This window comes from Oncorhynchus masou, chromosome 29 (assembly GCF_036934945.1).
Source record: "Oncorhynchus masou masou isolate Uvic2021 chromosome 29, UVic_Omas_1.1, whole genome shotgun sequence".
Classification (NCBI taxonomy): domain Eukaryota; kingdom Metazoa; phylum Chordata; class Actinopteri; order Salmoniformes; family Salmonidae; genus Oncorhynchus; species Oncorhynchus masou.
The window spans coordinates 73,159,077-73,303,255 of record NC_088240.1 but is presented as its reverse complement, the minus strand read 5'-3'; the positions used below and the strand labels follow the sequence as shown (position 1 = coordinate 73,303,255).

Genomic DNA, 144,179 nt, shown 5'->3' with positions numbered 1-144,179 from the left:
ATTTGAATGCACACATATTACTTTCACTCCCCAGTGGGGTGGGGGAGGGGGCTCCAAGCTCTGAGGTCTGGCCCCAACACCTAGTGAGTGAGTGCACACGACATCCCCCTCTCCCCAGTCCCCGCCACTCCAGCATGTTTGGCACATTGTTCATGATAATAAAGGAGCTGCTAATGTGCTTTTAATGGACAGGAGGCAGAGCAGCTGGTACTGCCTGGGAGAGAGCTGTGGAGAGGCTGGGGTCTCTGCTGTGCTCCACTGAGGTGACCAGGGGCCTCATTTATAACTGTTGCCTAAATTTCAGACATTTCTGAGATTTATAAACTTGGCACACGCATTTTTCCTGTTATGAATCAGACCGGTCGTAAAACTGTGTGGACATGAATGAGCATTAAAATGCCTGGAAAAAGGTCTCCCTTCACCTTTCATGGTGAAAATAACGCCCTTTATTTGCCGTATAATTTGGAACTATTGGCATTAGGCCACGGCATAGAAAAGACAAATTGTTGTTCAATATTTAGTTCATCAATAGATTATTGGGTTTCTCTACCCTGCCTTAGTATAGGCTCTGAGATTAAATAGGCAATGATATCGTGCGCCTATCGCACAGCAATACTGTAGCCTACCCTACGGTCAATGATTTTACATAAGCTACTGGTCTATTTATGGTGTTGGCAGAATGTTTTCATCTTTATCAGTCATTTATGCTGTATCTGGAAAAGGACTGTGTCAGTTTCTGAATGAGGAAAAATTGGCAAATTGTCATGGACCTGTCAGCAGAAGGTTTATATACATACAGTACGAGTCAAATGTTTGGACACACCTACTTGTTCCACGTTTATATTTTATTTTGACTATTTTCTACATTGTAGAATGACAAACTATAAACAAACTATAAAATAACACATTTTGTAGTAACCAAAAAATGTGTTAAATATAAAAAGTATTTTCATTTTTCAAAAGTAGCCACCATTTGCTTTGATGACAGCTTTGCACACTCTTGGCATTCTGTCAACCAGCTTCATGAGGTAGTCACCTGGAATGCATTTCAATTAACAGCTGTGCCTTATTAAAAGTTAATTTGGGGAATGTCTTTCTTAATGCGTTTGAGCCAATCAGTTGTGTTGTGACAAGTTAGGGGTGGTACACAGAAGATAGCCCTAGTTGGTAAAATACCAAGTCCATATTATGGCAATACCATCTCAAATAAGCATAGAGAAATTACAGTCGATCATTACTTTAAAACATGAAGACCAGTCAATCCAGAAAATGTCAAGATCTTTGAAAGTTTCAAGTGCAGTCGCAAAAAAGCATTAAGCCACAGGAAAGGAAAGCCCAGTGTTAGTTACCTTGCTGCAGAGGATAAGTTCATTAGAGTTGCCAGCCTCAGATATTAAAGCCCAAATAAATGCTTCAGAGTCCAAGTAAGACATCTCAACATCAGCTGATCAAAGGAGATGTGAATCAGGCCTTCATGGTCAAATTGCTGTAAAGAAACCACTCCAAAGGACACCAACAATAAGAAGAGACTTGCTGGGGCCAAGAAACAGGAGCAATGGACAGACACGTGGAAATCTGTCATTTGGTCTGATGAGTCCAAATGGGAGAGTTTTGGATCCAACCGCCGTGTCTTTGTGAGACACAGAGTAGGTGAACGGATGATCTATGCATATGTGGTTCCCACCATGAAGCATGAAGGAGGTGGTGTGATGGTGTGGGGGTGCATTGCTGGTAACACCGTCTGTGATTTATTTAGAATTCAAGGCACACTTAACCTCTTAAACCTCTGGGGGCAGTATTTCATTTTTGGATGAAAAACGATCCCGTTTCAAACAAGATATTTTGTCACGAAAAGATGCTTGACTATGCATATAATTGACAGCTTTGGAAAGAAAACACTCTGACGTTTCCAAAACTGCAAAGATATTATCTGTGAGTGCCACAGAACTGATGCTCCAGGCGAAACCAAGATGAAATTTCAAACAGGATATGCCCCAGATTTTGAATGCGCTGTGTTCCAATGTCTCCTTATATGGCTGTGATTGAGCAAGGAATGAGCCTACACTTTCTGTCGTTTCCCCAAGGTGTCTGCAGCATTGTGACGTATTTGTAGGCATATCATTGGAAGATTGACCATAAGAGACTACATTTACTAGGTGTCCGCCTGGTGTCCTCCGTCGAAATTATTGCGTAATCTCCAGCTGCATGCACGTTTCCATGTGGTTCAGTAGAGAAAGGCAACTGCCACGAATGATTTACCATCGAATAGATATGTGAAAAACCCCTTGAGGATTGATTCTAAACAACATTTACCATGTTTCTGTCGATATTATGAGTTAAATTTGGAAAAAAGTTTGCCGTTGTAATGACTGAATTTTCGTTTTTTTTTCTTAGCCAAACGTGATGAACAAAACGGAGTGATTTCTCCTACACAAATAAACTTTTTGGAAAAACTGAACATTTGCTATCTAACTGAGTCTCCTCATTGAAAACATCCAAAGTTCTTCAAAGGTAAATGATTTTATTTGAATGCTTTTCTTGTTTTTGTGAAAATGTTGCCTGCTGAATGCTAGGCTTAATGCTATGCTAGCTATCAATACTCTTACACAAATGCTTGTGTAGCTATGGTTGAAAAGCATATTTTGAAAATCTGAGATGACAGTGTTGTTAACAAAAGGCTAAGCATGTGAGCCAATATATTTATTTCATTTCATTTGCGATTTTCAAAAATAGTTAACGTTGCGTTATGGTAATGAGCTTGAGGCTATAATTACGCTACCGGATACGGGATTGCTCGTCGCAAGAAGTTAACCAGCATGGCTACAACAGAATTGTGCAGCGATACGCCATCCCATCTAGTTTGCGCTTAGTGGGACTATCATTTGTTTTTCAACAGGACAATGACCCAAAACACACCTTCAGGCTGTGTAAGGACTATTTTACCAAGAAGTAGAGTGATGGAATGCTGCATCAGATGACCTGACCTCCGCAATCCCCTAGCCTCAACATAATTGAGATGGTTTGGGATGAGTTGGACCACAGAGTTAAGGAAAAGAAGCCAACAAGTGCTCAGCATATGTGGGAACTCCTTCAAGACTGTTGGAAAATCATTCCAGGTGAAGCTGGTTGAGAAAATGCCAAGAGTGTGCAAAGCTGTCATCAAGGCAAAGGGTGGCTACTTTAAAGATTCTTGTCACACCAGCCTTCGCTTTGGCTGCGCCTGCTGTCCAGCTCAGTCGTTCGGCGTCACCGGCCGTCTAACTGCTGCCGAACCTACTACTGGCAAACGCCCTTCACTCATTAACCCCGGACTTGTCTTGTCATCATTACGCACACCTGGCTCCAATCCCTATTCTATATACTGTATACACTCCCTCTGCTATTCGTCTTTGTCGGTAATTACAAATGTTACTTGTTTTCCTGAGAGGAATCTCTCCTGCTATTTCCTGAGTACTTTATATTTTGCACTTGGGGTTCGCCCTGTGCCTTTTGTTTATGAAGATAGATTTTGAGCACAACAGCGTTTGGGTTCCGTCCCGCTTTGATCTATGGTGCTTAATTATACTCTGCAATGGCTATAAAAATAAATAAAACACATAGGAATCTATTTCCTATGTCTAATTCTAAGATTCCTATGTCTATTTCAGATTTTAAATATAAAACACAGATTTTAACTTCTCACTAATGGCAAATGGTTGCATTGTTATGTTTTCCTGTTTTTACTTTATGAATAAGCTTTTCATAATTTTACATTTTTTAATTTTACCTTTATTTAACTAGGCAAGTCAGTTAAGAACAAATTCTTATTTTCAATGACAGCCTCGGAACAGTGGGTTAACTGCCTGTTCAGGGGCAGAACGACAGATTTGTACCTTGTCAGCTCGGGGGTTTGAACTTGCAACCTTCCGGTTACTAGTCCAACGCTCTAACCCCATTAGCACAATATACACATTTGTCAGTGTTCAGTACAACATTTCAACCACTAGCAGATGTGCATACACATGGCCTAAAACTGGGCCCTCCAACCCTGTTCCTGGAGAGCTACTCTCCTGTAGGTTCACTCCAAACCCAGTTATAACTACCCCGATTCAGTTTATAAACCAGCTAATTATTAGAATCAGGTGAGCTAGATTTAGGGTTGGACTGAAAACCTACAGGACAGTAGCTCTCCAGGAACAGGGCTGGAGAGCCCTGGTCTACAGATTGCAGGGAGATGAGCACATTCTCATGCCAAGTAATTTTTTATGAATATAAACCTTTGGGTGAAAACTGGCACACGCACATTGTGGGGTATATTTTGTTCATACGCACGGTTTATAAATGAGCCCCCGGGGTATCCCAGCTCTCACACAGTCCCTCTCACCCCTTCTGTCCGTCTCTATTTGAACCCTCTCTCTGTGAAGTGAGGGTAGGACATGTCCATGAGGAGCGGTGGCTCCGCTAAAAGGACTAATTAATGGAACACGCATCACGGCACACCTCGATGACACACTCACACGTTTTCATCAGCTTCCTCTCATCTCATTTATCATCCCCTCTCTCTCCCCATCTTTCACTTGCTTGCTCACATCACACACTTACGCATACATTTTCCCCCCCCCTCACCCCATTCTTCTCTTTCTCCCCCTCAGCAGCATCACTTGGCCACAGACCCGTTGCCGTGGAAACACCTCCCACCGGAGCTGGCTACCTTCCCTGTTACCGTAGCAACTGGCTCCCTGCAGAATTTCAAACACGCCTCTTGGTCTCCCTCTCTCTTGCTCTCACTGTCTGTGTCTGATAATCTTGTCTCCATGTTTGCTCAGTGATATGGCCTCAGTAGGTCACTGATGGCTGGAGGAATGGTTGGTCCGGCATGTTAGTTGGTTGTTGTTTAGTTTACACATCCATTCAATTGCCCGTCAACGTGGGAGTATGCATCATTTTTTTTGTATTATTATTAATTTTTTTCTCACCAATTTCGTGGTATGCAATTGGTAGTTAGTTTTGTCTCATCGCTGCAACTCCCGTACGGACTCGAGAGAGGCGAAGGTCGAGAGCCATGCATCCTTCGAAACATAACTCAACCAAGCTGCACCAATGTGTCAGAGGAAACACCGTACACCTGGCAACCGTGCACTGCGCCCGGCCTGCCACAGGAGTCGCTAGTGCGCAATGGAACAAGGATATCCCTGCCGGCCAAACCCTCCCCTAACCCGGACGATACTGGGCCAATTGTGCGCCACTTCATGGGTCTCCCGGTCACGGCCGGCTGCGACAGAGCCTGGACTCGAACCCAGAATCTCTAGTGGCACAGCTAGCACTGCGATGCAGTGCCTTAGACCACTGCACCACTCGGGAGGCCTGAGTATGCATTTGTTGGGAAAGACGATGGACAAAATGTTTAAGAATTCTGTCACGGAGCTGGTGTCAGTCCGTGCATGATATGACTGCTTACCCCAGGGATGGTATGCTTTAGGTTTCTTGCGAACCTGTTATTGGAGAGTGTGCATTTATAACATGTCCATGGAAATGCCTACACATGCTTATTGGTAATTCTGTGTCTTAATTTCATGCCAGTGATATTTTATTGGTCACTATTGGCATGTTCCAGGTGGGAGGATAACCCAGGTACTATTTAAGCCTTGTCATTTCTGTCTCTTGCAGACAGGGGTAAGGGTTAGGGGGTAAGGCTGACATACTGCTGGTTCAGGCATGATTGAGGCCTGCGTTATTTGAGTTTAATGTATTATTTGATTTACTTTGTTTTCCCCAGTTTATGGTACCAGTCTTAGTCATCGTCCTTTTTGTTGTATACATATACACAGTGTAAGGTTTGCCACCCACTCTCCTGCACATTAAATAATAGTCCTCCCCCTGGACATTGAACTGCTACAACTTGTCTGCCTCCTCTCTGAAACCTCCATCTTAAGAGTGTCTCCTTTACAAATTACTAGAAACAATTGACACATCAAAATAAGTCTCACTAAAATGTATCACCAAACAGAAACCTCCCATCCAAACAGCCTATCAGAGTTCTGCATGGCCGAGAGTCATGTTAATAGGATTCACATCAATGATTCAGGTCTCAGGTCCAGACTAATGAGTAGTAGAGGACACTAACACAGTGGAGGATAGATATGTTTAGAGCTCCTGTTTTACCAACACTACTGACAAACAAACTCATAACAGTCTGATTTGCTGAGCCTCAAATCAAATCAGATTTCTTCTTCCCCGGTCTAATCACCCTGCTCTTCCCAGACGTGAGCCACTGGTCAGAGCCACTCCTGATGAACCATTAGATTACCCAATCCCTTATCTTGTGGCAACATCCCTTCTGTTCCCCCTGCCTCAGGGCACTGTGGAATGACAACGCATCTTGCTTCAGAACAGGCTGTGCCTCCCTTTCCTTATTTTTTAATCATCCTCGCCTTCGATCTTCAAGTCTGAATCTGTTCTACTGACAGCTGCTGTGATATGATACACACACACACACACACACACACACACACACACACACACACACACACACACACACGTATGACTCAATACCAGAGCCTTGACATGTACAATGCTTTGACACAGTCATTATCATGGAATCCACACTGCCACCCCTGTCACCATGTATAAACTGACTGCAGGTGACTCACCCTGTAGTGGAGGTAACACTTCACCACATGATAATAGCACAATAATATCATAAAGGTCAACCATACAAAGTTTAGTACACTATACAATTTAGGTAAGGCTCCACACAATCCTACATGCACAAGTCCTTTAACAGTAGGCTATGCAATTTAGACAAGGCTACATGTCACCATGTTACATGCTGTAGGGCTACAACGATCACTGTGAGAGGCTTGACACCATCTCTCCACTCAATCTGTCATCTGTCTGGAGCCTGTCACTCCCAGACACAGCTTGGGGCCTCTTTATATGAACACTGCATTGTATTATTTCTTTCCTGCTATTCCCCCTCTTTAAATCACAGTTAAAGAAATGGTTTGAGGGCTGGCATCTTGTCGCGATGCAAGATGGAAAAATAGGCACTGCGGATAACAGGCCGGGAATAATGTTATGAAACAATGCCTGGATAACATGTCATGTCTTGTACTGCCCCGGTCTGTGTGTGTTTATTTCACCTTTATTTAACCAGGTATTCCAGTTGAGAACAAGTTCTCATTTACAACTGCGACCTGGCCAAGATAAAGCAAAGCAGTGCAACACAAACAAAACAAGAGTTACACATGGGATAAACAAACATAGAAAAATCTATTGTGTTATTGACTATGTTAAGTGTGTGCAAATGTAGAAGAGTAGGGAGGTAAGGCAATACATAGGACATAGAGGAGAAATAATTACAATGTAGCATTAGCACTGGAGAGATAGATGTGCAGATGATGATGTGGAAGTAGAGATACTGGGGTGCAAAAGAGCAAGAAGATAAATAACAATATGGGGATGAGGTAGTTGGGTGTGTTATTTACAGATTGGCTGTGTACAGGTACAGTGATCGGTAAGCTGCTCTGACAGCTGCTGCTTAAAGTTAGAGGGAGATACAAGACTCCAGCTTCAGTTATTTTTGCAATTCGTTCCAGTCATTGGCAGCAGAGAACTGGAAGGAAAGGTGGGCAAAGTAAGCGCTGGCTTTGGGGATGACCAGTGAAATATACCTGCTGGAGTGTAACTGCATGTCCTGTCTCTATGTGTTATTTCAGCCTGTGCCACTCTGGTGAGATAATGTGCTGCAGGGTACAGTCTGCTGGTCTGTCTGCGCTCCAGTCCCTCAGTAGATTAAACATTAGTATTATCTCATTTCCTCCGGCCATCATGTAGACTGTCAGATGGGGGTGAAGAACGTTTGAATCATTCAGACAAACTGTAAAATGAACCCTCTATGTCCAAGCCTGGAAACCTCCACTTCAGCTTCTTGTCTTTTATGAATGTATTTTTTTTGCAGACAGAAGTAGACTCATGCAAAATATCCAATTTGTTAGTGGCGCTAGCGTGAATATTGGCTGGTGTGTGCAGCAGAGAGAGCGTGGCCTTGACCCTGGTGAGCTGGGGGATGGATGAAATATTGACCCGTCTCTGTCAGAGTCCTATTGTTACAGATGAAATACCTGAGACTTTCCATGAGCTGATATCAAACACAGGTCCCTACGTCTGTCACCTTAGCCATTACCCGAGGAGGTCTGAACCTCTTGACAAGGTTGCTAGGTGTTGTACTAAGGTCACTAAAACATGTTTACAACCATGGTATCCTAGGTACATATACTTTATTAATACATTAAGAGGATATCTGTTAACTCACTTTTGTCGGTGTAGAAATGTGCTATGGCAATTGAGTGCAGTTAGCGATATCTGCTGTGAGAACATACTGTATGTGATTACTGCACCTGTCCATAGCCCACCTATAATTTAGCCCAATCAACTACCTCTTTCCCTACTGTATTTATTTTATTTTATTTAGCTCCTTTGCACCCCATTATTTTTATTTCTACTTTGCACATTCTTCCACTGCAAATCTACCATGCCAGTGTTTTACTTGCTATATTGTATTTACTTATTTACTTTGCCACCATGGCCTTTTTTGCCTTCACTTCCCTTATCTCACCTCATTTGCTCACATTGTATATAGACTTGTTTCTACTGTATGTGTAACTCTGTGTCTGTCACGCCTTGGTCTTAGTATTTTGTGTTTTAGTTAATTAGTTGGTCAGGCCAGGGTGTGACATGGGTTTATGTTTGTTGTATTTCTTCAAATCAAATCAAATTTTATTTGTCACATACACATGGTTAGCAGATGTTAATGCGAGTGTAGCTAAATGCTTGTGCTTCTAGTTCCGACAATGCAGTAATAACCAACAAGTAATCTAACTAACAATTCCTAAACTACTGTCTTATACACAGTGTAAGGGGATAAAGAATATGTACATAAGGATATATGAATGAGTGATGGTACAGAGCAGCATAGGCAAGATACAGTAGATGGTATCGAGTACAGTATATACATATGAGATGAGTATGTAAACAAAGTGGCATAGTTAAAGTGGCTAGTGATACATGTATTACATAAGGATGCAGTCGATGATATAGAGTACAGTATATACGTATGCATATGAGATGAATAATGTAGGGTAAGTAACATTATATAAGGTAGCATTGTTTAAAGTGGCTAGTGATATATTTACATCATTTCCCATCAATTCCCATTATTAAAGTGGCTGGAGTTGAGTCCGTGTCAGTGTGTTGGCAGCAGCCACTCAATGTTAGTGGTGGCTGTTTAACAGTCTGATGGCCTTGAGATAGAAGCTGTTTTTCAGTCTCTCGGTCCCAGCTTTGATGCACCTGTACTGACCTCGCCTTCTGGATGATAGCGGGGTGAACAGGCAGTGGCTCGGGTGGTTGATGTCCTTGATGATCTTTATGGCCTTCCTGTAACGTCGGGTGGTGTAGGTGTCCTGGAGGGCAGGTAGTTTGCCCCCGGTGATGCGTTGTGCAGACCTCACTACCCTCTGGAGAGCCTTACGGTTGAGGGCGGAGCAGTTGCCGTACCAGGCGGTGATACAGCCCGCCAGGATGCTCTTGATTGTGCATCTGTAGAAGTTTGTGAGTGCTTTTGGTGACAAGCCGAATTTCTTCAGCCTCCTGAGGTTGAAGAGGCGCTGCTGCGCCTTCTTCACGATGCTGTCTGTGTGAGTGGACCAATTCAGTTTGTCTGTGATGTGTATGCCGAGGAACTTAAAACTTGCTACTCTCTCCACTACTGTTCCATCGATGTGGATAGGGGGTGTTCCCTCTGCTGTTTCCTGAAGTCCACAATCATCTCCTTAGTTTTGTTGACGTTGAGTGTGAGGTTATTTTCCTGACACCACACTCCGAGGGCCCTCACCTCCTCCCTGTATGCCGTCTCGTCGTTGTTGGTAATCAAGCCTACCACTGTTGTGTCGTCCGCAAACTTGATGATTGAGTTGGAGGCGTGCGTGGCCACGCAGTCGTGGGTGAACAGGGAGTACAGGAGAGGGCTCAGAACGCACCCTTGTGGGGCCCCAGTGTTGAGGATCAGCGGGGAGGAGATGTTGTTACCTACCCTCACCACCTGGGGCGGCCCGTCAGGAAGTCCAGTATCCAGTTGCACAGGGCGGGGTCGAGACCCAGGGTCTCGAGCTTGATGACGAGCTTGGAGGGTACTATGGTGTTGAATGCCGAGCTGTAGTCGATGAACAGCATTCTCACATAGGTATTCCTCTTGTCCAGATGGGTTAGGGCAGTGTGCAGTGTGGTTGAGATTGCATCGTCTGTGGACCTATTTGAGCGGTAAGCAAATTGGAGTGGGTCTAGGGTGTCAGGTAGGGTGGAGGTGATATGGTCCTTGACTAGTCTCTCAAAGCACCTCATGAAGACGGGAGATGATTGCTACGGGGCGGTAGTCGTTTAGCTCAGTTACCTTAGCTTTCTTGGGAACAGGAACAATGGTGGCCCTCTTGAAGCATGTGGGAACAGCAGACTGATATAGGGATTGATTGAATATGTCCGTAAACACACCAGCCAGCTGGTCTGCGCATGCTCTGAGGGCGCGGCTGGGGATGCCGTCTGGGCCTGCAGCCTTGCGAGGGTTAACACGTTTAAATGTTTTACTCACCTCGGCTGCAGTGAAGGAGAGACTGCATTTTTCCGTTGCAGGCAGTGTCAGTGGCACTGTATTGTCCTCAAAGCGGGCAAAAAAGTTATTTAGTCTGCCTGGGAGCAAGACATCCTGGTCCGTGACTGGGCTGGATTTCTTCCTGTAGTCCGTGATTGACTGTAGACCCTGCCACATGCCGCTTGTGTCTGAGCCGTTGAACTGGGATTCTACTTTGTCTCTGTACAGACGCTTAGCTTGTTTGATAGCCTTACGGAGGGAATAGCTGCATTGTTTGTATTCAGTCATGTTACCAGACACCTTGCCCTGATTGAAAGCAGTGGTTCGCGCTTTCAGTTTCACGCGAATGCTGCCATCAATCCAAGGTTTCTGGTTAGGGAATGTTTTAATCGTTGCTATGGGAACGACATTTTCAACGCACGTTCTAATGAACTCGCACACCGAATCAGCGTATTCGTCAATGTTGTTATTTGTCGCAATACGAAACATGTCCCAGTCCACGTGATGGAAGCAGTCTTGGAGTGTGGAGTCAGCTTGGTCGGACCAGCGTTGGACAGACCTCAGCGTGGGAGCTTCTTTTTTTAGCTTTTGTCTGTAGGCAGGTATCAGCAAAATGGAGTCGTGGTCAGCTTTTCCGAAAGGGGGGCGGGGCAGGGCCTTATATGCATCAAGGAAGTTAGAGTAACAGTGATCCAAGGTTTTTCCGCCCCTGGTTGCGCAATCGATATGCTGATAAAATTTAGGGAGTCTTGTTTTCAGATTAGCCTTGTTAAAATCCCCAACAACGATGAATGCAGCCTCCGGATAAATGGTTTCCAGTTTGCAAAGAGTTAAATAAAGTTCGTTCAGAGCCATCGATGTGTCTGCTTGGGGGGGGGATATATACGGCTGTGATTATAATCGAAGAGAATTCTCTTGGTAGATAATGCGGTCTACATTTGATTGTGAGGAATTCTAAATCAGGTGAACAGAAGGATTTGAGTTCCTGTATGTTTCTTTCAACGCACCATGCCTTGTTAGCCATAAAGCATACACCCCCACCCCTCTTCTTACCAGAAAGGTGTTTGTTTCTGTCGGCGCGATGTGTGGAGAAACCCGCTGGCTGCACCGCATCCGAGAGCGTCTCTCCAGTGAGCCATGTTTCCGTGAAGCACAGAACATTACAGTCTCTGATGTCCCTCTGGAATGCTACCCTTGCTCGGATTTCATCAACCTTGTTGTCAAGAGACTGGACATTGGCAAGAAGAATGCTAGGAAGTGGGGCACGATGTGCCTGTCTCCATAGTCTGACCAGAAGACCGCCACGTTTCCCTCTTTTTCGGAGTCGTTTTTTTGGGTCGCTGCATGCGATCCATTCCGTTGTCTTGTTTGTAAGGCAGAACACAGGATCCGCGTCGCGAAAAACATATGAGTTGAGTTGACGCTGATCTTATATACAGTAGTTCTTCTCGGCTGTATGTAATGAAACCTAAGATGACCTGGGGTACTAATGTAAGAAATAACACGTAAAAAAAAAAAAAAAAACTGCATAGTTTCCTAGGAACGCGGTTTTTTAGTTATTGGGATTGTGGCTGATTAGGGGTGTTTAGGGGTGTGATTAGGGGTGTGTGTTGCATAGGTTTGGCTGCCTGAGGCGGTTCTCAATCAGAGTCAGGTGATTCTCGTTGTCTCTGATTGGGAACCGTATTTAGGTAGCCTGGGTTTCACTTTGTATTTCGTGGGTGATTGTTCCTGTCTCTGTGTTAGTGTTCACCAGACAGGCCGTATAGGTTTTTTCACGTTCCGTTTTTTTTTTTTTTTGTATTTATAAGTTATTTTGTGTATCGTCATTTGTTCCATTAAAAACATGAGTAACCAACACGCTGCATTTCGGTCCGACTCTCTTTCGACAAATGAAGAACGTCGTTACAGTGTCGTTGTATGCGTCAAACTGCTTTGCTTTATCTTGGCCAGGTCGCAATTGTAAATGAGAACTTGTTCTCAACTTGCCTACCTGGTTAAATAAAGGTGAAATAAAATAAAAAAATATGTGGAGGATATTGTCTCAGAGGTATGAAAAATATACACTCAGGCGAGCAGCAGGTCTGATGAGGTTGGGTGACGATGGATGACAAGGAAGATGGAGACAGAGTGTCTGTGTATTGTGAGAGAGAACATGGAGATAAAGAGGAGAGAGAGAAAAAGAGAGAGGACAGGAGGAGAGAGAGAGAGTGAGAACAGAGAGTGGAGGATGAATAGTTCAAGAGCAAACAGTTTACGTGTAGGGAAGAGCTGGTGTACAGTCAGGAACCACTCTGAGGCTGGAAGGGGAATGGGGTGGGTTCTAGGGATGAATGCGTGCGTGACAAGAGTGCCAGTGCCCAATCCAACAAGCAAGAGCCTAGACCTTTCCAAGGCCGTCAATAATTGATGCAACTGCCGCAGCGTGCCATCTTTTTAAAGCAGTGAGTATGTGTGTGTGTGCCTGGATAGTGTGTGTGTGTGTGTTGGTGTACCCTGCGTGTGTCTGGGCTGTTTGTCCGTCAATGCGTGTGGAGGTGTGTGCGTGTCATTGAGGTGCATTGTGTACCCACTGCACCTTTTGTATTCATGTGAGCATAGGAAGGAGAAAATGAGCCGCTAGCTAGCCCGCTGCACACCAGCTCACTTCACTCCCTGCCACCAGCTGCTGGGTTTGCCCTCGCTACCGCTGTGCCAAATTGCATCCCTCTGCTGCTAGAGATGGCAGAGAGCAGGGCACTGACACTGATCCAGACATCTCCCTCAATGCCAATCCATTCCACCCATCCAACGGTGTGTGGAATGTTAGTGCACTGCTGATCAACCTCATCGGACCCTCTGAAATTCTCCCCACTACTCGCTGTCAGCCAGGCCAGCCTCCTCCCCACTCCCTGTCAGGCAGGCCAGCCTCCTCCCCACTCCCTGTCAGCCAGGCCAGCCTCCTCCCCACTCCCTGTCAGCCAGGCCAGCCTCCTCCCAACTCCCTGTCAGTCAGGCCAGCCTCCTCCCAACTCCCTGTCAGCCAGGCCAGCCTCCTCCCCACTCCCTGTCAGCCAGGCCAGCCTCCTCCCAACTCCCTGTCAGCCTGGCCAGCCTCCTCCCAACTCCCTGTCAGTCAGGCCAGCCTCCTCCCAACTCCCTGTCAGCCAGGCCAGCCTGCTCCCAACTCCCTGTCAGCCAGGCCAGCCTGCTCCCAACTCCCTGTCAGCCAGGCCAGCCTGCTCCCAACTCCCTGTCAGCCAGGCCAGCCAAGCCAGCCTCCTCCCAACTCCCTGTCAGCCTCCACAAAGCTATCTATGCGTCCCGGTGTCATTATGGAAATGTCCTGTTGCAGTCCAGCCCCGCCCCACCCTCTTCACTGGCTCTCTGCATGCGTGTGCATGTGTGTGAATGGGTAATGACTAGGCTCAGTACTATGGCCGGCAGGCAGTGTACTTCCTCCACTTTCCCTGGGTCACCTGTGAATACATATACAGTACATGACAGAGATGAATCTCTGCCTTTCCAGACACCAGAGAGCCTGTGGGTTTAGAGAGTTTCTCTTAGCACCAACAACTTGCCCTCTACTGCCCTCCTACCCACCAAGCCTATATCGCCGCTCTCTCTCAGTAAACTGTCTCCTCTATCTAGCCTCCCCCACTCTCGCTCTCTGCCTAATGGAGGACACGCTCTTGCTCTCCTCCCAAACACAGAGGACAAATGTTATCACTACACTGCAGATGTCTCGCGGGCGGCTCTTCTGAAACCTCCTGCTGGCTTCGGCAGGGACAAGCCAGACCCACAGCTCCCTTTCGCTTCATTTTTTTTTCAGCAGAAATGTAGCCAATTAGGCTTACCAGGCCAAGCCTTTGGGATGGGGGACCTTGGATTGGAGTGATATCTCCGGCCTGCCAGAAGTTCTGACATGCACGCAGGCACTGGAGCCAGACGTGATCAGTGACTATGGATGTACTGTATATGCCTCACACTCCCTCTCTCCCATAACTCCTAAACATGCACAACACAGTTTTAGGGAATCTTAGTTCCCCTTTGTGCTGCACTCTCTCAACTCTCCTTAGCTGTTGGATTTGCATGAGACTCCCGATGGCCTTTCGTACTTCGTGATACCATGGACTTCCTTGAATGTCTGTCATGGCACGAATAACCCAGACCGCTCAGTAAATGGCACATGTAACCTTTTCATTTAGCTGTCACCTCCGGTAATGGCTTTAATTGCTGAAGCACATTTACAGCAATTCTTTTATCTTATGCCTTTCCTTTCATTGTGCCCGGGTTTAATTTCACACTGACTGTGCAAGATTTTGGATCATGTCCTTGTTATGTGCTTTTCACTTCAAACGCTTGGAAAGAGCACAATAAGAGAGGAAAGATGGGATCCTATAAAACAGCACATTTCATGTCCTAAAGCACATGCACACGGCAGAGGAAAGCACAAGGGAAACCATTAATGAAACCATTATCTCCTTCCTCGAAAATGAATTAAACGAGAAAGATACAGACAGACACAGAGCGAGAGAGCGATAGGGCGAGAGAGATGCGAGTATCCTGTAACTATTTCTACATATCTATAGCACTGCAGTCACAGGCAGGGGGAGTGGAGGGCTGAGCTTCTGTGTTTCCAACACAAGGCCTGGAAATGCTGAAGGGGGAACATGCGCAGCAATTTAGCAACTCCCTGTATCCGTTTAATCTTCTTCTTTCTCCTCCTCCTCTTCTAAAACATACCCCACTATCTTTCTCCCCCTTCCTCTCTCCTGCCCTCATAAATTGGAGAGCATATGTGACCTGGAGAGCTGTGTTTCATGGATCTACCAATGGCCATTAGCTTCTCTGGTCTCCCTGGGTTCCAGCGGCCTTCTCTGCAGAAATTTATCTTGAAAAACACAGTGTGCATTTCCCCCAAAGCTTGCGGTTTACTGTACTCTTTAAAAAAAAACAAAAAAAAAACTTTACCCCTTTTTCGTGGTATCCAATTGGTAGTTAGTCTTGGCTCATCGCTGCAACTCCCGTACAGACTCGGGAGAGGTGAAGGTCGAGAGCCGTGCGTTCTCCGAAACACAACCCAACCAAGCTGCACTGCTTCTTTACACAATGCCCGCTTAACCAGGAACCCAGGCGCACCAATGTGTCGGAGGAAACACTGTACACCTGGCGACTGCATCAGTGTGCATGCGCCCGGCCCGCCACAGGAGCCGCTAGTTTGTGATGGGACAAGGATGTCCCTGCCGGCCAAACCCTCCCCTAACCCGGACGACGCTGGACCAAATTGTGCGCCGCCCCATGGGTCTCCCGGTCACGACAGAGTCTGTACTCGATCCAGAATCTCTAGTGGCATAGATAGCAACTGCGATGCAGTGGCTTAGACCACTGCACCATTCGGGAAGCCAGTAGTGTACTCAAATATATGCATTGGCAGAACCTGCTCATTCCTCATCATTAATACATCACTTGACTCTGACACTTCCGCTTGATACAAAACATGTCTTTGAGGATACATTAATCTTCATCAATGCCATCTTTCCATTTTCAGGCAGGTGGAAGTAGCATGAGGCTGAAATGCTGTTAAACAGAATGTTTAAGATCATCAATGTCATCTTATTATAGCAGTTATTGTCTGTCGCAGTCATGACACATGCTGTGTTATTGTAGGGAAGGTGACCTCTGCTTCCCTGGCTACAAAAACTCTTTGCTCTGACCAAATGCTACGCCGCGCCCACAGACATCAGTTTCTTCTCTGCAATGAGTCTGGATCGGAGTACCTCCCTACGATTTCTAGAATGCAAACACTAGAATGTCCTAGACTGCTGATTGGTCATTCTAGACAGTCTGATTGGTCCCAGAAACTGATGGGTTGGGCCCAAGGAGAGAGAGAGAGATATATATCTATGACTGATAGGGGGCACTGTGTTGACACCACCGTGCCTCCATCTTGGCACTTCCCAACCATTAGAAAAAATATTTTGGAAGCAATACAAATGCATTTATAAATGTCTGCAGACACCCTAATGTATACTTTTAAATTAGATTATGTGAGCTAAACATAAAACATTTCAAATGAAAATGTATAAAAATTCCTTAAAAATTCAATTTTTTTTCAAATTTTCAAATGATGTTACTGTCCCCACTAGATCAACAAAAAAATACATGTAATTTTGTCCTTGAGAAATTGTATTGAAATGCTGTAGAATTCCATTAATTCCTATGGAGGACTGCTCATACTAGGAAGTGCCAATATGGTAGAACGGTGGCTTCAAAGACTTCCAATGGCCAATCCATCAGCAATCCAGGGTTGGGCCAGAGCCAAAACACACGTGGGTAAAGCAACGTTTTGAAAATCCATCTTTGCCTTTGGTACTCTGATTGGTTAGAGATGATCCAATCGCTGATGGCTTTGTTTTGTACAACACCCCTCATTTTGACATCACCACAAATGACTGCAATGATTGCAGTCTCAGACTGAAGTATGTAGCGAATGAAGAATTCCGTTTGAGTCGTCAGGCAGATCTATGCTAGGTTGTCAATCAACGAAATACTCTCAGCACTGCAAGTGGCACATGTCATTGCATCCAAGGTGGCTGAGGTAAAGACACATAGGACAGTATAGATAAACTGTCAAAGTATCATGCTAGGAGTGTCACGCTACTGTGTCAGCTTCATTGACACTGACGTGAAGTAAACAGTAAAAATGTTTAATTCTACAATGCACTGGTCCCTGCTTTTAACACAATAAGAACACATAGTATGTGAATAGCAACAAAATGGAGAACATGGACAGAGAGCACAAGAACACATTGCATAATGGTTGTGTTTCGGATGAGTAAATGTTGAACTTTACCCTTGTGCTTTGAAACTATCTAATGCTTTCGTTCTCTTACATTTGTGTAAACAAACACCATTTGTACTGCACCCTAAAGCCCTTACATGATACAGACAACAGTTTGCAACACATAATTGCCCAATTTCAACCTTTACCATGGAAAAGGCAAACAAAAATTAAAGAACCATCTTTAACACAGCTAATACCAGGGTGTTAAACCAGCAAGCCAGCCTCTTCAAAGTGTAATCTGGGCTGTAAACCTTCACATATCTGCAGGTCTCCTTGTGTATAAACCTAAGCATGGTTCCTCAGCATACAGCAGTAATCCCAGTAATGCTCTTACAGCAGTGGAATAATTCCACAATGAAAGGTACAGGTTTATGGCTAATAAAACGCACTGTGAGCAACCAGCACCAATAGTTAATAATACACATGAAAATCTTCTTAACATCTTCAGAATGAATCCTTACACACCCCACTATGATGATTACATGCTTTCTACTGACTGGAGATTTGGATTTCTAATACCTTCCAAGGGCATAATGTACAGTTGGTAGACAGTATATGGATGGATAGAGTGAGATTATGTATGTGAGCTAGTTCTTACAGAGGAACAGAGAGCTTCTCCTCTAGTCTACCTACGCCCTTACAATGCAACAGTAACAAAGAGAGGGAACAACTCACACTTCTATTCCCAGGTGGAAAGTGAGCTAGTGAGCTTGACCCGCACTATAACTCCAGCTGAGGCTCCATGAGTCACTGCTCACACCCCACTCTCCCCCGCTTTCCACCCAGCACCACCCTTCTGCCCTTGTATACCTCCTCTCCACTCCAGAGCCCCCACAGGGAGCCAGGCCTCCCTCATTAGCTGAGGGGCTGAAGGCCTCCGGGGGGGGGGGGGGGGGCGTCTGGGTCTAGTGGTCCCTGGAAGTCACCTCTGACGCATTGGCACAGCTCGGTGGTGGGTGGCACAGGCTGAAAGGGCCCATGATGTCACGTATCAGTCTGGAGTCTAGACCTTCACAGGTGTTCTACATAGAACGACCAGATGAGAGAAAATTCTGCACATGTGCTATGGTTTCCCAATTAGCCAAGAGAGTGATTTGATCCTCTGTGGACAAGGTTAAATGATATGTCTAAGTGTTAGCACTTTGAGATACACGAGCCGTTATATAAAAGGGGAAAACAGTAGGGGAAAAGCAATTACTCCATCCAAGTAACACAGCAAGGTATGAACAATTCAAATGTCATGATTTTTAGTTGGGAAACTAAAATAATTGGTCTATTCTAGTGATCCATGGGGGAAATGGAAGAGTCATAGTCTGTAGAGTGCAGTGCTATGCTGTGGTAGAGCTCATTAAAGTCTGCTGTCAGTAATAGCGGTATGGTGGGAGAACTGAGTGACTGATGGCTGCCTGGTCATTACATTGATCTGCCCCAGAACAGTCTGTCTGGCAGAAACTCATTGTTCCCATATGAAACATGAGATGAAGATAGAGCCTGCTGAGCTGACCTGAGAACAGCCATTTGCATTTTTTAATTTCATTCAGTGCAGTGACAAGATGGAGCTTAGTAGTGGCTCAGGCCTCAGCCTTAGTTCATTCTACATCCTGCTATACAACATGTAGTCGGATCAAATAAGATCAAGATCCAATATGACCCCATATTAAAGCAGGAGGCTAAGGTGTAGGCTTACAGAAAGATAATTTGCTCTCATTAAAAAAGGAAACAAGGATGTGAGATGAAAAGCACCACATTTCACAATCAATACAGAATTTCTCCCTCGCATTCCCCTGGATTCACAGTAGTGCAACAAAAGGTTTAAGCACAGGCCTCTATTGCAGATAAATCTTATGCATCCGATGCAAGTCCCAGATTCAAGACATAGCCTGGAGAAGACTGTACGTTTTCATTAAAATAGTAGGTGTGACGCTACTCTCTCCCTGTATGGGGTGGCAGGTAGCCTAGTGGTTAGAGCGTTGGGCCAGTAACCAAAAGGTTGCTAGATCAAATCCCTGAGCTGTCATTCTGACCCTGAACAAGACAGTTAACCCACTATTCCTAGGCCATCATTGCTAAATAAGAATTCTTTCTTAACTGACTTGCGTAGTTAAATAAATAAAATGCAGCCGGAAGACCTACTGTGTTCTCTCATTCAGCATTCCTAGCACCAGTGTCATGACAAAGCAGTCAGTTAGTGGGGCTCCACTACATCCCCCTACCTGGGATACTGATGTAATAAGGCCACCATTACATGCATGGCTCTGATGTTCAAACAGCACTTGATTTTACATTCTTTAATAAAGGCTTGCAGGCCTATAATAGCATATACCAGTTTATGGCCTACTGATATGATAAAAACAAATATGAAATGTTGCGGTTGTATTCTTCATTTTTTCAATTACACCAAAAGAAAAACTGAGTTTCGCCAAAAAAGAATGGCCCCACCCCAGGCTATGAAGACTTTCAGTACATTTCTCTCTTTGTTTATCAAGGGTAGGTCCCCGATGGTCTCTCTCTCAAACCAGGGGGGAAAGAGGCTGACATACAACATATCCTAATACAAAATGCATGCATTGTCTTGAATACTTGGTTGGCATGACCATAATGTCTACATATATTGTCTGCGTTTCAATAATACAAATGTGCTAATTAGACAGTAGCATTTAGTCTGCGTAGGTAGGTTACTGAGCGTTCCTTCTTGTTGACGTGTAATCTATCATCTGACAGTCTGTGTGCGCATTCACTTGCTAATTAAATCTGTACAAGATAACGGTGCGCGTCAGCAAAAAAAGGATACGAATTGTTATTCATGACATGAGTGATATCGATAAACATTTACAATGAAAGATAATATTCTTGGTGCTTACCTCGACATTTCCCCATACGCAATGGGACAATACGACCATCAATATGGGTAACACTGAATGTCCCATTTTCACTCCTTCCGTTTCTCAATTGGAATGTTTTCTCTTTATAATCTGAATTGATTCCCAAATACAGTTACATCAGTTACTATGAAGATCTCTATTCTGTTCGGTGACTGCCTCCAAAATCTCCTGCGTCTGCGTCCGTGCGCACTTGCTCTCTCCAATCGCAGCCGCGGCTAATATGGGGCTGCAGCCTCGCCGGGAAAAAAAAGAACGCCCATCAACGCCCATCTGCGAGCTTGTACTGTACAATGGACTTTCCTCAAAGCGCCAACATTTTTAGATTAACTGCGGTTTGATTTGGTGGAGGGAGACACCCAATGGACATGAATGGGAAGCGCAGGCAGTGGATGGAAACTGGTCTATATATGGAACTGCCTGAACGGTTTCATAATATGCGTCACGAATTCAGTGACAGCAGTGCCGAAACAGGCTGCGTTCACGTGCGAGTCGGAACGAGGAAACGTTGAAAGTTCGATTTGGTTGTGCGAGATTTGACGTCAGAAGAGTTACAGGGTGTATTAAGTGGTGGTGTCCCATCCTTTCAGGCTGTTGGCCTGAAGTAGGACAATATATTTAAATAGTGGAGTATTGTATTTATTTATTTTTTGTGAGTGTAGTGTTATGATAGGGTATTATTTTTATTATTATATTTTTTTTTAGCAACCTATAAGGGAGTTATACTCCAGTCTAGTAGGTGTCGGAAATGCGATATTCAGTTAGAGCATATAGCAATGGATCTGTCACTCATTATACGAACGATAAAAAATGTCTATGCCAATCCAAATTCTGTATTTGGTCACTAGGGGGCACGCAAGGTAAAATAATTGTCTCGTTCTCTACGTGTGGGGTATCAGTGTATTCAATCATTTCAATACTCTATTAGCGATTTTTAAATTTGACACTATTTTTCTCAGCGTTATGAAGATGTGATGTAGACCTATTTGTTATGAAACGTTGATATCGAGAAGATATGCAGTATATATATGTATGTAGCCTACCTAACTGTAGAGCTGATATAACATAACCGCACCTGTTTTACACAAACTACTTCTAATTTAAATGTTCTGTAAAATCGCAACTTCCTGATCATCAGGGCCAAATCCTACCTGGCGTTCTGGACGTTTTCAAATGTGTGGGCGTGGCTAAATGTTGTGGGTGTGGATGGAAAGGGTCAGTTTCAAGAAACAATTGTTGCCTGAAACAAACACCTCAGCCACAAAGGTGTCACAATTTTTAACCAGAGGAGTCATTGAAGAATTTTACCAATGGGACAGTTGCTACTTTTGATCATAATTTCATTAATCTCCCTCCCGCGTTGACTTGAAACGTCTTGGACCTCGGGAGGGAGGAATATAGTCCCGTGTTCTAAATCGTTTTTGTTTGATTGAACTGTCTACCAACTGGATTTAACTCTTAAGTAATTGAAGAAAATGAATTCCGCACGATTTGAATACGAGGTAAGTTGTGTTATACAAATGATACATTTAGGAACAACGGTGTAGCCAAGTCTGCCATGCGCCACTGTTGTCACTTTTGCATTGTTAGCGACTTAATTTGAAAATCTATTTTACAGACATACATAACGTTTAATTCCAGTCACTGGAATGGGCCACCTGTCAAACTCAGCCCATGTAGGCAAACCAATTGACTTTCAGTGACAACATACCACAAGTGAACACTTCCAGGAAGTACGTTGCTTTCTCACTGGCCTTCAGGTTATCCCAGTTAATTTTAAACTTTATAGTTAACTTTTTATGTTGGGTAATTATTAAGTATCATAGAATTTGAGGATGGATGGGCATAATTCTATTTAAATAAATAATTAAAGTTAGATAATTCGTTTTGAATGTGATGACTTAAGGAACAATTGTGTTGGAGGAAGGAACACAGAATAGGATTTATTATTTTAAGATATCCTTTATTTAACCAGGGAAGTCACATTGAGAATTACATCTGTTTTCCAGATGAGCCCTGGATAACATAAATTAAACACCTGTAGCTAAGTTAGCAGGGACGCTCCCCATCTTGACTGTCTGGATATTTCTCCACCCGTATGTTAATTTAAAGACAGTAAAAACTTTGATAAGAGACACACATGACAAGTGTAAATGTATCAACCAATCATTCATGGTTTAAGTCACATCACTCTAATTAAGGGTACACAGAGCTGACATATCTCCCTCACTGGTCAGGGCAGCCATATTGATTTCATATACCTCCAGTGTTCAGTGGTCACAAACTAATTACATGTCCTTGCTGTACTTCGGGCAGGCCCCAGCCCCCTGGTAACAGTACTTAGTATTGAGTCCCCACTCCCAGCCCAGACAATGCTGGCCTGCCCCAACTTTCAGGTATTCTGATACCCTGTGGATCCCAGACCTGTGCTGACTCGATCCCCCTCTAGCCTCGCTGCTGCTCACCCACAGAGGAAGACTACTGAGAAGAAAGTTAGTCGCTGCACAGAGGAGTTTAGAGAGGGGGGGGAAGGTAGGTTCCTCTATGGAAAACCTCTTCCTCACACTGCATTTGATATTATTATAAATGTTGGTTTTGATGTTTATACACATGCATAGTCATGTTGATTAAAAAATGAGGGTTGTGAAATGCTACATAGTTTTGAGCTTCAGTCAAAAGAGAAAAGCAAACAGGAGGTTGGAGTCCTCTGACAGAACATGCACTTTTTTTAGTGACAAGATGAGGGATATCATATTTGTAAGGGAAAGGAACAATAATTCTGAATACTTGCTGGTATACTGAATCATATAGTCTGTTTTCCCTGAGTGTCCTGTTGAGATAGGTGCTGCCTTGTGCAGATCATTCATGCTCAGGAATGTACTCCTAGTTTTCCTGCTTTGTACATTATGCATTGTCATAGTTCTTGGACTGTCTCCAGGTTTCCCGTAACAAATACTGAAGTGATAGTTAAACCTTAGCTACACATAGAAGAGCTGGTATAGTCTGTAGGATTGGGTCATGGAGATGTCCACACAGATATCCTGGTTGTCATTGATATATTTCTAGGTTACACGCTTTTCATGAGTTGTGTCTAAGAGAAAATGCTCATTTGCTTACACAAGTGTCGTTAAGAGCAGTTCTCTGATGAACACGTACACTACATAACCAAATGTATGTGGACACTTGCTTGTCGAACATCTCATTCCAAAATCATGTGCATTAATATGGATGCTGCTATGACAGCCTCCACTCTTCTGGGAAGACTTTCCACTAGATGTTGGAACATTGCTGCGGGGACTGACTTCCATTCAGCCACAAGAGCATTAGTGAGGTTGGGAACTGATGTTGGGCGATTAGGCCTGGCTCGCAGCCTATTCATCCCAAAAAGTGTTCGATGAGGTTGAGATCAGGGCTCTGTGCAGGCCAGTCAAGTTCCTCTACACCGATCTCGTCAAACCATTTCTCTATGGACCTTGCTTTGTGCACGGTGGCATTGTCATGCTGAAACAAGAAAGGGCCTTCTCCAAACTGTTGCCACAAAGTTGGAAGCACAGAATCATCTAAAATCTCATTGTGTGCTGTAGCGTTGATTTCCCTTCACTGGAACCAAGGGGCCTAGCACGAACCATGAAAAAGAGCCCCAGACCATTGTTCCTCCTCCACCAAACATTATAGTTGGCACAAAAATTTGGCCTGGTAGCATTCTCCTGGCATCCACCAAACCCAGATTTGTCCATCGGACTGCCAGATGGCGAAGCGTGATTCATCATTCCAGAGAACTCGTTTCCACTCTTCCAAAGTCCAATGGAGGTGAGCTTTACACCACTCCAGCCGATGCTTGGCATTGAGCATGGTGACCTTAGGCTTTTGTGCAGCTGCTCGGCCATGGAAACCCATTTCATGATGCTCCCGACGAACAGTTATTGTGCTGACATTGCTTCCAGATGCAGTTTGGAACTCGGTAGTGAGTGCAACCGAGGACAGATGATTTTTACGCGCTACTCTCTTCACCACTCAGTGGTCCCATTCTATGAGCTTGTGTGGCCTACCACTTCGGTGACTGAGCCGTTGCTGCTCCTAGATGTTTCCACTTCACAATAACAGGACTTACAGTTGACCGGGGCAGCTCTAGCAGGGCAGAAATTTGACCAACTGACTTGTTGGAAAGGTGGCATCCTGTGATGGTGCCACATTGAAAGTCATTGAGCTCTTCCTTAAGGTTCTACTAACAATGTTTGTCTATGGTGATTGCATGACTGTGTGCTAATTTTTATACACCTGTCAGCAGTGTGTGGATTTGGATATTTCAGCCAAATGTTTAACGCGGTGTCCACATGCAAGTTCTTCCACTTAAAAAGATGAGAGAAGCCTGTAATTTTCATCATAGGTACACTTCAACTATGACAGACAAAATGAGGGGAAAAAAATCCAGAAAATCACATTGTAGGATTTTTAATGAATTTATTTGCAAATTATGGTGGAAAATACGTACTTGGTCACCTACAAACAAGCAAGATTTCTGGCTCTCACAGACCAGTAAGTTCTTCTTTAAGAGGCTCCTCTGTCCTCCACTCGTTACCTGTATTAATGGCACCTGTTTGAACTTGTTATCAGTATAAAAGACACCTGTCCACAGCCTCAAACAGTCACACTCCAAACTCTACTATGGCCAAGACCAAAGAGCTGTCAAAGGACATCAGAAAATAAATTGTAGACCTGCACCAGGCTGGGAAGACTGAATCTGCAATAGGTAAGCAGCTTGGTTTGAAGAAATCAACTGAGGGAGCAATTATTAGGAAATGGAAGACATACAAGACCACTGATAATCTCCCTCGATCTGGGGCTCCACGCAAGATCTCACCCCGTGGGGTCAAAATGATCACAAGAACGGTGAGCAAAAATCCCAGAACCACACAGGGGGACCTAGTGAATGACCTGCAGAGAGTTTGGACCAAAATAACAAAGCCTACCATCAGTAACACACTACGCCGCCAGGGACTCAAATCCTGCAGTGCCAGACGTGTCCCCCTGCTTAAGCCAGTACATGTCCAGGCCCGTCTGAAGTTTTGCTAGAGAGCATTTGGATGACCCAGAAGAAGATTGGGAGAATGTCATATGGTCAGATGAAACCAAAATATAACTTTTTGGTAAAAACTCAACTCGTTGTGTTTGGAGGACAAAGAATGCTGAGTTGCATCCAAAGAACACCATACTTACTGCGAAGCATGGGGGTGGAAACATCATGCTTTGGGGCTGTTTTTATGCAAAGGGACCAGGACGACTGATCCGTGTAAAGGAAAGAATGAATGGGGCCATGTATCGCGAGATTTTGAGTGAAAACCTCCTTCCATCAGCAAGGGCATTGAAGATGAAACGTGGCTGGGTCTTTCAGCATGACAATGATCCACAAACACACCGCCCGGGCAACGAAGGAGTTGCTTCGTAAGAAGCATTTCAAGGTCCTGGAGTGGTCTAGCCAGTCTCCAGATCTCAACCCCATAGAAAATCTTTGGAGGGAGTTGAAAGTCTTTGTTGCCCAGCAACAGCCCCAAAACATCACTGCTCTAGGGGAGATCTGCATGGAGGAATGGGCCAAAATACCAGCAACAGTGTGTGAAGACTTACAGAAAACGTTTGACCTCTGTCATTGCCAACAAAAGGTATATAACAAAGTATTGAGAAACTTTTGTTATTGACCAAATACATATGTTCCACCATAATTTGCAAATAAATTCATTAAAAATCCTGCAATGTGATTTTCTGGATTTTCTTTTCTCCTTTTGTCTGTCATAGTTGAAGTGTACCTATGATGAAAATTACACTCCTCTCATCTTTTTAAGTGGGAGAACTTGCACAATTGGTGGCTGACTAAATACTTTTTTGCCCCACTGTAGGTCATATATTTTTATGTGAGTTGTTTCTCACAGCCCTAAACCCAATAAAGAGTTGCTTTTCATCAATGATATTAACAACCATGAAGCATGTTTACAATTTCACTCACTGCTAATGTTTTGAAATACATTTTTTTTGCAAGTAAAGTATCACTAGTGGAAAGATGTAGAAGAAATTGATGCTTGTGCAAACAAATTATCTAATTTGTATAGGTAAATTGTATGGATCAGGATTGCTGGAAAGCAGAGCCCCTTTTCTGTAGTGATGGGGTGGGGGGGAGAGAATCCATACAGTTACATATTTGGATTTTATTTTTGACAATATTGCGATATTATTTTTGCGCTTGTTGGCTTTACCTGCACCAAAACTCCAGTATTTTTCCTTCATTGCTTGTTCCCCATCTTTTTAAAAAGGGAGCCAATTTGCTTTCTTAACTTTTATTTCCACTACTGATCAAGACTCATTCTCATGGCTCTCTATTTTCCTTTTGCAGCAGACACATGTTGAGCAATATGTTTGGAATATCGAATTGCAATGAAATCACAGTATCAAATTTCAATACACATAGATTCGCAATAAATATCATATTGGCACCTTTTGTATCATGATATTGTATTGTGAGGCCCTGGGAAATTCCTAGCCCTACTTTTCTGTACTTCTCCTTAGCTCCCTGCTCTGGCCACATCCTGCATTTTTATTTATTTGTGTGTACATACATACATACATACATACATACATACAGTACCAGTCAAAAGGTTTTGGACACACCTACTCATTCCAGGGTTTTTCTTTATTTTTACTGTTTTCTACATTGTAGAATAATAATGAAGACATCAGAACAATGAAATAACTATGGAATCGTGTAGTAACCAAAAAAAGTATATTTGAGATTCTTCTAAGTAGCCACCTTGATGACCGCTTTGCTCACGCTTGGCATTCTCTCAACCAGCTTAACCTGGAATGCTTTTCCAAAAGTCTTGGACTTCCCACATATGCTGAGCTCTTGTTGGCTGCTTTTCCTTCACTCTGCGGTCCAACTCATCCCAAACCTTCTCAATTGGGTTGAGGTAGGGTGATTGTGGAGGCCAGTTCATCTGATGCAGCCCTCAATCACTCTCCTTATTGGTCAAATAGCCCTTACACAGCTTGGGGGTGTGTTGGGTTATTGTCCTGTTGAAAACAAATGATAGTCCCACTAAGCGCAAACCAGATGGCATGGTGTATGAATGCGGAATACTCTGTGGTAGACATGCTGGTTAAGTGTGCCTTGAATTCTAAATGAATCACTGGTAGTGTCACCAGCAAAGCACTCCCACACCACCTCCTCCATGCTTCACAGTGGGAACTACACATGCAGAGATCATCTGTTCACCTACTCTGCATCTCACAAAGACACAGTGGTTGGAACCAAAAATCTCCAATTTGTACTCCAGACCAAAGGACAGATTTCCATCGGTCTAATGTCCATTGCTCTTGTGTTTCCTGGCCCAAGCAAGTGTCTTCTTATTGGTGTCCTTTAGTAGTGGTTTCTTTGCAGTAATTACACCATGAAGGCCTGATTTTCACACAGACTCCTCTGAACAGTTGATATTGATGTCTGTTACATGAACTCTGTGAAGCATTTATTTGGGCTTTAATTTCTGAGGCTGTCAACTCTAATGAACTTATTCTCTGCAGCAGAGGTAACTCTGGGTCTTTCCTGTGGTGGTCCTCATGAGAGCCAGTTTCTTCATTGCGCCTGATGGTTTTTACGACTGCTCTTGAATAAACGTTAAAAGTTCTTGAAATTCTCTGCATTGACTGACCTTCATCTCTTAAAGTAATGAAGGACTGTTGTTTCTCTTTGATTTTTTGATCTATTCTTGCCATGATATGGACTTGGTCTTTTACCAAATAGGGCTGTCTTCTGTATACCAACCTACCTTATCACTACCCTAACTGGCTCAAACGCATTAAGGAGTAAAGAAATTCCACAAATTAACTTTTAAGAAGGCACACCTGTTAATTGAAATGCTTTCCAGATGACTACCTCATGAAGCTTGTTGAGAGAATGCCAATAGTGTGCAAAGTTGTCATCAAGGCAAGGGGTGGCTCCTTAGAAAAATCTGAAATATAAAATATATTTTGATTTAACACTTGGTTACTATGTGATTACATATGTGTTTTTTCATAGTTTTGATGTCTTCACTGTTATTCTACAATGTAGAAAATATTAACAAATAAAGTTAAACCCTGGAATGAGTAGGTGTCAACCTTTGAATGTATATTTTTATTACTTTGTTGCTCGTCATGTGAAAGCTGAGACACGGGGGGCTGTCACTTGTTAGGTGTATAAAGTTTCCTCACTATCATATTCTATTTTCTCAGCCTCTAAGTTCTCTTTGTAGAATTGTTCTTTATGGCAACCATAGATGACCCATGGATCGGACATACCGTGCTTTCAGAAAGTATTCACACCCCTTGACTTTTCCACATTTTGTGTTACAGCTTGAATTTAAAATGGATTAAATTTGAGATTTTCTGTCACTAGCCTACGCACAATATCCCATAGTGTCAAAGTTTAATGATGTTTTTAGACATTTTTACAAATGAATTAAAGATGAATATCTTAAGTCAACTATTCAAACCCTTTGTTATGACAAGCCTAAATAAGTTCAGGAGTAAATATTTGCTTAACAAATCACATAATAAGTTGCATGGACTCACACTTTGTGCCATTAATAGTGTTTATCATGATTTTTGAATGACTACCTCATGTCTGTACCCCACACATACAATTATCTGTAAGGTCCCTCAGTCAAGCAGCGAATTTCAAACACAAAGACCAGGGAGGTTTTCCAATGCCTCGCGAAGAAGCTATCGGTAGATGGGTAAATCAACATCCGCTAGAAAACAACGCTACAGCAAAAGTTTAAATATTAGAACTCTGGCGGCAAGTTCCATCTACTGTGGCAGCTGACGGCATTCACAGCCAGCCTCAATTGCATTTACCATTGCGCTCTCATTGAAAACAATGACATCCACTTTGCTGTCTACTGTCTATCTCGTACCGTATAAAAACAGCATTATAGACTTACACAAAAAGACTTACAGCTGTAATCACTGCCAAAGGTGATTGTAACGTGTATTAACTCAGGGTTGTGAATACGTATGTACATTAGATATTTCTATATTTCATTTCACATATATTTGCAAAATGTCCAAAAACATGTTTTCACTTTGTCATTATGGGGTATTTAATCCATGTTTAATTCAGGCTGTAACACAATTTGGAATAAGTCAAGGAGTATGAATACTTTCTGAAGGCACTGTGTGTTATCCACCTTAGTATCTGGGAATGATGTCATAGTCCTGATTTGGGCTTTGTCATTTCCTCAGTTACCATTTTAGGATTCCCTGTGTGAATCCTCTTGAGTATTTGTATTTATTATGGCAGCAGCTTCTCATCCTGGGGTCCAGCCAAATTAAGGCAGTTTTATGCAATTAAAAAAAACATTACATAAAATGTCACAACAGATACACATTAAGGTTGTGCTCTCAGGCCGCTACTCTACTACCACATATCTAAAACACAAAATGCATGTGTGTGTATAGTGCGTATGCTATTGTGTGTATGTATGGCTGTGTGTGTTGGTCTCTTCACAGTTCCGTTGTTCCATAAGGTGCATTTTGTGATGTTTTCTTTTAAATCTGATTTTACAGCTTGAATAAGTTACTTGATTTGGAATAGAGTTCCATGCAGTCATGTAGTACTGTGTGCTTCCATAGTCTTTTCTGGACTTGGGGACTGTGAAGAGACCTCTGGTGGCATGTCTTGTGGTGTATGCATGGGTGACTTTTAACAGTGAGTGAGTTTTATCATTTATAAATTATTTCACTCAGAATTTGTGTAAAAATGTAATTTATTTCGGCTAGCTAAATTGCAGGGGGGGGTGTACTCAGTGTGTACCCATTGATTCGAGAAAAATATAACTTATAAATGCCTCATGAGCTTAGTTCAACTGTCGAACCCCAAATATAAGCTTGTTTTAGTTTTGTTTGTAAACATTGTAAATGTAAACAAACACTATTGTCTCAACATGGTTAAATCTATAATGTTGATATAAAATGGATGGTCAGTTCTTGCATCCATAGCTTTTTCTATGAATTTGAGTGGTTATATTTCTCCGGCCTCCTATACCTCAGCTTTTTACACAAACCGTGGCGGGATTCCCACTTTGTTATTGTATGAACTGCAGATTGCCCGTTTAAATTGCACTTCAAGAAAGGATATCTGGAAACGGAGCAAGAGAACATGAGTGTTTACAGTATTATAACCACCACCAACTCTGTTTTGGCCAGTAATGCATATTCCTCTACCGACTGGCATAATTGTTCACAGAAGATCTATTTGTACATGTGGAGATGCGTTACATTTTGGGATCCACCTTGTTTATGGATGTAAGGGCACAACAGCAAATTTCTCATCTTAGAATTCCAGAGATCCCAAGATTGAGCTCAGGGTCAGGTCAGGTGAGGTCAGTGTGACCTGTCCTTTCCCAGACAGGATCAGTGTCAGCAGTGGAGTGTGGTTACGAAGGAATGTGGCTGTTTCGGTCAGATCAGAGCACACACTGTCCTCTCTCCTCTTTCCCTCTCTCTCTATCTGGTAGTGCGTGAGCGGTGTGGGTCAGAATGGAAGTGAGTGGTAAGGGGACACCAAGGTAGGAATTCAGCCAGGGACTCTCCAACAGTCTGCGGTCTCCTGACCGTCCTGTGGAACGGCCCGTTAACCCTGCCTACTGCAGTCTCTCACACATGACCAGTAGAGCAGGTTGGTTATTAAATGAACCCAGTCACCTAGTAACTACATGGTATCCAGGGAGAGATAATTCACACTAAATCAGCACAATGTGGTGGTGTTATTGTATTAGAACAAAATAACCTCTACAATGTCTGTAGTAGTGACACTTGTCATGACCATTTTCTACCACTTATCTGTAATCTAATGTTATGGGTTATTATATGGTCAAAGTTCCATAACATAATAACGGGGACTGTTAGAATGTTCATTGTCATAAACAAAGCATAGCTATATCATGACTTAATTATAACACTACATTTTCAATTACAGTTAATGTTACTAGCCAGAGAGGGTTAGTGTTGTCACGTTTGATGCGCTTTCACAAATGCATTACACTTTTTAATAAATAGATCTCATAAGCCATGTAGTTTTAGGCTGAGATATTTCCACCAGCAGGTTTCTAAAGTTCTGGTGGAGCTGACATTGGAAAGGTGCTACATAGATAATGATCGAGGATTTAAACAACAACAATTGACACTCCTGGTTAACGTTTAAACAGATGGAATGCCTGTCTATTGAAAGCGCAGTTGCACTGCTCAGTTATATTGTGCAGGCTGAATCAGACTACTCATTGATTTGGTTTGACTTTCGTTCTCACTATCTAAAGCCACATCATGTAATGTACTATACAATAAGACAAACACACAGAGGATGCACATATGTATGTTTACATTACAAACATCAAATGGTTGTGTGTGAAAAGGTGCTTGTCATTGTTAGCTATTTCTCTGGACCACACCTCTCAGTACAGAACACCTCATTACCCATCAGTCTAACTGGTTTGACTAATATGCTGCTACCCTACTATATGCCTAGCAGTCCTACTATACCTTATTGTTTAGTTAATACAATTAGCTCTCCAGATGTCCTCTCGTGCTTGTTGTGGTCACATACCGTGCCTTCCGAAAGTATTCACACCCTTTGACTTTTTCCACCCTTTTTTTGTTGTTTTACAGCCTGAATTTAAAATGGATTACACTTAGATTTTTTTTGTCTCTGGCCTAAGTAGAATTATGTTTACTAATTAAAAAAAATGTAAATAAAAGTTTCCTGAGTCAATAAGTATTCAACCCCTTTGTTGATGCAAACCTAAAGTTTAGGAATATGACTTCTACCTTACCTGTCACCATAGACCCAGTTCAATTTGCTTACCGCCCAAATAGGTCCACAGATGATGCAATCACCATCACACTGCACGCTTCCTTATCCCATCTGGACAAGAGGAATACTTATGTAAGAATGCTGTTCATTGACTACAGCTCAGCATTCAACACCATAGTACCCTCCAAGCTCATCATTAAGCTTGATGCCCTGGTTCTCAACCCCGCCCTGTGCAATTGGGTCCTGGACTTTGATGGGCCGCCCCCAGGTGGTGAAGGTAGGAAACAACATCTCCACTTTGCTGATCCTCAACACTGGGGCCCCACGAGGGTGCGTGCTCAGCCCCCTCCTGTATTCACTGTTCAACCATGACTGCATGGCTATGCACGCCTTCAACTCAGTCATTTAAGTTTGTAGATGACACGTCGTTGTTGGTCATCAAAGCCTACTACCATTGAGACAGCCTACAGGGACGAGGTGAGGGCTCTCGGAGTGTGGTGTCAGGAAAATAAATTGCCTCTCACTCAACGTCAAAAAAACAGAGGAGATCATCGTGGACCTCAGGAAACAGCAGAGAGAGTACCCCCCCCCCCCCCCTTATCCACACGGGACATCAGTGGAGCAGGTGACAAGTTTATGTTCCTCAGCGTACACATCACGGACAAACTGAAATGGTCCACCCACACAGACAGTGTGGTGAAGAAGGCACAACAGCAGTGCCTCTTCTTCTCTTCTTCAGCAGTACCTCTTCGACCTCAGGAGGCTGAAGAAATTTTTCTTGTCACCTAAAACCCTCACAAACTTTCACAGATTCACAATTGAGAGCATCCTGTCGGGCTGTATCACCACCTGGTATGGAAACTGCACCGCCCACAACCGCAGGGCTCTCCAGAGGGTGGTGCGGTCTGCACAATGCATCACCGGGGGCAAACTACCTGCCCTCCAGGACACCTACAGCACCCGATGTCACAGGAAGGACAAACAGATCATCAAGGACAACAACCACCCGAGCCACTGTCTGTTCACCCTGCTACCATCCAGAAGCCGTGGTCAGTACAGGTGAATCAAAGCTGGGACCGAGACAGAAGCTGTTTTTCAATCTCAAGGTCATCAGACTGTTAAACAGCCATCACTAGCACAGAGAGGCTGCTGCCTACATACAGACTTGAAATCATTGGCCACTTTAATAAATGGACACTGGTCACTTTAATAATGGCACTTGAATAATGTTTTCATATCTTGCATTACTCATCTCATATGGATATACTGTATTCTATACTGTATTCTATACTCTCTATTGCATCTTAGCCTGTGCCGCTCTGTCATTGCTCATGCATATATTTATATATTCTTATTCTTTTACTTGGATTTGTGTGTATTAGGTATCTGTTGTGGAATTGATTACATATTACTTGTTAGATATTCCTGCACTGTCGGAACCAGGACCACAAGCATTTCGCTACACTTGCAATGACATCTGCTAACCATGTGTATGTGACCAATAACATTTGATTTGAATACAAATTTGCTAAACAAGTCACAAATTGCATGGATTCGCTCTGTGTGCAATAACAGTGTTTAACAGGATTTTTGAATGACTACCTCATTTCTGTACCCCACACATACAGATAATTGTGAGGTTGAGCAGTGAATTTGAAATTCAACCACAAAGACCAGGGAGGTTTTCCAGTGCCTTGCAAAGAATGGCACCTATTGGTAGATGGGCATTGAATGTCTTTTTGACCATGATGAAGTTACTAATTACACATTGAATGGTGTAAACACCCATTCACTACAAAGATACCGGAGTCATTCCTAACTCTGTTGCCAGAGAGGGAGCAAACTGCTCAGGGATTTCACCATGAGGCCGATGATGACTTCAAATCAAATCAAATCAAATTTTATTTACATTTACATTTAAGTCATTTAGCAGACGCTCTTATCCAGAGCGACTTACAAATTATTTTGTCACATACACATGGTTAGCAGATGTTAATGCGAGTGTAGAGAAATGCTTGTGCTTCTAGTTCCGACAATGCAGTAATAACCAACAAGTAATCTAACTAACAATTCCAAAACTACTGTCTTATACACACAAGTGTAAGGGGATAAAGAATATGTACATAAAGATATATACAGTAGATGGTATTGAGTACAGTATATACATATGAGATGAGTATGTAAACAAAGTGCCATAGTTAAAGTGGCTAGTGATACATGTATTACATAAAGATGCGGTAGATGATATAGAGTACAGTATATACGTATACATATGAGATGAATAATGTAGGGTATGTAAACATTATATTAGGTAGCATTGTTTAAAATGGCTAGTGATATATTTTACATTTCCCATCAATTCCCATTATTAAAGTGGCTGGAGTTGAGTCAGTGTGTTGGCAGCAGCCACTCAATGTTAGTGGTGGCTGTTTAACAGTCTGATTTTTATTTATTTATTTATTTCACCTTTATTTAACCAGGTAGGCAAGTTGAGAACAAGTTCTCATTTACAATTGCGACCTGCCAAGATAAAGCAAAGCAGTTCGACACATACTACGACACAGAGGTACACATGGAGTAAAACAAACATACAGTCAATAATACAGTATAAACAAGTCTATATACGATGTGAGCAAATGAGGTAAGATAAGGGAGGTAAAGACAAAAAAAGGCCATGGTGGCAAAGTAAATACAATATAGCAAGTAAAACACTGGAATGGTAGATTTGCAGTGGAAGAATGTGCAAAGTGGAAATAAAAAATAATGGGGTGCAAAGGAGCAAAATAAATAAATTAAATACAGTAGGGAAAGAGGTAGTTGTTTGGGCTAAAATATAGGTGGGCTATGTACAGGTGCAGTAATCTGTGAGCTGCTCTGACAGTTGGTGCTTAAAGCTAGTGAGGGAGATAAGTGTTTCCAGTTTCAGTGCTTTTTGTAGTTCGTTCCAGTCATTGGCAGCAGAGAACTGGAAGGAGAGGCGGCCAAAGAAAGAATTGGTTTTGGGGGTGACTAGAGAGATATATACCTGCTGGAGCGTGTGCTACAGGTGGGAGATGCTATGGTGACCAGCGAGCTGAGATAAGGGGGGACTTTACCTAGCAGGGTCTTGTAGATGACATGGAGCCAGTGGGTTTGGCGACGATTATGAAGCGAGGGCCAGCCAACGAGAGCGTACAGTCGCAATGGTGGGTAGTATATGGGGCTTTGGTGACAAAACGGATTGCACTGTGATAGACTGCATCCAATTTGTTGAGTAGGGTATTGGAGGCTATTTTGTAAATGACATCGCCAAAGTCGAAGATTGGTAGGATGGTCAGTTTTACAAGGGTATGTTTTGCAGCATGAGTGAAGGATGCTTTGTTGCGAAATAGGAAGCCAATTCTAGATTTAACTTTGGATTGGAGATATTTGATATGGGTCTGGAAGGAGAGTTTACAGTCTAACCAGACACCTAAGTATTTGTAGTTGTCCACGTATTCTAAGTCAGAACCTTCCAGAGTAGTGATGTTGGACAGGCGGGCAGGTGCGGGTAGCGATCGGTTGAAGAGCATGCATTTAGTTTTACTTGTATTTAAGAGCAATTGGAGGCCACGGAAGGAGAGTTGTATGGTATTGAAGCTTGCCTGGAGGGTTGTTAACACAGTGTCCAAAGAAGGGCCAGAAGTATACAGAATGGTGTCGTCTGCATAGAGGTGGATCAGAGACTCACCAGCAGCAAGAGCGACCTCATTGATGTATACAGAGAAGAGAGTCGGTCCAAGAATTGAACCCTGTGGCACCCCCATAGAGACTGCCAGAGGTCCGGACAGCAGACCCTCCAATTTGACACACTGAACTCTATCAGAGAAGTAAAGAACCAGGCGAGGCAATCATTTGAGAAACCAAGGCTGTCGAGTCTGCCAATGAGGATGTGGTGATAGACAGAGTCGAAAGCCTTGGCCAGATCAATGAACACTGCTGCACAGTAATGTTTCTTATCGATGGCGGTTAAGATATCGTTTAGGACCTTGAGCGTGGCTGAGGTGCACCCATGACCAGCTCTGAAACCAGATTGCATAGCAGAGAAGGTATGGCGAGATTCGAAATGGTCGATAATCTGTTTGTTGACTTGGCTTTCGAAGACCTTAGAAAGGCATGGTAGGATAGATGTAGGTATGTAGCAGTTTGGGTCAAGAGTGTCCCCCCCCCCCCCCCTTTTGAAGAGGGGGATGACCGCAGCTGCTTTCCAATCTTTGGGAATCTCAGACGACACGAGAGGTTGCACAGGCTAGTAATAGGGGTGGCAACAATTTCGGCAGATAATTTTAGAAAGGGTCCAGATTGTCTAGCCCGGCTGATTTGTAGGGGTCCAGATTTTGCAGCTCTTTCAGAACATCAGCTGAATGGATTTGGGAGAAGGAGAAATGGGGAAGGCTTGGGCGAGTTGCTGTGGGGGGTGCAGTGCTGTTGACCGGGGTAGGAGTAGCCAGGTGGAAAGCATGGCAAGCCGTAGAAAAATGCTTATTAAAATTCTCAATTATGGTGGATTTATCAGTGGTGACAGTGTTTCCTATCTTTCGTGCAGTGGGCAGCTGGGAGGAGTTCTTATTCTCCATGGACTTTACAGTGTCCCAGAACTTTTTTGAGTTAGTGTTGCAGGAAGCACATTTCTGCTTGAAAAAGCTAGCCTTGGCTTTTCTAACTGCCTGTGTATAATGGTTTCTAGCTTCCCTGAACAGCTGCATATCACGGGGCTGTTCGATGCTAATGCAGAACGCCATAGGATGTTTTTGTGTTGGTTAAGGGCAGTCAGGTCTGGGGAGAACCAAGGGCTATATCTGTTCCTGGTTCTAAATTTCTTGAATGGGGCATGTTTATTTAAGATGGTTAGGAAGGCATTTTTTTTTAAATATCCAGGCATCCTCTACTGACGGGATGAGATCAATATCCTTCCAGGATACCCCGGCCAGGTCGATTAGAAAGGCCTTTCAGGGAGTGTTTTACAGTGATGAGTGGAGGTCGTTTGACCGCTGACCCATTACGGATGCAGGCAATGAGGCAGTGATCGCTGAGATCTTGGTTGAAGACAGCAGAGGTGTATTTAGAGGGCAAGTTGGTTAGGATGATATCTATGATGGCCTTGAGATAGAAGCTGTTTTTCAGTCTCTCGGTCCCAGCTTTGATGCACCTGTACTGACCTCGCCTTCTGGATGATAGCGGGGTGAACAGGCAGTGGCTCGGGTGGTTGTTGTCCTTGATGATCTTTATGGCCTTCCTGTAACATTGGGTGGTGTAGGTGTCCTGGAGGGCAGGTAGTTTGCCTCCGGTGATGTGTTGTGCAGACCTCACTACCCTCTGGAGAGCCTTACGGTTGTGTGTACCAGGCGGTGATACACCGTACCAGGCGGTGATACACCCGCCAGGATGCTCTCGATTGTGCATCTGTAGAAGTTTGTGAGTGCTTTTGGTGACAAGCCGAATTTCTTCAGCCTCCTGAGGTTGAAGAGGCGCTGCTGCGCCTTCTTCACGATGCTGTCTGTGTGGGTGGACCAATTCAGTTTGTCTGTGACTTGTATGCCGAGGAACTTAAAACTCACTACCCTCTCCACTACTGTTCCATCGATGTGGATAGGGGGTGTTCCCTCTGCTGTTTCCTGAAGTCCACAATCATCTCCTTAGTTTTGTTGACGTTGAGTGTGAGATTATCTTCCTGACACCACACTCCGAGGGCCCTCACCTCCTCCCTGTAGGCCGTCTCGTCGTTGTTGGTAATCAAGCCTACCACTGTTGTGTCTTCCGCAAACTTGATGATTGAGTTGGAGGCGTGTGTGGCCACGCAGTTGTGGGTGAACAGGGAGTACAGGAGAGGGCTCAGAACGCACCCTTGTGGGGCCCCAGTGTTGAGGATCAGCGGGGTGGAGATGTTGTTGCCTACCCTCACCACCTGGGGGTGGCCCGTCAGGAAGTCCAGTACCCAGTTGCACAGGGCGGGGTCGAGACCCAGGGTCTCGAGCTTGATGACGAGCTTGGAGGGTACTATGGTGTTAAATGCTGAGCTGTAGTCGATGAACAGCATTCTCACATAGGTATTCCTCTTGTCCAGATGGGTTAGGGCAGTGTGGTTGAGATTGCATCGTCTGTGGACCTATTTGGGCGGTAAGCACATTGGAGTGGGTCTAGGGTGTCAGGTAGGGTGGAGGTGATATGGTCCTTGACTAGTCTCTCAAAGCACTTCATGATGACGGAAGTGAAGTAGTCGTTTAGCTCAGTTACCTTATCTTTCTTGGGAACAGGAACAATGGTGGCCCTCTTGAAGCATGTGGGAACAGCAGACTGGGATAGGGATTGATTGAATATGTCCGTAAACACACCAGCCAGCTGGTCTGCGCATGCTCTGAGGGCGCGGCTGGGGATGCCGTCTGGGCCTGCAGCCTTGCGAGGGTTAACACGTTTAAATGTTTTACTCACCTCGGCTGCAGTGAAGGAGAGTCTGTATGTTTTCGTTGCAGGCCGTGTCAGTGGCACTGTATTGTCCTCAAAGCGGGCAAAAAAGTTATTTTGTCTGCCTGGGAGCAAGACATCCTGGTCCGTGACGGGGCTGGTTTTCTTTTTGTAATCCGTGATTGACCGTAGACCCTGCCACATACCTCTTGTGTCTGAGCCGTTGAATTGAGATTCTACTTTGTCTCTATACTGACGCTGAGCTTGTTTGATTGCCTTGCGGAGGGAATAGCTGCACTGTTTGTATTCGGTCATGTTTCCGGTCACCTTGCCCTGATTAAAAGCAGTGGTTCGCGCTTTCAGTTTCACGCGAATGCTGCCATCAATCCACGGTTTCTGGTTTGGGAATGTTTTAATCGTTGCTATGGGAACGACATCTTCAACGCACGTTCTAATGAACTCGCACACCGAATTAGCGTATTCAAAAACAGTTAGAGTTTAACGGCTGTGATAAGCTGTGATAGGAAACAACTGGGGATGGATCAACATTGTAGTTACTCCACAATACTAACCTAAATGACAGTGAAAAGAAGGAAGCCTGTACAGAATAAAAATATTCATAAACATGCTTCCTATTTGCAGCAAAGCACTAGAGTAATACTGCAAACAATGTGGCAAACAATTAGCACTTTGTATTCAGTACAAAAAGTTATGTTTGGGGCAAATCCAATACATCACATTACAAAGTACCACTCTCCAGATTTTCAAACATATTGATGTGTTGTGTTATGTGTACGCTTCTAATCGTTAAGGACTGGGGAGTTTAATCGGGATAGAAAAGGAATGGGGCTAAGCACAGGCAAAATCTAGAGGAAAACCTGGTTGAGTCTGTTTTCTACCAGACACTGGGAGATAAATTCACCTTTTAGCAGGGCAATAACCTAAAACACAAGGTCAAATCTACACTGCATTTGCTTACCAAGAAGACCGTAAATGTTCCTGAGAGGCCGAGTTACAGTTTTGACTTAGATCTGCTTGAATCTATGGCAAGACTTAAATGGTTGTCTAGCAATGTTCAACAATAAATTTGAATACTTTTCAAAATAATAATGGGAACATATATTGTGCAATCCAGGTGTGTTAAGCTCTTAGAACATACCCAGAAAGACGTGATTCTAATATATATTGACTCAAGGATTTGAATACTTATGTAAATTCAATATTTATGTTTTTCGTTTACAATAAATTTGCCAAACTGTCTAAACATTTTGGCACTATGGGGTCTTGTATGGAACAAAATATATGTAATCCATTTTGAATTCAGGCTGTAACACAACAAAATGTGGAATAAGTCAAGAGGTATGAATACTTTCTGAAGGCACTATTTTTACTGTTTTTTTTACAGGCAATACACTGTGACAGGCTTTTGCAGTGTTTTTGATTTGTTTTCTTCTGTTCTGTTTACACTGTCAGTGAAAGGTGTGTGTCCACTGTCTAATGCTTTCAACACAATTTCCTGTGTAATCATAGGACACCACTGAGGCCTATAGTTGGAAAGACATCAGCACAGTTCACAAATGGATCTAACTGGAGGGAGTAGAATTTTTGTTTGAGGGCAGAGAGATGGAGACAAAGGGGATATGATGAAAAGCATGTAATGGTTTTATTAGACTGTGAACAGGGTGACTGATGGAGAGAGCGACCCCCGAGCGCTCACTGACCCCATCCCTAATGATTCCCTTAATTCCAGACCATGATTGCTGTTAGAAATTCCAATTAGGAGGCATGTGTAAGAGCCAGAGCGTGGTAAGAATGGCCTTTAATTGCGATGAGTTATCATCTAGACCAGTGTAATTGAGCCCCCATCTTAAGGGGCGGCACTTCTGACAAATTGATTTAATACCGAAGCGATTCTCCCGTCCCTAATGGTGGATCGGGTCTGTCTCTCCACGCTGGGCCACAGGCGCAGAGGCAATTGTGTGCAGTGATTACTATCTGCTCTGTAATCGCTCTCTGTCGTCTCTTGCGCAAGTGTACTCGGACACACATCCTGGACCCAGGGCAGGGCACATAGATCTTAGCCTATGCCCCAGGTAGCCCTGAACTTACCCATCATACTGAAGTACTGTAGGGAGAGAGAGAGGGCTGATATGGAGAGTCACTGTATGCACATAAGTCAATATGACATCAATTTTAATGGTCACATACACAGATGTTATTGCGGATGTTGCGAAATGGTTGTGTGTCTAACTCCAACAGTGCAGTAATATATAACAATACACAGAAATCTAAAAATAAAATATTTATAAATATTAGGGCGAGCAATGTCGGTGTGGCATTGACAAATGCAGTAGAAGAGAATACAGTGCCTTCGGAAAGTTTTCAGACCCCAACACACAATTGATTAAAAAAATTCAACTGAGATCTCACATTAAAATAAGTATTCAGACCGTTCACGTTCACAGACCGTCTTCTTGGGTATGACGCTACAAGCTTGACACACCTGAATTTGGGAAGTTAATCCCCTTCTCTGCAGATTCTCTGAAGCTCTGTCAGGTTGGATGGGGAGCGTTGCTGCACAGCCATTTTCAGGTCTCCAGAGATGTTTGCTCGGGTTCAAGTTCGGACTCTGGCTGGGTCACTCAAGGACATTGAGACTTGTCCCGAAGCCATTCCTGCGTTGTCTTGGCTGTGTTTTTAGGGTAGTTGTCCTGTTGGAAGGTGAAACTTCACCCCAGTCTAAGAACCTGCACCATTGCGCTCAGGACTTCATCAAGGATCTCTGCGTACTTAGTGGTTAGAGCGTTGGACTAGTAACAGAAAGGTTGCAAGATCGAATACCCGAGCTGACAAGGTAAAAAAACAACATATGTCGTTTTTCCCTTGAACAAGGCAGTTAACCCAACAGGCCGTCATTGAAAATAAGAATTTGTTCTTAACTGACTTGCCTAGTTAAATAAAGGTAAAAAAACAAAACAGGGTTGAGTAACCGGGTGGAAGCCAGCTGTTCAACAGTCTGATAGCCTTAAGATAGAAGCTGTTTTTCAGTCCCTCTGTCCCAGCTTTGGGACCGTGCTGACCTCGCCTTCTGGATGGTAGCGGGGTGAACAGGCAGTGGCTCGGGTGGTTGTTGATCTTTTTGGCCTTCCTGTGACATCGAGTGCTGTAGGTGTCCTGGTGGGGAGGCAGTGTGCCCCTGGTGATGCGTTGGGCAGACCGCACCACCCTCTGTGGTTGTGGGCGATGCACTTGCTGTACCAGGCAATACAGTCCGACAGGATGCTCTCAATTCTGCATCCGTAAAAGTTTGAGGGTCTTAGTGCGCAACAGCCCCTGTATGTGCGGGTGGAGCATTTCAGATTGACAGTGATGTGTACGCCGAGAAACTTAAAGCTTTTCAGCTTCTCCACTGCGGTCCCATCGACGTGTATAGTGACGTGCTCCCTCTGCTGTTTCCTGAAATCCACAATCAGCTGCTTCGTTTTGTTGACGTTTAGTGACATTGTGAGGCAGTGGCTAGGGACTATTGTTGTTGATGTCACCAACTACTTGCTCACAGTTGACGGTTCCTTAGAGAAGGTGGAGCACATGCAGAGTGCCATGGAAGTCTTCTCTGCAATACAACATGTGTGCTCTCCGGTCGCTAAACTGGTTGGGCCCGTTTTGACGTCAGGATTTGTTTTGAGCCTGTTTCAACTTGTCAGTGATTTCTTTTTTTTCCCATTTTGTTCATTTACAAATGAAACAAAAACATAGTCATGTAAGACAGGCACCATTGTTGTTATGGTGTGAATCAGTGCTTAGACGTCTTTGCAATTCACCGTCACTCTAATACAGGGTGATGATCCAGATTTCGGTCAGTTTCACAAACAATGCAATTGTCTGTCTTTCCCCTGCTGACCTACACACACCACACATCTGACTACTGCACTGATAGACAGACACACACTGAACTTTCCATGGCAACACCTCAAGGACATCTCTCTCTCTGCGCTCATCTCTTTTTAAATCCATTAGTAAGGTTTTAGCCCCCAATGTGAAATGAGAAGTATGGCGTAGGTAATACTAGTGATACATAACCCTTCCTGATGAGAACAGTGAGTTGAATCAGTTCCTCTTTGGGTAATGCAGCGGCTGTTGCTTCTTGATTTTAGTTGAAGAGCCACAGAATCTTAGCTTTCATTTAGTTCTTTGTTACTGTTCGAATGTTGACGATGGGAACTTTCTGATGCCAGGATCAGTAGAATTGGCAATTTGTTTCTTGTGCCTTTTGTTGAAGTCACTGGCTTTTCCTTTGTAGCTTTTTACAAGTCCACTGTCATTACTTTCACCTCGTATGGTAAGACTGGAGTCTGGCGGTGGCTATAGGTACTGTCTTGTACTTCAGTGTTCAGTCTCTTCCTGAAATCATCCTGAAACTATGATTTACTAACAATCTCCATGTCGTCCTGCAAGTTAGATGACTCGCATACTCTACACTGGATATGTTATTGTACTCCTACGTCTTGAGTATTAGTAATCTCATCATATAACTGTAGGTAAGTAATGAACTTATCTCCCTCTTTATGTCGGTTTGCCTCTGTCTACCTAGGGGCAGAACGGGCGGCATGAGCAGGTCACCTTCCTGGATAACAAAGAGAAGATGGCATCGAAGAAGAAGACTGGAGTGATAGTGGGAGTCCTCATCACTCTGCTTGTCTTGGCAGCCGTGACAGGAATCCTCATCTGGCTCTTTGTTAGTGAGTACAACTTTACTATGTAGTCTGAGATTAATGCATGTAATAATCATAGACTAGGTACTATCGCTCAGTCTGACGGAGTTAAAATGCAAAGGATGCCCCAAAGTGGTTCAATAACTCCAACTGTGCTAATGTTGCTCATTTCCAACCCTCTCAATTTGTCCTGGAGTATTCTGGGAGGTTTGTTTCATCTAAAGTCTGAACATTGATAGCTGAAATGTAAATAATGGCAAACAGCTTTTTATGATTGACCAGAAAGACTTGGGTTTGAGTTGGCAGCCCTAGCCAACTGCCATTGGCCAATCTAAACATGCCATCTACCGGGCACACCCAGGAGATTTCACATTCACAGGCGCTGCCTGACTGCTTCTTTGAAGGCCTAGACGTTTGATACAAATATCTGTAATAAGTGGAAAGTTTTGAAGTTTTAATTTGCCATTGATAACCTGTTTGTTTGACAGGCCTTAATTTGTTTGGTGTTAATAATTCAAGGGAGTAAAGTGGCGCGGTGCAGAGTAGACGGAACACCTTGACAGTCACACGCTCAGTCTACAGCCTGATCAAAGAGGCTTTTACAGAGAGATAATCAAAAGATAAACAAACTCCTAATTCTCCTAAATCCCTGTTCTCTTTTTATCTGCTCCAGCAGAGAATCCTATTAACCATCTCTGGAAGTGTATGAGGAGGCATTGATGTTGCATGTAGAATTTTTCTAAATGACTTCCTCTTTCTCCAACTCTCTTTTCCTCAGTCAAAGGTAGGGAGTCTGCGGCCACCATAAGTATGAAGCGTGTCCCAGCTCAGCGGGTGTATAGCGGGCACATGAAGCTGGACAATGTGCCCTACAACCAGAATCTGGAGGACCCCACCAGCACAGAATTCAACAAGCTGGCAGACGACCTGGAAGAGATTGTGAGTTTGACCCCGATTTAGGCTCAGATACCATGTCCTGGTGATGTTCTGTTGAAAAACAGTTTGAACAGATTTAGTTTTTCTATGGTGGTCATATGGTGACAGACAAAAGTGATGATATGACAGACAGACATCCGTCATTTCCAATCAGTTTCTTGCCTGCGTCAAAAGTTGAAATTCCTTGAACTTTTGATGGATAGATTGATGACAGGTCCCATACCCTTCTACCAAGTTAACCTCCACCCACAATACCCTTTACGTCAGGTACGGTATTAAGTCAGGTACCAGAGTTCAGAACTGACTGAGATTCAGTTTCTCTCTCTTGTAAGGTTTGTTGTAGCTATCTGCCGCAGCATGTTTTTCTCCTGGTGGAAGGAGCTGACTAAAGGCATATTTGTGTGGGTGGACTGGAAGAGAGGACATCATCTAGTTACTCTGTTACGTCCTCCAACATTTCCTTTCATTAGAGTCGCCACTTGGGAACATGACAATGATAAACTGCTATTTCTAAACCCCTGGTCAGTGTGGCATTGCTTTAGAATGTATGGCTGCAGGGGTGACAATGTAAGGTATGTGTGAAAACCAAGGTGGTCTGAATGGAATTCTGGATGACTGTTCACTGAGCATTAATGAGACAACAGAACACGCCACCACCATTATTCTTTGCTTGGTACATTCAGTTCTTCCTCTGGTCATGTGTTGCAGATGCAGTAGAGCAAAGTGTCGTTATATGTTGGTGATTGGGTCTACAGTATATGCAAATGAACTAACAAAGCCAATCAGAAACCAACACACTATTGGCTCCACTGGCAAGACTAAAGAATATATATATATATTTTTTTTTTTGCGGGAACAATGCACCTCCCTGTATGTTGGAGGTGCTGTGTGGTTGACTTGGTGGTGTGGTTGATTTGGTAGTCTGCTGTTTCCTGCTGTAGAATATGGCATTTGTGCTTAGAAAGCTTTGAGTAAGGAAATCCCACTTGGGTTGTCACCAAAAATCTTAGAGGCTTTATTCCTTTTTTAAAGCTGAGAATCACTAACTTTTATGCTTTAGGGATTTATTGAAATTATTTCAGAGGCAAGCAGGCCTTGAGGGTAGTTGTTCATTTTCTGTAGAGTCCTTGAAATCCCCGCTTATGACCACTGATACACTTCGTCTCTCGTTTGAGCTCTGAAAACGGCAATGGGATCACATTCTACACTTCTGGGTTTAACTTCAGTGGATCACGCATTTTGCTCTCTGAAATTGTTAATGGACTTTGTCCATTGTGGTCCATTGAAAAGTCTCGGTTCTCAATGTGGTCTTATCAGAGTCGATACAGATGAAGATCGTTCACTATTCTCTTCAGTCTGTTTCAGGGAGCTGAGGTGAGTTCAGCTACACTGCCTTTATAATGTACCTTTTGGATTTAACATTTACCAGCCTGATAATTGCATGTCCGCTACATGCGTTCTTATTCACAGTCTGAACTGGAGTTTAACACCCACACACTATGAATAGACAGCATGATTAGTAACAACACATGCTAGGATTAGATATCCAGTTTCTTTCTACATTTGTTTCACATATCTGTAGCTGAAAGCACTCGTCCTCCATGGGATCTCCAATGGAAACCCTGTTATTCATGGCATGCAGGCAGTTGGAATGCAAGCATACACACTTGTTCTCAGGGGCCTTATTGCAGCCTCACACAAACTTATCTTGGTATCTAACTGGCCAATACCTGGAGCACTCCCAACACCATGGTAACCTTGATCAATTAACCTTATATGGAGGATTCAGCTGAACTCTGGTCACGGCTCCCTATCTTCGCCATGGTAACAGCAAATGGGTCGTCAGGTAACCTAGTGAAGGATCATTTTTATGTTTTTTTTTTTTTTTTTTACCAGCTTAAGATCAACTACAAACAAGTTGAGTTCCTCTCCAAGTACTACACCACATCTGTGGTGACCGCCTTCAGGTAGGAGAGCATTCTGGGATGTGGAGTTTCTGCATGTTGGTAATGTACAGTATAGTTTGGTCTTCTTCCTTCAAGTCCCCCTCTCTCTCCAGTGAGGGGGTGCTGGCCTACTACTGGACCCAGTTTGACATCCCTGCAGCGGACCTGGAGATGCTGCCAGAGTTCTCTGAGGAGCGGGTCTTGGAGGTGCTGTGGAACGGCATCAGGGAGCAGGGCAAACGCTCCGGCCAGAGCCTCCACATCAGCCAAGTCACTGCCTCACGTGAGTTAGTAGTTAGTACAACCCAGTCAAGACCAAACCAGGGGGTGCAGTCTCTGGGGCAGGGGGTTTATCTAGGGGCTTAGGGTTTAAACTAAGCAAGCAGAGACCAATTACCCAGAGTCCTGCAAGCTTCCGCTTCAACCCAAATCCAACACCTATCATTCTACTAATTGGCTGCTCACCAGGACTTTGATCAGCTGAATGAGAGGGTAACAGGGTTGGATCAAAAGCCTGCACACCCAGTAGCTCTCCGGAAGGATGGTTGGTCTCCCCTCAACTAAAGGGGCGTGTTTGATGAAGAGAAATGTATTGTCTGAAGCAAGCCCCCTCTTTGTCATCTTCCATAAGCATTCATATCTGATCTGATTTCTGCATTAATGTCTGTTCTATGCCAGGTATATGTCTCTGACATGCCCTAATAAGATAACGTGGAGGTATAAGGGACACCACTCTGTTTTCTATTGTATCAGAGATTGGACACTTTATGTAGTTTGGATCTTCTAATGACATTACAGTAGTTGGCGCCTGGACTGCCTTCTAGCTCCCTGCCTGCCTGGCTGTAGCCATTATCATTATTCTAGCTTCTGTCTACTTCACATTGCATTCCAAATAGGTCACCTTATATTACTTAGTGGTTTTGCTCTCTTTAAAATTATTTCAGTTTATATGATTTGATGTGGCTGTCAGACAGAGATGTATCCCTGGGCTCCGCGGGGCGAGGGGACGTTAAACAACAGTCCAATATTATACGCCCATGCATCACTCTCTCATCTTCTGTTTGGTAACACTTTCTTAACCCCCTTCCTCCCTCCTTACCTCATTTCCCCTTTCCCTCTCCTCCTTCATCTCTCTTCTCCCTCCCCCTCTTACTCCACCACTCCTCTGTCTCTCACCCTCGCCCCCCCCCCCCCCTTCTCTCCAGGCACAGACCCCAGGATGGCCAGGAACCCCAGAGCCGGTGAGTAAAACCCACTGTCTCCGTTTCAATCACATTTCGCTGTAATTTTCCAGCCCGCTAGATGTTCACCTCGCTGCTGCCAGTCTGTGACGAATGCCTGCCCCGCTTGATACATAATGCTGCTGCTGCTCCATTCATGAAGAGATTGAGAGCCCTGGCTATATAGTACATGAGTGGACTACTGAATAAAAGTGGATGTTGGCCTATTTCACTTGTCTTTCTTTACCCTCTGTGTTGAGGCGTAATCCTCAATCTATTTTGCGCATGTTAAATTTAATTTCAGATGAGAGTTGATAGTTGACACTGATGAACAGTGTAGTAGATGTGGTATAAGATGTGTACATTTCTCCTCACCATGATATGACATTTTGATTGATGCCATACAACACAGCTCTAATCTTTTTTTCCCACTGTCATGTGCCTTGGCATTTGCACTTTTGGGACTAGCGAGTCTGTTTTTCCTTAGCATGTGACCTGACCAGGGAAAACCCACAGCCTTGTTGGGCTACTGTATTTATGTCTGTACATCTACTAATGTAATCTGTTATGCTGCTCATTTCCTGGCCGTCAGATTACGAGTGTTTCTTCCGGTTGGAGGCTAACACTTTAGCTCAGAGCTTCCAGTCTCCAGGCTTTCCAGATCAGTACCCGGCCCAGTCCCGCTGCCAGTGGCAGATCAGAGCCCCGGAACAGAACGCCATCTCAGTCCGCTTCTCCCACTTTCACATAGAGGACGACTGCTCCGATGACTTTGTGTCCATCTACGACTCCCTCAGTCCGGATGAGTCCCAGGCCATCACTCAGTGAGTGCTCTCACAACCACTACTGTGATGATGATAAATAAATAATATGAATAATGCACAGATTTGTATTAGTGCTTTTCATGGACCCAAAGACTCTCATACAGGATGGTGATGAGAGAGGCTGAATCAGGCCAGTGTTATAGTCATAATGCCACGATTCTCCACAGCCCAAGGAAATCTGTGACAAACTCCATCTTAATATCAGCAGTCATACACAGACAAGTGAATTAAATTGTAAGATTCCACATTTGTGTGAGACAAATTGGCTTTGTTCAATCGAAGGTGGTTGCCTGGTGTCTAGGCTAAGTGTAATTGATAAGTTGTGCTGTGAGAATGCGGGTTTGTTTCCAATCGATAACGCTATGTTAACAAAGGAAGCAGAAAGTCAACGTCAAACTTGCTTTCTTTCAGCACAATAAATAATATATTCTTTGTCCTACCAATAAACATACACTGAGCATACAAAACATTAGGAACGCCTGCTCTTTCCATGACAGACTGACCAGGTGAATCCAAGTGAAACCTACGATCACTTATTGATATCACCTGTTAAATCTACTCCAATCAGTGTAGATGAAGGGAGGAGACGGGTTAATGCTTTTTAAGCCAAGTGAAACATGGATTGTGTGTGTTTGAATGGACAAGACAAAAAATGTAAGTGCTTTTGAATGGTGTATTGTAGTCGGTGCCAGGCGCACCGGGTTTGATTGTGTCAAGAACTGCAACGCTGCCTGATTTTTTTTCTTCACATTCATCAGTTTCCTGTGTGTATCAAGAATAGCCAAAGAACATCCAGTTAACTTGATGCAATTGTGGGAAGCGTTGGAGTCAACATGGCCAACATCTAAGGGTAAAAGTGGGCGGTAAAACTCAATATTAGGAAGGTGTTCATAATGTTTTGTACACTCAGTGTATCCCACTTGTTAACAACCTTTTATTAATTAGGGTCCAACCAAGACATGCATACTACCAGTACCAACATATGCTTACTTAATGAGGAAAGAAAGTACAAGTGTGTCATGTAGTTTTCCAGGATTCCCAAGAGGGACCGGAACATCACTTTGTATTTGGCTAAGGTCCCCAGTGGGAATAGAAAAATGTGGGAGAAAACGGTCGTTTTGAAGTGTAGCGAATGCCGTGGACTTCATTCCCAATACATCATTGGTGATTTTAGTCACTTGTTGGGATCCTGGTGCATTTAGCCCAGCATGTCGTCTTTCATTGTTAACATTGGGGACCTTCAGTGAGATTGAGTTGGCTCAGAAGGATCTCTCTTTTCCAATCTACCAGGGGTGCCACCCAGCTGCTGTGTGTAATTGTGTTTGGTTGTCTGTGGACTCTTTTTGCGTCTCTCCCCCCCCGGCAACCTGAGTGCAAATCAGTGGTGGCTACACTGTAGGCAATTTCAAGTTCCAAACCCTTCGCCAAACAAATGCGGGTAGCCAGGCGCTGCATGAGATTTTTATATTACTGCTCAGCCTATCAGATTTATCCAAGGTGACACCAGGTTTGAGGGCCTTAATACAATAGTTTGTAATGGCATTACCCTGCTGCAGGTAGATGTAGTGCTGCTCTTGCAGCGTCATTCACACCGCTGTGGCTCTGGCCACCGGCCCACGCTGCAGGAACGCTTAGCTAAAATACCTGTTTGACTTTGAAATGCTGTGTGTCTGAGCGGGCAGGGCTATTTTTCTTCCCTTTAATAGTTGATTTAATGATTTTTGATATGTGGGTTCTCAACAGTTATTTAGACATTTCAAATGTATTTAATGTGCTTATTTGGGTTTCTGATTCATGTGTTTTATTAAAAGTGAACTATGTCACTTTAACAACACAGTGTAGATGGTATACTGATGGTTTATGCCGTTCATGCCTGCACCACATTCTGTCAGTGAATGAATGGAAGTCTCACACCTTGATCAGTGTTTCCCAGCCCTGTCATTGGCTGATGTCTCCATTTCCTGTATGAATCTCCTCCTACAGCAAGTGTGGTCAGAGGCCTCCCAGCAATCCCCTGGAGGTGGTGTCGTCTAGTAACATCATGCTCATCAACCTTGTCACCGACAGTGCTGTCCAGAGGCCTGGCTTCAGTGCAGAGTACTCAATCATCCCCCTAACAACATGTAAGATAACATCACACAGTCATCCCCTTATCAAGATGTACAACAACAATACCAGTCAAACAGTCCATATTTCACTAAGTTGACATGATGAACACTCTAATGACCCAACTGTTGCCATTTTAGCCAAAAGTTGTGGAGGAGTCCTGAATGATGCTCAGGGGAACTTTAGCTCTCCCCATTACCCCAGCTTCTATCCCCCAGCCCTGGACTGCAAGTGGACCATTGAGGTAGGTGATCCTGCACCATAGCCCCCTCTGTTACCCCCCTCTCTCTGCTACCTCTCTATTTCCCCCCTCACTCTCTGGTCCCTCTAGTCCCCTCTTTCCTGCACCATCCATAGCTCTGTATGAGGGGAATGCTGAGGCTGCAGAATGTCAGCCAGGCTGTTCGGTACCTCTTCCATCTTCATCTGTCCTATTGCTGCAGCAGCAGCCCTTAAGGTTGTGGGTCTGGGGGAAGGATGTGGGCTAGGTGTTCTGCCTCAGTTACTGTAGGTTAAGTTCCAATTCCCTACACCTCCCACTTGGTCCCGTTCCCCTTGTGAATTTCAAATCATTGAATTGGTGTAAGCAGGCTCAAGGGACTTCCCACCATATTTCCTGCACCATTTATTTAGAATCTATGAGAAGGAAGGAACAAGTGCGTACCTCTAAGGAGCAGAGCAAAGGGGTGGAGTGGTGGCATTTTCCAACTCTTAGGACTCACATGAACACAACCCTGTCTCAGGTCCCTGCAGGGAAGCAGGTACGTGTGAAGTTCACCATGTTCCGTATGAAGGAGCCGAGAGTGGACGTCAGGGTGTGTCACAAAGACTACATAGAGGTCATGGGCACCAAGTAAGAATTGTCCTCTACGTACTGGAGCTCTATAGAACAGTATGACTTTATTGATTATCACAGGATGAAGGAAATGTGTTCTCTGCTTTAAACCATGACATCCCATTGACATACAATGTCAGCATTTCCACTCAAATAAACGTTGTGTGCTTTGTGTCAGATACTGTGGGGAGTTGTCTTCTCTGGCTCTTACCAGTACCACCAGCTCTCTGGTTGTGATGTTCCACTCTGACGAGTCCTTCACGGACAAAGGCTTCCAGGCTCAGTACAACGCATATGATCCTTCCAACCGTGAGTAGTTTCTCTCTGGTGTTTATATATGACTCTGGATTGTATGAAACGTCCTATGAAGGTGCTACCATTTTATGGTACTGTTTTCAAACCCCTCTGGTAACTGATATGGGAGTGGTGGTGCTATTCAAGTGAAAGTTGCTATATGACGCCATCGTCACTATAAAAACTTAACTAGTGCCCCAAACCCAGTGACACACTGACTGACACTCAGCCAGAGATGGTTCAGTGAATGAGTTACAGGACAAAATAAAAACCCTCCAACCCAAAAAGGCCTGTGGTGTTGATGGTATCCTCAATGAAATGATCAAATATGCAGACAACAAATTTCAATTGGCTATACTAAAACTCTTTAACATCATCCTTAGCTCTGGCATCTTCTCCAATATTTGGAACCAAGGACTGATCACCCCAATCCACAAAAGTGGAGACAAATTTGACCCCAATTACTACCGTGGGATATGCGTCAACAGTAACCTTGGGAAAATCCTCTGCATTATCATTAACAGCAGACTCGTACACTTCCTCAATGAAAACAATGTACTGAGCAAATGTCAAAATTGGCTTTTTACCAAATTACCGTACAACAGACCATGTATTCACCCTGCATACCCTAATTGACCACCAAACAAACCAAAACAAAGTCATCTCATGCTTTGTTGATTTCAAAAAAGCCTTCGACTCAATTTGGCATGAGGGTCTGCTATACAAACTGATGGAAAGTGGTGTTGGGGGTAAAACATACGACGTTATAAAATCCATGTACACAAACAACAAGTGTGCGGTGAAAATTGGCAAAAAACACACATTTCTTCACACAGGGTCGTGGGATTAGACAGGGATGCAGCTTAAGCCCCACCCTCTTCAACATATATATCTATATCAATGATCTGGTGCTTCTGTCACCAACCAAGGAGGGCCTACAGCAGCACCTAGATCTTATGCACAGATTCTCTCAGACCTGGGCCCTGACAGTAAATCTCAGTAAGACCAAAAAAATAGTGTTGAAAAAAAGGTCCAGTCACTAGGACCACAAATACAATTTCCATCTAGACACTGTTGCCCTAGAGCACACAAAAAACTATACATACCTTGGCCTAAACATCAGCGCCACAGGTAACTTCCACAAAGCAAAAATATCCTCTGTGTACAACGTAGAACACCAAATAATGCATGCAGAGCAGAATTAGGCCGATACCCACTAATTATAAAAATCCAGAAAAGAGCCGTTAAATTCTATAACCACCTAAAAGGAAGCGATTCCCAAATCTTCCACAACAAAGCCATCACCTACAGAGAGATGAACCTGGAGAAGAGTCCCCTAAGCAAGCTGGTCCTGGGGCTCTGTTCACAAACACACCCTACAGAGCCCCAGGACAGCAGCACAATTAGACCCAACCAAATCATGAGAAAACAAAAAGATAATTACTTGACACATTGGAAAGAATTAACAAAAACAGAGCAAACTAGAATGCTATTTGGCCCTACACAGAGAGTACACAGCGGCAGAATACCTGACCACTGTGACTGACCCAAAATTAAGGAAAGCTTTGACTATGTACAGACTCAGTGAGCATAGACTTGCTATTGAGAAAGGCTGCCATAGGCAGACATGGCGCTCAAGAGAAGACAGGCTATGTGCTCACTGCCCACAAAATGAGGTGGAAACTGAGCTGCACTTCCTAACCTCTTGCCCAATGTATGACCATATTAGAGAGACATATTTCCCTCAGATTACACAGATCCACAAAGAATTCGAAAACAAATCCAATTTTGAAAAACTCCCATATCTACTGGGTGAAATTCCATAGTGTGCCATCACAGCAGCAAGATTTGTGACCTGTTGCCACAAGAAAAGGGCAACCAGTGAAGAACACACACCATTGTAAATACAACCCACATCTATGCTTGTTTATTTTATCTTGTGTCCTTTACCATTTGTACATTGTTAAAACACTGTATATATATATATATATATATATATAGACATTTGTAATGTCTTTATTGTTTTGAAACTTCTGTATGTGTGATGTTTACTGTTCATTTTTATTGTTTATTTCACTTTATATTTCCACTTTATATATTATCTACCTCACTTGCTTTGGCAATGTTAACACATGTTTCCCATGCCAATAAAGCCCTTGAATTGAATTGAATTGATAGAGGTTTACAGACTGCATCTCTGACATCACAGTTCCACCAATCACCATGGGAGCGTGTTTATTGTCTGTTTTATCAGTCTGGAGTTCTTCTAGTCTCCGTCTCAGTCCCATCCACCCTCTGGGGTGCTGCTCTCTCAGAGTTTGGGCCATAATGGATTTCTAATTGCTTTGATCAATAGGGATGAGCAGATGGCAACAAGACGGATAGATCGGATATACGCTGATTCCCTCACACTCCTTCTGTCGCTTGCTCTCCATCTTTCTCTCTCCTCCCTCGCTCTCATTCGCCTCCTCCCCCGTCTCCCTCCTTCCTTCCTCATTCCCTCCGTTCTGTTACTGTGTGCAGCTTGCCCCAACCAGTTTGCCTGTGGCTCTGGGTTCTGTATCAAGAAGGAGCTGCATTGTGATGGCTGGAACGACTGTGGGGACATGAGTGATGAAATGAACTGCAGTAAGTAGACTCTGGCTTCGCTTGGCCTCACCCCTACCTCACTCCCTTGAACCCTCCCTCCCTCACTCCCCTTCTTCCCTCCCTCCCTCACTTCACCTCAACCCTCCCTTCCTCACTGCACCTCAACCCTCTCTCTTCCCCTCACCTCTCCCCTTACCCTCCCTTCACACACTTCCCACTCCCCTCACATTCCTGTGTGTGTGCATGTCTGTGTAATAGAAGCCTCTGACACACACTAGACAGTTCCTCTTGCTATTTTCAGAATGTGAAAAGGACCAGTTTGCCTGTGACAACGGGATGTGCAAGCCCAAGTACTGGGTGTGCGACCGTGTCAACGACTGCGGTGACGAGAGTGATGAGAAGCACTGCAGTGAGTAGCCTCCTAGTCGACAAGACCATCTCTATCTATGTAATGCCAGTCTGCGGGCTAAATGGCCCGCTAATGCCATGCTAATTGTGCTAACAATAAAGGCGCTAATCGATGGACACTGGCTCCTAGCTCAGCTGTGTGTGGTCCTTACTTTATCAGTAATGTGGCTTGTTGGAAGCCTTGCCCAATTGCTCGGCCTCTGTCAACTCTTAAACATGTATAATGCATTCAGCCTTTCAAAGCACAAAGCGGGGGAGGGATGAAGGGAGAACAAGAGTCCAGTCTGGCCACATCAGTAAATCTCTTTCCCTTCCTCCCCCCAGGCTGTGCTAAGAATGAGTGGAGGTGTGGTGACGGGACCTGTTTGCCTCAGGATGTGGTGTGTGACACTAAGACGGACTGTGTGGACGGGAGTGACGAGGCTTCCTGTACCGTCTGTAAGTCAACAGTTAAAAGCCTGTCACTCCTTTCAATCTCACTTTTGTGGAGAAAGTGGGATGTTAGACTAGACCGTCTCAATCAATACAGCCAATCAATGTAAACCACAGCACCATGACTGTGTATGGTGCACTACATTCTAATGCCTAACTGACTGCTTTTTCATCAAACCTGGCCAAGCACTGAAATAGGTTTATGAAAAATGGGATTGTTTTTTAAAATCAGAAATGTGTTTTCTTATGATCTCATGATGGGTTTTGACTTTTTATTTTTATCCACCTCTCTCTCTGTGCAGCTCCTGGCACCTGCTCTGACTTCAGCTTTAAGTGTAAGAACGAGGCGTGTGTGAACAAGGTGAACGCTGAGTGTGACCGGGTCAAAGACTGCACCGACGAATCAGATGAGGAGGGCTGCGGTAAGACGAGACAACCCAGCAGCAAGCTCTTTCATTCCTCCTCCTCCATTTACATCTTCACTCACTTCCTATTCTCTGAGCATCTCTCTCTGTCTTTGTAAAAACATCCATGAGTTAGCATGTACTTTTAGAACTCCTGTTTAATGCAAAAACCTCGACTAGCACGAGACCAGTTGTAAATTCATCATTGTCACTCCTAACAGTGAGCTACAGGACAGAAGGGTAGTGTGGCTGGGATAACGTATGACTGGCTACTTGTCTACAGAGCACCAAACAAGCCGGAGGGCCTCCATCCAGCACTTTTATTTATTTCATTCTTTGTGTTATATTTCATATTTTTGTGTTTTTCCTTTCCTACAAGCCTCGGGGTCTGGCAGTGTTTTTTTGATAACCTAGCCTATGTCGGTACCTTGATAACCTAATATGTCGGTACCTTTATAATTATAATTCCAATGAGCCGCGCGGTTCAGCACCAAGGCTACGGTGTCAAGTTGAAGTTGTTTTCTCCTTCTCTCCTCTTCCGGTCCTCCATTCCGCCATACTTCCCAACAGACTGTGGCGTCCGGCCATATAAGCTTAACCGTATTGTGGGCGGGGAGAATGCGCAGCTGGGGGAGTGGCCCTGGCAGGTGAGCCTGCACTTCCAGACCCGTGGGCATGTGTGTGGCGCGTCAATCATCTCCAACCGCTGGCTCCTATCTGCCGCCCACTGCTTCAAGACCATCAGCCCTGAGTGAGTTCCACATACACAACACTGCTCTCCCTGCTCCTCCTTTCTCCCTTCTTCCTGCCTCTCTGCAGAGTGTCCTTCCTATTGTTTCAAATGTCCTCCCTTCATCCCTCCCTCCCTCCCTCCCGCTTTGCTTTTGTTCTCTATGCCTCTTTTTGAGTCTGTCTATCCTGTCATGCCTGTGGGTAGTTTATGGTTTCTCTACTCTACTGAAGCTTCTCTCCTTGACTTCTTCTTTCAAGATCTCCAGCCTTGCATGTGTACATGGAACCCCTCACACCTCCCTCTTCTGGTTTCTTATTCACAGACAGATCGTCCCGTCTCTGCTTCTGAAGCCTCTGATATCTCCCACCTCCCTCTACTCTGCTTTCAAACACCTTTTTTTTGTCCTTCTTTCCCACGCCCGGGGGTAGTTTATGGCCACTCTGCTGTCTTTCATCTACTTCACTGAGTTAACTTAGTTTGTTGGTGCCCCATTCTCGTTATTATTATTCATTATTCCAGAGGACATCCTTTTAGGGATCCTGTTCGTTCATTTAATGCTTAGGACTCTTCAATCTGTAATGCTGAAGAGTTCCAGGTTCCACAATAGAAATGTAAAGATATTGAGCCAACATGTGCAGCGTTTACCATGAATGCGTTCTCCACTAAAGTGGGAACATTGCCTATACATTTCAATCATGCTGTAAAGCTGATTTTCCTCTGTGGATTGAACAGAGCCCTAAGAGACGTGAGTATGGTTGGTAAACAGTGCTTTACGCAACACAGGAGAGTTTTGATCTACAGCACAAGGACTGAGAAATTACCCCCTGATTATACTGTTTAGAAGAGATGCTTCAGGGCCACATTTGCATCAAAGCAGCTTTATCGTGTTCACGCTACACGTTCCCCAAGGGCACCCCCCCCCACGCTCAACTCAAAAGATGGCGCACAGAATGCAAAAATATTCTTAGAAATATTTAACCTCCACACATTAACAAGTCCAATAGCTCAAATGAAAGATAAACACCTTGTTCATCTACCCAGTGAGTCAGATTTCTAAAATGTTTTATGGCGAAAACATAGCACATATGTATGTCAAACCACCACAAAGACACAGACGATATGTAGCCATTTTGTCGAACAAAAGATGCAATCACAAACGCAGGATTAAAAGAAAAATAATTCACTAACCTTTTGAAAATCTTCATCAGATGACAGTAATAGGACATGTTACACAGTACAATTGATTTTTTTCAATAATATGCAATTTATATCCATAAATCTCCGTTTACATTGACGCCATGTTCAGAAAATGCTAAAATATGTCCGGAGAAATTATAGATAGCTCCGCCAGATAACAGCAATACACATCATAAACTTTGACTAAATATACATGTTCTACATATAGTTAGAAAGATACACTGCTTCTTAATGCAATCGCTTTGTCACATTTCTTTTTAACGTTACAGAAATCGTTCACTATTCAATAATCTGAGACGGCGCTCAGACATAACCAATATTTCTCCGCTATGTTGGAGTCAACAGAAACACAAAATTACAACATAAATATTCCCTTGCCTTTGATGGTCTTCGATCAGAATGTAGTGGAAGGAGTCATACTTACCCAAAACATCGTTTGGTTTCAAGTCGTGTGTCTTTGTATTAGCATATGCTACCCGTTTCAGCTGAAATGCATCCAAAATGACTTCTGGTCCCGAACAAGTTGCGCATCAAAACTTCAAAATTACTTATTATATGTCGACTAAACTGGTCAAACTAAGTGCAGAATCAAGCTTTAGGATGTTATTAACGTACAATACAATTGGCGATTCAACAGGACAAAAGCAATTCTTCTCAGACAATCTGGAACGGAGGAATGACTGTGTACAATTCGCACCCGAACGCGCATCTATTTTCTCGCGACACTCACAATTTTGCCTGCCAAAAGGTCAAAGCTCGTGGGATTTGCACAATTAAACGCTCTACTGATAGAGGACATCTCGCGGAAGACATAGAAACTGTTCGCAGATCCATAGCTGGTTGGGAAGGGTGGGGGCGATGACGTCAAAGTTGGCCCAACTTTCTGGATGAGAAAACTAGTTTGGGAGATTGGCTGCCCTGTGAGTTCTGCTATACTTACAGACATAATTCAACGGTTTTAGAAGCTTTAGAGTGTTTTCTATGCAATAATAATTATTATATGCATATATTAGCAATTTTGGACAGATTTATTTTCAGTTTACTATGGGCACGCAATTCATCCAAAGGGGGCAGTATTGTCCCGAGCCTTAATTAAAGTGTATATACTCATGTGTGTAATTAGCTGGGCTGCCAGTAGGTGGAGCACTAGCACTGCACTAGAATGTGATCCAGCACTGCCGTGTTGGGATGGATGTGGTCTCTTCCATTTAGAGCCAGCCACTGTAGGGGATGATGTAGCTGTGCACTGCAGCGGTTTCATGAACAGATTTACAGAGCTCTGCTGCTAGCATTGGTTCCTCTCACAATCACACAGTCAGCTTGGAAGAGAAACGGCTTCCTTTGTGTTTACAGACAGCATTCTCGTATGCTGTGGATAGGCTCTATAGGAGTAGCTCAAGCCCGTATCCTATAGCAGCAGTGGGCAATCTTAGACTTTATCTTACACAGCCAATTCAATCAATTGAGTCTTTATTAAAGACTAATTAGTTCCTTATTTGAATCAGGTGTGTTTCTGCTTTGGCCGGAGCAAAAGCCTGCCCCCACACGGGCCCCTTTCAGATAAGACTGCCAGCCCTTGGCCCTGGTTAACATACCCACACTTAATTCTATCTACTCCTGTACTTTGTAAAAAAAAATAAAAAAAACCTTTCAAGTGAAATTTCAAAGGCAGAGAGGCCAGCAGAATAACTGAATAATGGTGCCCTCCTCATCTCCTCTAGAAACCACGTGGCCTCCAACTGGCAGACATACAGTGGCATGCAGGACCAGTATAAGCAGGATACTGTTCAGAGAAGCTCGGTGAAGACCATTATCACCCATCCAGACTACAACCAGATGACCTATGACTACGACATTGCCCTGCTGGAGCTGAGCCAGCCGCTGGAGTTCACCAACACCATCCACCCCATCTGCCTACCCGCACGCTCCCACCTCTTCCCTGCTGGCATGTCCTGTTGGGTTACAGGCTGGGGCACTCTCCGCGAAGGAGGTGGGCGATCATATAGTTACACTATTGTTTTTATAGACCTAGGTCCTATACAATACATATTTTGAATCATTTCAAATGCTAATGTTGCAATTGATTTAGTGCATGGGGTCAAAGTTAACATTTACTTATATTTTATGCTACAGAACTGGGTCATACTAGCGATGGGCATTTGAAATGTTTTTCCTGTTCGAGTACTCACATTATTATTTTTTGTACAGGAGTACTCAAATAAAATAAAGTATATTAGAATACACTACAGACAAATATGTGCGCATTTATCTATATGCCAACAGTGTGCAAAAAGGCCTAATTTATCATAACCTTTACAGAAAACATGTTCTAATTGCTAAATTGCCCCATATTTCCTAGTATATTCAGTGAATAAAAAAAACAAGTGCCATTTGAGAAACATTCATTGAAACCATAATGAGGGGCTCGGTTTTGGCGGGGTCACTCACAGCTTCGCCTAGCAGTGGCACAATGTAAAAGATAAATAAAGCGCATAAGGAAATAATCTTACTGCATTTTCTAAATGCAAACCTAAAATTGTTCTTAGTCTAATGCCGAGCAGAAATTTCTATGTGCTTCTGTTGCGCTTCTTCACTCTGAGAATTCACGAACTGGCATTTCTATCAGCAGACAGCACTCTGACTGATTTGTAGCTACTTTTCTCGGTAGCCCTCTTTTCTCTGGTAAAATGTAACTTCAAACAAAACATTAGATTAAGAAATGTAGATAGCTATATTCGTTATATGATAAACACTAGAAATATGATGGCAATGCATAGTTTTTGCAAACAAAGACCTTGCTCATTTAATTGTGTGGCTGCTGGCCAAATAGCTTTGCACTTCGGTTGTCATCTGATGAAAATTAAGCTATTTCCTGATGAATGTGTTGCACAAATCTATTTTCTGTGAAAGAAATAGTTGCACAACTTTGATCACTCTATTGAAGAAAAAAAACACTTGACTTTTACATAAAACACATACGAAAGGGTTTAAACTCAGCCCAAGTAGTCTACATCTGTGCGCACTCAAGCAATTTTTTTTATTATTTTTTTATTTCACCTTTATTTAACCAGGTAGGCTAGTTGAGAACAAGTTCTCATTTGCAACTGCGACCTGGCCAAGATAAAGCATAGCAGTGTTAACAGACAACACAGAGTTACACATGGAGTAAACAATTAACAAGTCAATAATACAGTAGAAAAAAGGAGAGTCTATATACATTGTGTGCAAAAGGCATGAGGAGGTAGGCGAATAATTACAATTTTGCAGATTAACACTGGAGTGATAAATGAAGTGATAAATGATCAGATGGTCATGTACAGGTAGAGATATTGGTGTGCAAAAGAGCAGAAAATAAAATAAATAAAAACAGTATGGGGATGAGGTAGGTAAAAATGGGTGGGCTATTTACCGATAGACTATGTACAGCGGCAGCGATCGGTTAGCTGCTCAGATAGCAGATGTTTGAAGTTGGTGAGGGAGATAAAAGTCTCCAACTTCAGCGATTTTTGCAATTCTTTCCAGTCACAGGCAGCAGAGAACTGGAACGAAAGGCGGCCAAATGAGGTGTTGGCTTTAGGGATGATTAGTGAGATACACCTGCTGGAGCGCGTGTTACGGGTGGGTGTTGCCATCGTGACCAGTGAACTGAGATAAGGCGGAGCTTTACCTAGCATGGACTTGTAGATGACCTGGAGCCAGTGGGTCTGGCGACGAATATGTAGCGAGGGCCAGCCGACTAGAGCATACAGGTCGCAGTGGTGGGTGGTATAAGGTGCTTTAGTGACAAAACGGATGGCACTGTGATAAACTGCATCCAGTTTGCTGAGTAGAGTGTTGGAAGCAATTTTGTAGATGACATCGCCGAAGTCGAGGATCGGTAGGATAGTCAGTTTTACTAGGGTAAGTTTGGCGGCGTGAGTGAAGGAGGCTTTGTTGCGGAATAGAAAGAAACTCTTGATTTGATTTTCGATTGGAGATGTTTGATATGAGTCTGGAAGTAGAGTTTACAGTCTAGCCAGACACCTAGGTACTTATAGATGTCCACATATTCAAGGTCGGAACCATCCAGGGTGGTGATGCTGGTCAGGCGTGCGGGTGCAGGCAGCGAACGGTTGAAAAGCATGCATTTGGTTTTACTAGCGTTTAAGAGCAGTTGGAGGCCACGGAAGGAGTGTTGTATTGCATTGAAGCTCGTTTGGAGGTTAGATTGCACAGTGTCCAAGGACGGGCCGGAAGTATACAGAATGGTGTCGTCTGTGTAGAGGTGGATCAGGGAATTGCCCTGTAGCAAGAGCAACATCATTGATATATACAGAGAAAAGAGTCGGCCCGAGAATTGAACACTGTGGCACCCCCATAGAGACTGCCAGAGGACCGGACAGCATGCCCTCCGATTTGAGACACTGAACTCTGTCTGCAAAGTAGTTGGTGAACCAGGCAAGGCAGTCATCAGAAAAACCGAGGCTACTGAGTCTGCCGATAAGAATATGGTGATTGACAGAGTCGAAAGCCTTGGCAAGGTCGATGAAGACGGCTGCACAGTACTGTCTTTTATCGATGGCGGTTATGATATCGTTTAGGACCTTGAGGGTGGCTGAGGTGCACCCGTGACCGGCTCGGAAACCAGATTGCACAGCGGAGAAGGTACGGTGGGATTCGAGATGGTCAGTGACCTGTTTGTTGACTTGGCTTTCGAAGACCTTAGATAGGCAGGGCAGGATGGATATAGGTCTGTAACAGTTTGGGTCCAGGGTGTCTCCCCCTTTGAAGAGGGGGATGACTGCGGCAGCTTTCCAATCCTTGGGGATCTCAGACGATCTGAAAGAGGGGTTGAACAGGCTGGTAATAGGGGTTGCGACAATGGCGGCAGATAGTTTCAGAAATAGAGGGTCCAGATTGTCAAGACGAAGAACAATACTGACAAGACGAAGAAATCAGAACTGTTGATAGAAAACTGGTAAATCTAATTAAATAAACCACCACTTCATTATCACCGTGTAGTTTGTGAGCTCTCCAAACAATGTCTCCACTACAAGAATGAGAATAGTATGTCGTATTAATACATTGAATTAACTGAAATGACCGTAACCAAACATTCTAGATGAATGGGGAAATGGCAATGGTTAATGGTAGCCTACATTTACTGTTGGTGATACTATGGCGATATAGCTGGGATTCATCAACTTTGACAAACAATTCACCCCATGAAAACAATGATTGAGCACGAATTGGCAGGAAATTGAACATGGGAGATGCACACTACCACCATTCTCTGGTTAAAGATCGATTTTTGACATCTGTTCGATTACTCCTGCCCATCCCTAGGTCAAACATTTTGAATATACATGTTGAATACTTTCAAGATGGTTGGGCTGTGCTGGATTTGGTATGAAGGGTCATTTAGACCAGCACTACTGTTCTCAGAAGGCAGACTTGGGTCAAATACTGTGCATTAGGTCAAGTATTTCCATATTCTTGAGCTGCACTTGATTTAATTTGATAGGAATGGAGAGAAAAGACAGTGGAATTTTCCAAGAAAGTGCTGAATCAGCGCACCTCACATACTAACCGTTTGGCATAGTATTTGACTCAGTCAGGTGTGTTATACAACTCCTCTGTGGTTATATACATCTCTTTCATCCTGGCATGCTTCTCTTCAATCATCTTGACATTCCTCGTGCTCTCTCTCTCCATCCCTCCCTCTCCTGATGTCATCCCTACTCATCTGTCTCCCATTATGGCGTCTTTCCCTTCATCGCTATGGCATCCTTCTCTTCCCTTCATCCCTCTCCTCCTGACATTCCCTCACATTCTCCCCATTCATTCTCAACCCTCACCTCTCCCGTTCATGACATCCCTCTCTTCATCTCTCATGACGTCCCTGTCTTCTGTCACCCTGTTCCCATTCCTTCTCCCTCATCTTCCACCCTGATATATTCCTCAGCTCTCATGTAATTCCTCTTGTTCCCTTCATCTCTCCTACATCTTTTTTTCTGTCATCCCTCTCTTCCATTACACCTTCCTCCACATCCATATTTCATACCAGACCTTCTCCCTCGTTCTCCCTCTTGAGGGATCTCTTAACTGCCCATTAGCCAACACAAAGCCAACTCATTAGCACTTGGGTTTTAGCTAGTGGACATGAAGGTTGTCTCCTGCTAGTTATAACCACGTGTCCTCTCTTTCTCGTGGCGGTCAGGTGCCATAGCACGGCTGCTGCAGAAGGCGGAGGTGAAGATCATTAACGACACGGTGTGTAACGTGGTCACCGAGGGTCAGGTCACATCCAGGATGCTCTGCTCCGGCTTCCTGTCTGGAGGGGTTGACGCCTGTCAGGTGGGAGGGATACGCACTGCAGGCTACATTATCACTCACACATACATACACACACACACACACACACACACACTACAAACACATGCAATTATAAATAGAAACATATGGCATACACCTGCATCTTAAAACACTCTTAAACAAATGTCCTTTGTGCCCAATGTAATGTCTCTGTCCTCTGTTGCTCTCATCACTAGGGAGACTCTGGGGTCCCCTGGTGTGCTTCGAGGAAAGTGGAATGTGGTTCCAGGCAGGCATTGTGAGCTGGGGTGAGGGCTGCGCTCGTCGGAACAAGCCCGGCGTCTACTCGCGTGTCACCAAGCTGAGAGATTGGATCCGCAAGAACACGGGGGTTTGATGATGGGGGGGATATGGGGGGGGGGGAGACAGCGGGTAGACAGTTTGAGGGTCTGACAGGACAAGACAAAAAAATAAGGAATATGGAACATTGCGTCTGATTGAGGACGAGTCCCCCCATGATGACCAGAGCTATCCATCCATCTAGCCTCGACCAGCCTCCGACACCCACTGAGGGCCTGCATGGGGCTCGCTACTGCTCAGACAAAGGATTTCAAATGGGTTTGGGATTAGGTTTTTATGCTGTTCTGATGCAACCCTTGTTCTCGAAGGCTCTGAGGACCAGCAAGACTCCAGCACCTCCATCAATCATGTCATGTTCCGCTGGTTTGATTAATATTCTCCCAGTGTAAATAATGGAAGATGTATATTTTGAGGACACACTTTGTTTTTGGTGGTATTTGCCTAGTCTCCACCATTGTTATGATGTGAGATCACATCTTCTGTTGGGCAGACAGACATGCCAAATGAACTGAGGGAATCTGAAATAGAATAGATATAAAATAAATATTTTAGAGTATAGTTTTTTTTACAATGTTATTCTTTACCAGCTGTTTTCACCAGACAAATTTCACTTAAAGTGCCTTGACAAGAACATGGAATGTTTTATAAGTGAGTGTGATATTATTAATGCAGAGATGCATGGAATCTTGAGTTCTAACAAAGATTGTTTATTGCAGTGCCTTCAGAATCAATTCATACCCTTTGATTTATTCCAAATTTTTGTTACAGCCTGAATTAAAAATGGATTAAATATAAACAAAAATCACCCATCTACACACAATACCCCATAATGACAAAGTGAAAACCTATTTTTAGAATTTGAATACATAATTTACATATGTATTCACATCCCTGAGTAAATTCATGTTATAATTACCTTCGGCAGAGGTTACAACTGCGAGTCTTTCTTGGTAAGTCCCTATGAGTTTTCCATACCTGGATTGTACAATATTTGCACATTATTCTTTTCAATATTCTTCAAGCTCTGTCAAGTTGGTTGTTGATCATTACTAGACAACCATTTTCAAGTCTTGCCATAGGTTTTCAAGCAGATTTTAATTCGAAACTGTCACTAAGCCACTTAGGAATATTCAATGTCGTCTTGGTAAGCAACTCCAGTGTATATTTGGCCTTGTGTTTTAGGTTATTGTCCTGCTGAAAGGTGAATTTGTCTTCCAGTATCTGTTGGAAAGCAGACTAAAGCAGGTTTTCCTCTAGGATTTTGACTGTGCTTAGCTCTATTCAATGTTGTCCCCCCCCCCCCTCAGAAAAACTCCCAAGCCCTAGCCAATGACGAGTGTAACCGAAGTGAAATGGCTAGCTAGGTAGCGGGATGCGCGCTAATAGCATTTAAATCAGTGACATCACTCTCTCTTAGACCTAGAAGTAGTTCCCCTTGCACTGCAAGGGCTGCGGCTTTTGTGGAGCGATGGGTAATGATGCTTCGAGGGTGGCTGTTGTCGACGTGTGCAGGGGGTCCCTGGTTCGAGCCCAGGTAGGGGCGAGGAGAGGGATGGAAGCTAAACTGTTATACAAGCATACCCATAACATTATGCAGTCACCACGATGCTTGAAAATATGAAGTGTTACCAGTGTTGGATTTGTCCCAAACATAACTCTTTGTATTCAGGATAAACATTTCATTTCTTTGCCATTTTTTTGCACTTTTACTTTAGTACCTTGTTGCAAACAGGATGCATGTTTTCCAATATTTGTATTCTGTACAGGCTTCCTTCTTTTCAGTCTGTCATTTAGGTTAGTAGTGTGGACTAACTACAATGTTGGTGATCCAGTCACAGTTTTCTCCTATCACAGCCATCACTCCTATCACTCTAAATGTTTTAAAGTCACCATTGGCCTCATGGTGAAATTCCTGAGCTGTTTCCTTCCTCTCTGGCAACTGAGTTAGGAGGGACACCTGTATCTTTGTAGTGACTGGGGGTATTGATACACCATCCAAAGTGTATTAATAACATCACCATGCTCAAGGGGATATTCAATGTCTGCTTTTAAAAAATATTTTTATTGCACACAGAGTGAAAAATAATGTAATGGGAAATGATGACTGCGATCTGCTTGATCTATTACCTAGTGCATAAGTTGAATGCAGATATTTATTTTAAAAAGTACACATTTTCAAAAACAACTGTATTGAAAAATCATACCGAGGGTATTTCTAAATATCCCGGGATACGGTATACTGCTCAACCCTAGCTATCTACATTTTAAAGTAGTCCAATTTTCTTCTTCATTGGCTGATTTTGCTCCCAACTCTAGAATCCCCACCCAGTTGACTCATTTAAAATGGTGGAAGCCCTCAATATGATAAACGGGTTATATCTATTATGATGTCCTCTGTGACAACAGGCACAACTCCGAAATAAAGTGGTTTTGGGGTAAGTTGCAGAAAGGTCACATGCTTCCACTTATATCAGTGCATTCGTAATAATCTAACTAATACAAAACTTCTATTTGATCAAATAAGCGTCACGTAGCAAATTAGCAATACATGTTTGTTGACCAAATTCGACACCTCATGGACAGATTTTGACCAGAGTAAAACCTCGCTTCACCTCTTCCCATCTGAGGGTCAATGGGCACAGTGCAATTCGGAGGTTCCTATCAATTTCTATAGATGCTGTGGCCATTTCCCTCACATTAGTATTCTATGAGAACCCCATATACAGGCTAGCTAAAATGGTCTCCATTTGCCAGTTGAGCTGAGGGTGATTCGGGTCTTCACTCCCCTACGCACGGCAGCTTAAGAAAATCAATTGGGTTTAGCTGTTTGCACGGAGCAACACAATGAGTTCTTCTCACCCCTCTCAAACAGTGGACTTTTTATTGGACAATCCTGGTCCTGCTTTTAACTGTTCAGATTCTTCATTGGTTTTCTTTCACTCTATTTTGGCTTGTGTTTGTATTTGTACATTTACTGTGACTTCAAAACCTAAAGCTCTCCGTTGTTTGTAAATGTTGAAGTGCTGAAAATATTTTAATTATTAAAGGTTGACGATAATGTTGGGCTATTTGTTTCTATGGTCCCTAACATTGGCACAATGCTGGGTAATATGGAGTGTAATAAAGGTATATGTTTCAGAAAATGGGTTGAAGGGGCCAAAAGCGACTCTTTAAATAATACATGTGAGCTGTTACTGTGTTTAGTTAAATAAATTTATATTGGATTGTGGACACATTCCTTTTCTACTGTTCAATTTTGTTTGTATGCCTCATTTTTATATAAAATATTTATGAATCCTACACAATAAACACACTATACCTGAATCTTCTGCATGTCAATTACCTTCATTGACTGACTCGTGACTTTATAATAGTTATTGTATAGTAAGTATTATTAGTCTATTGTGGGGCCATGTCCCTTTACACATCAGCCTGTTGTGAATGTGGATCTCTCATAGCACTCATCTCCTCCCTGCTGTGACTAGCATGTCTACCTGGAGACGAGATGTAACGAGACCGAGGTGACAAGACAAGCTGATATTGTCACATTATACCTAGCTTTGTCACAGCAATCTCCTGTTACCAGTAGAGCTGGGCGTGTGGGTGTAAGGAGGTGGATACACAGACAGTAGGAGATCTACAATCACATCTGTCTTCATTAAAAGCGACGCTCCACCACGGGAATAGGAGAATCAACATAGACAGCTCTTCTAATTTATGTATTCATCAACTTCGGTACATAAGCATCTTTGTTTGTACCTGTTCCCCCATGACACACACACAGCACACACACTGCACCTCCTCACCGTGCCAACCATGCCACCATACAGTACAGTACTCAAACCACGCTGGTCTTTATCTGAAATGGTTTTATTTAAATATAAATATGTATACAAAGTTACAAGCAACAATAGCTCATTTTTAGCAAATAAAATCCTTAATACATTATTAAAAAAACAAAATGAACCAAACCAACAAATGGCAATTAGTTGTGTTCCCAAAAAGCATAGCTCATCTTTCTGCATTCAGTGATTGATGAACAACGGAACAGAAAGAGAGAAATTGTGGACCCAAATAAAATCAATCAAGATATAGATTTATATGTATATATAATATAAAGATACTTTACAGTAAAGCAGCTTACAAGCTGTACATTAAGGCTTATATAAAAATAAAGACGAGCAATGATTTTTGTTTTTAAATCACTTGGTTCACATAGTGACGTTTGTTTTCCAATTGGGCCGACTGACCGGTAGTGCGGCTCTCGACACAAAATGGCAGTACATGGTTCCAGTAGTGTCCAGAATCGGAATACAACAGACCAGGTGCAGTAAGCAGTCTCTCAAACAAGCATAATGGACATGGAAAATAAATGCTGAAGAGTTTCACTAGACACATCATCTGCATGCAACAGAGAAAGAATGGGGCTTCTTCACCCATTTGTACAGTTGATCTAGTCAGTATTTCAGGGTAGTACTGTGTTTTTGTAAACATATTGAAGCTACTTGATTGTGGCATAAAGACTGGTGTGTGGATGGTGTCTGAAGAGGGACAGTTTCACAAGTAGAACCCATCTTAGCCTGTTGAGACTGCACCTTGAGCTTATTCAAGTTCAAGATTGCCACCATTTTACAAACTGCATTCTCTGATTGTTCTGGAAATAGTCTCCATTTAGCAATCTGGCAAACACAGAAGTAATACAGTACCCAGAGGAATTCATCTCTATCCCTAACTCTTTCAATACACTGCTATGTACTGTAGCTCACCATCTTTGGGTTTTTCCATTTCCTGTTCTTGTCCTCCAGGGTAGAACGGTAACACACAGGCTGTCTCTCTATTAGGTGAAGGCCAGGATACACATTCTCTCCATACCTCACTCTGCTTTCACACCCAAGCCAAACTTATTGTTTTGCTAAGCGGTTTATGGCTGCCATTGTGGAGCTCAGGCTTCTTTAAATGGATAGAGAGACACGAATGTGCTTAGAACTCCTTTCACATGCCAACAAACACCAAATGACCACAATGTGTTGACTTTTTTTTATGAATATATCTGTATTTTTTATTTGTTCATAGTCTGTTACAAGTTCTATTTGTCTGAAGAGTCTGTTCTTTTTGAGAAATGTTAGCTAGGCTCCAAAATCCAGTTAGTTTAGGCCACCCAAAGTCATGAGATGCTCCTGTCTGGTGATTTCCAGTTTGCCTTCCTCCCATCCCCTCACTGGTAAAACAAAACCAGTGCCATGACAGAATAGCAGGCTCATGTTTGAAGTATCAGACACTGTAGCAGATTATTTATTGATGGGGAATGTGAGTGGCACATCACAATCATTGACTCCATTGGGACTCCATTGGGACCATTCAATCCCAGAATGACAACTGAATAACAAATAAGGAAGGCAATCCATGTCACCTACATCTCCTTCCAAAACGTGTCCAGGAGAAGGACCAACCAACCAGTCCTCTCTCCTCATGTTAGTCTGGCCACACCTCCTATAGAGATGTCAAATGCTTCCTCTTTACATGGCCCTTCGCGCTCCACCCCCTGTTCCGTTGTCAAATCAGACGTGAGTCTGCATGCGTTGTGACGGCCGTCCGTAGTCGGACTGCTGGGAGGAGACCTGCGATGATGCATAGGAGAAACGAGAGGAGCTCGACACCTTGCTGGCCTGGTCCGATTGATCGTAGGCGTCCACCTTCTCGTAGGAGGCGGGCTTGACGTAGCTGGTGAAGGCTCGTCCATATGTGGTGGTGGTGGGCAGGTAGGCAGAGCCACTGTAGACTGGGTCGGTGGGGTAGATGGCTCCGGGCTGGGCTGCCGCTGCCTGCTGCTGTTCGTAGGTGGAGCGGGCCCCTGTGGTGGTGGCGTAGCGGTGGGAGAAGTCGTAGATGCGGGGCTGTGTGGCTGCCACCACTGTGTGCTGGCCGTACAGCGGGCTGGGGGAGGGCAGCTGGGATGGCGTGTAGACAGGACGGGGGTTGGGCACGTAATCTGAGAAACCACTGCGGATCACCCGGTCCTCGTGAGCATGCACGTTGTAGTAGCCATTAGTGGGGTCCTGAGGGGAGAGGAAATAACAACAGGGTGTTAAGTTGTTCAACCGCTTTTAGAGATACAGTATGTATATAGAGATTTCAGACTTTTTCAAAACACCCAGCAAAACAGCACATGCAACAAATGCTCAACGAATTATTGCAATTTGTTCCCATGCATGAAACATTGTATAAGTGAGTGTTTCTCCTTACGGTTTTTACCTTGATGTCGGACCTCTCGTCCTCGTCCTCCTCCAGCAGGTCACTGTGTTCCGTCCGGGACGTCCCAGGAGACTCGCTGCTGTTGGGGGCCTGAGGGGGAAACAACAGGCCCTACAATTATAAAGGTGGTAAATCTTAGACCAACATGAGCACAACAAAATTACTGTACTGTATATCATCACATCATCACAGTAATATACATTATATATATATGTTATATAAAGATGAAAAGGTATTTGAAAACCTACTGAAAGTGATTGAACGGAGGCATTTACCATGGGCTCCTTGACATCCTCCTCATCATCGTTGCCACGGGTAGCATTGTGGTCACTGTGCACAATCTGAACTCTGATGTCACTCTTTGAGAGGCGTGTGCACTTTTTACCTGCGAGGATTCAAAAGAGACAGGTGATTTAGAAATGATTCTAAAACTGCTTTTCATGCCTGTTGCCTTTATAGAAAAGGATTTGATTGTGCTCCTTTCACGAAGTTGAAACTAACCATGCATGACTAAGATTTGGGGTCAATTCTATTTCAAATCAGTCAGTTCACACCGATTGAAAAATATTGAGTGAATAGTCATTTACTGAATGTCAATTCATTTCCTTGAATAGGGTGAGTTGACATGGAATGTAGCCCAACCCCGGCATGCCCCATATCTGACCTTCGACCTCACCTTTCCCGGTGTGCCTGCAGCAGAGAGAGACCAGGGTGACGACACAGATGAGCAGGACACACCCTCCGCCCACCGCCGCCCCAATGATGATCAGCATGGGCAGGGCCTCTGTGAGGAGAGAGAGGAAAAGAGAAAAGAGTCAGGACCTTGCTACTGATCAGAGACAGACAGGCAGGACTAGATCCAGTCTCCTATTCTAACGCCACTCTACTCATTCCCCCCCAACTAATCTCTGCCAACGCCTGCTCCTATATAAATTCATCTGCAGTAAGCCTCATGGTCGCTCAGAAGCACGCGCACGCACACACACACACACACACACACACACACACACACACACACACACACACACACACACACACACACACACACACACACACACACACACACACACACTTAGAGCCCCCTGCGTCCCCACAGCCTCGGCTATTGTGTCTAATCTCTCTGGAAGAAGGGTAACAAGGCCTGACATTCAATGAAGCAATAGACAGTAATCTAATTAGAGATTCCAGGAGAGAGATACGGCGCACCGCTCAACTCTCCCGAGACCCCGGCTGAGCTGCCTTGATGTAAATTGCTGGCGAGGACCTTATTTTTGGTGTCTACTGCAACAAAGGCCTTCCTTCCTTACCTCCGCCAACTCCAGTGTGCAGAGTGTGTGTGTGTGTGTGCATGTATGTGTGTGTGTGTGAGTAAGTAAATTGTCATTTAAGTACATTTGAAGAGGGTGGCTCTCACACACTTAGAGAGAGAGGGAGCTAAGGGACCGCCGGTGGCTCGGCCCCAGGACACCTGTGCCCTGATCTAATTGACTTTAGTCCCCGATCGATATCTATGTTATATGGCCCAATGTATTCATTAAGGCCCACCATCTGCTAATTAAATTATATTGATTAAAATAGTATAATTAAGATAAGCACTCAATTGGAGTTCTGCTTTGACCTCATCTAACCCCTCTCTCTTCCCAGCACCGTCTCTCCACAGTGCTCGTCTTAGTGAGATTGGTCATGCTGACTGTGTGAGATGATAGATAATAAGGACCCCTGTCCAGTTCCTACCCGTACCTTGCTCCTTGAGGGTGACCAGCGCGGTGCCTGTGCCGAAGCGGTTCCATGCCGTGCAGTTGTAGCGGAGTAGGAAGTCCTGGGCCAGGGTCTCAGACAGGACCAGGGAGGACAGGACCCCGTGGTCGCTGGTCACCGTCTGGACAGAGAAACGACCGGAGGAACCCGAGGAGAGGGTCACGTCTCCAAATGTCCACACCTAGTGAGAAAGATGGGAGATGAACAACAGGTGAGTGGCTAGCAGCGCTGTCAGAGCTCAGATCAACCACTACTTCCCATGCTTAGATCAATCACAGGTACCTTCTAACCAACCACCCTCCCTCCCTCTCTCTTTCCCTCTCTCTGTTTTCCTCCCTCTCCATCCACCTGGCTGACATTGCTAAGGGCCGTACGTCTAAATTGCCTCCTACGTCTTGCCCTGGAGGTAAGCCCTGTCAGCCTCTAAGCCCTGCCAGGCCTGTGAGGCTGTGTAAGATGCTCCTGTCGGTGAGGAAGCTTCTCTCCTGCTGCTAGGCAAGGTCTACGGGGTGCCTGCCTCTCACTCCCCCTCAGACCCTAATTATCCTCTGTCAGAGCTGCCCACGCACCCAGGGTCACCTGACAGGTCAGCCCATCGAGGCCTGATGGATGCAGCGCTAATTGAGCCATGCAGTTGGGCTGCAGCCTGCAGGAGAGCCGGCCCCCCTTTCTAGTTACCTTTCTGTTCTCTCTCCCTCATCCCCATTGAGTGGTGAAGGGATGATGTGTGTGTGTGTAGGTGGGGGATTCGGTGTGTATGAAATGTGCACACGCATGTGTGTGCGAGCACATGCATGCACGCACACACAACATTGAAAGAGGAAAGACAGGAAAAGACAAGAGGCTCACTTACAATCTTGTCAGGCGAGGGGCTGTTTCCCACCAGGCACTCTAGCTTGCCCTTGGAGTGCTTGACAGCGTGCTGTGTGGCGTCTGCTGTAATGATAGGTGGGCCTGGAGAGAGAGAGAGAGAGAGAGAGAGAGAGAGAGAGAGAGAGAGAGATTTTGAGACAAATTAAACACAGATGCATTGTCAGATGGTTGACACATATAATGCTTGAGTAAACATTCTTCTTAGATAATACCAAATGTGCATCTTTAATATTCTACATCTAAAAGAAAGTGGTATTGAATTAGCCCTATTTTCCGACTATTGAGACTCATATGAGACTTACCGTTGACAGTGAGCGTGACGTCCCTCTCAGCCACACCGATGCGGGGGACGATGGCCTTGCAGGTATACGTCCCAGCATCCTCCTGGGTGACAGCCTTCAGCTGCAGGGTGTTGCCATTACTGAGCACCTGGGGAGGGAGGGGAGAGGTGGGAGGGAGGGAGAGGAGGGAGGGAGAGGAGGCAAGGGAGAGGAGGGGAGGGAGAGGAGGCAAGGGAGAGGAGTGGAGTGGAGGGAGATGGGAAAAGAGAGAGAGAGGGGTGGACAGGAGGGATAAGAGGGGGAAGTTGTTGCAGCAGCACCAATGTGGCCGAACAGTTTCAGTTTAATTTCATGGTGGTGACAACACTGTGGTTTTAATCACAGACTACAGCTACAGCCAGGCACCTCTGGAGTGACCATGCTGCTGTGGAGATTGTCCTAATTAAACGTTGCCGGCAGAGCATAACGTTATCATGGTGTGAGTAGCCTTTAGAGGCTGCTACAGTTCGCTCTACACTTGCGCACTCGTTAGCTCATTGATCCCACCATTCCATCAAGCTGTGATTAATCCATTTCCTCTCCCTCTACGCCCCTCCTCTCCCTCCCTCCGTCCTTTCACTCCCACTCTCCATTTTTTATTCAACCACAATTAGAGAGTAACCTAATGAATCCATTACTGGTAGCTGTGTGAGGCATGGTGGCCGCGGTGCGTGTGGATTAGAGAGCACCGCCTGTTCTTTTCATCCGGAGAGCGTTGGTTCAGTCTGGGAGATGGAGATGACAGCATGGCTTTTACAGCATCGCCTGCTGTCCTGCAGCTCTCTTCTCTTTAGCGGTGGCGTTTTTAGCAAAAGCTGCCTCTGAAATCCGATTAAACACCGGGAGAGAGGCTCCCTGGAGATAGCACTGATAGTGTTGCCTGGGGTGGGGTGGGAGACCTTGAGCCAGGATGACGCAAACTAAAGGTGGAACTGGGCTGTTTGTAAGCTACCTCACATATTCCTCCCTAGATGTTCTTTGTGTTGTGTCTTGGTCCGGGTTGAGGAGCGGTTTGAGAAGCTGTTCTCGGAGTGGGATGTGAAATGTGTCAGCTGGTTTTTAACTAGTGCGCCTCAACTGTGGATGTGATTGATTTAGTGGTCAGGTTGTTATGACAGAGTGTCACCTCCCCTGCTGTCAGCAGTGCGAGAACCTGACAGTCATCACACACACTGCCTCTGAAGGTTTAGCTCTGATGTCTGAGGGCTTTCTCTCATTACACACTCACGTCCGACACACACACACACACACACACACACACACACACACACACACACACACACACACACACACACACACACACACACACACACACACACACACACACACACACACACACACACACACACACACACACGCACGCACACACGCACGCACACCAACACGCACACACAGTATAAGTATTAATTGAGCTACTTGTCTTACCACGCTTGAGCCCTGTTTGGTCCAGGCCAGGGTAAGGGGAGGGTTGCCTGTCCAGGTGCAGGTGAAGGCAGCGTCCATCCCAATGTCCACGTTCATGGGCTTGGGCTCCGACAGCAGCCTGGGACCAACTGTAGAGGAGCCCAGGACACCATCAGAACTAATACAGCCCTTATTCACCATTCAATTCAGTATGACTTTATCATATCCCCTAATCCATTTTCAAAGCACAAAGCACATTACACAGTATCCTCCAAAGACACGATAACTCTTGTGACGAGGGTGGATGTGTTCACAGACACACTACTCAGATTACACTACAGGCTACTAGTACTATGATACACTGATGTGCTCCACTCACATTGTACATCCACCAGGGTGCTGACGTTGGTGCTGCCCACTGAGTTGGATACCTCACAGGAGACAGGGTCTGTGAAGTACGAGTGGTCTACCGTCACCTCCAGGCTGTCCCCGTTCGCCTCCGAGATGGGGACTCCTCCCTTGGACCACCTGGACCACCAGATCACCACATCACATAGGGTTAGAATGTCAATGTACCACATCACATAGGGTTAGAAGGTCAATTTACCACATCACATAGGGTTAGAATGTCAATGTACCACATCACATAGGGTTAAAATGTCCATTTACCACATCGCATAGGGTTAGAAGATCAATGTACCACATCACATAGGGTTAGAAGGTCAATGTACCACATCACATAGGGTTAGAAGGTCAATTTTCCACATCACATAGGGTTAGAAGGTCAATTTGCCACATCACATAGGGTTAGAAGGTCAATTTAACACATCTCATTGGGTTAGAAGGTCAATTTACCACATCACATAGGGTAGAAGGTCAATTTACCACATCACATAGGGTTAGAAGGTCAATTTACCACAGCACACAGGGATAAAAGGTCAATTTACCACATCACATTGGGTTACAAGATCACTTTGGTTTACCAGAACATATTGGGTTAGCAGGTCACTTTGGGTCACTAGATCATTTTGAGTTACATGTGCGTTAATAATGATAAAGTCCAAACTGGACCAACTAAAAGGCTAATAGTTCCATAATAATGCAGTACACACTGACTTCATGAAAGAAATGAACCCAACAAAGTGTAGGTTGAGGTGCTGTTTTTTTTTACCTGTATCCTGTGATCTCAGGGTTGGCAGAGGCAGAGCAGATGAACAGAACCTTGGCTCCCTCCATGACAGTCTGGGGCTGGATGGACAGGGTCACTGATGGGGGGTCTGCAGGATGGAGGGGAACACACAACACTACTGAGAGGTGAACTTAGTATGTGTCATATCTATCACTCTGGAGGATTCTACAGTATAGGCTGAATTTGTGTCAGTCAAGGGAGAAGGACCAGGACAGCAGTACTAAAGGGAGCTCTGTGAACACTGGAGGTATGTGTCACTGAGCTAGGACCCATAGCTAGGACCACCTGTAGCACACGCTCCAGCAGGTACGTATATCTCTCTGGTCACCCCCAAAACCAATTCTTTCTTTGGCCGCCTCTCCTTCCAGTTCTTTGCTGCCAATGACTGGAACGAACTACAAAAATCTCTCAAACTGGAAACACTTATCTCCCCCACTAGCTTTAAGCACCAGCTGTCAGAGCAGCTCACAGATTCCTGCACCTGTACATAGCCCATCTATAATTTAGCCCAAACAACTACCTCTCCCCCTACTGTATTTAATTTATTTTGCTCCTTTGCACCCCATTATTTGTATCTCTACTTTGCACATTCTTCCATTGCAAATCTACCATTCCAGTGTTTTACTTGCTATATTGTATTTACTTTGCCACCATGGCCTTTTTTTGCCTTTACCTCCCTTATCTCACCTCACTTGCTCACATTGTATTTAGATGTATTTTTCTACTGTATTATTGACTGTATGTTTGTTTTACTCCATGTGTAACTCTGTGTTGTTGTATGTGTCGAACTGCTTTGCTTTATCCTGGCCAGGTCACAATTGTAAATGAGAACTTGTTCTCAACTTGCCTACCTGGTTAAATAAAGGTGAAATAAAATAAAAAATAAATACATTTGAAGGGGTGTGTGTTTGTCACAGAGAGGTCGGTGTATGAATCATTGAAGGGTGAGCGAGTGCATGAAGGCAGAACTAACCACTCTTCCATTAACTCTAAAGTGGTGCTGGGTGAAATTTATTTATTCAACCAAAGCCCTCAACTAATGCCTAAAGTATATAAATAAATATATTATAGATGGTATATGTGTATAGGCTACTACCTTGTCGTTATTGTTGGCAGTATATTTGTATACAGTTTACCAATAGGACTATGTCCCAATATCCACACTAGCATACTAGTGTCCATGGACAATACATCAGTACATACTAAGTAGTATTCAAGTCTAATAGTTGGTAGTTGAATGTATTTGACTCTGTGTTCTCCATCCTCTGACAGAGTGTTGTACCTTGGGTGTGTCCCCATCACTGGGACGAGGGCACTACAGTGTTGTACCCAAGGTGTGTTCCCATCACTGGGACGAGGACACTACAGAGTTTCACACCCGAGTGTGTCCCCATCACTGGGACGAGGACACTACGGAGTTTCGTACCCGAGTGTGTCCCCATCACTGGGACGAGGTCACTACAGAGTTTCATACCCGAGTGTGTCCCCATCACTGGGACGAGGACACTACGGAGTTTCGTACCCGAGTGTGTCCCCATCACTGGGATGAGGACACTACGGAGTTTCGTACCCGAGTGTGTCCCCATCACTGGGACGAGGTCACTACAGAGTTTCATACCCGAGTGTGTCCCCATCACTGGGATGAGGACACTACGGAGTTTCGTACCCGAGTGTGTCCCCATCACTGGGACGAGGACACTACGGAGTTTCGTACCCGAGTGTGTCCCCATCACTGGGACGAGGACACTACGGAGTTTCGTACCCGAGTGTGTCCCCATTACTGGGACGAGGACACTAGGGAGTGTTGTACCTTAGGTGTGTTCCCATCACTGGGAAGAGGACACTACGGAGTGACTGTAGGGGACACTAAGCGCCACTGAGGACACTCACGCTGGACGTTGATGGTGACGGAGGTCTGGAGTCCGGCGGGGGCGGCGGGGTTGAGGACGCGACAGGTGTAGGTACGGCCAGAGTCCTTGTCCTCCGGCACCACAGGAAGCATACTGACAGCCAGCTCCCTCTTCCCATCCTGCATCCGCGTCTAGGAGAGACAGACCAGAGACATGGAGACAAGACATCTACGATGTTTACTGTACATCTCAAGGGCCAAGACAGACACGAGACAGCTGTTAAACATGCAGAGGGAGTTATGAGTCCTTATTTCACCTCTTGGGCTAGATCCATGAATTGCTATATGTTGGTCCATAAAGAGACAAAATGGTTTAAGTAGGGAAGTAGGGTATAGAATAGGTATAGGCTCATAGTAAGGCCCTGCTGAGTCTTCCCCCTCTGGGTGTCTGTGTGACACTGCGGGACCTATCTTTCTGACGTGTGAGGCATTCAAATTGCCATCCAGTCCATTGGCATGGCGGTTAAATCATATATTTTATGATGCGCCTGGGGATATTGTGCTGTTCCCACATTTCTGAGAGTGCTCCCAGTCAGCGCTCCTTGTTTGTCATCATCTTTGAGATCTATTTATTGCTCGCAGGAATCAATACGTCTAAGTGAGGAAAGGGGTAGATTCTGGAGATATCGCCCGTCGCTTTTGACGCACACACAAAGAAACGCATGCACACACACACACACACACACACACACACACACACACACACACACACACACACACACACACACACACACACACACACACACACACACACACACACACACACACACACACACACACACACAGGGCTGTCAGACAGTGTGCAGTAATGGCAGGGGTGGCTGTGTCTGTATTTCTGGGCTGTAGCCGCGAGGAGGGGGGGCCGGGGGAGGGTTTTCTCACAGGCAGCTCTGGAAAAGGGCAAGGGCAGAGCAGATCCCATTCCCTGGACGGACGGACAAACAGACAGCTGAATCAATGGACCAGGCCATTCACTTCCTCAGCCAGACACACAAAAAGCATTTTTACGCTAGATCGAGTCGCATCACTCCCTGTCACCACCTCTCACTCTGCCCCAAGCCACCTCTCCCCCTCTCTACCTCCCCCTTCCCTACTCTAGCCCTCCCTCTCTCTAAAAGTACCCGTTTTCTTTCTTTCAGTGAACTGCATTTCAGTATCTCCCACCCTTCTTTCTTTTACTCCCACTTTCTCTCTCCCTATCTCTTTCTCTCCCCTCCTGCCTCCCTCCTTTTCTCCACTGCGGACTCTAGTCTCCTTAAATGTGTCGTTTAGCGTAGTTTAGCGTGGTCAGAGAGTATGACAAATGTGAGTCTTTCCCGACTGCGGCTGGTTCACGCTCTGGCGCGTCCCCCCATTGTGTTTTGGCATTGTTGTGGGTGAGATCTCCTCAGCAGAAATTCTACTGTATCAAACGCACATGCCTGTCTGAGCTTTGGCATGCTCCAGTTATGCTGTAGTGTCAGTGCATTAGAGTGTGAGGGGAGGGGGAGTAGGGGAGAGAGGAGGGGGGTTCAGGTATGAGTGAAAAAGGGGAGGGGGACTGCAGAGAGGGAGGTAGGGACAGAAAGAATAAGTCCTGAGAGCGAAAGAGAGAGAAATTGAGAAGAAAATGAAGAAAATACAGAAAAGGAAGAGTCTGCTTCTGTATTCTGCCCTGAGATAAAGTTGCTGCATTTTGAGTAGCTGCTATACCCTGCCATAGCCTGCTAAGCTGGGGTCTGTTGTACCCTGCCATAGCCTGCTAAGCTGGGGTCTGTTGTACCCTGCCATAGCCTGCTAAGCTGGGGTCTGTTGTACCCTGCCATAGCCTGCTTAGATGGTCTCTGCTGTACCCTGCCATAGCCTGCTAAGCTGGGGTCTGTTGTACCCTGCCATAGCCTGCTAAGCTGGGGACTGTTGTACCCTGCCATAGCCTGCTAAGCTGGGCTCTGCTGTACCCTGCCATAGCCTGCTTAGATGGTCTATGTTGTACCCTGCATTAGCCTGCTAAGCTGGGGTCTGTTGTACCCTGCCATAGCCTGCTAAGCTGGGGTCTGTTGTACCCTGCCATAGCCTGCTAAGCTGGGGTCTGTTGTACCCTGCCATAGCCTGCCTAGATGGTCTCTGCTGTACCCTGCCATAGCCTGCTAAGATGGTCTCTGCTATACCCTGCCACAGCCTGCTAAGCTGGGGTCTGTTGTACCCTGCATCATAGCCTGCTTAGATGGGGTCTGTTGTACCCTGCCATAGCCTGCTTAGATGGTCTCTGCTGTACCCTGCCATAGCCTGCTAAGCTGGGGTCTGTTGCACCCTGCCATAGCCTGCTTAGATGGTCTCTGCTGTACCCTGCCATAGCCTGCTACGCTGGGGTCTGTTGTACCCTGCCATCGCCTGCTTAGATGGTCTCTGCTATACCCTGCCATAGCCTGCTAAGCTGGGGTCTGTTGTACCCTGCCATAGCCTGCTTAGATGGTCTCTGCTGTACCCTGCCATAGCCTGCTAAGCTGGGGTCTGTTGTACCCTGCCATAGCCTGCTTAGATGGTCTCTGCTATACCCTGCCATAGCCTGCTTAGATGGTCTCTGCTATACCCTGCCATAGCCTGCTAAGCTGGGGTCTGTTGTACCCTGCCTTAGCCTACTTAGATGTGGTCTGTTGTACCCTGCCATAGCCTGCTAAGCTGGGGTCTGCTGTACCCTGCCATAGCCTGCTAAGCTGGGGTCTGTTGTACCCTGCCATAGCCTGCTAAGCTGGGGTCTGTTGTACCCTGCCATAGCCTGCTAAGCTGGGGTCTGTTGTACCCTGCCATAGCCTGCTAAGCTGGGTCCGCTGTACCCTGCCATAGCCTGCTTAGATGGTCTCTGCTATACCCTGCCATAGCCTGCTTAGATGGGCTCTGCTGTACCCTGCCATAGCCTGCTTAGATGAGCTCTGCTGTACCCTGCCATAGCCTGCTTAGATGACCTCTGCTGTACCCTGCCATAGCCTGCTTAGATGAGCTCTGCTGTACCATGCCATAGCCTGCTGAGGTGAGCTCTGCTGTACCCTGCCATAGACTGTTAAGCTGGGCTCTGCTGTACCCTGCCATAGCCTGCTTAGATGAGCTCTGCTGTACCCTGCCATAGCCTGCTAAGCTGGGGTCTGTTGTACCCTGCCATAGCCTGCTAAGCTGGGGTCTGTTGTACCCTGCCATAGCCTGCTAAGCTGGGGTCTGTTGTACCCTGCCATAGCCTGCTAAGCTGGGTCCGCTGTACCCTGCCATAGCCTGCTTAGATGGTCTCTGCTATACCCTGCCATAGCCTGCTTAGATGGGCTCTGCTGTACCCTGCCATAGCCTGCTTAGATGAGCTCTGCTGTACCCTGCCATAGCCTGCTTAGATGACCTCTGCTGTACCCTGCCATAGCCTGCTTAGATGAGCTCTGCTGTACCATGCCATAGCCTGCTGAGGTGACCTATGCTGTACCCTGCCATAGCCTGTTAAGCTGGGCTCTGCTGTACCCTGCCATAGCCTGCTTAGATGAGCTCTGCTGTACCCTGCCATAGCCTGCTAAGCTGGGGTCTGTTGTACCCTGCCATAGCCTGCTAAGCTGGGGTCTGTTGTACCCTGCCATAGCCTGCTAAGCTGGGGTGTGTTGTACCCTGCCATAGCCTGCTAAGCTGGGGTCTGTTGTACCCTGCCATAGCCTGCTTGGATGGTCTCTGCTGTACCCTGCCATAGCCGGCTTGGATGGGCTCTGCTGTACCCTGCCATAGCCTACTTAGCTGGGCTCTGCTGTACCCTGCCATAGCCTGCTTAGATGGTCTCTGCTGTACCATGCCATAGCCTGCTAATCTGGGCTCTGATGTACCCTGCCATAGCCTGCTTAGATGGGCTCTGCTGTACCCTGCCATAGCCTGCTTAGATGAGCTCTGCTGTACCCTGCCATAGCCTGCTTAGATGACCTCTGCTGTACCCTGCCATAGCCTGCTGAGGTGAGCTCTGCTGTACCCTGCCATAGCCTGTTAAGCTGGGCTCTGCTGTACCCTGCCATAGCCTGCTTAGATGAGCTCTGCTGTACCCTGCCATAGCCTACTTAGACCGCCTCTGCTGTACCCTGCCATAGCCTGCTTAGATGAGCTCTGCTGTACCCTGCCATAGCCTGCTTAGACCGTCTCTGCTCTACCCTGCCATAGCCTGCTTAGATGGGCTCTGCTGTATCCTGCCATAGCCTGCTTAGATGAGCTCTGCTGTACCCTGCCATAGCCTGCTTAGATGAGCTATGCTGTACCCTGCCATGGCCTGCTTAGATGGGCTCTGCTGTACCCTGCCATAGCCTGCTTAGATGAGCTCTGCTGTACCCTGCCATAGCCTGCATAGACCGTCTCTGCTGTACCCTGCCATAGCCTGATTAGATGAGCTCTGTTGTACCCTGCCATAGCCTGCTTAGATGAGCTCTGCTGTACCCTGCCATAGCCTGCTTAGACCGTCTCTGCTGTACCCTGCCATAGCCTGCTTAGATGGGCTCTGCTGTACCCTGCCATAGCCTGCTTAGATGAGCTCTGCTGTACCCTGCCATGGCCTGTTTAGATGGGCTCTGCTGTACCCTGCTATGGCCTGCTTAGGTGGGCTCTGCTGTACCCTGACATAGCCTGCTTAGATGGTCTCTGCTGTACCATGCCATAGCCTGCTAATCTGGGCTCTGATGTACCATGCCATAGCCTGCTAAGCTGGGCTCTGATGTACCCTGCCATAGCCTGCTTAGATGGGCTCTGCTGTAACCTGCCATAGCCTGCTAAGCTGGGCTCTGCTGTACCCTGTCATAGCCTGCTTAGCTGGGCTCTGCTGTACCCTGCCATAGCCTGCTTAGATGAGCTCTGCTGTACCCTGACATAGCCTGCTTAGATGAGCTCTGCTGTACCCTGCCAAAGCCTGCTTAGATGAGCTCTGCTGTACCCTGCCATAGCCTGTTAAGCTGGGCTCTGCTGTACCCTGCCATAGCCTGCTTAGATGGTCTCTGCTGTACCCTGCCATAGCCTGCTTAGATGAGCTCTGCTGTACCCTGCCATAGCCTGCTTAGTTGGGATCTGCTGTACCCTGCCATAGCCTGCATAGATGAGCTCTGCTGTACCCTGCCATAGCCTGCTTAGATGAGCTGTGCTGTACCCTGCCATGGCCTGCTTAGGTGGGCTCTGCTTTACCCTGCCATCGCCTGCTTAGACCGCCTCTGCTGTACCCTGCCATAGCCTGCTTAGACCGTCTCTGCTGTACCCTGCCATAGCCTGCTTAGATGGGCTCTGCTTTACCCTGCCATAGCCTGCTTAGATGAGCTCTGCTGTACCCTGCCATAGCCTGCTTAGATGAGCTCTGCTGTACCCTGCCATAGCCTGCTTAGACCGTCTCTGCTGTACCCTGCCATAGCCTGCATAGACCATCTCTGCTGTACCCTGCCATAGCCTGCTTAGATGAGCTCTGTTGTACCCTGCCATAGCCTGCTTAGATGAGCTCTGCTGTACCCTGCCATAGCCTGCTTAGACCGTCTCTGCTGTACCCTGCCATAGCCTGCTTAGATGGGCTCTGCTGTACCCTGCCATAGCCTGCTTAGATGAGCTCTGCTGTACCCTGCCATGGCCTGCTTAGATGGGATCTGCTGTACCCTGCCATAGCCTGCTAATCTGGGCTCTTATGTACCATGCCATAGCCTGCTAAACTGGGCTCTGATGTACCCTGCCATAGCCTGCTTAGATGGGCTCTGCTGTACCCTGCCATAGCCTGCTAAGCTGGGCTCTGCTGTACCCTGTCATAGCCTGCTTAGCTGGGCTCTGCTGTACCCTGCCATAGCCTGCTTAGATGAGCTCTGCTGTACCCTGACATAGCTTGCTTAGATGAGCTCTGCTGTACCCTGCCAAAGCCTGCTTAGATGAGCTCTGCTGTACCCTGCCATAGCCTGTTAAGCTGGGCTCTGCTGTACCCTGCCATAGCCTGCTTAGATGGTCTCTGCTGTACCCTGCCATAGCCTGCTTAGATGGTCTCTGCTGTACCCAGGCATAGGCTGCTTAGATGCGCTCTGCTGTACCCTGCCATAGCCTGGTTAGATGAGCTCTGCTGTTCCCTGTCATAGCCTGCTTAGATGAGCTCTGCTTTACCCTGCAATAGCCTGCTTAGATGAGCTCTGCTGTACCCTGCCATAGCCTCCTTAGACTGTCTCTGCTGTACCCTGCCATAGCCTGCTTAGATGGTCTCTGCTGTACCCTACCGTAGCCTGCTTAGTTGGGATCTGCTGTACCCTGCCATAGCCTGCTTAGATGAGCTCTGCTGTACCCTGCCATAGACTGCTTAGACCGTCTCTGCTCTACCCTGCCATAGCCTGCTTAGATGGGCTCTGCTGTACCCTGCCATAGCCTGCTTAGATGAGCTCTGCTGTACCCTGCCATAGCCTGCTTAGATGAGCTGTGCTGTACCCTGCCATAGCCTGCTTAGATGGGCTCTGCTGAACCCTGCTATGGACTGCTTAGGTGGGCTCTGCTTTACCCTGCCATCGCCTGCTTAGACCGCCTCTGCTGTACCCTGCCATAGCCTGCTTAGACCGTCTCTGCTGTACCCTGCCATAGCCTGCTTAGACCGTCTCTGCTGTACCCTGCCATAGCCTGCTTAGATGGTCTCTGCTGTACCCTACCGTAGCCTGCTTAGTTGGGATCTGCTGTACCCTGACATAGCTTGCTTAGATGAGCTCTGCTGTACCCTGCCAAAGCCTGCTTAGATGAGCTCTGCTGTACCCTGCCATAGCCTGTTAAGCTGGGCTCTGCTGTACCCTGCCATAGCCTGCTTAGATGGTCTCTGCTGTACCCTGCCATAGCCTGCTTAGATGGTCTCTGCTGTACCCAGGCATAGGCTGCTTAGATGAGCTCTGCTGTACCCTGCCATAGCCTGGTTAGATGAGCTCTGCTGTACCCTGTCATAGCCTGCTTAGATGAGCTCTGCTTTACCCTGCAATAGCCTGCTTAGATGAGCTCTGCTGTACCCTGCCATAGCCACCTTAGACTGTCTCTGCTGTACCCTGCCATAGCCTGCTTAGTTGGGATCTGCTGTACCCTGCCATAGCCTGCTTAGATGAGCTCTGCTGTACCCTGCCATAGCCTGCTTAGACCGTCTCTGCTCTACCCTTCCATAGCCTGCTTAGATGGGCTCTGCTGTACCCTGCCATAGCCTGCTTAGATGAGCTCTGCTGTACCCTGCCATAGCCTGCTTAGATGAGCTGTGCTGTACCCTGCCATAGCCTGCTTAGATGGGCTCTGCTGAACCCTGCTATGGACTGCTTAGGTGGGCTCTGCTTTACCCTGCCATCGCCTGCTTAGACCGCCTCTGCTGTACCCTGCCATAGCCTGCTTAGACCGTCTCTGCTGTACCCTGCCATAGCCTGCTTAGACCGTCTCTGCTATACCCTGCCATAGCCTGCTTAGATGGGCTCTGCTTTACCCTGCCATAGCCTGCTTAGACCGCCTCTGCTGTACCCTGCCATAGCCTGCTTAGATGGGCTCTGCTGTACCCTGCCATAGCCTGCTTAGATGAGCTCTGCTGTACCCTGCCATGGCCTTTTAGATGGGCTCTGCTGTACCCTGCTATGGCCTGCTTAGGTGGGCTCTGCTGTACCCTGCCATAGCCTGCTTAGATGGGCTCTGCTGTACCCTGCCATCGCCTGCTTAGATTAGCTCTGCTGTACCCTGCCATAGCCTGCTTAGACCGTCTCTGCTGTACCCTGCCATAGCCTGCTTAGATGAGCTCTGCTGTACACTGCCATAGCCTGCTTAGACCGTCTCTGCTGTACCCTGCCATAGCCTGCTTAGACCGTCTCTGCTGTACCCTGCCATAGCCTGCTTAGACCGTCTCTGCTCTACCCTGCCATAGCCTGCTTAGATGGGCTCTGCTGTACCCTGCCATAGCCTGCTTAGATGAGCTCTGCTGTACCCTGCCATAGCCTGCTTAGATGAGCTGTGCTGTACCCTGCCATGGCCTGCTTAGATGGGCTCTGCTGTACCCTGCCATAGCCTGCTTAGACCGCCTCTGCTGTACCCTGCCATAGCCTGCTTAGATGAGCTCTGCTGTACCCTGCCATAGCCTGCTTAGACCGTCTCTGCTGTACCCTGCCATAGCCTGCTTAGATGGTCTCTGCTGTACCCTACCGTAGCCTGCTTAGTTGGGATCTGCTGTACCCTGACATAGCTTGCTTAGATGAGCTCTGCTGTACCCTGCCAAAGCCTGCTTAGATGAGCTCTGCTGTACCCTGCCATAGCCTGTTAAGCTGGGCTCTGCTGTACCCTGCCATAGCCTGCTTAGATGGTCTCTGCTGTACCCAGGCATAGGCTGCTTAGATGAGCTCTGCTGTACCCTGCCATAGCCTGGTTAGATGAGCTCTGCTGTACCCTGTCATAGCCTGCTTAGATGAGCTCTGCTTTACCCTGCAATAGCCTGCTTAGATGAGCTCTGCTGTACCCTGCCATAGCCTCCTTAGACTGTCTCTGCTGTACCCTGCCATAGCCTGCTTAGTTGGGATCTGCTGTACCCTGCCATAGCCTGCTTAGATGAGCTCTGCTGTACCCTGCCATAGCCTGCTTAGACCGTCTCTGCTCTACCCTTCCATAGCCTGCTTAGATGAGCTCTGCTGTACCCTGCCATAGCCTGCTTAGACCGTCTCTGCTGTACCCTGCCATAGCCTGCTTAGATGGGCTCTGCTGTACCCTGCCATAGCCTGCTTAGATGAGCTCTGCTGTACCCTGCCATAGCCTGCTTAGATGAGCTCTGCTGTACCCTGCCATAGCCTGCTTAGACCGTCTCTGCTGTACCCTGCCATAGCCTGCTTAGATGGGCTCTGCTGTACCCTGCCATAGCCTGTTTAGATGGGCTCTGCTGTACCCTGCCATAGCTTGCTTAGACCGTCTCTGCTGTACCCTGCCATAGCCTGCTTAGATGGGCTCTGCTGTACCCTGCCATAGCCTGCTTAGACCGTCTCTGCTGTACCCTGCCATAGCCTGCTTAGATGGGCTCTGCTGTACCCTGCCATAGCCTGCTTAGATGAGCTCTGCTGTACCCTGCCATAGCCTGCTTAGATGAGCTCTGCTGTACCCTGCCATAGCCTGCTTAGACCGTCTCTGCTGTACCCTTCCATAGCCTGCTTAGATGGGCTCTGCTGTACCCTGCCATAGCCTGCTTAGATGGGCTCTGCTGTACCCTGCCATAGCCTGCTTAGATGGGCTCTGCTGTACCCTGCCATAGCCTGCTTAGATGGGCTCTGCTGTACCCTGCCATAGCCTGCTTAGATGGGCTCTGCTGTACCCTGCCATAGCCTGCTTAGATGAGCTGTGCTGTACCCTGCCATAGCCTGCTTAGATGGGCTCTGCTGAACCCTGCTATGGACTGCTTAGGTGGGCTCTGCTTTACCCTGCCATCGCCTGCTTAGACCGCCTCTGCTGTACCCTGCCATAGCCTGCTTAGACCGTCTCTGCTGTACCCTGCCATAGCCTGCTTAGACCGTCTCTGCTGTACCCTGCCATAGCCTGCTTAGATGGTCTCTGCTGTACCCTACCGTAGCCTGCTTAGTTGGGATCTGCTGTACCCTGACATAGCTTGCTTAGATGAGCTCTGCTGTACCCTGCCAAAGCCTGCTTAGATGAGCTCTGCTGTACCCTGCCATAGCCTGTTAAGCTGGGCTCTGCTGTACCCTGCCATAGCCTGCTTAGATGGTCTCTGCTGTACCCTGCCATAGCCTGCTTAGATGGTCTCTGCTGTACCCAGGCATAGGCTGCTTAGATGAGCTCTGCTGTACCCTGCCATAGCCTGGTTAGATGAGCTCTGCTGTACCCTGCCATAGCCTGCTTAGATGGGCTCTGCTGTACCCTGCCATAGCCTGCTTAGATGAGCTCTGCTGTACCCTGCCATGGCCTTTTAGATGGGCTCTGCTGTACCCTGCTATGGCCTGCTTAGGTGGGCTCTGCTGTACCCTGCCATAGCCTGCTTAGACCGCCTCTGCTGTACCCTGCCATAGCCTGCTTAGATGGGCTCTGCTGTACCCTGCCATCGCCTGCTTAGATTAGCTCTGCTGTACCCTGCCATAGCCTGCTTAGACCGTCTCTGCTGTACCCTGCCATAGCCTGCTTAGATGAGCTCTGCTGTACACTGCCATAGCCTGCTTAGACCGTCTCTGCTGTACCCTGCCATAGCCTGCTTAGACCGTCTCTGCTGTACCCTGCCATAGCCTGCTTAGACCGTCTCTGCTCTACCCTGCCATAGCCTGCTTAGATGGGCTCTGCTGTACCCTGCCATAGCCTGCTTAGATGAGCTCTGCTGTACCCTGCCATAGCCTGCTTAGATGAGCTGTGCTGTACCCTGCCATGGCCTGCTTAGATGGGCTCTGCTGTACCCTGCCATAGCCTGCTTAGACCGCCTCTGCTGTACCCTGCCATAGCCTGCTTAGATGGTCTCTGCTGTACCCTACCGTAGCCTGCTTAGTTGGGATCTGCTGTACCCTGACATAGCTTGCTTAGATGAGCTCTGCTGTACCCTGCCAAAGCCTGCTTAGATGAGCTCTGCTGTACCCTGCCATAGCCTGTTAAGCTGGGCTCTGCTGTACCCTGCCATAGCCTGCTTAGATGGTCTCTGCTGTACCCAGGCATAGGCTGCTTAGATGAGCTCTGCTGTACCCTGCCATAGCCTGGTTAGATGAGCTCTGCTGTACCCTGTCATAGCCTGCTTAGATGAGCTCTGCTTTACCCTGCAATAGCCTGCTTAGATGAGCTCTGCTGTACCCTGCCATAGCCTCCTTAGACTGTCTCTGCTGTACCCTGCCATAGCCTGCTTAGTTGGGATCTGCTGTACCCTGCCATAGCCTGCTTAGATGAGCTCTGCTGTACCCTGCCATAGCCTGCTTAGACCGTCTCTGCTCTACCCTTCCATAGCCTGCTTAGATGAGCTCTGCTGTACCCTGCCATAGCCTGCTTAGACCGTCTCTGCTGTACCCTGCCATAGCCTGCTTAGATGGGCTCTGCTGTACCCTGCCATAGCCTGCTTAGATGAGCTCTGCTGTACCCTGCCATAGCCTGCTTAGATGAGCTCTGCTGTACCCTGCCATAGCCTGCTTAGACCGTCTCTGCTGTACCCTGCCATAGCCTGCTTAGATGGGCTCTGCTGTACCCTGCCATAGCCTGTTTAGATGGGCTCTGCTGTACCCTGCCATAGCTTGCTTAGACCGTCTCTGCTGTACCCTGCCATAGCCTGCTTAGATGGGCTCTGCTGTACCCTGCCATAGCCTGCTTAGACCGTCTCTGCTGTACCCTGCCATAGCCTGCTTAGATGGGCTCTGCTGTACCCTGCCATAGCCTGCTTAGATGAGCTCTGCTGTACCCTGCCATAGCCTGCTTAGATGAGCTCTGCTGTACCCTGCCATAGCCTGCTTAGACCGTCTCTGCTGTACCCTTCCATAGCCTGCTTAGATGGGCTCTGCTGTACCCTGCCATAGAGTTCTTAGATGGGCTCTGCTGTACCCTGCCATAGCCTGCTTAGATGGGCTCTGCTGTACCCTGCCATAGCCTGCTTAGATGGGCTCTGCTGTACCCTGCCATAGCCTGCTTAGATGGGCTCTGCTGTACCCTGCCATAGCCTGCTTAGGTAGGCTCTGCTGTACTCTGCTGTGCTGTGTTGGTGTTGTGTGGGTGTTAGTGGATCCTGATGAGGTTGGGCATGGCCCTGCTCTCTCTAACCTGCCCTGGCCCGACTTGTTATCTGATTATGCTGTAGTCTTTCTGTACCTTTGAGTATATGGCCGTGTCCATGACCTCTCCGTCTCTATACCAGGTGATCTCGGCGGCAGGCTTGGCCCCCGAGGCACGGCAGGTGAGGTTGTAGGGTGTGTGGGCCTTCACACGTATGATAGGACCCCCCTCCACCACCGGGTCTGTGGGGGGAACTTCAGGGAGAGAAGAAGGAAACCCAACGCATTCATGTTAGAGGAGAGAAACAACCCACCAAACTGAAAACTCCTTTTACAGTACACAGCTACTGAATGAGAGGAACATCTAGTGAGATTAATGTGATGTGTTAACGCTGCATCAATTCATCCACTGAACACAGAGAAAACAATATCCTTTCATCATCGTGTTGGTTCGCGAGGTGTGTTTCTACTTTGTAGACTGGAATGGAAACCGACAACATTTGGCTTTGAGAAGAAAAAAAGAGAAGAGCTATTTCATTTTCCTTCTTAACATTGAGACTGGCATTAGTACACTTTTACTCCCACTGTTGCCCAGTGATGTTTCTTCTGAATTGCTTATTTGTTCATTTATTTGCATGGTTTCGCACACGCTGCCACCCCTGATGAAGGTGTCTATCTCCCCAGGCAATAACGGCAGGCGTAAACAGCAGCAGGCCTGCGCCCCGGTCTATCTCTCTCTCTTGCTCCCTCCGCTGAACCAATTTCTGTGTGTGTATCTGAATTGTCAGAGGTCCTTCCGCCACCCGGACACTAATGGAATCCGAGTGCTAGGTGATTTTAATTTCCATGCCGACTCCCTTGGCTGCTCTCCCGCCGTTGACTCCTTTGAATACGCCAGATTTTTTTGGTCTCATCTGGCTGCATTGATTTCCACACACAGACACACACACACACACACACACACACACACACACACACACACACACACACACACACACACACACACACACACACACACACACACACACACACACACACACACACACACACACACACACACACACACACACACACACACACACACACACACACACACACACTTCAAGACCCTAGCCTCTGTGAATCTGTGTTCTCGAAACAGGCCTACACACACACCCCGGTCCCTGCTTGATTTGCTCCTCTCTTAATGGGGACATTCTATTGGTGTTAGGACACAACATCTACTGCCTTTTCTGTCCACAAAGGCTCACGCTAACCAATCAAACAGTCCATCCTCGTCCACCTCCACTCTGTGCAGTGCGGGCGTTGTGAAGCTGGGTTTGGGTGGGTGTATGTGATCTCTATTGACCGCACTGCATTGTGCTGTTTCGAGCTGCGCGTGGTCGTAGGAGCGGAGAGGAAGTGGATAGTGAGCTGAGCGTGGCCCAACACTGAGTCAAGCCAATTAGAGCAGTGTTCTTCATCATGGGTCGTCAGAATTCACAACCAGCCTTTCATTCGCTTCCTTTTCTTCTCCCCCTCGTCTCGCTGCTTAAACGAGCTCATAAAATGACAGAAACAAGCAGGGCAGTGGGGAGACAGTACAGTAGCCTAGCCTTGTTGTTGGTGCATAGAGCCGAGGCTCCGGTGTCTTCTGTAACGGTCTCTCTGCTTTGTTGGGTGTATTTGCCAGATCATCAGAGAGACGTTCAGTAAAGACTAACGAATGTGCTGCTGCCTGTTCCCCCATCGGCCACCAGGTGCCAGCAGTGTTTCACTGTCTGGGAGTCCCACGAGGGGCCTCTCTCTCTCCTCTCACTCCCCTCCGCATCCCTCTCTCCACCACCACCCTCCTCTCCCCACCTCTGGATGCCTGGTGAATATGTAGATCACTCACTTTGCGTTAATGTAAAAGCTGCCCCACAGTTGACAAATATTGTGACTCACTGTAAAATGTGCTAACTGTGCAGAACTTGACTTTTTAAGTGTCCACGCAAGTCATTTGTGACTGCAGCAATCACATTATCCTAGACTTCCACAGTCTTGATTATCGATACTGAAGGAAAATAGTTTTTTTTGCTGGCTCTGTTGGGTTTGAAAAATATTTACAGGGCTGATATACGGCAGTAAGTACATTTTACAGGTGTTATTTGTAAAAGTTGATAACAGCAGGTGATGTCATAAATAGTGACAAGACATAGAAACTGTGAGCATTTTAAACATGTGTGTGCGTGTATGTGTGTGTGTGTGTGTGTGTGTGTGTGTGTGTGTGTGTGTGTGTGTGTGTGTGTGTGTGTGTGTGTGTGTGTGTGTGTGTGTGTGTGTGTGTGTGTGTGTGTGTGTGTGTGTGTGTGTGTGTGTGTGTGTGTGTGTGTGTGAGTGAGTGAGTGAGTGAGTGAGTGAGTGAGTGAGTGAGTCCTTGTGCGGTGTGTGCAGCAGCTGTGTATCTTACCTAGAACAGTGAGCTTGGCTCGGTGGGAGCGCAGTCCGGCCTGCGTAGCCTGACACTCGTACACGGCGTCATCCGCCAGCTCTGCCGAGTCGATCATCAAGCTGTGCTCGCCTGATAGCGGGTCGCCCATTAAGGAGTAGCGTGTCCACCCTGCATTAAGCCAACACAAGGAATACAGTGAGCCAGAGAATGGGAAAGAAAACAAGAAAACAAACCCAACAATCAACAGCAGAACAACAAACCCAAACTGGAATGAAAATACTGCAAAATGAGCAGACTCACGCCACAAACAAACGCCAAGGGCCTTTAAGACATAAATGGAAATGGTGCTGCACCACCCCCGGTTAAGCACTGAGCCGTTCAGTTGGCTGAGCAGCGTGGGACTGGCTAGGGGAAGGCCACAGCTACATGTGAGACTGGGGCGTGAGGCGACTGACTGTCCTTTAAAGCACAGACAAAATCAAGATGTAGTGTCTAAGGTCAACCCCGAGCCTCATCCACCTTCCCACTAGTCCAGAACACAGCTAAATGTCAGCGCGTGACACCAGCCAATTGATTATCCACCTTGGTACAAAAGCCTCAAAATGCTAAACAACAAATTAAATGCTCTGTGTCTGTTTGTGGTAGAGAGGCTGTCTGCAGTATATTTGTTTCTCTCCACCTCCATTAATTTGAGTAGACAGACAGACAGAGAGCCAAGGCTTCCTAATGAGACCATGAATTGATCAGGGGGTGGGGGAGAGAAGTAGGGGAGCTAGAGTGTGACAGAGAGAAAGACAAAGAGAAAGAGAGAGATGGGGGAGACAGAGAGAGAGAGAGGGAGGGTGGAGAGAGAGAGAGGGAGAGAGAGGGAGGAGACAGAGAGAGGGGGAAGACAGAGCGAGAAAGAGAGAGAGAGAGAGAGGGAGAGGGGGTCAGAGAGAGGGGGAAGACAGAGCGAGAGAGAGAGAGAGAGCGAGCGAGAGAGAGAGAGAGAGAAAGAGAGAGAGAGAGGGGGGAGACAGAGAGAGAGGGGGAAGACACAGAGAGAGAGAGAGAGGGGGGGAGACAGAGAGAGAAGGGGAAGACAGAGAGAGAGAGAGAGAGAGAGAGAGAGAGAGAGAGAGGGAGACGGGGGACACAGAGAGAGAGGGGGAAGACACAGAGAGAGAGAGGGGGGGAGACAGAGAGAGAGGGGGAAGACAGAGAGAGAGAGAGAGAGAGAGAGAGAGAGAGAGGGAGACGGGGGACACAGAGAGAGAGGGGGGGGAGACAGAGAGAGAGGGGGATGACAGAGAGCGAGACACACAGATCAGATGCATACCTGGCAGATCTCTTTCTCCACCCAGCGCCAGGCCGTCTTTGGTCCACTGCACCATTCCTCGGTACCCCACGATGACACAGGGCAGAGTCACCGATTGACCAGACACCACTACCTGGTCTTGGGGCTGCTGGGAAAAGTAGGCTGCTCGGGTAGCTGTTGGAAGAAGAGGGAGGTTTGATGAGTAACATGTAATGATATAATCTAATAGAGATGATTGAGCCAAATTCATGGCCATATTTAGCCTGGCCCCATAATGGACTGGCTTGTTCATTCTGTTGTTTACATGTTGCCATGTTGTTACATGGGGTGGATGGAGGAGGCTGAAAATATGTATTTTCTCATTAAAATGGTGGCTGAGCTGAGCAGGAAGAGTCAGCTGCCTCATGACTTATTTAACTCTTTCCCCAGACCATATGGCAGCCATCGCACGGTGACACGAAACAAGCACACTGCGAAGGAGAGAAATCTGCCACTCTTTGGGGGAGCTTTTTGTTAAAATGGAAGTTATACAATCAAAACTCCATTAAGTGTCCCGGGGGAAGCATCCGTCTGAGCCTGCTCAACGTCAACCAAGACACCTGCCTCTGTCTGTTCCATTGCTGTGTTTAAGGATGGGACACACATTCACGGAACACACATGGAACACACACACACACACGCACTGAAAGCTGTTGGCTTGCCTTCACTCACACTCACTGGAATCCACACCCACAACACACACACTTGCATCGCAACCCACACCTGCACACACACACACACACACACACACACACACACACACACACACACACACACACACACACACACACACACACACACACACACACACACACACACACACACACACACACACACACACACACACACACACATAAAGTTTGAATACGACTCCTTGTTTCCCCCTGTTTGTGCCACGATGCTGGAGATTGAGTATTACAAACCCAACTGGCAGGGGAAGTAGATGGCTCCCCTCCAGAGGTAGAGCTAAACCATTGGGGGAGATATGAAGAGAGGAGAGGGCTGTGAGAGAACAGAGTTGGTTGGCTAAGTAGAGAAGAGAAGAGAAAGAGAGGGCTTTATCTTTCCTTTAAAAGAAAGAACCTTCCTTCATTTTTTTTATTTTCTCTCTCTCTCTCCCCCCACCCACCCCCACCCCTCTTTCAATAGGAGAATGGGGGGCCAGGGGGAAGATAAAGAGAGCTCTATTCAGTCAGTGCTAAGCCCCTCTCCAATGGGTCTCTGGGTGGGAGTACTTAAACAGACAGGCTGGGGGGGGACTCTCCTGGGGAAAGAAAAGCTGATGAAAGGAGGGCAACATACGGCGGCCAGAGACGCGCTATTGTCCTCTTGTCCCTCTCTTTTAATAGGCCTCTTCATTTCCAATCAATCCTGCTAAATGCAAGTTTAATAGCTTTTCAATAGCAGATATTGCCCCCCGAGGGAAGCTAGGAATTTCTCTCTCCTTCTCAACCCGCTCACCCCTCTCTCTCACTCCCTCTCCCCTCTCTCTCACTCCATCATTCTCTCTAGCTTTTCTTTCTTTTCAAAAGGTGGCTACCGAGGTTGGTTGGCAGTGTTTGTTCCCTACTCAATTATCCACTTCATCTAGGCTGGACCAGGACCACTGACTGAACCCTGTTCTTCTCCTCCTCCCCCACTTCCCTAACCTCCCTCCCTCCAGTATAATCAGACCTGCCAAACAGTTAGCCCATCAGGAACGTGAATTCTCCATGGCTCAAGCCTTGCAGCTTGCAGCTCTCCTAACACGTACTGCTTTCCACGTCTGCCCAAGCACTCTCCTCCTTTCTTCTCCTTTTAGGATGAGAAAGATGGAGAAATGGAAATAAAAATGGGAAGAAATGGAGATAATCATGTATAATAGCAGTGAATATCAACAGGAAAGTCCACTAACCCTAATTCCCTTTATATTGCTAATGTGTTTAAATAAGCATATCAATCTGTGTGTGTACGGGCATGGAGGTGTATTCTTGTGTGTATATGTGTCTGTGTCATAGACTGCAGATCAAAGGAGTCCAATTTGAGTGTCAATGAGTAGTGAAATGTTTTCATGCTCAGGCTATTAAGCATTTGGTGAAGGCTGGCATTTTCTAGTCATGCCTTCAAAACTGCTGCTTTTATAGGCTGTCTGTCCCTAATGTTCGGCTTTTATGAGCTATATCGAGCATTTTCATAGGCCGCTCCGCTGGATGGCGCGTTGGGGACTTTCCTCTTTATGTTTGCTGCAGTATAAACATTGATTGCAATTAAGTATCTTGCCCACAGTACCTAAATGTTTACAATGGGCCATCCTTTATCACACTGGCAGGTTGTTAGAAATGGATTACATCTGTTACCTCTGTTACTCTCTCTCTGTCTGTCTCTCTTGGTCTCTGTCTCTCTCTGGGTCTCTCTGTCTCTCTCTCTTTCTCTCTGTCTCTCTTTCTCTCTATGTCTCTCTCTCTGTTTCTCTCTCTGTCTCTCTCTCTGTCTCTCTCTCTTTCTCTCTCTCTCTCTCTGTCTCTCTCAGTCTCTCTCTTTCTCTCTCGCTCTGTCTCTCTCTCCCTCTCTCTCTCTCTGTCTTTCTCAATTTGTCTCTCTCTTGCTTTCTTTCTTTCTCTCACATTTTCTCTCTTTTTCTCTCCCTTTCTCTTTCCTTCTTTCTCTCTCTCTCTCTCACGTTCACTCTCTCTCTCTCTTCTCTCACACACACACGTATGGGTACATTTTTATATATAGCCTGTGTGATATAGACTGACAAATTGCTTCACACCATGGTGTGATTCATTGCATTCCAAATTCCTTATTGAGAATGCTCAACAAAACATCTCCGCTGGCTAATGAGTCATTGCATATTCCTTTAATTCCTCCTTGCTGAATTAGCCAATTCCTTGACGGTGTATTAGCAGCTTAATTACATGAATACATTTCTGACAGGGGAGAGAGGGAGTAAAGGAGAGGACAGGAGGGGCCGTGGGTGTGAAGTGGTCCTCGTGTGTTGCTGTCTACCGTCTCTCTCCTCCTCACACACACACACACACACACACACACACACACACACACACACACACACACACACACACACACACACACACACACACACACACACACACACACACACACACACACACACACACACATTATTGAGGAGGTGTTTTTGGTAATGATGGGCTGGTACTTTTCAAAAACAGGTAACACCTCTGACCTGTGTGTGTGTGTGTGTGTGTGTGTGTGTGTGTGTGTGTGTGTGTGTGTGTGTGTGTGTGTGTGTGTGTGTGTGTGTGTGTGTGTGTGTGTGTGTGTGTGTGTGTGTGTGTGTGTGCGTGCGTGCGTGCGTGCGTGCGTGCGTGCGTGCGTGCGTGTGTGTCCATCTCTTCAGTAACAAGGTCAAAATACACTTGGCCTGTTACATTTGAATCCCGATTTTTTTAAATGGAATATAATTTCACGGCGGTGGATGCACAGGGGAGGTCAGTGTGTGTGTGCCTCAGTGCGTGCCTGTGTGTATTTGTTGCAGCATAAATAGGGCAAGCAAATTGTAAGGGATTGGAGGGCACATTTAGCAGTTACTTTGACATAGTGACTTTGCCTTCTCCGTCACACGGTCAGAGTTAAGTCCAGAACAGCAGGGCTGACATGGAGCATAACATATTAAAGAGCTTTGCAGTCCCCTGGCACCAGCCTTCCTATCTCTCTGTGCCATCTGAACGGATAGGGAGGGAGGGAGTCACAATGCTGCTGATGGGGACAGGATGGACAGATGTCTCCAATGATCCGCTACTGGGCATCTGCACTGGGGACTAACATGGCCTTGATGGATTTATGGGGAAGTGTGTCTGTGTGGCACTTTGTGTGTGTGTGTGTCCTGTTCTTTTCTCAGTGCAGTCCAATTAAGTAGTGGATGTGACCTTTGGGTGCACTGGGGCTAACTACTGAAAGCAGCAAATCACTATAATCATAATCTTTCATGCCAACTTAGCGGCCTGGCTAAAACAAGCTTGGAAGCCCTAAACCCCAAAAAAGGGATCTCGCACCACACACAACCACACACACAGACACTTTATGTATATTTATCACTTAAGTGTCCTCGTAATGCTAGTGTAGGTTCCATGGACAACCAGGGAGACTCAACAGCCTACTTCAGCTACACAGGCTGCCATTGGTTATACAATGACACTTAAAGTGTGTGTGTGTGTGTGTGTGTGTGTGTGGGGGTGTGGGTGTGGAAACTCAGGCTAAGAGGTTCTGAGCTCAGTAGAGGAAGGAACCGTTTCTATTTCAGGATAATCTTGAGTGTCCTCTCTTCCCATCCACTGAAGTCCGGCTCTAGAGAGCACCGCCCCGATCTAACAGGCTCTATAAACATGAGCACTCTCAACTTGACTGGGCAATCTCCCAGTGACAGTACCAGTGTTCTATATCTTAGGGGTGTTGGTGTGGATATTCCACAGTAGCAGTGTTCTATGTCTCAGGGGTGTTGGTGTGGATATTCCACAGTGGCAGTGTTCTATGTGTCAGTGGTGTTGGTGTGGATATTCCACAGTACCAGTGTTCTATGTCTCAGTGGTGTTGGTGTGGATATTCCACAGTACCAGTGTTCTATGTCTCAGGGGTGTTGGTGTGGATATTCCACAGTAGCAGTGTTCCATGTCTCAGGGGTGTTGGTGTGGATATTCCACAGTAGCAGTGTTCTATGTCTCAGGGGTGTTGGTGTGGATATTCCACAGTAGCAGTGTTCTATGTCTCAGGGGTGTTGGTGTGGATATTCCACAGTAGCAGTGTTCTATGTCTCAGGGGTGTTGGTGTGGATATTCCACAGTAGCAGTGTTCTATGTCTCAGGGGTGTTGGTGTGGATATTCCACAGTAGCAGTGTTCTATGTCTCAGGGGTGTTGGTGTGGATATTCCACAGTAGCAGTGTTCTATGTCTCAGGGGTGTTGGTGTGGATATTCCACAGTAGCAGTGTTCTATGTCTCAGGGGTGTTGGTGTGGATATTCCACAGTAGCAGTGTTCTATGTGTCAGTGGTGTTGGTGTGGATATTCCACAGTAGCAGTGTTCTATGTGTCAGTGGTGTTGGTGTGGATATTCCACAGTAGCAGTGTTCTATGTCTCAGGGGTGTTGGTGTGGATATTCCACAGTAGCAGTGTTCTATGTGTCAGGGGTGTTGGTGTGGATATTCCACAGTAGCAGTGTTCTATGTCTCAGGGGTGTTGGTGTGGATATTCCACAGTAGCAGTGTTCTATGTGTCAGTGGTGTTGGTGTGGATATTCCACAGTAGCAGTGTTCTATGTCTCAGGGGTGTTGGTGTGGATATTCCACAGTAGCAGTGTTCTATGTGTCAGTGGTGTTGGTGTGGATATTCCACAGTAGCAGTGTTCTATGTGTCAGTGGTGTTGGTGTGGATATTCCACAGTAGCAGTGTTCTATGTCTCAGGGGTGTTGGTGTGGATATTCCACAGTAGCAGTGTTCTATGTGTCAGTGGTGTTGGTGTGGATATTCCACAGTAGCAGTGTTCTATGTGTCAGTGGTGTTGGTGTGGATATTCCACAGTAGCAGTGTTCTATGTGTCAGTGGTGTTGGTGTGGATATTCCACAGTAAAAGAGAGAATAAGAGGGGGAGGAAACACAAGCAGGAAAAAAAGAACACAAAACAACTTTCAAAAAAATGTCACGCTCAGAATAAACAAACCCTCTCCCCAAATACCATCTATTGTGCTGTGTCTAGATAAGGCCTCTATATCGGGCTACAAAATGCAAGCTCCATTTCTCTGTACTGAATGGTGATCCTTTTGTTTTGACTCAGGATCTTTTGTCTTCCTCTCATTGTCTCTCACTGCATGTGTTTTTGTGTGTATATGTGTGTATATGTGTGTATATGCGTGTGTATGTGTGTGTGAAAGTGTGAAAGTGTAAATATCCTGCTGTGTGTGTGAGCATGTGTAGAATGACAGCACATAATTCTTCGGCAGCTGAGCTGAAGAATTTGTTACAACGGGCATCACTGCTCCCTACCGTCAACAGGTCTGATTGGGCCAGGCTGTAATCTCATTACCATGTCTCCTACAGGAGTTGTGTGGACTTGGAGGGAAGCGAGCAGAGGATACCACCCACCACCCAAACACCACCATAGTCTCTAGTCTCCAGACACAGACACAGGCTGAATTTGTGACCGCCTGCATCTGCTTCTCTGGTCTTCAGACATGGTCCTGGCTGAAGCATGCCTGTGTTTGTCTCTCTCCCTTTATCTGGCCTTGTCTCTAATGCCTTATCTCCTCCCCACCTCGCATTCCAGACGCACTTTTCTTATCTCTCTACCCATAACTCCCCTTTTCTCCCCTTTGTGCATTTTTGTCGTCTAAATTGCAGTCTAACAGCTTTTTAAGAGCTGTTTTGCTGGAGTTGAATCCTCCTAGACTCCCCTTTCAGCCTTTCTTCCATTGTGAAGATTCTTGGCTCAGACCGGGACCTCTTTTATACAGAGAAGATCAGCCCATCCATCCACACGCCTGCCCCCCCTCCCCTCACTACCCAAACCCTCCAGACCCACCATTCTCCTCTACCATCCGTCCATCCCTCCACAAGTCACCCTCTTCGCCAGCTTCCCCCATCTCCCCTTCCTCTGTGTATCTCTCACACTATACAGTCAGTCAGCCGTGATCCCTGAAATCAGTGCCTTGCAAGCCCCTTTTCAGAATTATATACGGTGTTAGTAATTATTGATTTGTCTTTTCTTTAGCTCTTTCTGACACAGCGCCTTCTCCTCTCCACACTCCCCCGTCAGCATCGTCACCCAGCATCCCAGTCCCTCTCTCTTTCTCTGATCTCTGTCTCTATCTCTCATTCACACACTCTCTAATTCTCTCTCTCCCTATCCCTTTCTCTCCCTCTTTTTTCTCCATCCCAGGCGTGACAATTGCAAGGGTTTGTGTCAGCTTGTCAACACACTGTGCTAGAAGAACCAGGACAGCGGGAGGCAACAACAAGAAAAGACACACTGGAGTGAAAACCTGAGGTACTGTACGGTTGTAAAGAAAAATAACCATAAAAGTGGTCTCCTGTCAGGTCTAAATTGTAAAGGACCGGGGCTGTAAGAGGCGATTGATGGAATGCTGTAATCAGTCCGTCACATGTGCTGTCACCCTGCATGACGTTGATTTCCACGCTGCTCCCATCAGGGCGAGGCGGACTGTGAGGGAGGAGGGCCAAGGAGGAGCTGATCGCATGGGCAAGCAGCGGCTGTGTCTCCCTGGGCACCTGCCACCACAGACACAGTGGATGGAGTGATAGAGAGGTGGAGAGGAAAGGAGGAGAGGTCCGAGTAGTGCTGAAGGGATAAATACTGTGTCTGTGGATTGTGAAGAGAGAGAGAGAGTGTGTGTGTGTGTGTGTGTGTGTGTGTGTGTGTGTGTGTGTGTGTGTGTGTGTGTGTGTGTGTGTGTGTGTGTGTGTGTGTGTGTGTGTGTGTGTGTGTGTGTGTGTGTGTGTGTGTGTGTGTGTGTGTCAGAGACACTGGCACAGACACTTCCTGTGCTCTCTCTGGTGTCTCTAGTGAGCAGGAGAAGTTCTCTGAGTGTCATTATACCACAGTTGCCATTCCATTCACTGCTCCACTCCAGTGCCTAAGAGCTGACACTATACAGGGGGTGGCTAGCTGACTTGCTGGCTCGACGACTGGAAATGAAAAGCCATGAAATATAAAGAGGAGGGCAGAGGAGGGGGTTGGCGGTATAAAATTGTCTGTACACATCAGCCAACAGTCTGGCAAGATGTTGATTGAGCCAGTCTTGTCATTTGGTTCCCTTTTGCCCCCTGGTGTTTTCAGTACAAGACAGCTGCTGGCTGAATCAGTGTGTCATACTCACTCCCAGTCCGCCCCCTCGATCTCTCTCTCTCTCCTCTGTCTCTCCTCTCCCTCCTTCTCTCTAGTACTGCTTGGAAGGGGTTTCAGTATAATTTACTGTGCTTTTAAATCCTTAACTTCTTGTGCCGTTTGCAAAAGCCTGGATTTAGTGTGCACACAACAGCTGACATGCTGGATACAATGGCACTAGTGCTCAACATGTGATGGGAAGCATAGCTGCTCAAAAATGGCAAGCAAAAAAATAAATAAAACTCTTACATCCACCTCACTTCGCTCCCCAGCTGCAGAAAACCACAAGTAAACAAAAACAAATAATTAAACAATAGATTAAAAATCCATAAAACAATGAAAAGATCATGTTAGAGTGCCTCCTCCCCTTTCTTGCTCTCTTGCACTTTCGCTCAAAGGCAAAGGAAATGAAAACAAAGGAATTCTCCACTTAGACTCCACCACTGGGACTCTGGGTCCAATGCCCTGGGGTGTCAATTAATTTAGTCCAGGGATTTGTGGCCTACACTTCCTAATTGAGCCCAGTGGAGGCCCCCTTGGCTCTTCGCGATAGGAAGTAGTGCTTTTTTTTCTTTCTTCCTTTATTCTGATTATTTTTTAATTAGCGTGGTAATGTTGTAAATGTATGCATGTCAGTACTATTGTTGTCTGCTGATGCTGCTCTGCTGTGTGCTGGTGTTGTTGAACTATAAAGCAGAGGCAACCTCTGTCGGTAACAGTGGTGGCGGCACATTGAAGTCAAAGCAATTTTTTTGTGTGTGTGTTTGAAAATAAAGAAAGACTGGTTCAATGAGAGTCTCATTAGTGCTGCTTAATGTGTGTGCTTTATAAAGCTGAGAGGTTAATGTCGAATTGGCATCCATTCCGTTGAAGCTTCCCTCTAATTTGAGATGGAATTTGTTTCTCTTCCCAGGACTTGACAGAGGGCTTCAGAGGGAGAAAATGACTTGTGTGTGAACTGTATATCCAACAGGGATAAACATGAATGTAATTAAACCATTTCACAATGCTTTTTACTCATTCTCACTCTCACGGTTGTATCACACAACTATATTATTTTATTTTGTCTAAGCTACTCTTCCCCACACCTCTGTGTGCATGAGACTGAAACGCAAATTACCCAGTGACGTCCCGGGAGAGCCATAGATCCCGGGGAAACAACGTAGACCTCTCCTCCACAACCCTAGCGCCTGTGTCCACTTACAAACCAACTTCAAACTGTCGTTTACTCATCAATGCCCACTGTTTCACCGGCAACCACCATTTCTATTCCCCTTTCTCTGGGAAAGGTGGGGAAAAGCCAAGTTTTAATTAAGCGCCAAATTTTATTCCGTTCATCAGATTACTTCTGCCTTGAGACATTCTTTTAAAATTGGTGATGACTAAGGGCTTTCAGAGTACAAGAAAGAGAGGAGAGGGGGAAGGAAACATTACCTGGCGACCTCAGTACTTCCTGCTTTGTGTTGGGGAAGAAGAGAGGGAAAGGAGGAAAAAACACATTTCCTGAAACTCAATTTCTTAAGCGTTGATTAGTGCAGCCGCGCAATTAGAGTGAAATGTGATAACAGGCTTTTTTTTCAGATTCCACCGCTTCCTCTAAAAAAGCAGGCCGTGATCAATGAATCAATTATTAATGAGAGAACTAATTAATCAATTAATTATTAAGCAAGCACTCTGAACAAGAAGACGGGGAGGATGGCAGCCAGCAGGGAAGAAAAGGGATGGAGGGATGGGTTGAGGTGTGTGGTATTAGAAAGAGGGGGATTTGGAGGGAAGGGTCTGCCTGTTTGTTCACTCAGTTTGTTTAGTTTTTCCGAGGTGGGTGGGAGGGAGGGAGATGGAAGACAAGAGTGAAGCCAACCCTTTAACATTTGTTCAGCTCGTGTCTTCTTCTCTGTAAACTCCTGACTCAGCTAGTACTGTCTTGTAAGTGCTGATCTTGTAACGTCAGGCATTGCAACTTCTCCAGTACATCAAGGCTGTAGTCATGTGGTTGTGTAAAGGTGGAGCCTGGCAGAACCTCAAACTACTATGCGGCGGTCTGTGGGCACTGGGCGGCGATGTTGGTGGGTGCTTACTGCTGGCACGTGGCCACACGACCAACACCCAATGCCCCTTCTCTCTCCCGCAGATAACCCAAAGTCCCCCCCACACACACCCCACCCCCTGGCTTTAAGTAGGAGACCCCATCAATCTTTGATAATGTGCGGCGTGGGCCTCTCCAGTGTGACCAGGGGCTGATGAGACATCACAGCGGGGACTTGATGTATGAAATGTGGGCCTGGACTGTAATTGTGATCTACTGTAGTGTTTCCAGTCAAGTTTGACCTTTTTTCTTCCATATTCATCGCTGCAGTGAAAGAAAATATGTGTGATCTACTCCCCCCTCAGGACCCCCCTTCTCCTCCCCCTCTACAGTTTACTCAGTGCTGGTGGGACTGGCAAATGTCCCATAGCTCACACACAACAGGATATGACACACAAAATATTATTTTATGATGGGATGGGTTTACTGTGGGCCATTCAAATGCAACATAACTCTAGGAAGCCTATCCTTCTCCACCCTTCTCTTACCCCAACCTCCTCTCTTCTTACTCCAGGGAAACATATCCTCAAAGCTTGAACAGGAGAGGAATAGCTTTCATCCCAGCTTGGTATCCTTCCTGGCATTTATTGCTGTCCTTATTAACAGAGTTGTGAGTGACAGAGGCAGAGAGAGAGGGAGAGGCAGAGAGAGAGAGAGAGAGAGAGGCAGAGAGAGAGAGACCTCCGGCAAATGTATGACCATATTAGAGGCACATATCTCCCTCAGATTACACAGTGAGCCACAAAGAATTTGAAAACAAAGCCAATTTTGATAAACTCCCATATCTACTGGGTGAAATTCTACAGTGTGCCATCACAGCAGCATGATTTCTGACCTGTTGCCACAAGAAAAGGTCAACCAGTGAAGAACAAACACCATTGTAAATAAAACCCATATTTATGTTTATTTATTTTCCCTTTTGTACTTTATGTATTTGCATATCATTACAACACTGTATATAGCCATAATTTGACATTTGGAATGACTCTATTCCTTTGGAATGTAATGTTGTGTCATGTCTACTGTTCATTTTGTATTGTCTATTTCACTTGCTTTGGCAATGTAAATATATGTTTCCCATGCCAATAAAGCCTTTTGAATTGAACTGAATTGAGAGAGAGAGAGAGAGAGAAAGAAAGAGAGAGAGAGAGAGAAAGAAAGAAAGAAAGAAAGAAAGAAAGAAAGAAAGAAAGAAAGAAAGAAAGAAAGAAAGAAGGACCTTTACTAGGCATTACAGGCAGGCTGAGGATGATGCCCTGTGCTGTGGACCCATCTCTCTGTTCTTCCACAGGGCTGCAGCAGACTTCTCTCCAGAGGGCCCTTAGAGACCCTCCCTGCAGCCCCCACGCTCTCTCTCTCTCTCTCTCTCTCTCTCTCTCTCTCTCTCTCTCTCTCTCTCGCTCGCTCTCTCACCCTTTTGTCTCTCTTTCTCCCCCTCATTCCCTCTCTCTCTCACCCTTTGTCTCTCTTTCTCCCCTCCCTCTCATTCCCTCTCTCTCTCTCTCACCCTTTGTCTCTCTTTCTCCCCCTCCCTCTCATTCCCTCTCTCTCCCTCTTTCCCCTCTCTCCATATCTGTAACTCAGTGTATCCCTGGTGTTTACTAACTGGTGCCGTTTTCTGGCCTAATGGCAGCGTAGAATTGCAGATTTCCTTAGAGCTCAGTGGGTGTGAATGGGTCTTTGTCCTGCTGGCTGGGCTGGCCCATTGACTGGAGGACCTGGACATATGGTCCCTGACTGTGTGATGTGCTGGGACGTGCCTAGCTGAAGAATGCTGTGGGCTGGGCCCTTGACCTCTGCCTGGCCCTTAACACCTTGCCTGCCTGAGCAAAGCTGGTGGCTTGATAAACTTAACCACTTCATTGTGTCACTCCATTTTCTGGAGTGGGGTTTATTATTTGGGGGGGGGGGGGGGGGGGGGTTGTTAGTTGAGGGACAGATGTGTGACTGTTTCACCACTCACACTCAAACACATACACAAAGGAAGAGACACAAACAAACACACAGAGATGCAAACAGAGAAAACACACACACAAAGAGAGAGAACTAGAGAGAGAGACACACAAGCACACACACATTGCCCTGCAGCTCGCCTATCTGCCTGGCTGCAGTAATGGATAGAGTCTTGGTGCCAGTGCCAGTATCTTTGATGTCCAAACTTATATTGGGAGAATCTCACTGTGTCTCAGTGCGATAAGGCCTTTAAATTAAGTGTCTAACAAGGACGTCCAGAGTGTCCACAACAGTGACATTGCCAACCAAGTATAACCCCATCAAGCAGGGAAGTGGACCACTATCTACCCACACCATGACTGTCCACTCCACACAGCAGCCAAAAAGTTTTAGCTAGTGCAATTATGCCAAACGGCTATCTTTCTTCTCTCTCTGTAAATACTGATTTATATTTTTTTTCATTTGCAGTTCACAGCTCATCTGTCTGTGGCCCCTGGTTTGTGGCACTGATAAACAAGTGGAGCGTTGCAGGCTCTTAAAGCCATCCGGGGAGATTATCGATCATTAGACAGAGCGTGGAGATAACCCTCTCAGCTGGCCATATCGTCTCCACAGGATATGGTATGAATCACAGGAAGTTGAGATCAATCTACTGCATATAGATTGTGCCGCTTGATTACAGATAGGAGAAGAAATATCCCATTTGGCTTAAACCACCCCAATGCCTGCGAGTGCATATGTGTGTGTGTAGAAGCACAAGAGAGAGAGGAGATTGGAAAGAGAGATTGTGTGGCATATCATATATTTTTCTATTTCCGTGACTTCTGGGGTTTGCTGAAGCCACCTCTCTGCCTCCCATCCTATTCCACCACCGCCATGCAATCTGTCCTACCTCCACTCCTTCACTCTCCTCAGCCTGGCCTACTCTTACATCTCCCTTCTTGAGAAAGGCTTCTTCAGAATTAAAACAGACTCCAGACCTCCAGCTCTCCCATGGGCCGGCTGAAAGCAGCTTAGAACAATCAAGCAGACAGATTAAAAGTGAAAAGAAAAGAGGAGGAAGGAGAGTGGGAGAACCGGAGAGAGTGGGAGAACCGGAGAGAGGGAAACAACCCAAAGAATGGAATGGTGGAGAAAAATATTGAGAGAAGGAAAAATTAACCCTTTACTCCACCTCCCTCCCTCCCGTCTTCCCTCCCTCACCCCTCTCCTCCCGCTCTGTCCCTCCTCTTGTCCCTGACCTACTGCCATTCAGCTCTTGGGTAGATTAGGCAGCGAGCGGAGCCGGAGGACAGGGTAAACACTATGGGGGAACAAAGACCAACAGGAGGCCACCTTATTGGATTGTAATTCTGAATGGGGGATATCTTGTAGAGGGGCGTGTTATACAGTGCTATGGGACACAAGTTAGAGTAGAGTGGTAACAGCAGGCCAACTTTACTTTCATCACCTAGCCTACACTCATCCCCCACCCTTTCACTAATATTCCCTCCCTCCTCTCTGGTTTTCTCCCCCCTTCTCTATCTTTGCCGGCTCTTTCACATATATAGGCCTGTGAGAATGGCAAACAGAGGCTTCTTAAAGCACTCCTCAGAGAGCTATTTGTCATCCCCCTTTCCCGGGTTCTCTCTCTTTCTCTCCCCTTCTCTTTTAACAAGGTGGAACGAGACTCATCCCCTAGAGGCGGCTGTTTGAGCGATAAGGTTAAAATGGGCTGAAAAATTGGGGAAGATTATTTGATATTGGACAGATTGAATTATCTGGAGTGAGAGGGAGGGAGTGAGAGGGAGGAGAGCAAAATAATTGTTCTGCAGTGCCCCAGGAGGAAGGGCTAGTGTGGAGGAGGAGAGGAAAGAGAACAAGAGAGAGCGAGTCTGGTTTTATATTAATGGTCACCAAACTCAAAAACAAGTCAGGATAACGAAAAGGGTCTTATTTTTTCCTCTCAAGAGTCCAATCCTCCCAATCCACATCCCTGCTAATTTGAGTGTGAAAACGCAGTCTGTCCGAGTCGAGCCAGGAATTCTACATATGTGTGAACTTTCTCGCTGACATTGAATCAAACCCGCTGGCCCCTCTGATTGGGCTTGTGTTCAGGTCTCTCATGTTCCCACTCGTCCCCCTGCGCTAATTACAGAGAGGGCTAATTAATGTAAAGTGTCAGAGAGGACCCTGCCATCACAGGCACACACACGGTCTAACACGGGAGAGAGAACGATCTAACACGGGAGAGAGAAAGGGGGAAGAAACACACCCACCCGCGCGCAGGCAAGAGACAAGCTGTCGTCACATCAACAGCCTCACAAAGCGATTCATTAATTGGTGTGAAAACACACACACACACACACACACTAATGTTATGGGTATTCGGAGAAGCTGTTGCTCATTAACACATTACCCAGAAGGGAGAGAGAGAGAGAGAAGAAATTAGAGAAGAGTGGTTGGTTGTATGGTGCGGAGAGGGGGAACATTTTGACCCCAGTGTTGTGTTTGTACCTTTGTGGTGTTGGCCAACACAGTTCATGTTTCACACAAGATGGCAGCTTCCTCTTCCGTACCCCCGGCGGTAAGTGTGAAAAGGCTTTTCTAGACCACCGTGCCTCTTTCTAATCAAAGCTACAGGAAATGAATCAGAAGCAACAGTTCTGAATCGACCCCAGAGGTAGAGGTGGAATTGACATGGCCACCGTTCATTTTCACACCATTAAAGCAACCGTCATGCTCCTACGGCACAACTGAAGAACCATAGATTTTCCCTCCCCATTCATTCCTGTTCTCACCGAAGTGTAACTAGTGTGCTGAGAGTGGGGAAGCAAGTTCAGGGAGTGAGTGTTTTAATAAATGAAACAATAAACACGTAACACTACACTACGCACCAACATGAAAACATCAATAACACCTGAGGAAAGAACCAAGGAGAGGGACAGATATAGGGAGGATAATCAAGGAGGTGATGGAGTCCAGGTGAGTGTCATGAGGCGCTGTTGTGCTTGCCGATGGTGACAGGTGTGCGGGATAATTAGCAGCCTGATGACCTAGAGGCCGGAGAGGGAGTTTTCGTGACAATAAGAAAACCATGCACCACTTAAAAAACATATCTGCTGTTAACTAAACCGAACAAAAATCAAAAGCACACACCAAACAAAACCTTCACACAACATAGTCACTATTAGTAGTCACTAACTCCCTGAGGTGCAAGACAAAGGAGCACAAATCAATTTGGCTTTTAAAGACATCCAAGAACAATCAGAACTCTTTTTTAAGAGAGAGATCACTCTCTCCAGCCCCTATGGTCTTTCTAAAGGACTGCTCAGTCAGTTAGGCAGTGTAAGGCAGTTAGGCCGTGGTCTATGGAGCAGTGAATGGCTAATCCAGAGATTGAAGGACCCAGAGCCTCCCTCCTCGAGCCCAGGCTGAACGCAGACTGAATGGGCCTCGGAGTAGGACTGATTGCCCCACAGTCTATGGTCAGCTTTTTTTTAAGTAGCCTGTGATTGAGTGGTTCCATTAATGTCCCATTTATCTTCCTTCCCTGCACCAGAGCTCTGAAAGAGCGGGTGACACTCCTGGACACACCCACGCAGAGTCAGGAGAACGGAGCATGCGCTCGGGCGCACGTGCACCCTCACTCACACACATACATGCAGAAACAATCTCTCATGCACACACATACACACACACTAGAGTCATGACTGGACTCAGGCTTTTCAGAACCACAAGGATATGACCACTTTATGTTTATCTAGTGCACTACGAGCAACTTCAAACTGCCAGCACTGTCACTGTGTTAAAAGATAAACAACTGTGACGCCTTGGTACAGTCATTCAATAGTTCTCAAATAACACCAGAAATACTGTCAGTCTCTCAATAACTCCAAAGACATCTGTCGCTCAGCATACACGCTTTTAAAATACAGAGGGCTGAATTAATGCAGCTGAAGCCTCTGGGCCCAGGCCCAAGAGGAGGCAAACATATATATTTTTTTCAACAAATAATAATAAAGGAAATATATACTTGTATATATTATATATTCAATATATATTATATATGTAGTATTTTGATTTATTTTGTATTGCAACCGCCAACCACAGGAGGATTTAGGAGACGACCTGCTGTCGCTCTGCTAATCCTCAGCTGTGGGAGGAGAGGAGGTAGGGAACACGTCGGTATTTGGAGGGCCCTGCCTTCGTTGGGTAACCGATGAATAAAAAGTACAAAATGTACTGCAATAAGAAATACATGTGACTGGTCAATTGTGTGAGTCAGGGGCTGGGCCCAAGCAACCCCCCCTCACACACACACAAAATACCCAACAACACAGGAGACCACTTTCAATGGTCAAAAACACCAGAGAGCATCATTTACCCATATTGGATCAATAGTTTATTAAAAAAATAACTGTGGATTAAGTTTTATCACAAGCACATACAAGTAACTGCCAAAATATAGGAAACACCAACATAAAGTGTATTTGATTTTGAATGAACCTTTATTTAACAGTGTGTGTTTTATAAGGGTGTTGTGCCAGCATGAGCTGCCAGAACAGATTGAATGCGCCTTGGCATATAGATTCTACATGTGGACTTAAACTTTGCCAGGAAAATGCATTTACTCAAGTGTTGGAAGTTACCGGTGTGCCTACAGTCAGGAAGGCTGCAGTTTGGCAGTATGCATGTCAAATATACAGCTTGTTGCATTGTGGCCATAGACATATAATCCATAGAGGGATATTGTAACCTCATACCCTGGCAATTTGACTATTAAACTCATGGGTACACTAGCAATGGATACCAGTCCTGACTTGAATGGGAACTAGCATCTATGGATTATATTTCTATGGATGGTTGCAGATGTCGTTTTGCGTTTTGCAGATTTCAAAGTACAATTAAGGGAAAAATATGATGTTTGTAAAAAAAAATGGCTACTGCTGAAAAGAGAAGACTAGTCTGTCTGTAGAACCAATAGAAACAGTTTTTCTCAACAACTCCCAATTAGATTTTTTAATCCGGCCCTGAAAGTATAACAGGAGCTGCAGGTTTTTCACAAACGATCTTCCCCAGACTGATTTGTCTTGGGCTGTAGTTTCAGACAGTAACCTGTAATCATCTCACTCCAGACATCTCTCCATTGAACAAGTTGAAGGACAGACTGAGGACTTGCTGCTCTTCTGTTGTCTGCCTGCAGCTTACTGCTCCACATGTTCCCCACCTCCTCAACCTCACACACTCACAAACCAGGGTGTGTGTAAAGTGGTGTCGGGGTGTGTGTATAACGGTGCCAGAGAGTGTGTGCTGTGTCTTCTTAGTGATGGTTTGGCAGGTGGCTGTGTTTGAGGTGTATGAAATAGAGATAAAACGGTGTGTGTTTGTGTGTGTCAGGGTTGTGTGTTTGTGTGTGTGTGTCAGGGTTGTGTGTGTGTGTGTCAGGGCTGTGTCTGACAGAGACAGGAGCAGGGCCCCGTGGCCTCACACATGGAGGTTGGAGACCCTCCCAAACAACTGAAAACAAACAGGCACTTCCAGGGACCAGACACTGCCTTTGATCTGGAGGAGAGACGATCTCTTGCTCTCTGTTTCCCTCTCGCCCCCCTCTCTCTCTCCCTCTCCTCTCTCTTCTGCTTCAGTGTTAATCTTTCTCTCTCCTACTCTTTCTCTCCCTCTCTCTCATTCCTCATCTCCCCTTGCTCTCTCTCTCCCTCTCTATCCCCTCCCCTCCCCCTCTCCCCACCTCGCTGCATCAAATGGGGTGACTTTTCAGGCAGCATTGGGCTGCACCTCAAAGTGCAGGCTGTGAAGACATCTTCTCTCTCCTCTCTCTCATCCATTATCGTTCCATCTCTCTCTGTCTCCTGTACTTTATACCACACCCCTACTCATCCTCCTCCTCCTTCTTGGCAGCCTTGAATGTTGAAATGGAGAGGGACATTTCAGTCGTCTACACATCTCATTTCATCTGCACCTCTGTATCTATCTCCCTGTGGCTATCTATGGCTCTTCTCTGCCTTTGTCTGTTTATCTTTACGTCTAATTATGCTGTCTCACTTACGCAATTAGCGCACAAACAAATGGCTAAACCCCCCCTCAGCAGAGCCCTGAGAAAACAAATGATGGAGAACAATGGGTAGAAATGGCTCCTGCACCAAACCACATGATGGATGCAGCCTGGAACTCTGCGTCTCATCGCCCTCTCCCTCCCTCCGTCCACTCCTCTCTCATCCAATGTTATCTCCTGCTCTATCTGTCTCTGTTTGGAAACTCCCTGAAAACCTGCAGTATCTATACTCTCTCCTTCCCTCCCTCCAGCCCAACTATCCTATCAATAGCAGGCTATATCATCTGTCATAGACTGACACTGGATTCACACTCACATCATCTTAGACAATGTCATCCCTATTGTGTATGTGTCTGTAACACTCTCCCTCTCTCACTCCCTTTCTCTCTTTCTCCCCTTTCTATCTCTGCTTCTCCCTTCCCTCTATCCTTCCTCCTTCCTCGCCTATCCTCCAGAGCTTTCCATTCACCATGACTGGGACTTTCAGAAGCAAACAGACATCATCCTGTAGCAGAAGGGCGTAGTAGCCCAATCTGTGGAGGGAACAATCAGTTCTTCCCGCTCCTCCACCTTTTAAGGAGTTACCAGATTGGTGCAACCCTAGGAGGGACTGCTGCTGTCTCCTGGCGGGGGTGCAGGGGTGTAGAGGTGTATAGGGTTTGCCCCTGTCACTTAGCTCTCCAGACCCTAACCCTGCTGGAATTCTACTGGAATGTAGTCGGGATCAGGAAAGGCCACGGCCCATTCATTATTTAGCACTATCTCATAAACTGAGATAGTTTTGGAAGTGGGTTCAGATTCACCTCTCCAACACCTCACCCACCCACCCACACACGCACACACACACACACACACACACACACACACACACACACACACACACACACACACACACACGCACGCACGCACGCACGCACACACACACACACACACACACACACACACACACAAAACCCTTTCTTCAAAAAACATTCTGTGTCTTCAGTCCATCTTCATGGCAAAGGGATACCTCAGGATGTAATGTTTCGCCCTGAGGCGTTGAATCAGCCCCTTTCAATTCTTCCACCCCGGATTCTTACTTCAGTTACATCTTTGTTATTCTTTTAGCTACCCTGTGCTGGGAGAAAAACACAGGTTCGCTTTACACCAATACAAGCATATCCATTACCTTTAATGCTATGCTGCTGGCAGTAAATCCTTCTGCCCCCCCCTCTCTTTCTCTCTCTCCCTCTCTGTGTCTCTCCCCCCCTCCTCCCCCAGCTGAGGCACAGCTCTCTCTTTCTCTGTCTCTCTGCTCAGACAAACATCTCCTCCCAACCCCCTGTCCAGAGGATCTCCAATGCCTCTCTGTGTGAAGCTCCTGCTTTTCATCACCACAGAAGTTGGAGACCCACCTTACCTACCTACTGACTCTCACCCCTATCCCCCAAACCCTCCGCCGCCCCCGTCTGTCGCCCCACTCCTCACCGTGCCTCTCCTCTCCAACACAGCTCGATAAAATTACCATGTTTGGACATTGAGGGAGCCGCAGTTAAAAGCCTGATCGATGAGCTTTGACTGACACCCCTCAGTTGATATCAAATTGGCCGGCTTTCCTAGCGGCCTCCCACGGAGAGTTTCAAAGCCTTGCTCTAAATTCCCTGCTGGAGGAGAAGGGGGAGAAGAAAAATATTGCTACACTTTCCGCCAACCCTTCACCCAGCTGTCTGCCTCTCAAAACAACACCGTGAGGAAGAGAGACCTACCTTTCTCACTGAGAGAAGGAGGAGGAGAAAGAGAGTTTAAGAAGCGGTTTCCTTTCCCGTCCGCCGAGCCCAGTATTTTTGTTAACGGTTGAGTCACTATCACAATATTTGCCCTCAGATTCCTGTCAGTTTAAACTGGCAGGAAGCAGGAAGATGGAGCTCTTTGTTTGAGGAGGAGAAAGAAAGAAAGAAAGAGAAAGAAAGAAGGAGACAGAGAGAGAGGGGAAGGAGGGGACCTGAAGCCCAGGGGAGCATGAGAGTTGTCCCTCCCTGCACGCACTCAACCCTCTGGTCTCTGTAATGTCCGCCCAGCCCAGCCAGGCCATCGCTTGTTTCCTTGAGTGCATTCCTTTCCCCCTGGTTGGGTTGAGTTGAGTGGAGACATGACATCCTGAGAGATAGAGCTTCATTAATTAGACAGTCAGGCTTTGACTAACCGCTCCATAAAGGGCACATCGCCCCAAAGACGGGAAACACTCATCTCAGCTCATCATCCTCTGCCCCAATGCATGCCCTTGACCCCCTGTCTTAGTGTGTGTGTGTGTGTGTGTGTGTGTGTGTGTGTGTGTGTGTACTATGAGCAACACATAGTTTAGGGCGTTGCTTTGATAAGCTCCTCATGAGTCACTTATGGATGTGCACACACAACAACTCTCTAAAATAGCACACAATGGCCACATGATATTAACTTCGCTCTGCTCAAGCGGAGCCACTGAAAATCGGACCGCATCTCAAGAACGGATCGAGCGGGGAATAAAAATAGATAAATAAGTAAAAAATATATAGATAGACAAATAAATAGCTTCTCACGGGATTCATAACCGAATGGGTTTTTCCCCCTCAGTCCCATCCCAGCTGCCAGAAACACCCCCCAACATGACAATCTTTATAAGAAGGTTGAGGAACACGGCTAGTGAAGATAACATAGGCCCAGATATTGCTCCAACATGGGAGATACATTTCAATTTGCTGTTGGTTTCTGCGTCTCGGCAGGAAATTCTTGTCTTGGAGGGCAGGAATTGATTGGAAAATAAAAACGAATGCTTGGTCTAGTATGCTGGAGCTCTCTCTATGCTCTCTGGGTTTCTTGGGTTGGAGGTCTTGCCAAATTGTGATACATATCTCTAGAAAGATGTGATACCCCCAAAAAATGTGACCCCCCCCCCAAAGAAAATGAACTACAATTTATTTCACAAAAATAGCTGGCTGGCTTGCTACTGTTTGAACACAGGCTGTGCCACTGCTCTACTCTCTCCCTCTGGGCTCTGTTTTAATGATTTGTAAAGAATTAACCCAGGGTTCCCTCTCGCTGTACCATTGTTTGGAGGAGGAGAATGCAGAGAGTACACAGCCTCTGCTCTCTCCCTACTGTGTTCTAATCAGTGGGTGATAATAGAGCCCAGTAATCTGCTGGCAGTGGATGGAAGTGGGGCTGTTGTAGGACTGGTAGGGGCCCTGGGCTGAGAGGCTGAGGGGCAGGACGGCATGTGTGTGTGGATGGACCAGTTATTTGGAAGAGGAAGCTGACACAGCCCCTCCATTGTCCCTGTCTTTATGTGTCACTTCCTGCAAGGACCTTCCTCTACCCCGGAGGGAAACAGAGGTGAGGATGTGCAAAGACAGAGACAAGGAGAGAAGTAAGGGAAGGAGAGAGCAGTGAGAGTTACAGAGTTAGAGAGAGAGAGAGAGAGAGCAGAGAGAAACAGAGTTAGAGAGAGAGAGCAGAGAGAGAGAGGGGGAATGAAAAGAGGGGGAGAAAATAGAGCGAACAGAGAGGAAGCGAGAGAGAGAGACAAAGACAGGGATGGAAGTGGCCAAGTGCCCCAGCTGGTAGTACAGCTCCAGCATATCTTGCCTGGCTGCCCACACAACACAAGGCCTTCCCTGTTGTGTTGAGCCGTGCCATCAACCACATCCAGTGAAGTAGCTAACAGCTGATAACAAGGCCCCTGGACACAATGCCAAGTTCTTTATCTCTGTTTCTCCGCATGGCAAAGCTGATTAGAGAGACAGAGCTTGTTTTATGAAGCCCCATTGTTTATATTATCCCACCAATTTCTGCCTCTGTACACAGCAAAGTTGTTGAGGGGATGGGGGTTGGGGGGATTGTGGGCCAAAGATGAGTGAGGAAGACCCCAGGGGTCATTGCGCTGTTTGTCAAGGAGGCGAGGTCCGAAGAAGAAGACAATGCCAGTGTGCATGAACATGTCTTGGGGCTGGAAGACAGTAACCCATTGTTATAGCTTCTCCCCTCTGCACCCCTGTATGACTGTCTTTCTACAAATGTCTATATCACTGCCTGCCTGCCTGCCTGTCTGCCTGTGCCTGCCTGCCTGGGAATTAACCTCTCGTAAGAATACACCCTCTCCGTCTGCCTCTCTGTGTCTGTCTGTCTGTCTGTTGGTTTGTCTGTTAGTACCTTCGGATGAGTCAGTTCTGAGTTACTGGGGGGAAGTGAAAGTGCAGATAAAGGAGGGCTCTCTACAAAAGGTTAAGATGTGGTCGGGAATGGATATGAATTGTTGGTTTTCTGAGTGTACTGGTCTGGGGGGAATAACTCTTGCAGAGTGACTCACGAGTAACTGTCTACAATTTCACTCAAAACAAAACAAATCTTTAGAGCTCTCATGCCATGAACAAAAACTACTTTTAAAGTTTGATTTGTGTCCCCTCCCCTGAATCCTATTCCTTTCCATAGTCTATGAGGTCTGTCTGGAAATCATATCTCCACCCGTTTGAGCCATGGGTCCATTGCAGAGAGCACTCCTAGTGTGGGAATGAAAGTAGGCCAAACACATCCATATCTTTGCCATGGGTGTGTCTCCTAAATAATGCAACAGACTTCTACACAAGACAGATTCTGCTGCGTCAGCACTATTGTGACTGTGCACCCCTGGTCTGACACTCATCCTCAACTTGGCTTCTGTTCTCCCACTCTGCCTTCCAACTTGTTCCAATTTACCCCCCGAAAGGAGAGAAAGATGGAGAGAAGTTAATGATGCTCCATGGTATTCCCTAGTGTTTTCCCGCCGCGTGTCAACTTGATCATCACACTGGTAGTTACACTTCTGAGTCATGTCTCTCTCCTCCTCCTCCTCCTCCTCCTCCCTCTCCCTACAACCCCTTACACCCCCACTCCTCTGTCCCCCCACTCACTCCGCCCAAGCCTGACTCCTCCGCAAGAATTCAAAGCAGCGGAGGCTCATGAAATATGCACAGTCCACCTAAAACAAACCTCCCAAGCCACGCTGCAACCGAATCGCCCAGAAATATTTCTGCCACACAGCTCAGATCCAGGACAAATCTCTGCTAATGGGGAAGGGGGAGGGGGAGGGGGGGGGGGTCAAGGCAAAGCTATATGTTCCTCTGATGGCGTCTGCCTAGGCCTCATTGTGTATTTACAGTATATCCATGGTGGAAGGCTGTGTTTGTTTGTGTGTAGATGAGTTCTACTAGACTTACTAATGCCCCACAACACATTCCCCTCACTGGGCAAGTTCAGAGGAGGATGGTGATGGTAATGCATTTTCAGGGTGCTTCACTGGGTTTAGACACAAGTGGCGACAGCCAGGACTTGAGGAAAAAGCAGCGAGGGAACGTGTGATCTCAGCTCCCAGCCTTTGAACTTGGCCCTATGAGACTCAGCAAACCAAAGCTAAAGGTTCCAAAAAAGAGCTCATTGAAGATTACTCAGAATACTGATGCAGGGTGGAATCCAATTCCAGTGGGAAGCCAGGGGACATTCTGAGAAAGCAAATGACGGATAGATGCTGCCGTTGCTCCTGCTGCAGAGGAGGGCCACAGAGAGGACATACATATGGATGGGTGAACAAGCATTGAACAACCAAGTTTTCTGGGACTGTGTGTTAGTGTGTGTGTGTGTGTGTGTGTGTGTGTGTCTGTTTGTGTTGCAGCCTGTGAACCATGCTGGCTGCTGCCCCTCCCCATCCAGCTGCTGTCTGTCTGTCAAGGAATTGTTCTGCTGCTGGTGTCATCTTACACCCGGTCCCCTCTAACCCCCCCCCCCCCACATGCGTGACAGACACAAAGTAAATCTATGACTACTCTACCATGACAAATGGAACATTACAGTTTGTTTGCCATTGGTGGTGTTTGTTTGTCAGGAATGGATCCACGAGGACCCTGGAACTCTGCTATTGTTTGTTTGTGCTCCTCACAGTCAATAGTTTGGGGAATAGTGTATTTCCCGATCCTCGTTGACAATTCTTTAGGAGGGAAAAGTCTGTTTGTGCCTGTGTTCCAGTTCCAGCAGGCGTTCCATCTCCATCTCCTCTCTCTTCTCCTCCCAGAGGAGAGTGGGTGTCAGTGTGACAACGTTGTGTATTCTGATTCAACATTTAAATTTAATTACTGCCTCCCCATGTGTCAGTACTCGGCTCTCGTTTATCAAAGACAGTGGGAAGAAAACACAGCTTAACTGCCAATAAACATTTTGTTTTTAATTAATTTACTGAGGCGTTGACCGAAAGCGCTTTACTTTACTCCTGGATGCTCAATGTTAATTGAAAGAAGTAAGATCCTCTGAATCCGAGGGGTCGGGGGATTTGAAGCCTTTATCTAGAGCCGAATCAAAGCCAGGGTTAATAATACACCAAAACGAAGGAAATCTTTGTTTAAAGGCATGGAAACTGGAAACAACAACACACATGCATAAAAATAGAGCCACGAGGGGTTGGGTATGAAATTATACAGTTGAAGTCGGAAGTTTACATACATCTTAGCCAAATACATTTAAACTCAGTTTTTCACAATTCCTGACATTTAATCCTAGTAGAAATTCCCTGTCTTAGGTCAATTAGGATCACCACTTTATTTTAAGATTGTGAAATGTCAGAATAATAGTAGAGAGAATGATTTATTTCAGCTTTTATTTCTTTCATCACATTCCAGTGGGTCAGAAGTTTACATACACTCAATTAGTATTTGGTAGCATTGCCTTTACATTGTTTAACTTGGATCAAATGTTGTTTTGGGTAGCCTTCCACAAGCTTCCCACAATAAGTTGGGTGAATTTTGGCCCATTCCTCCTGACAGAGCTGGTGTAACTGAGTCAGGTTTGTATGCCTCCTTGCTCGCACACACTTTTTCAGTCCTGCCCACACATTTTCTATAGGATTGAGATCAGGGCTTTGTGATGGCCACTCCAATACCTTGAATTTGTCATCCTTAAGCCATTTTGCCACAACTTTGGAAGTATTCTTGGGGTCATTGTCCATTTGTAAGACCCATTTGCGACCAATTTTTAACTTCCTGACTGATGTCTTGAGATGTTGCTTCAATATATCCACATACTTTCCCCAGGGTAGCCTAGTGTTTAGAGAGTTGGACTAGTAACCAAAAGGTTGCAAGTTCAAATCCCCGAGCTGACAAGGTACAAATCTGTCGTTCTGCCCCTGAACAGGCAGTTAACCCACTGTTCCTAGGCCGTCATTAAAAATAAAAATTTGTTCATAACTGACTTGCCTAGTTAAATAAATAATGCCATCTATTTTGTGAAGTGCACCAGTCACTCCTGCAGCAAAGCACCCCCATAACATGATGCTGGCACCCCCGTGCTTCACAGTTGGATGGTGTTCTTCAGCTTGCAAGCCTCCCCCTTTTTCCTCCAAACATAATGATGATCATTATGGCCAAACAGTTCTGTTTTTGTTTCATCAGACCAGAGGACATTTCTCCAAAAAGTACTATCTTTGTCCCCATGTGCAGTTGCAGACCGTAGTCCGGCTTTTATGGCAGTTTTGGAGCTGTGGCTTCTTCCTTGCTGAGCGGCCTTTCAGGTTATGTCGATATAGGACTCGTTTTACTGTGGATATAGATACTTTTGTACCTGTTTCCTCCAGCATCTTCACATGGTCCTTTCTGTTGTTCTGGGAGTGATTTGCACTTTTCGCACCAAAGTACATTCATCTCTAGGAGACAGAACGCGTCTCCTTCCTGATCGGTATGACGGCTGCGTGGTCCCATGGTGTTTATAATTGCATACTATTGTTTGTACAGATGAACGTGGTACCTTCAAGTGTTTGGGAAATGCTCCCAAGGATGAACCAGACTTGTGGAGGTCTACTATTTTTTTCCTGAGGTCTTGGCTGATTTCTTTTGATTTTCCCATGATGTCAAGCAAAGAGGCACTGAGTTTGAAGGTAGGCCTTGCAATAAATCCACAGGCACCCCTCCAATTGACTCACATGATGTCAATGATCCTATCAGAAGCTTCTAAAGCCATGACATAATTTTCTGGAATTTTCCAAGCTGTTTAAAAGGCACAGTCAATTTAGCGTATGTAAACTTCTGACCCACTGGAATTGTGATACAGTGGAATTGTGATACAATTATAAGTGAAATAATCTGTCTGTAAACAATAGTTTGAAAAATTACTTGTGTCATGCACAAAGTAGATGTCATAACCAACTTGCCAAAACTATAGTTTGTTAACAAGAAATTTGTGGAGTGGTTGAAGATCGAGTTTTAATGACTCCAACCTAAGTGTATGTAAACTTCCGACTTTAACCGTACATTTTCTATGACAGTGGTCTCACTCAATCAAAAGGGCCATTGTTGTTTACTATCCATACAGAATGATGTATGTTTTGGCTGGTGCAATCACATTTCCTCTCTGCGGGATTAATAAAGGATTATGTATTCTTACAGAATAACGCAATAGCCGATATTGCCTACTGTGCTGTAACTATGGAAAAAGTACCCTAGAGGTTTTATTTGCTCTATATGGGTTTTACTTATATTATATTCAGGCATGTTGATATTGCATAACCATTCAAAGTCCACATAAACTGATTTTCTAGCACATAATAACACTACTAACCGGAAGGTTGCAAGTTCAAAACCCCGAGCTGACAAGGTACAAATCTGTCGTTCTGCCCTTGAACAGGCAGTTAACCCACTGTTCCTAGGCCATCATTGAAAATAGGAATTTGTTCTTAACTGACTTGCCTAGTTAAGTAAAATAAAAAATAAAAACACATGCACACACAGCCAAAATTAGTAGCCTATCAAAAAAAAGACCCATTGTTTAGAAGAGTTGAATGTGAAACTTCCTTTCCTAAGAGGCACACTAATTGGATATTGAAGAGACGTATAAAAACAGCGACAGTTATAGTAAACTATCATTGGCAAAGGCCACTGCACAAATTATTGACACGCCAATGTTGACTCCCATCAGACGATTGCCCCTAGTGGCTGAAGTCCTCCCGAAAAAATAACACAAACGAGCGGTTGGACAGATAAAAGAAAAATCATTGCACCAAGCCCGGGGTCTGTTGGCTGCCTTTAATATACATTTTCTTTATTTCTAGATCGTTTCATTATCGACCTTTTTTGTGTAGCTTAGTGGCGGTGCAGCCTTTTCCACCTGGCTGCGTTTGGCTATGGAATTATTAATTGGAGACTTGTGTTTAAACACCGTCTCAAATCCAACCCCATGGCTGTTTATGCACTTACAACAAGACATAGACTAGCTGTCCCCCCTCTTAAACCTAGTTGGTCTGGACTTTCGGCTGAGTGAGGTCTGATTCAACTTTATAGGCTACATTGTTACTTTCGATATAGATTAATACCATAGTGTTGTCTGATAAACTACAAATACAGGTTGCATAATAAGCTAGTATATATTTTAATATAAATGACACACGCCTTTTGATAAACTTATGTAAAGGTCGGCTGAGATGGAGAGCTTGTTTCGGCGGTCTTATAACATAACGTGGTTTCCTCAAACGCTTCAATCCCCATGCAATTCCACTTTGTGTTTAAAATATAAAGCCCACTCAAAAATATATGAAATATGGGTGAGATAGGGGGTGTGTGGGGCGAGAGAGGGAGTGTGTCGGGGTGGAGAGGTCGAGTCCTAGCTGGTGCATTTTAAGGTCTGCTTGGCTGCATTAGGGGAATGTTCCCAGGTTATCTCTACTAGGCTATACATGTTGCTCGTTACCATGTTTCCCCCCACATCTCATTAGAAATTTTGATCGGTGATACCTGCGGCCAACCTCATAGGCTACTATCCTTCGCCTGGTAGACTAGTACGAATATCTAGAGGCGGCCAGAAACACTTCCTCTCTGTCCTTCTCTCTTTTATCTCTCTGCTTTATCTCTTAATTTATATGTATCTTGCTATCTGTCTCGTGCTCTCTCTCTCTCTTTCACTCACTCTCACACACAAAAACCATTTGCTTCAACAGCGACTTCTGATGTCCCCGCATACCTCAATGGCAACAATCCCATATTACACGAGTTTTGATCTGTTAGCATCGTCTATAGCCTTTGGTCTGCATATCAAAGAAACCCGTGCACTAACATGATGGACTGTTTCCAAACGATCAGCAAAAAAAAAAACACCCCGCCTAGCCTACACCAGATAAATAGCCCGATGCGTAAAGCAACAAAAACCGCATCACCTCGCCACTGTGCGCTTTGGTAAGGGTCGGCGTTAGTGCCATTCAACCAGTACCCCGGGTCAGCTCTTTCAGTAGCGGAACTTTGTCTCAACACCTCAAGACAAACTCTAGTTCCTCGGAGCAAAAGCAGAGCAGCAATATGATATCCTCTCTCATCCCCGTCAGCACAGCGCATCGACGAAGCTACAGTTTGACGCAGCGCGCCCTGAACGGAACACGGAGCGAGCATCTCATGAGTTTATAGCAATAGCGCAGAAAAACAGCCAGCAAAAAAAATGTGACAAGAACGGTTTTCTTACCTTTTCCCATAAGGCAAATGACGAGGTATAACGGCAACATTTTATCTTGTCTTCTGTCGCCAGTTCGGCTGTGTTTTCCCCGAAAGTGTAGGACGGGAATCTATTGTTCCGTCAATGCGACTGGGGTGAGGGCTGCCGCTTGCTGGTTATTCTCCACCGCCGTGCAAACAATATCACTGCTTGGGTATATCAAACGTACCGGGCGATGTCCCTGTCTCTGAAATCGTATGCTTCTCAAAGCACTGGTATTGTTCGAAAACTTTGCAAACAGTCATTTAGGAATTATTTTCCATAGTTAGGAACTTTTTCAGTATGACAGCATATATGTATCCTCGGTTCGATCAATGTATTCCTCTTCCCTCTCAAATTGGTGCAACTGACTGATTTTGAATGAAGTACATCTCACCGTCTGTTTGTCCACAGTAGTATCCAGAAGGCTATTCTCTCTTTTTCCTGTCGGTACTGATGCTGAGCTGCGCCCCGTCTTGCTTCTCGCGCAGTTCCGTCTAAACACAATGAAGTTGCTGCTCTCGCACACCTCCGCTCGAGTCTCCCTCTCTCACTTGCTCAGCTCTTTCCCTGTATCTTCAGCAGCTCATACATACACACTCACACTCTATCTCATTCTCCTCTATTTCTCGTAGCAGTCTGCTAGGGGATATAATCCACACTGACAATCATCTGTTTAGGATCCTCTGAATTTAGGCATATCAAAATCTCAGAGGGGGGGGGGGGCTGCTGTGAGCTGGAACTGAGAACTCCCCTTTCCCATTGACAAGAACACAAACTAGTGACGAGGGGTACATTGGCCGACGCCCCCGGGGACCCGCTATTGGTTGACAGGGGACAGAGCAACCGTGGGATTAACATCCATATGCAAAAAGGGGTTGAATCTCTAATATGGAGGAGCTATACAGATGTAGGGTCTTCATTTGACCCAGTTTCCTACAGCAGGAAATCAATCCTGCAGAAACAGGGAATGCAAATTATTATGTGGACTATAATTAATTCACATTTTTGTAGGGGTTGATATGGTAACACCCCATTGTTTTACATGTCAGCAATCAAGTGTTTAAGATATATAACTTTCAAAGTACAGAAATACCTGTACAGATAATTATGCATTATACCTGCTGTATTTTGAAAGTTATATATCTTGAAAACTTGATCACTGACATGCAAAACATTAAGGGACTATTTCAACAATGGACCAATGAAACAAATACCAAAAGATAGTTTTGGGGTGGAGTTTTCCTTTAAGGGAAATGTCTATTTACTGACAGAAAAAAGCTACATTTGCTAAGATTTAGATATGTGCATACTGGGTGTCCTTCAGCAAACACATTTTGAAGGGAAAAAACTGGGCATAATATTTTTGTTGTTGTTATTCAATAACAACAGAAACTTTAGAAAGGGGGCGCTTTCCCCCACTATCGGGGAAGACATCCATTTTACACATCCATTTTGGTCTGAACGACGCGGTCCTTCGCCACGCAGAGATGTTGTAGCACCACCGTGTGTTCTCTGACACGCTCCTCGACTCCTATTACCTGCTCCTGCTGATTCCATGGTCGGGTGTGGAATTCTGTTAGGTATGCGTAACTGGCTGTAAGGGAGTCAGGCCCACAAGAGCAGAAGTTGGGTAGCCAAAGGAGCATTTTATTTCGGCGAACAAAACACACGGCACTAAGAACACTAAACACAATATGGGTTGACATAACCCAGCGCAAACCAGTCTAGTGTGCACATACACGAAACAACAAACAATTCCACACACAAACATGGGGGGAACAGAGGGTTATATACACGTCTAATACTGAGGGAATTGAAACTAGGTGTGTAGGGAAACAAGACAAGGCAAATGGAAAAATGAAAGGTGGATCGGCGATGGCTAGGAAGCCAGTGACGTCAACCGCCGAATGCCGCCCGAACAAGGAGAGGAACCGACTTTGACGGAAGTCGTGACAGCACCCCCCCTTGACGCGCGGCTCCAGCAGCGCACCGGAACAGGCCTCGGAGATGACCCGGAGGGCGAAGTACAGGGCGGTCCGGACGGAGATGGTGGAACGGTCCAACAACTCCAATGCATATGCTGGGGGCCCCTTGATATCCAGAGGGGGCGGAGGAACCTCCCGCACCTCAGACTCCAGGAGCGGACCAGCCACCAACGGCCTGAGGAGAGACACATGGAACGAGGGGTTAATACAGTAATCGGGGGGAGCTGTAACCTGTAACACACCTCGATCAGTCTCCTCAGGACTTTGAATGGCCCCACAAACCGCAGACCCAGCTTCCGGCAGAGCAGGCGGAGGTGCAGGTTTCGGGTTGAGAACCAGACCCGGTCCCCCGGTGCGAACACTGGGGCCTCACTACTGTGACAGTCTGCGCTGGCTTTCTGGCGCAGCACGGCACGCTGAAGGTGAACATGGGCGGCGTCCCATGTCTCCTCCACACGCCGGAACCAGTCATCCACTGCAGGAGCCTCGGTCTGACTCTGATGCCAAGGAGCCAGTACCGGCTGGTACCCCAGTACCCACTGGAAGGGGGAGAGGTTAGTGGAGGAGTGGTGAAGCGAGTTCTGGGCCATCTCTGCCCAGGGCACAAATGCTGCCCACTCCCCTGACCGGTCCTGGCAATAAGACCACAGAAACCTACCCACATCCTGGTTAACTCTCTCCACCTGCCCATTACTCACAGGGTGAAAACCCAAGGTATGACTGATCGAGACCCCCAAACGTTCCATGAACGACCTCCAGACCCTCGATGTGAACTGGGGACCCCGATCAGACATTATATCCTCAGGCACCCCGTAGTGCCGGAAGACATGCGTAAACAAGGCCTCTGCAGTCTGTAGGGCCGTAGGGAGACCGGGCAGAGGATGGAGACGGCAGGACTTAGAGAAATGATCCACAACAACCAGGATCGTGGTGTTTCCCTGTGATGGGAGATTTGTCAGGAAATCGATCGACAGGTGCGACCATGGCCGAGGTGGAACGGGTAAGGGGTGTAACTTACCCCTGAGCAGGTGCCTAGGAGCCTTACACGACGTGCACACCGAGCAAGAGGAAACATAAACCTTCACGTCCTTAGTCAAAGTGGGCAACCAGTACTTCCCACTCAGAGAGCGCACCAGTCCGACCGATGCCTGGATGACCAGAGGAAGGTGACGTGTGGGCCCAATAGATCACGGACAGCAGACGGAATGTACAGACGCCCAGCGGGACACTGTAGGGGAGCGGGCTGTGCACGTAACGCCTGCTTAATGTCCGCGTCCAGCTCCCATACTACCGGTGCCACCAGGCAGGAGGCCGGGAGTATTGGGGTGGGATCCATAGGCCGCTCCTCTGTGTCATACAGCCGGGACAGTGCGTCTGCCTTCACATTCTGGGAACCTGGTCTGTACGAAAGGGTGAAAACAAAATGAGTGAAAAACATGGCCCACCTTGCCTGGCGAGGGTTCAGTCTCCTCGCTGTCCGGATGTACTCCAGATTGTGGTGGGCAGTCCAGATGAGAAAAGCATGTCTAGCTCCCTCAAACCAATGTCTCCACGCCTTCAGAGCCTTGACGACAGCCAACAGCTCCCGGACCTCCACGTCATAGTTTCACTCTGCTGGGCTGAGCTTCCTCGAGAAGAAGGCACAGGGGCGGAGCTTCGGTGGCGTACCCGAGCGCTGAGAGAGCACGGCTCATATCCCAGCCTCGGACGCGTCCGCCTCCACTACGAATGCCAAAGAGGGATCCGGATGGGCCAGCACGGGAGACGAGGTAAACAGAGCCCTCAGGTGACCAAAAGCTTTGTCTTCCTCAGCCGACCACTGCAAACGTACTGGTTCCCCCTTCAGCAGTGAGGTAATGGGAGCCGCTACCTGACCTAAACCCCTGATAAACCTCCGGAGAAATTGGCAAACCCTAGAAACCGCTGCACCTCCTTTACCGTGGTGGGAGTCGGCCAATTACGCAAGGCTGAAATGCGGTCACTCTCCATCTCCACCCCCAGGGTGGAATTACAGTACCCTTGGAATGAGACGGACTGTTGGAATAAGTACAGGTCATGCTCCAACAGTCGGCCAACCACCCTGCGCACCAGGGACACATGCTCGGCGCGTGTAGCGGAGTATATCAGAATGCATCAATATACAGCATTACACCCTGCCCGTGCAGGTCCCTGATAATCTCGTCTGCAATGGCTTGGAAGACTGATGGAGCCTTTATCAACCCGTACAGCATGACGAGGTACTCATAATGCCCTGAGGTCGTACTAAATGCCGTCTTCCACTTGTCTCCCTCCCGGATACGCACCAGGTTGTAAACTCTCCTGAGATCTAGTTTGGTGAAGAAGCGCGCCCCGTGTATTGACTCAATCACAGTGGCGATAAGAGGTAGCGGGTAACTGTTCCCCTCAGTGATCTGATTTAGGCCTCGGTAGTCAATACACGGGCACGGACCTCCCTCCCTCTTCTTCACAAAAAATAAACTTGAGGATGCGGGTGAAGTGGAGGACCGAATGTATCCCTGACGCAGGTATTCGGAGACATATGTTTCCATAGCCGCTGTCTCCGCCTGTGGCAGTGGATACACGTAACTCCTCAGAATTGCGGCGTCTACCAGGAAATGTATCGCACAATAATTGAGTCAAATCGGCATATTCAGGGGGAATGCACACGGTGGAGACCTTTTCTGGACTTTCCACCATAGTAGCACCAACGGAAACCCCTAAAAACCTCCCTGAGCACTCTCGCAACCACCCCGTGAGAGCCCTCTGTTGCCATGAAATGGTGGAGTCATGACGAGCTAACCAGGATAGGCCTAGCACCACGGGAAACGCAGGAGAGTCAATGAGGAAGAGACTGATTCTCTCCTCGTGACCTCCCTGCGTCACCATGCCCAGGGGAATGGTAGCCTCCCTAATCAACCCGGACCCTAATGGTCGACTGTCCAGAGTGTGAACTGGGAAAGACCTAACCACTGGCTCAATAGGGATCCCTAACCTATGGGAGAATGCTCTGTCGATAAAATTCCCAGCTGTGCTTGAATCGAGGAGCGCCTTATGCTGGGAATTGTGGGGAAAACTCAGGAAAGTTAACATGCACAGACAGGTGTACAACAGAGGGCTCTGGATGAGAGTGGTGCAGGCTCACCTGGGGCAACGCCAGAGTGTCCTGCCTGCTGCCTCAACCCCTAGAGGAACCAACCCGGCACGGACCAGCTGTGTGACCTCTGCGACCACAGATGGTACACGTGAAAGCCCCTCCTCCGGCCTCCATGAGCGCAGCACATCCCAGCTCCATAGCCACCGGAGCGGTGGTGCTGGGAGGGGGAATCGACGGAGCCCTCTCTGGCTATTCGCGGACGACCAGCAGGTTATCCAACCGAATGAACAGGTCCACCAGCTGGTCGAAGGTGAGGGTGGTATCCCTGCAGGCCAAATCCCGACAGACATCCTCGCGCAGGTTGCAGCTGTAGTGGTCGATAAGTGCCCTGTCGTTCCATCCTGCTCCTGAGGCCAGGGTCCGAAATTCCAGGGCGAACTCCTGGGCGCTCCTCATCCCCTGCCTCAGGTGGAAGAGATGTTCAAGTTGGGTAGTCAACGGAGCATTTTATTTTGGCGAACAAAACACACGGCACTAAGAACACTAAACACAATATGGGTTGACATAACCCAGCGCAAACCAGTCTAGTGTGCACATACACGAAACAACAAACAATTCCACACACAGACATGGGGGGGAACAGAGGGTTATATAAACATCTAATACTGAGGGAATTGAAACCAGGCGTGTAGGAAAACGAGACAAGACAAATGGAAAAATGAAAGGTGGATCAGCGATGGCTAGAAAGCCGGTGACGTCGACCGCCGAACGCCGCCCGAACAAGGAGAGGAACCGACTTTGGCGAAAGCCGTGACAATATGTTTTATTTTAGAATTTTTGAGTAATTGACTCTTAAAAGCTAGGTGTCTTATTTGAATTAAATAAATCAAATATATTAACAAAATGACATTACACATCTCACTATTATTATCCTCACTATTTATCAGGACTCAGGCTAAGACCCAAATGCAGACACAGGAGGCGGATAGTACGAGACTCAGAGTTTATTAAAGTACAAGAGTCAGGCAAAATGTAAGTCAAGGCAGGCAATGAGTCATAATCCAGAGCGTCTGCTAAATGACTTAAATGTAATGTAATATAATCCAAATCAGAGTCGGGCAGGTCCAGGACGGAAGGCAGGATCAGGGTCAGGACAGGCAGAAAGGTCAAAACTGGGAAGATTAAGAAATACAAAACTGGAGCACAGGAAACACAGGAACACACTGGTAGGACTTGACGGGACAAGACGAACTGGCAACAGAGAAACAGAAAACGCAAGTATAAATAACAGGAGATAATGGGGACAAATGGGAGATACCTGGTGCACAAGACAGGTGAAACAGATCAGGGTGTCACACTATGAGGAGGTTTTGATATATGGCCCTCTTTTTATTTTCACCCTTCCTGTCCAAATCATCCTAAAGTATCTCAAAATGTATTGTGGAACTCAAATAAGTTATTTATAGATGATTTGGACATGATTTGGAAAATGCTAATATAGGTACCATTGAATTACATTGATTGCCCTGGGGGCATTTAGCACTTTGCCCCAAACATACTCACTTAAATGTTACTTAAAATTCTACTTTGTTTAAAAATAATGACATTTTTACTCTCTTTCAAGTGGCTTATTTATGTTTAGGTTCCCATACGGGTATATATTGAAACAAGTTTAGAGATCTAACTTCACTAGATTATAAATGACAAAATATTAATATTATACCCCACACATCCAGTTGTAGTCTAAATATTGATTTAAAACATAAGGATGAAAAAGACTAATCCCATCATAGTTGGAATTGGAGAAGAAAACGTTGGTATTGAGTTATGTCTGTCAGACCCCAGAAAAGAAGAGTTATACTTTCTCTGCATAGCCTATGTGGAACTCTGCAATTCTACCAATGATGCTTTAACCTCAAATTCAATGCCTGGGCACCGCACAAAACTGGGCAGCATGCTTCTCCAAACACCACCAAACATAGTCCTGATGGTTGATTTGTATCCAAAAATCCATCAATGTTTTACCTTTAGCAGACACTCTTATCCTGAGTGACTTACAGTATTGAGTTCATACAGGTCCCCTGTGGGAATCAAACCCACAACCATGGCTTTGCATGTGCCATGCTTGACCAACTGAGCCACACAGGACCACATTCCATTCTCTTTTATAGACTAGCCTACTACTTTGGTGTTTTTCATTAATTATTCCTTAACCATTGATGAATCTAATAAATGGGCAATCAATTAACTGATTGATTGCCCATGCCCAGGCATTGGCTCAAACAACCCCTGTTGATGTTCCCACACAACTCGGATCTAGCCTATCACATTCTCACTACTCAGGTTACTGATAATTACTGTGTAAAGAGATCACTAGAAAATGTGAAATTTTGAGTCTGGCACTAAACAATGTGTGAGAATGATGGACACAACATGAGTCAGAATAGAGGGGGGTCATTTGCAGATGTGTCGTTTCCTGCTAATTTAAAATAATTTCCGTAAACATACTGTATGTCAGAGTTGGACGGTAATGTTGTTCTACTACTCAATAATTACATTCAAAGCTCAAAGGGTTTTCCCCAAACAATAGTTTTCTAATAACCCCTGGGGTCTCAGTCACTGTTTATTGCCGTGCTGTAATGCAAACGTCAGGGTCCCCTGCCAGCAAACACATGTTGATGTAAGAAACAGCTTGCCTTAAGGCCGCAGCAGCTGTGTAGATCAAACCTATGTAGTGTGGGTGTATTAAATGTGTGTGTGTGTGTGTGAGAGAGAGAGAGAGAGTTTGTGTGTGTGAGAGAGAGAGAGTTTTCACTTTATATATTCACTTTATATATTATCTAACTCACTTGCTTTGGCAATGTTAACACATGTTTCCCATGCCAATAAAGCCCTTGAATTGAATTGAATTGAATTGAGTTTGTGTGTGTGTGTGTGTGGGGGGGGGGGGGGGTTAATGGAAGCCCTTAAACCGAGGGGGGTTCACACCAGCTGTAGTAAACATCAACATCCATTGTGTAAAGACTGTCACCTGGTGGCAAGTTGCGATTGTGACTTGTGAATCAACAACAACTCTTCTCTCCAGCAGAAGACAGTTCTGATGCAGCCAGCATGTGTTAGTGTCACTCATAGCAATGCTCTTAATTAAGCTGGTCTCTGTAGTATCAAATGCAGGGCACCCATACTCCCCAAGCTTTTCAGCGTGTGAATTATTTATATATATATAAAAAGAGGGTTTTTCGTCTGTGGGTTTATTAATAATGAATATGGTTTGATATTTACTAAACTGTTCAGTGAGAGAAAGGGTGGCAGTTAAGATGTCGTTTCCATGGTAATTGCAAGAAGGGTTATAAATAAAGCATGAAATGGAGTTATATGGAAATGTGATTCCCGGGGAAATAAGAATCATTTAACAAAATATTATCTCAGTCCCTATTTGACCTGGGGTCAATTAAAAAAGAAACGTCAACGTCGGCGAATGCCGAAGCGGAGCCTTGCAATTACAACTGGTGCTTTCGCTTCTGTCTGGTTGGAAAGCTGATCCAACGTTCATGTGGAATAAAAATGTATTCATACCAACGACACACACCGTGTGTTTAGTTTGAATGAATATTAAACAGTATGATGTAGACTTCATTATCAACAAAAGGAAGAAAAGCATGACTTCTATAATAATATAAAGAAATATCTAACTAAGAAAACACTTAAAGAATGTGACTCATTGAGATTCTTCTCAAAATACAAAAATCCGATTGAAATCTAATCTAATTGTATTCGTCACGTACACAGTTTACAGCAGTTATAAAAGGGGCAGCGAAATGCTTGTGTGCTAGTTCCCTCAACATTGTAGTACATCAGTCAATAACAACAATAACAATCATAAGAGTCAAGTCAAAAATAACAAGTAATAGAAGAGGTTGTATGCATAGTAATAATAGACTGTATTTACAAGTGTGTGTGTGAGTCTGAGTATGTGTGTGTACTTGTGTGTGAGTGTTTGTACGTGTGTTTGTACAGTGCCTTGCGAAAGTATTCGGCCCCCTTGAACTTTGCGACCTTTTGCCACATTTCAGGCTTCAAACATGAAGATATAAAACTGTATTTTTTTGTGAAGAATCAACAATAAGTGGGACACAATCATGAAGTGGAATGACATTTATTGGATATTTCAAACCTTTTTAACAAATCAAAAACGGAAAAATTGGGCGTGCAAAATTATTCAGTCCCCTTAAGTTAATACTTTGTAGCGCCACCTTTTGCTGCGATTACAGCTGTAAGTTGCTTGGGGTATGTCTCTATCAGTTTTGCACATCGAGAGACTGAAATTTTTTCCCATTCCTCCTTGCAAAACAGCTCGAGCTCAGTGAGGTTGGATGGAGAGCATTTGTGAACAGCAGTTTTCAGTTCTTTCCACAGATTCTCGATTGGATTCAGGTCTGGACTTTGACTTGGCCATTCTAACACCTGGATATGTTTATTTTTGAACCATTCCATTGTAGATTTTGCTTTATGTTTTGGATCATTGTCTTGTTGGAAGACAAATCTCTCAGGTCTTTTGCAGACTCCATCAGGTTTTCTTCCAGAATGGTCCTGTATTTGGCTCCATCCATCTTCCCATCAATTTTAACCATCTTCCCTGTCCCTGCTGAAGAAAAGCAGGCCCAAACCATGATGCTGCCACCACCATGTTTGACAGTGGGGATGGTGTGTTTAGGGTGATGAGCTGTGTTGCTTTTACGCCAAACATAACGTTTTGCATTGTTGCCAAAAAGTTCAATTTTGGTTTCAGCTGACCAGAGCACCTTCTTCCACATGTTTGGTGTGTCTCCCAGGTGGCTTGTGGCAAACTTTAAACAACACATTTTATGGATATCTTTAAGAAATGGCTTTCTTCTTGCCACTCTTCCATAAAGGCCAGATTTGTGCAATATATGACTGATTGTTGTCCTATGGACAGAGTCTCCCACCTCAGCTGTAGATCTCTGCAGTTCATCCAGAGTGATCATGGGCCTCTTGGCTGCATCTCTGATCAGTCTTCTCCTTGTATGAGCTGAAAGTTTAGAGGGATGGCCAGGTCTTGGTAGATTTGCAGTGGTCTGATACTCCTTCCATTTCAATATTATCGCTTGCACAGTGCTCCTTGGGATGTTTAAAGCTTTGGAAATCTTTTTGTATCCAAATCCGGCTTTAAACTTCTTCACAACAGTATCTCGGACCTGCCTGGTGTGTTCCTTGTTCTTCATGATGCTCTCTGCGCTTTTAACGGACCTCTGAGACTATCACAGTGCAGGTGCATTTATACGGAGACTTGATTACACACAGGTGGATTGTATTTATCATCATTAGTCATTTAGGTCAACATTGGATCATTCAGAGATCCTCACTGAACTTCTGGAGAGAGTTTGCTGCACTGAAAGTAAAGGGGCTGAATAATTTTGCACGCCCAACTTTTCAGTTTTTGATTTGTTAAAAAAGTTTAAAATATCCAATAAATGTCGTTCCACTTCATGATTGTGTCCCACTTGTTGTTGATTCTTCACAAAAAAATACAATTTTATATCTTTATGTTTGAAGCCTGAAATGTGGCAAAAGGTCGCAAAGTTCAAGGGGGCTGAATACTTTCGCAAGGCACTGTATATCCATTGAAACTTATAAATGCCTCATGAGCTTAGTTCATCTGTCACCTCCACGAGAACCCAAAATATAAGCTTGTTTTTCTCCCATGTTTGTAATCATTGGAAATGTAAAGAAACACTGTATAGCCTCATAACATGATTTTAAAAAATCATTTTGATATGATGGATGGTCAGTCCTTGCATCCATAGATCTGTCTATTAATCTGAGAGTGGTGACATTTCTCCAGGCCCATCCCTCAGCTTTTTACCAAAACAAAGATGGGGCGACGGTTAGTTATTGTTTCATGTGTGGATTTGCCCTTTAAACAGCTATATATTATCAAGATATCAAAGTGTCAGCGATAAAAAGGTAAACAACAGGCCTATAGCAAATGCAGCATATGGCAAAAAAAATCACATGTAAATAGCAATTTTCAGTCGTGCTCAAAGCATGCCATTTTTGTCTTCTCCTTATGCCATTAAGGGGAAAGTAATCTAAAAGTAACGGAATGTAATCAGATTACGTTACCGAGTTTGGGTTATCCAAAAGGTACGTTGCTGATCATAATTTTGGACAGGTTACTGTAACGGATTACATTTAGAAAGTAACCTATCCAACCTTGGTATAAACCAATCAGGATGACCGGATCTAAGAATACATGGAATCAAAGTCTGAAATAATTCTGGATATTTCTGGACTGAAGCTTTAGTCCATCACGTCATGTGTCTGTCTAGTTAAATAAAGGTTAAATACATTATTTATTTATTTTATTCTGTAATCCACATGCTCTCCCAGGTGTAGTTTGAACCAGCAGCCTCAACCTTTCCTTGACCCCTGAAGAACAGCGTCCCTCCACCACATCCTCTGAGAGACTACCCTTTACGGCATAAACAGCATCCAACAAGGTGGGCATAGCCCTATATTGATATTAAAACGGAGGACAGAGTTGACGTGAAATCGTAGGCGATAGACTACCAACTGCAGTGCTTAGGGTTGGCGTTGTCGCTTTAACAGCCTCTGCAATTGCGCCCGTCAATCAAACATAAAAAATATGCTTAATCGTGGATTTGAACCCAGACTGACGTCATGTCCTTGGAATTTGAGTGTGGAGGCAGGTTTTGAATGGCATGCATGCCTGGTGGATGAATACCGTGGCATTAGCTATGCTGCACTGTCTGGCAAAGGTATAGGTTCTAATGAGTTATGAGCGTGTAGCTGTATTCAGAGTTACGGTTGACACAGATCAGCACTGCGCTCAATATCACAATTACAGTAAGAGCTGTTGTAATGTTGCTCATATGGTTAGGATAGGGACACCTGCTGCTGGACCCCTGCAAACTCAAATACAGCTACTCCCAGAGACTGCTACTCCCTGAAAGATCAGTTATCATTGGATGTGAAGAATACACCTGTCCTATTCTTACTTCCTTGTTATTTACATGGACCCCTCTTGGACCCATTTGGGATTTCAGGAGCAGCCTAACGTGATCTTGACATTACAGAACATTTGTACATGGTTGAGTCTGAAAATGTGTGAACTTGCTATTTACATGAATTCCTCTTGGACTCATTTGAGTATTTAGAACACTACTGTGATCATGACATGACAAAACGTATGTAGGTGATTTTGTCTGAAAATTTGACTTTTTGTCTGAAAATATTTTTACTTTGATCTGACAGCTTTTAATGCTTTAAGATGTCCCTGTACCTAGGCAAGCAAAGGTAACCTACCTAAATGACTATCGCCCTGTAGCAAAAAAACTGAAAAATTGGGCGTGCAAAATTATTCAGCCCCTTTACTTTCAGTGCAGCAAACTCTCTCCAGAAGTTCAGTGAGGATCTCTGAATGATCCAATGTTGACCTAAATGACTAATGATGATAAATACAATCCACCTGTGTGTAATCAAGTCTCCGTATAAATGCACCTGCACTGTGATAGTCTCAGAGGTCCGTTAAAAGCGCAGAGAGCATCATGAAGAACAAGGAACACACCAGGCAGGTCCGAGATACTGTTGTGAAGAAGTTTAAAGCCGGATTTGGATACAAAAAGATTTCCCAGGCTTTAAACATCCCAAGGAGCACTGTGCAAGCGATATTATTGAAATGGAAGGAGTATCAGACCACTGCAAATCCACCAAGACCTGGCCGTCCCTCTAAACTTTCAGCTCATACAAGGAGAAGACTGATCAGAGATGCAGCCAAGAGGCCCATGATCACTCTGGATGAACTGTAGATATCTAAAGCTGAGGTGGGAGACTCTTTCCATAGGACAACAATCAGTCGTATATTGCACAAATCTGGCCTTTATGGAAGACCTCACTGAACTCGAGCTGTTTTGCAAGGAGGAATGGGAAAAAATTTCAGTCTCTCGATGTGCAAAACTGATAGAGACATACCCCAAGCGACTTACAGCTGTAATCACAGCAAAAGGTGGTGCTACAAAGTATTAACTTAAGGGGGCTGAATAATTTTGCACGCCCAATTTTTCAGTTTTTGATTTGTTAAAAAAGTTTGAAATATCCAATAAATGTCGTTCCACTTCATGATTGTGTCCCACTTGTTGTTGATTCTTCACAAAAAAATACAGTTTTATATCTTTATGTTTGAAGCCTGAAATGTGGCAAAAGGTCGCAAAGTTCAAGGGGGCCGAATACTTTCGCAAGGTACTGTATCTCTTATCTGATTATAATATTTTTGCTGGTAACAGAACGGATTACAGTTATTGGTTTTTGTAATCCGTTACTTCCCAACCCTGACTGTTACAGGTACTATTAGGTGGCAGGGTAGCCTAGTGTTTAGAGCGTTGGACTAGTAAGGTTGGAAGGTTGCAAGTTAAAATCCTGACAAGCTGACAAGGTACAAATCTGTCGTTCTGCCCCTGAACAGGCAGTTAACCCACTGTTCCTAGGTCGTCATTGAAAATAAGAATTTGTTCTTAACTGACTTGCCTAGTTAAATAAAGGTAAAATTAAAAAAATAAATTAAAAAATGTAGAGGAGCATAGAGATCTAGCTACACTAACATCCCCAAAGTTGATGGTAGGATCACTATAGGCTACAGCATTTGCTGTATAGTTAGTCCCTCTTGATAAGAAAACTGGAGCAAATTGACAGAGTTATTATTAATAATGCAAGGGTTTTTTGACTCAGGTGGTCCACACCATTAGCAACATCTGGTAATGGTGACTCGCATTCCATAGAGTCAAGTCAGGCCCCCGCTATCTGCCATGCCCAATCTTCAGTGCTATGCTCTGGCCTGCCAGGTACACATGTGTTTCTCTGTTTCCTCTCTCTCTCTCTTGCTCTCTCTCTTTCTCGCTCTCTCTCTCTTGCGCTTGCTCTCTCTAGTGCTCTCTCTTTAGTGCTCTCTCTCTCTCTCTCTCTCTCCCCCTCTCTCTCTCTTTATTTCTCTCCTTCTCTCACTTCAGATAAATATGGGAGGCAATGACACTGATCCTATTGAACAAGGCCTGGTGATCCATAAGAATAGATTACTGGCTGGGAATCTCACAATCAGATCAGTATTTCTGTCACTCGCTGATGAATGTGTCAATTGATTGTTGGCTCTATCACCACTTTATGTTCATTATAGTGCTTATTTCACCCACGCTTCCCTCTAGCAATGGAGTGTCTTTAAATATATTTCTGCCCTACAGGAATACCTGTTAGATCACCTTTGTCTACAGGATGTGATACTGCAGCTATTGACGCTATATTTTACTCATATCTTCTTTGTTTTGAGAGGAGCCTATAGAGACTGACAGAGCATATCATCCACCTGACTAGATAGAGAGAGAGATACTCAGAGACAGCTTGGCCCAGCCGTATGCCTCTATGGTGCCGTGTCCAGCCCATCCAGCACCATGCAGCTAGGTACCTCCACCACACCACACTGCACCGGCGGGCCCTGCTGCCAGTCATTGGAATGGGCCGTGACTGGCTGCTTGTTTTGTGCCATGATCCCTCACTGCTCACGCTGCTGAAAACATAAATAATCCAGCTCTGCTGTGTTGCTATAAATAATGGATGACTTGTCCACTGTCACTTTCCATAGCATGTCAAGCCACAGCCATTATTAGGGGCTCCCCTCTCCCATTTCTCCCCCTTTTCCCCTGTTCCCTCCTTCCTTCCCCCACGTTTCTCCTTCTGTCTCCAGTTTTGTTTTTGTTCTGGTCGATGTGCCCGTACACTTCTGTGGCTGTCAGTCTTTCTTGGGGTTGGCAGAGTTGATGGTTTTTCACGGATGGAATAAAATATGGGATGGTGCTATTTGGGATGCTCTAACATACAGACTCTGACAGAACAGAAAACAACAGCAGAAAACACTCCTTGACCTGGAACAAATATCTTAGCACTTTGAGATAAGATATAATTTTTATGCTTGTGTTAGGTAAGCTGGGCAGAGGTTGAAGCGCTGCCTGCCAGTCACTCTGACTCAGAGAAAAGATTGACCCAACAGCTGGAGACAGTCTTTCTGTCTTATTGTCGCCCGTGGACCAGATGAACAGCAACATGACTTTGGTCCTGCACTGAGCTGAGGGCACCAGAGGAGAGAGTGCTTAGTGCTTCACAGACAACACAAGATGCCCTGGTCGGGAGGATCCACCCATCTAACAGGAGACAACATGGATTATTTACATATGCAGCTGCGCTTCAGAAAAATGAATGAAGAACAGCTGGCTATGTGTAGAGGGATATGAGAGAGAGAGAGCTTTGTCGGTTTGGCTTGGCTTCCGAACCTCTAACACATAGACTGTTTTCAGGGCAGAGTTAAAGAAGAAAATGAAAGCGTCTTGTATTCCTATTTCTGCCATACCATTATCTCTGTTAAAGAGTGTCTGGACCACCATGCCAGATCTGAGGCGAGAGGGGCGGCGTCCACTAGTAGTTCTCTGCTCTGGGCTAGACTCTCCAGAACAAGCTCCCGGTTCTCTCTCTCCATCTGCAAAATAATAGCATCAAATCAAGGCCTGCAGCAAACAAACCCTGACAGTTCCCCTCATTTGGAATTCCCTTTGGGGCAGCTGTGGCGCCCTCCAAAATGGAGGGGGAATGGGGGGGGACGGAGAGGAGAGGAAGCCAGCAGTCTATAATGTATGCGGTGTCTGCACGTCCTGGGTGACAGCAACATGAGCACTTGTCACTAGAGACATCAGTTCTACTTAGTCACAGTGCTGCGGGGCCATCTGTATGACTGCAGTGCTGTGCGAGCTCTATTAATAGTTAGCTACCTTTCAGGAGGTATTATGCTGAGCAGGGGTAGATGAAGGAAGATCATGGAGGTGGACCCCGAACCAACATGGGGAGAAGAGGGGTTCCGGTTGGAGCGACTTCTGGGCCGCCCGCCCAGCCTCTCAGAGTTTAGGGATCAACCCCTCTCCCTCCTCTTCCCTAGCGAGTGCAAGGAACACATATTCATTTGAGAGGCAGAGTGACAATTTTTTTGTGGAGAGAGAGAGCAGAAAGGAGGAGGGTTGTTTTAAATCAAGGTCTTGCATTGCCACAGTTAATTTTTCATCAGTCTCCTAAATTAAAAATGTGAGCGGTCATCACTTATTTGTCAAGCCGTCTTAGCTGCAAAAGGTGGATGTCACAGTAGGTTTGTACAAGGCTGGGAGAGCCTGGAGGGAGAGGCAGGAAGGAGACTGTGGAACACAGTGAGTGCTGATTCCTCCAAATGTCCTGCAAAACATCACCAACCGTTAAAGGGAATATTTATACTTACTACCCAAAGGGAATTCCTGGACTGACATTGCTTCCAACAGAATTGGGGAGGATTTTGATTACAACGTTTGGAAAGGATTCAATATACTAACTCCCTGCCTAATGAGGGACTGATGCATATAGTCGATGTAAACATGGCATACACTATACCCTTCTTATACTTGACATCTAAAGAGCCTGAAAGCTACACCCATACTGTATGCTTCAGAATCTCAGTAATACTTCCCTCCGCTTTTAACCCAAACACCCGTCGCTGTCAGAGGAAAATCTCTCATCTCCAAAACAGAAACTTTTCAGGAAATTGAAAAAACTGCTATATATGACCATTAATGAACATACAATTTTGAATCTTCAGAAGCTAAATGTAATATATTTTCTTGGAACAGGACATGTTCAGAGTACATTGAGGGGAGTTACTTCTTTGAGTTACAAGGTTTTCATCGGTCAGTGATGTTGTGTTACTTACCCACAATTATTATCATAATCGCTCACATTTGCAACAGATATGCAGGGATATGAAAACTTGTGGTTAGTATGTGGGTAGTAAACAATAAATAATTTTGTTGGTCTCGATATTGAAATAGACAAACTATAAGCAAACAAAAACATGTTGTTAAACTGTTTGCTATAGCTTCCCTTACTCTTCCTGTCTGACTGCTATGTTGCCTCTCTCCTCTATGTTGGCCCTTATTCATTTGCCATTCTTCAGGGAGAGACAGAGCAGTCTGTTTGGGTGGCAGGAGAGTGATGCAAACACACACTCCGGCCAATCAACGACCCCCCTTGGCAGCATGGACAACCCTCAACAGGTGACACACCAGATTTGTGAGAACCCAGAGATGGACAGTGCTTGATGGGAAAAAGAGAAGAGACAAAAACACTGCTGCTTTCTCAACCTCTCCCAAAACGGCAAAATGTGCCCCTCTATGGATGACTGGCTGCTAAGCCCACAGCTGCCAACCGTGGGGGGAGTAAACCACAAAGGCCCCCTCTGTGTGCAAGAGACTGGCAAAGAAAGGCAAAGTTAAAGATTGGCAAGTTTGCCTCAGCTGTCTCAAGGGTCAGAGGATCCTTTTCATTTCACTAGCCTCCTGCCGCTTGACTAAAAACAGTTCATGATTGGCTGTGCCGGATCAGCAATCTACTATTGGCTCCAACTGTCCTCCCTTCGATTTTCTTTGAAGATACCTGTGTCATAACCTCAGAGGTTTAGAAAATAGACGCCACTCCTGAGTCTTGTTGTTTCCTGCTTCGAGTCAAGTGGTGAATGGGAAGCAGGTTGGATTGAGTTTTAAAAAGACGAAGGTTGGAAGGAAATTCTCCGGACACTGAAAACACTGGCCTTGTTTTATTTTTACACATCTGGAGGAGCGATATTTTCCTCTGAGTCACCAATCCCCTGTTGTCGGAGCCCAAGATGAGCATCTGTTGTTTGGGACTCCTTATGTGAATAGGGCAGACAAACAGATTGTGTTTTGGTGAATGAGGTAAAGGTTGTTTGGATTCAAAGACGAGGCTCGTACACATCATGTAGGCTTCCTTTTGGTCTCTTGATCTGTCCCTGTGGAAAAGGAGGGGGGACAGATTGGGATTTTCAGAGTAGATTGTTACAAGGTCAAAAGGATCAAAGCCAAGATGGGGGATTCTGACCAAATTCCTTGTTCCATGTTGAAAACACCTCAAGATTATTTTTCCTATTCTCATATTATATTGGAAAAATACATCTGAAAATGTATTCTATTCAACAAGGGGAGCTCAATAAAGGATGATTATAATCATGTTAATGTTATGGTAATTCACGGGTACTGCCAAATTAATGCTTCTGACAAAACTATTTGATACATATTTGAATGCTGTTAGTAGTCTATGCCACTGAGAGAAGAGGTGCTTAGATTTAAAAAAAATACTGCCTGCAAAATGGCTTGTCCTCATTGAATTTCCAACATAAGCACTGTAAACCGCTGACATATTGCCAAGCATTGGCACTGAAAAGTTGGACGGCAAATTGCTTTGGAGTCACAGCCATCATTGTTATTGTCTCTCTCTTATCACTGTCCTATTATTAGCCAGCCAGTCGTTGTTGCTACTGCCTTCCTTCCAGTATTTCCTGATTGCATTTTTCATCCTCTTCCTGACCGGATTCATTTTCACCTAGGAACAATTCTTGGAGTCAACTCCCCTCCACTCTCTCCCCATCTTCATTTCCTGTGCTTCTTCCTCTGCGTGGGCAGCTACATCCTTGGTAGGATCCAGGCTGTGATTAGGGGTAGTGACTCAGAGGAACTCTCCACCCCTGGACACACTCTGGCTCTGCCAGGCTGGGTGTATTTCCACCCGGAGACACCCCACTTACTTCACTGACTTAATGACATTTCACACTGCTGAGGCTGAGGTACCATCTACTCCGCTCTGCACAGCTCCCTGCATCAGCACTAAAAGCAGCAGCCAATAAACGGATGCGTTCCTTTCTGTAAATAAATTAGGCCTCCTACCAAACAGTGAGAGAGAGGGAAGAGGAGAGAGAAGAAGGGTCCAGACCCTTATGAAAATATGAGTATTATTATTAATTTGGTTTGGCTCTGACTTTCATCCCAAGTGACTCACAAATTCTGCAAAACCATTTTCTGAGCTGAGCTCTGCACCAGAGGAATGTCGGCAGGTAAAGTACATTGCTCAAGGGTACAACCGTTCCACATAACGTGTGTTGTATTAAAAAGGATGGTGCTCATTAAGTGGGCCCCATGAATTAAAATGAAAAAGGACCTCCTGTGAAATGAAAATAGATTGGTGGTGCTGATAAATGATCATGTGAGAGCTCCGAGACGTGAATGAGGGAAGGTTGACCAGTTGCGTTACATTTTATTTATATCAGTTAGTTGGCCCCCGAGTGTATCCGTGACTACATCAAGGTCTCTAAAATATGTTTAAGCCCAGATATGCTGTTACTGTATATTGTTTGTATAGGTCTTCATCAATGAAACATCACAATACGGTGCAGAGCTTTCAATTTGGTTTCTGGGGAGCAAGGAGGCCCCAGCTTCGCTAAAACCACTGACACCTACATGCAGTTTTCAAGGGATTGTTAAATAAATGTTAACTATTTTGGGTGGCACAGCAGTCTAAGGTACTGCAACACAGTTCTAGAGGTGTCACTGCAGACCCTGGTTCAATCCCGGCATGTATCACAACCGACCGCACGATTTTCCCAGCGTCCGGGTTAGGGGAGGGTATGCCGTCATTGTAAATAATAATTTGTTCTTAACTGACTTGATGTTTACTGATCATGAACAGTATGCCGTTACTTGCTTCAGAACTCTGATGATAGAGCTGAATGTGTGCAATTGTTTTGCATGGAATAATCGGAAACATGTAATTCTGTCTATGCTCTTCGAGAGGTGATGATATGACAACCAAAGAGTTAACATTTATTTAGCAATATCTTGAAAATGGCACACAGTTTTCAATGGTTTTAGTGGAGTCTCCTTGCCCCCTAGCAGACATATCGAACACTCTGTATTGTGTGTTGTGATGTTTTATTGATGACGGTCTATAGTATATAACCTCATTTAGTGTTGAAAGGAATTCTTAATTAAACAAAGGTTGAGTTTCTTATTCTCCCAATTAAGAAGGTTGAACCCGTTTAAATGATCAACATCTGTTTTCCAGCTGTTCATCACGATCGTATTTCGGTAAGAAATGAATGAACAATATATTCGCTCTAAGGACTCATATAGACCCAGAATCATTCCGTTCTGGACATTATAAAAATGTTTTATTTAACAAAAAATCACTGTGGAACCACTCGTTATTATTGCAGCCATCTACCTCCATGTCAATACATATTCATGAACATTCACCATCCATAGGGTGTGTGTGAGGGTTTCCTGTGTGAACAGCTCGTTTGATTCACTGTTTGCCCCAGAGACTGAAATGGGAGAAATAAGGGAAAAGGGAGAGGTAGAAAGGAGCAAGGTAGGGGGGAAGGCTGCTGTTGGGTTGTGGTTAACCCCTGCATGCTCCAACTGAAATATGATTGACTTGTGCACTCGTGGATTGACATGCCTGCACCACAGCTGAAACCTATTAACTTGATGTGCACTGACTGGTCAGGACGAAGAGTCAAACCTGTTGTGACTGCCATATGGCAAATATTATGGTTGGTCCACCGGGCCGCCAACCCAGTGGTGGGAAGTGAGATACAGGGTCATAACTGGAACAAAGGGGGTGTGTGGGGGGGGAGGTGTGTGTGGGGGGGTGAGAGTGTGTGTGTGTGTGTGTGTGTGTGTGTGTGTGTGTACATACATGTGTTTGTGTGTGTGTCCCAATATTTGTAATACAGACAGCATAATACAATGTGATAGACCTTAAACGTCCCTAAGCATCAGTTTGAATGTAATATTAAAACATGGCATGGCATTATTTTGAATTATTTTGAGACATGGCACAGCAGCATTATAACACCGCACACAGGAAGGAGAGTAGTATGTGAACCAGGAATGTGTACGCATGGTACCAGGGAAAGGTTGCCTTCCCATCAGCTCAGAGAGAAAGTCCTCTGCCTAGTGCCAGATCACCTTAACAAGTTTAGGCCCCTATCCCTCTCTCTGGTTAATGCAGGAGCAGCTTATGTGGATTTAGCAGCGACTCCTGCGAGGGTCAGATTAAATCAAGCCTCCCAAAGCCGCTGGTGGTGGTGAGGGGTGGGTCCTGCAGTAGTGGGACAGCAACGTGAGAAACACAATAAGGGCCTCTCTCTCTCTCTCTCAATTCAATTCAATTCAATTCAAGGGTTTTAGTGGGATGGGAAACATATGTTTACATTGCCAAAGGAAGTGAAATAGATAACAAACAAAAGTGAAATAAACAACAAAAAATGTACAGTAAACATCCAAAAGTATAAAGACATGTCTATATACAGTGTTGTAACGATGTACATATAGTTCAAGAACAAAAGGGAAAATAAATAATCATGGTTGTATTTACAATGGTGTTTGTTTTTTCTTTTGGCAACAGTTCACAAATCTTGCTGCTGTGATGTTTTCAAACTCTTTGTCGGTCTGTGTAATCTGAGGGAAATATGTGTCTCTATGGTCATACATTTGGCAGGAGGTGCAGTTCAGTTTCCACCTCATATCGTGGGCAGTGTGCACATAGCCTGTCTTCTCCTGAGAGCCATGTCTGACAGTCTTTCTCAATAGCAAGGATATGCTCACTGAGTCTGTACATAGTCAAAGCTGTTCTTAATTGTGGGTCAGTCACAGTGGTCAGGTATTCTGCCACTGTGTACTCTCTGTTTAGGGCCAAATATCATTCTAGTTTGCTTGTTTTTTGTTGTTAATTCTTTCCAATGTGTCAAGTAATTACTGTATATTTTTGTTTTCTCATGATTTGGTTTGGTATAATTGTGTTGCTGTCCTGGAGCTCTGCGGGGTCTGTTTGTGTTTGTGAACAGAGCCCATGGACCAGCTTGCTTAAGGGACTCTTCTCCAGGTTGATCTCTCTGTAGGTGATGTCATTGTTATGGAAGGTTTGGGAATTGATTCCTTTTAGGTGGTTGTAAGCGTCTCTTTTCTGGATTTTGATAATTAGCCGTTATCAACCCTTTTCTGCTCTGCATGCATTATTTGGTGTTTTATATTGTACACCGAGGATATTTTTGCAGAATTCTGCATGCAGTCTCAAAGGGTTCTATAACTGATTCAAGTATTTTACAGCCAAATCCTAATTTGTTTATTGAATTGTATGTTATTTTTTTATGCCATATAAGGACCTTCTTGCCTTGTCTCTCAGATCGTTCACAGCTTTGTGAAAGTTAACTGTGGCGCTGATGTTTAGGCCATGGTATGTAATGTTTTTTTGTGTGCTGTAGGGAAACGGTGTCTAGATGGAATATGTATTTCTGGTCCTTTTATAGAACACCATTATTTTTGCCTTACTGAGATTTACTGTCAGGGTCTAACGTAATCTGTGCAGAAGATCTAGGTGCTGCTGTAGGCCCTCTTTGGTTGGGGTTAGAAGCACCAGATCATCAGCAAACAGTAGACATTTGACTTCAGATTCCAGTAGGGTGAGGTCGGCTGCTGCAGACTTTTCTAGTGCCCTCGCCAATTCTTTGATGTATATGTTGATGAGGGTGGGGCTTAAGCTGCATCCCTGTCTCACCCCATGGCCCTGCCAATTTTATCCGCACACCTGTTGTTTGTGGACATTTTATAATGTTGTAAGTTTTTCCCCCAACACCACTTTCCATCAATTTGTATAGCAGACCCTCATGCCAAATTGAGTCAAAGGCTTTTTTGTCGTAAGGTAATTTGGTAAAAAGCCAATTTGACATCTGCTCA

The 144,179-nt window shown here is 45.6% G+C and overlaps 2 protein-coding genes and 1 pseudogene across 10 annotated transcripts in view; 1 reads left to right on the top strand and 2 right to left on the bottom strand.

Moving 5' to 3' along the window:
- The window catches only part of LOC135520473 (amyloid beta precursor like protein 1-like), a 56,425-nt gene extending 35,867 nt beyond the window's left edge, over positions 1-20,558 (bottom strand). For both annotated transcript variants that reach the window (XM_064946067.1, XM_064946068.1), the window contains exon 1: positions 20,312-20,558. In XM_064946067.1, the coding sequence (XP_064802139.1) occupies positions 20,312-20,377 (66 nt within the window). In that variant the 5' untranslated portion in view covers positions 20,378-20,558. The remainder of the gene's footprint in view (positions 1-20,311) is intronic.
- A 963-nt stretch (positions 20,559-21,521) lies between these two features.
- LOC135520472 (suppressor of tumorigenicity 14 protein homolog) lies at positions 21,522-63,916 on the top strand (annotated as a pseudogene).
- A 3,819-nt stretch (positions 63,917-67,735) lies between these two features.
- LOC135520471 (kin of IRRE-like protein 3) lies at positions 67,736-122,068 on the bottom strand. 8 transcript variants are annotated; one of them, XM_064946059.1, is made up of 15 exons: positions 121,408-122,068; positions 92,972-93,124; positions 91,669-91,818; positions 89,335-89,492; positions 77,562-77,712; positions 75,654-75,759; positions 74,862-75,010; positions 74,504-74,631; positions 73,061-73,187; positions 72,739-72,839; positions 71,868-72,066; positions 70,792-70,911; positions 70,376-70,512; positions 70,119-70,238; positions 67,736-69,931 (listed from the first exon to the last, which is right to left on the bottom strand). In XM_064946059.1, the coding sequence occupies exons 1-15, from the start codon at positions 121,445-121,447 to the stop codon at positions 69,434-69,436; spliced, it is 2,337 nt and encodes a 778-aa protein (XP_064802131.1). In that variant the 5' UTR covers positions 121,448-122,068; the 3' UTR covers positions 67,736-69,433. The 8 variants fall into 8 exon arrangements, with proteins under 8 accessions (XP_064802131.1, XP_064802132.1, XP_064802134.1 ...); XM_064946060.1 differs by having other exon boundaries at positions 70,128-70,238; XM_064946062.1 differs by having other exon boundaries at positions 70,119-70,217.
- Between the last annotated feature and the right edge of the window lie 22,111 nt (positions 122,069-144,179).

What these genes read in the sequence shown, in the direction of transcription:
- LOC135520471 (XM_064946059.1), bottom strand. Translation starts at nt 121,447, where the DNA reads ATGTTGCCGTTATACCTCGTCATTTGCCTTATGGGAAAAG. An exon ending in ACACGGCCATATACTCAAAG is followed by an intron (nt 77,713 to 89,334) that starts GTACAGAAAGAC and finishes TGTCTCTCCTAG; the next exon opens with ACGCGGATGCAGGATGGGAA. An exon ending in CCTCCGTTCAATCACTTTCA is followed by an intron (nt 70,239 to 70,375) that starts GTAGGTTTTCAA and finishes TTATAATTGTAG; the next exon opens with GGCCTGTTGTTTCCCCCTCA.